Genomic DNA, 144,179 nt, shown 5'->3' with positions numbered 1-144,179 from the left:
CCTCTCCCGTTGTGGAGCACAGGCTCCAGATGTGCAGGCTCAGCGGCCATGGCTCACGGGCCCAGCCGCTCCATGGCATGTGGGATCTTCCCGGACCGGGGCACAAACCCGTGTCCCCTGCATCAGCAGGCAGACTCTCAACCACTGCGCCACCAAGGGAAGCCCCATTATATGATTTCTGACAAATGTGCAATAACCTGTATCCACCATTACAGAACCATACACAGGAATTTCTCTGCCATTAAAATTCCGGGCTTCATCCATCCTTTTCTCCCTCCCCACAACCTCTGGCAACCACTGACCTTTTGATTGTCTCCACACTTTGCCTTTTCCTAAATTTCAAATAGCTGCAATCATATAATATGCATGGAGCCTTTGCAGATTGGCATTGTTTCACTTACCAATATGCATTTAAGCTTCTTCCATGTCTTTTCATGGCTTCACAGCCTTTTCTTTTTATTGCTGAATGCTATTCCTTTGTACGGATATACCATAGTTTGTTCATCCATTCACCTATTGAAAAACATCTTGGTTGATTTCAGGTTTTGGCAATTATGAAAGAAACTGTTATAAACATCCATGTGCAGGTTTTTATGCAGACATAACTTTTCAGTTCCCATGGGTAAATACCAAAGAGCATGATTACTAGATCACTGTATGGTAAAGGTACGTTTATTTTGTAAGAAACTGCCAAGTATCCCGCTAGCCACAAATGAGAATTCCAATTATTCTGCATCATCACCAACTTCGGTATTTCAGTTTTGGGATTTTAGCCATTTAAATAGGTGTGTAGTGGTATCTCATTATTGTTCTAATTCAAAATTCACTAATGACATGGAATGTGTAGCATCTTTTCATATGCTTATTTGCCATGTGTCTATTTTCTTTGTTTAACCATAGTAGTTTTGTTGTTGTTGCTGTTTTTTAACCAAGGCCTGCTAACTCTTGTCCTCCTGTGTCTCTTTATATTGTCTTTTTTCTTTCTTTCTTTTTTCTTTTTTTGAACTTTTCATCATTTAGTCTTTTTCCTGGTATGTCCAATTATTTTTATATTAAAATTGGGCTTAATTTAACTTATTTTAGGAAACTATAAAGATACCTCCACATTCTGGATGTTGTTATCTTTCTCTTGAAAAGATTTACTTTGGCCCATGGCAGACAGTTACTATAGGGACTGGTAACCTTAGTCCATTCTCAGTTTCAGCTCATTCACAGCCGTTTTTCAGTCTGTGTAAAGGTTGGTCTATTTCTGTCTTGTCCTTCCTCTACGGGTGTTGCCCTTTGGGATTACCATGTGAAAGTTTGCATTCTCCCTATTCCCAACTACCCTTGTATTTGTTAGGCTTTAAATGTAATGGTTCCCACAGCCCTGTGAGACTAAAGATACACTTAGCTTGTCATTCCATTAGTTGTTGCCTTTAGCTTGAGCTGTTGCCCTTTGGCTTCTGTGGTCAGAGTCTTTTGAACTCCATGGTTTTTCAGCTCCTAGGCTGTAAGATTTCAATCAGCAAATGCCCAAAGGAGAAAAGCTGCACCAAATGTCACGCTTGCATCTGTGTTTCCCTTCTCTCCACAACTTGGCCCACATGTCTTGGTGTCTCTCTAACATTCAGATGCCAGCGAACAGATGTTTTCTTACTTTATCCAGCTTTTCTAAAATTTCTTTAGACTTCACCTGATCTTATGTTATTATTGAACTATCATCTCAATTAGCCCTAGGAAGAAAATTTACAATTTTATGTTTTATTTTTTCATTTTCTATATTACCTCAGTTACTGTAGAGACCTTTTACCTGATTGTTCAGTCTAGTTCCTGTGTTACCAGTAAGATGGAGATAAGGTGGAGGCTAAGAAGACTGGGGGGAAATCACTGATGAATGATATGTCTCGTTCTTTTTGTTTTTCCTCTCCTTATTTATTACTCTGGCAGCCTACATCTGCCTTTCTTCATTTGACCCAGTTGCCCAAATAAGAAACCCACTCTGGCAAAGACCTGACTTTACTCTCATCAATGTCTGCATGTTAGGATTAGCTAGATGATGAACACCATGCCAAAGTTCTTTGTGTGAGACTTTTGCAGACTTTTGTTAGCCCTTTAGTTTGCCTCTTGCCAACGCTGCTCAGATTGTTGAGGTTTTCTAAGATTCTGTAGGTCAAACCTCTCTACCTGCATACCAGACGAGCCCTTCCCTCTTTTCTGACCTCACTTGTGGGAGGTTAGCCCCCGGTTTTTCTTTTTCCCCATCCAATCATAATTGTTCATGAATTCCAAAAAGCCCTCAAAGTATCTGTCGTCCCTTTCTCTCTTCTCTTTTTTATCAACACTGTTAAATATTAACCATATATTTGCATACCTCTTTCTTACTTACAGTGGAATACTGGTAGGCTCGATCATTAAGTGTGAGCCCCACCAAACTAGGACTCATACAACACTCTCCTTCAGGCCAAAACTTTTGATATCCACTGTTTTTTTTAATACTATCTTATATGTATCTAAATTTGTAATGATTTAGTTAATTCCTGAGTTATGTGACAATAAGAAATCAGTCAAATTAGCACTACAGAAGTGCAGCTTAGACCTAGGGACCAGAACCAAGGACCACAAAAACCTGTGAACCAATAAGTTTCACTTGTACTTCATGTTTAACAACTGCTGAGGGTGAATGGGAAGTGAGGGAAAAAGAGTTTAACTTCATATCACAGAAACTTGCACTAAAATGAAGAGGAAAATGACCCAGTTCCTGGTTCAAGTCACTATAATCTGCTTCAATAAATAATAACAGCACACAAGGAAAACAAACACTCTATGATAGGAACAATGGATAATTAATTACCAGATCAGGGAGGACAGATTACACTTGCTATGGGATTTCATTAAAGAAGGATTCCAAAAAGTACTGGCTTCTTCTGAGAAGACTTCTCAGAACAGGTAGCATTTAAACTGAGTCTTGAACAAGTATATAGAGGGTAGGGAACAGGCCTTCCGGGCAGGGAACAGGCACAGTGTCAGGAATGGCACAAAGGCCTTATGGAATAGGGGACAAAACTGGCTGAACACAGGAGTGCTACGTGTTGGGGAATATGGGGGAAGGCTGGCTGAGGTTGGTTAAATGAAACATAATTAGACGGAAGAGAAAGTAGGTGGAAAGACACATGGAAGACTGTGGAAAGCCCCTAAAGATGGAGGTCAGCATAATAATATGAAGAACTCAGTGGTACTTTGACACTGTATGAATGTCTAGGTTTAAAAAATCAGGAAAACACAATAAAAGAATAAACTACTGATATAATGATATGTAACCAGAGGCCAGATACCAAAGAATACACACTGTGTCTTTCCATGTATGTCATATATGGTGATAGAGGTCAGCTTAGGTGTTGCCCTGGGAGAGTATGGAACAGAGAACCATGTAGGGTGTTAGAAATATTTTATAATATCTTGATCTGGTGTTGGATACATGGGTGCATAGAGATGTAAAAATGCAGTTATTAGCAATGCAGTTAACCTACTAGAGTATTTTTTAATGTATGCGTACATTAAAAAAAACTCTAGTAGGTTAATTAGGCTGTCAGTTGTATGAAGTAAATTTTGGTCAAGGTAGCCAAGGCAATAATGCAATAATAAGTTATAAATGTGCTCACTGTGCTCTAGAATGTCACAATTGGAATACAAGAAATATGTGTAAGAAAAAAGACAAATATTCAATATTGATGGTTGGATGAGCTGAATAAATTAGATCACTCTACTTTCAATTTAAGAACTTGGCCAGTGTTTGGATACCTTTGAACAAAGAAAAAAAGAAATACAATTTTTATTACGCATATGCTATGTATCAATCCCTGACTTATATTTTGACACATATAAACATGGGAAATATTGCACCTTGTAACTGAGACAATGAAGATGAGTGAGGTAGCTGGTTTTGACACTAGAGGCTGAGAAAACCATCAGCTCATAATCGTAAGAAGTCTTAAGTCCGAGGAAAAGAATCAAGAGGAAACAGTGGTAAGTGCCAGGAGCTTCTGGAAACTACATCAGAGATGAAGACCCCAGGATTGTTGAGCTTTCTAAGAGTCCTAATGACTCAGGTAAAAACAGAAGGCTTAAAACTGAATCCTGGGGATATATGTATGCATATAGCTGATTCACTTTGTTATACAGCAGGAACTAACACAACACTGTAAAGCAATTATACTCCAATAAAGATGTAAAAAACAAAACAAAAAAACTGACTCCTGCAAAGTAACAATTGTTAGGACAAACAGTAAAGAATTATAAGAAAAATAATCACATGCCTGTCCCAACAGAGAAATATCCTAAGCTCCATCTCACCATTTCTCCGATTGGCCTTTCACAAAATACAGTCCCATCAGCTGAATATAGGTTTGTCAAGTAACTGTGAGTAAGACTGAATTAAACAAAAATAAATCAATTCCTTCCTCCAAAACTTTTCAGAGTATGTAATGTAACAAAGTGAAACTTGAATTTCATGTCGGGATGTAGAGTACAGCTCTTCCCAAATGCTTCTGTCTTGTAACTACATTAACATCATCTAAAACCAGTGTTCTGCAGGACAGAGATTGTGAAACACTGCTCTCATCATGTAAGATATCAAGTCTTTCTGAAAATCCATTCTTCCTTCTGCCCTTTCTCGTGTTGTCCCTGTCACCTGGAATGTCTGTCCTAAGCTCCACCTGCCAAAACCCTACCCATTTTTAGGATCCAAGAGATAATAAAAGGCTCACATTACTGAAAGGCAGAGAAAGAAATCCCTTCCTAGGGATCTACATTTCCTTCCTAGGGAAAAGAAAAATTGTAAAGTATACCACAGTGACCTTAAGTCTATGAATGTAACTATGTTGTGTTACTTTGAGTTCTGTAAAAGTCAATGTGCTACAATATACATGGATATGAATGTTTGATCGCTTACAAGTAGAACTTGCTGATAACTTTCATCATGAGCGAGGTTAATGATTAAGGGAGCCATTGTATTTGGCTCAGCCCTTATAACTAGGGAATATTAAAATTGGAAAGGTCCCTAGATATTAGCAAAGCTATCCACCTCATATTCTAAGTAAGGAAACTGAGACCTTCATAGATTGGATATTTATATTAACAAAGGAAAAGGATATAAGATTGGCAGAACTACCTTTTAGATTAAGAATTTTGAGATTTTTATAGACTACTAGGACATTATGTCCACTGATATTGAGACAATGTGTTTCTTAGTCATCATTTTCTATTGCACTGACCAAGCGAGGTGGCAGTCAGTAGTTGTACAAAGGGAAAAAGAAAACTTTAGGAACTCCCAATTTATATACGCAGGGAAATTCATCATTCATGTTATTTAAGCTAACTGGATGCAGTTTATCAGCTACATTGAGGAATGGTGAAGTGAAGTGTCTATACAATTAACATGTTAGTTTGTGTCATGACCTCCCTGTTGTTCAAGTGAGTTAACGGTTAGCACTCAACTAGGCACTTAAGAGTCCATTATAAATCTGGACTAAACGTTTATTTGTGGCATCTTTATTCTTCTTTGGTGCCCTTAGGCAGAATTAGCCCTTTTATGTTTTGATAAATTCAAATATTAAACAGGGCTAAGGTTTCACAAGTTCTTTGGCCTAAACATGGGGGTAAGGGAGACCAATGAGCTGGAGTACTTCTAGATTTAAGAATGGTCAGATTGAGGAAGAAGAGTCTTATGCCAGAGGTGAAAGAAGGCTGATTATAATTACCTATTTTTAAAAATTCCAACCCTTTTCAATGTTCTAAAGTGATCAGGAAATACATGGGTATGCTAGGAAGTAAGGGAGTCAAGCAACAATATTCTCTAAGAGTTTGTGGATGGCAATGAAGAGGAAAGGAAGATAGAGACAATCCTAGAAAAGGTTTTGGTTGGCCATAATAATGAAGTCAGAAGGAGAAGAAGAAGAAGAAGAAGAAGAAGAATGACACATGCAATGGGAAAGAGAAAGCAAGAACAGAGAAGCAAAAGGGAGAGTAGAAAAATGAGACAAATTTGGAGAAGGAAATGAGGAAGAAAACTGGGTGAAAGAAGGAAGCACTGATGGTAGACCACTTGACACTCAAACATTAACACGATGCACATTTAAGATGTGTCATCCATGGCCATGGTCATTACCCTCAAATAGTTTATAGTACGTGTTTCAGAGACATTTATAAATTGAAAATACCATTAAAATAAGTGCCAGGGTGTAAGTATTCATGGAATTGTATGGGAGAATAAAAAGTCCCCCATCAAAGAGCCTTCTGAGACATCAGAAAAAAAGGAAAAACCTAAAAAGCATAAGACTCTTCCTATTTTCATTTCCAATGATACATCCCAATTTTGATGATCAATCAGCGATTTAAATATCAACTATAAACACAGTATTTTATGAGCTGCTATGCAGTATACTATACTAGAGCAATAGAACAGAGAGGACCTCAAACCCTCTGTTCCCTCAAATTGAAAGGCATGCTTCCTGACCCCTCCAGACCACTACTGGACACAGGGAACACACACTAATGTTTCAGGACCCCAACCAGCAGTCACCTGCTTTGTGATTACTTCCATGACACACCCTCACCAACACCACTGACTTTCCTGCTCCTACGGGACATGACATATATTTCCTATTTTAACACATACCACAGTGCATTATGATTGCAGGTAGATGTTCTAACAACTTGAAAGAGAATGATGACTTTTTTCTCTTTACATCTCGTTATTTCCCTACTCATAATATTTCTTGAAGAGAAACCATAAAAATATAAACAAACACAAAAAACAGATAATATACAAAATGTGTGCTTTGCACCTTAACACAAACTTAAGTAAAATTAGTTCTGACAGTATCCGGCATGACAAACTTCCATGGTACAAATGAGAATGGACCAAGGTTTGAGCAGGTACAGGAGACAATCCAGGCATGAACACCACAAAGGAAAGGTAGACAGGAAGTAACATGGTGTGTAGGAAATCACGAGGCCAGTCTGATGGGAAGAGACTTAAACAAGACTGAAACTCACTTTCTAAACCTCCATCTCCAACTGGACAATTCGCAAGACACAGGTGCACCAAAGTGGCCCAATATTCAATCCCTTTAATGGCGAGGAACAGTTTAAAATTTTATGGCTTTAGTTTGCCCAAAAGCAACTATCAAATGTTGGCAGGACACAATGAAGGCTTACCTTTGTTAACATAGTTAAGTCTCTCTCTCTCTCACAACTAGCCCACTTGGATCCACGTTCCTTAGCACACCCGACTCACTTACACAGCATTGATGAGCTTTACACAACTGGAAGGTCACATCTTTATTTCTTATTGCAGGAACACAACATCTGGAAACTTTATTTCTATCGGAAGCTAAAGCAAAATTATTGTAAAATGAGTCATTTAAACCATACATTTTATCACCATTAAAAAGCATCTGCTCTGTGCTAAGGATTAGAAATGACTCCTGTCCTTAAAGCCTCATTAAGGACGAAGATCTATAAACTCAAAATTTCAATCACATGAGATAAAGAACCATAACCTTTAAGCACAGAAGTGCCTATGGAGGCCAAAAGTTATAGCTAAGTGACGGCTTCATGATAACCCTGAAGTACAGTCGAGAAAGATGAGGCTATGCAGAGGTGGAGTAGGAGGTGCATTAACTGCAGAGGAAACATCTGTGAAAAGACACTCGAGCCTGACACCTGCTGGGCACTGTAAATACTGCAGGTGGGGATGACTAAAGACCAGGAGTCCAAGAGTGAGAAGAGACAGAAATAAAAATAGAGATGTTGGCCCAAGCAAGCCTGGGAGAGAGCATGGCTTGTATCCCACAGGTGATGAGGCCTGGGGCTACCACTGGCTGAGTAAGGGTGCCTCCGCTGATTAGAAAAAGGCGCCCCGCTGCAATTAGACAAAGGGAGTGATCACAAAAAGCTCCCCTTCCTCAGGGCCAAAGAGCCCTAGGAGACTTGGCAAAGCACAGTTCAGATTACAGGCCTCTGTGCAGAGCACATGCTGGGCGGCTAATGCACTAACTCTGTGTGGGCAAGCCATTAGCAGCATTATTTTAGGCATATCTTGTCATGTTAGAAGATCACTCAACCCGAGTAGGCAGATGAACTTAGAGGCACTGAGACCAGGGGCCGCAAAACCACCCAGCAGTTTCTACCATAGTCGGGGCAAAATGTAATGTGGATGAAGAAGCAGATTTAGGAGGAGGCCAAAATTTACAAGATAGACCCACTGGATGAAAGTCATAAAGAAAGTTCAGTGAAGGAATTCTGAAGAGAATGGGCTCTGCATTTTTCTTACAATCAATGTAAAATATTAGGCAAAATTAAGTACAGTGGCTTTTAAGGTCCCTTCCAGCTCTAATTTCTTTTGATTTCTAACTTATTACTCTGGTTAAGTAAAGTCCCTTCAGAGGTACAGAACAGTTCCTACACCTGAATGGGATGCAAAGAAAAAGAATAATCTGACTTCTCTTCACCAGGGGATGAGTTGAACTGTCCTTGCAGAAGAGGTAACACATGGTGAGAACCCCAGATCCTAGAAAAGGGCCAGGCACACGATACGTATTCAGCTTTTTGAAAACAAATGAACAATCATTTCCTCTCCTAGATCTTCACACCCTTTCTCTGCTGGCTGCTTTCTTTCAGCTTATAAACTTCCTCAATATACCCACTTCAAACGCCCTCAGACCTATGATTCTTTGGATCTTGTTGTGGGTAACCTAAGTCTCTCCCATGCCTTCAAACACCTCTCCTCACCAAAAGCCCAGATATGAACCTTGGGCCCAGACCTGTCTACCAGGCCCCTCTAAAGCACTGAAGATGAAGTAAGATCCTCTCCCCACCCCCAATCCCTTCCTACTGTGCTCTGTATCTCTCAAAAAGATGCAGCTGTAAACTGTCACCCACGCTTGCTGCCCTCCCTTTTCTAACTGGTCACCAGGCCTCACCCATTCTCTCTCAGATCTGCAAAATCCAGTCCAACCTTTTATAACTTAAGTGGGAACCTTAGATTACAATTCACCCTGCACCCAATCAAGTGCCTTGCACATGGAGGTCCGAGTGAGTCTCTAAACCACAAGTCCATCTCACTGTTCTTTAGGGTTTCCCACAGCCCTCAGGATAAACATCTAAACTTCTGACAGGACAAACAAGGCCCCCTTCTCTTGGGCCCCACTAAGTTTCCAGTATCAACTCTCATTTCTTTCCCAAACCCTGAGTTCCAGTCCTATACCTTAGTTTTGCCATATTTTCTTATATTTCTCAAACTTTGACACACACTGCTCCCTCCTGCCACCCCAGGAGCTTCTACGTATCCTTAGAAAGGATGGCACCTCCTCCAAGAAGCCTACCCTGAACTTTCCCTTCCAAGATTCTGTGCTCTGCAAAGGGGTAAGGTGGGGGGGGAGGGATCCATTAGGAGTTTGGCATTAACATATACACACGACTCTGTATCAAATAGATAATCAACAAGGACCTACTGCATAGCACAGGGAACTCTACTCCATAGCCTGTAACAAACTGTGCGGGAAAAGAATCTGAAAAAGAATGGATATATGAATAACTAAACCACTTTGCTGTACACCTGAAACTAACACAATATTGTACATCAACTAACCTCCAATATAAAATAATAATTAAATTTTAAAAAAAGATTCTGTGCTCTGGAGCACCAGAAATCACTTCTTCCAGAGCACTGACTACTGTGCTTGTGTTTACCTGCCGTCCAGTAGAAGGGGAGATTACCTAGGGCAGAAGCATCGTCTCCAGCAGCCCTTGGTTCTGACAACTCATTCAAGTGCAAGGTTACTTTACACACATAACCTGCTTAATTAATTCTAAGAACCCACAGAAAGAGTGGTTTTTAATGTCATTTTACAAGTGTGGGGATTGCAGTTCAAAAGTAACCTGCCCAGGCCACAGACAGCATAAGCCCTGGAATTCAAACCCTAAGCTGCCTTCACACCAGTGCTCTTTCCACTATATGATACGACTACTGAAAAACAGATTTTTTTTCCTGAACCCTGTTTTAATGGAAAGGAAATGAAGCTGGGATATACCAATTTCCTAATCGCTTTGGCGTGTACCAGGCAAAGTCATTCAACAGACCAGGTAACATCTGTGGAACAATTAACGATGCTCCAAACTGTCCTAAGTGTTCTACATTGTAGGGTCTGCAAACATTAACACAGTGCGACCTTGTAACCTCCAGAGAGAGTGAGTCCTGTTCAGCCCATGCTACAGATGAGAACACTGAGACCTAGAAGCCTTAAGGCAGTCGGCCAGGGTCACCGAGCCGGCAGGAGTCCTAGGCCGCACGCCCCATCCAGCGCACACACACCCGGGCACTGGGCACCGGTTCTAGTGCCCACCCTCCACCTTGCACCATCTAAAACCCCGCTTCGCAGCGCCCACATGAGAGCCCCTGGAAGCGGGAAGTACAAAGCTGTCTCAAACAGATGAACCAGTTTGCAGGGCAGAAGTTGAGACACAGATGTAGGGAACAAACGTATGGACACCAAGGGAGGAAAGCTGCGGGGGGGTGGGGATGGTGGTGTGCTGAGCTGGACGAGTCGGATTGACATGTATACACTGATGTGTATAAAATTGATGACTAAGAAGAACATGCTGTATAAAAAAATAAAGTAAAATTCAAAAATCAAAAGAAAGAAGAATACTGTCTACTGTCCTCCACGCCCCCTGGAACACTCACTGTAAATATCCAGGAGGTGCTTGCAGAATGAATGAATCAATGAACAAACAAGCTCACTCATTTCAAACGTGCAGTCACATGCGTAATCTGACCTTCTGAGAACTTAAGCTTCTGGAAGGAGCCCATTTTCTTAATGTATTCAGCATCGAGTCATCACAGAATATGAACTCTTATAAAGTACTGCCTCCTCACTTCCCATCAGAGAGCAAAATTCCTCAGCAGGGAAATGGGAGGGTAGCAGACATTACCCGCAAACTTTAGGAAGGCTGCGGCTCGCTGAGCACTTCACTAGGGCCCCTGACCGCCTGCCTGGTAGTAGGACAGACACACCAGGAACGGCTGCTGACCGGCAGAAAGAGCGCCCGGCCACGCAGGCAGCACACCCCGCACCCTGCCAAGCGAGGTCCGGCCAGCAAGGGAAAGACGCTCTCCACTTCAGAACCGCCCACCACTAGAAAGCCAGGTCCTGCCAGGGCCTGGACACACGAGGCCTTCCTTACAAGGGTTACAAATCTGTGGCCTTGCTCTGCCTCGAATAAAAGACAGTGACGGGGACAACGTGACCATCTCCAGATGAACTTCCAACTTCGTTTCAAGTGCCTGGGTGCTGGGTCACAGTGGATTTCTAAACTCTTCCAATATTCAAAAATATCAATTTCTAAGATGCAGGAGGGTTGTTAAACATACACTTAGCACAGACCCCAGTCCCACTCCTGAGTATTTTCTCAAGTGAGGTAAAAACCCAAGTTCACATGGAAACCTGCCCTGGGATGTTTACAGCAGCTTTATTCTTGATCCCCTCAAAAGTGGAAACATCCCACAAGTCCTGCCACCCACAGGCGAATGGACAAATGGAAAATGGAATACAACACAGCCAGAAAAAGGAGTGGCTTCTCATACCCGCAACAACAGGGATGACGGACTTCCCTGGTGGTCCAGTGGCTAAGACTCCGCGCTCCCAAGGCAGGGGGCCCGGGGTCCATCCCTGCTCAGGGAACTAGATCCCCCACGCCGTAACTAAAACATACTGCACGCGGCAATGAAGATCCCATGTGCCGCAACGAAGACCCGGCACAGCCAAGTAAATAACTAACTAAATAAATATTTAAAACAACAACAACAAAAAAACAAACCCGGGAGGAATCTCGCATAGGTTTTGCTGAGCCAAAGCAGCCAGAATCAAAAAGCTACATGCTGTTGTTCCGTTTATCTGACTTTCTGGAAAAGCCAAAACCTTAGGGACAGAGAGGAGATTAGTGGCCAAGAGGCTAGAGGCACCCTGGCGCCAAAGGGCAGCAAATGGGATGACAGGATTGCTCTGCCGCCTGATGGCGATCAAAACTCCTACAACTGTGCACTACAAGTGAACTATGCTTCACGGCTACTAAGGACACACAAATTATTACATTTTGAAAAATGCGCCGGCCAGCCATCCCGTGCATGACAAGTGCAGTAAGAGGGGCGGGGAGGCGAGGCAAGTGGATCAGCTGGAGTTCTGAAGGTTCTCCCCACTTTCAGTTTCCCTCCCCTGGCATGTCTCCCCGCCCGGCCCACTGCTGCTCAGGCCGCCCACCCGGGACACCCGGAGTTACCCAACCAGAAAAGCCTGAGCCCAGGCTCAGCCACGCCTCCAGGCACAGGAAGGGCAAAAATAGAAAGCGCCAGTGCGCAGTGGAGGGCTGGAAACCCTCGGACCTCAGATAACTGCGGAGAACCGGGCCTCGGAGTCAACATCGGCTCCCAGGCGGTCCCAGCGTCCCAACCCCGACCCCGGTCGCAACACAGTTTCCACAAAACTGACACACACGGAGCCCGCGCGAGGGGCGGGTCGCGCGGGCTTCCCCGCCGGGTCGCCTGGAGGCCGGTCCCCCGCAAGCTGAGCGCACGAAAGGGCGCCCCAAAGGCGCCGGCCCAAGGCGCCCGCTGCGCTTTCCCTCCGGAAGGTGGGCTGCGGGGCCCAAGCGTAAACCCTGAGACAAGGTACACGCACACCACACCGCCACAGGGGACGAGAGGCCGGGCGCCCACCTGGCCGGACACCCTGCATTTCTGGAATCACCGGACTTCTGTGTAAATTTCCCTTTGGCGTGTCATTTTCCAAAGGCCACTCAAGATCAGGGGACAGAACGCCTCCTCTCCAAGTGTCCTGCCAGCCCACCCACTCAACATCAGAGGGACAAAATGCCTAACTAAAACAAAACAAAAACACAAAAAACTGGAGAGAGGGAGGAAAGGGTGCCCTCAAAAATAAAAAAAAACCTAAGCACGTTGACAGCGCTAAGAATAAACTACCAGGAAACAGAATCCCTACATGTCAGATCCTGAAGTACAGAAGGGCAAGCCCGCCGGCAGTCCAGGTCCGGGGGGACCTGGGTCCCCAGCCCTGCAGAGCCAACCGGAGACCGGCTCGGGCGCCCCTCGGAAGCGCGGGGTCCCCGCGGCCGAGTCTGCGCCCCCGGCCGGCGCCGGCTCCCCTCTGCCCACCCTGCGCGCGGGGGCTGGAAACGGCCGCGGAGAACCACGGCGCGGGGGGAAGGGGGGCTCCAAAGAAGGTCTGGCGACTCGAGTCGCTCCGTTTCTCGGTGGGCTCAGCGCGCGCCGTGGGGGAAGAGGGGCGGGGGTCCGGGAGGAGGGGACGGGTGGCACTTACGTAGACCTGCAGCGGCCACAGGCAGACGGCGGGCTCGGCCCCCACGAGCGACTCCAGCCTCAACTCCAGCTTCTCCCCTATGTCTTCGCGCGCGGCCCCCGCACCGTGCTAGTCTGGCGGTTGGGGGAGGGGCGCGGCGCCGCCGGTGAGGGCGGGGCAAACGGGCAGGTGGGCGGCTGAGGGGAGGGGGCCTGGCCTGGGCATCAGCCGCCGCCGCCTTCGCGCTCCCGTCCGGCCCCCGGTTCCCTCTTTGTGGTCACAGGCCTGGGGCCTCCAGCGCTGCTGCGAACTCGGGCCGGCGTGAGGCGAGCACAGTAAGCCGGGGGCCGGGGCGAACCACTCACGGCATGCGCGGCCCACCCCGTGAACTCGCCCGCTCTCGCGACGCACGCACGCACGCACGCCCGCACGTCTTCGGCTGCCCCCGGCCACCCCCAGCGGCCCGAAGTGGGGACCTGAGGAGAGCCCTCGGGGCCTGGGGAGGCGGGTTTGACTCCCGCCCTTGACGTACCGTGACACACACACACACCCCTCCCCCCCAATAAGAAGACTATAATTCCTCATTAAATATGACAGCCGGAATCCCGGCTTCTGTTCACAAAAATGCCGTGTATTTAGCCTATGCTAGGCACCAGACCGCGGACGCTCAGTACTGGCAAAAAAGGAAATGCCCTGCCCTCATGGCACTGCCATTTTAATTGGAATAGTAGTGACAATGGTCAAGGGAGAAAATAAAGTGTCATCATCGCCACGGGGATGGTTAATCTCATGTGCGCACTGCGTGGGGCCCCGGCAACCACAAACATTATTCCAGATGTGGCCAGGAAGGTATTTTTCGGAAGAGATTAACACTGAAATTGGTCCATTTTGCGTAAAGGAGATTGTCAGTGCCGCGGCGTGGGTGGGCCTCGTCCATCAGTTGAAGGACTGGAGAGAAAAATGAGGTTCCCTAGAAAGAGGGAACTGTTCCTCCAATGGCCTTGGGACATTAGCTCTTCCCTGTGTCTCCAGCCCAGAGTCCTGCCCTGACTTGCCTGCCTCAAGGTCACGAGTCAACTCCTTAAAACAAAACTATATATGTAAAAATACTGAATATATACAAGCCTATTAATTTGTATATGTGTGTATACATATTATACATATTATACACGTTTATATGTGCGTGCGTTTGTAGTATATGTGTACTATATACAGTATACATACAAGCCTATATGTGTGTGTATATATTGTATGCATGTATGTATGTGTATATATATAGTATACATATACATATATACATATATATATACACATATACATACACATATATACATATATATATATATATAGTATACATATTATAAATGTGAACATGCTGTATATATACACACACCATATATGGGTGTGTGTATATATACAGTATATGTACACTGTATGTATGTATGTATACAGTGTATATTTATATATAGGTGTGTATATATGTTGTATACCTGTATGTGTATACGTTGTATAGGTATTATATGTATATATGTATATACTATATATAGACACACTTGTGTATGTATTTATGTGTATTTACATGCACATATTTACATATAGGTGTGTATGTGTATACATTGTGTATATGTATGTGTATATATCTTATATATATATGTATATATACGATGAATTTATATATACAGTACATATATATTTTTATGCTACATGCTTTTATATGTAGGTGTATATGTGTGTCTATATGTACGTGTATGTATTGCATATATTATATATGTATGCATACTATATATATATACACACCTAAATATCTTTGTATGTGTGTATATATGTATGATATATATGTACCTAGGTGTCTATTGCATGTTATACGTATGTGTACATACTGTATATATATAAACTATGCATTTTATGTGTGTATGTATAGTGTATATGTATGTGTGTATTGTATATGTGTATGTGTGTATACATACTGTATATATACAAACTGTGCATTTTATATGTGTGTATATATGTGTGTGTGTTGTATATACTATATGTGTATAAGTCTGTATGCATACTGCATATATACACAGCTGTATATTTTTGTATGCATGTACATATGTACATGTGTGTGTATATATACACACATAAACCCTATGGATTCTGTTTGTCTGGAGAACCCTCACTGATACGGACACTTCTGACAATTGAGCACCTGCCCTTTGCCAGCCAGGGAGCCAAACACTTGTCTTTTCGGTGTCTGCCTTAAGTGTCACAAGTCCCGGGAGGGAAGGTGATGCCGCTCCTACCAGTTGAGGTGCCTCAGGGTCAGAGAGGTGCACAGCGCGGGGGGCTGGAGCCTGGTGGAGCCCAGGTGGAGTTCTAGCAGCAGTACAGCCTAGCAGTCCCACTTCCCTGGGTGCTTCTCACAAAGACGCCGAGGGAGAGACGGGGTCTGAAGGAGGGGATGAGGAAGCTTCCGTGGGTCCGCAAGCCCAGACCAAGGCTGACTCGTCAAGGGTGTTAGAGGTCAGGACTGTGGTCACCCTGGGGGTGGGGTTACACAGAGCCATTCCCATTCTGGAAAAGTATCCATTCTGCTCTTGTTTGTATGTTTACTCCCCTCCCCCAAATCTTTTACAAACAGATTCTCTTGGCTGCTGGGAGCACACACGGGGAAGTTGTGTGTGAGAGGGTGCAGTCCAGGGGACAGGGAGGATAAGACCCCCACCCTTAGGGCCAGGAGTGGCTCAGCTTTGTGAGCTAGGGATGGCCCGCGAGGTCCCAGAGAGAAGGGTCCCTACTCCGTCCCTGCTCCGTGCACCCCATTCCCAGCCTGAGAAGCCTAGAGCCACCCACACACACACACACCAGGGAGGAGAGCCAGTCACCCTGGCTCACAGGCTGCGGCTCCAAGACTCCTGGCACTAGGAGCTCAGCTTTCATGCCCTAGGACAGGGCCAGAGCTGTTGTCTCCGGAAACCCTCTGTCTCTCCCCCGCCCTCCCTCCCTCCCTCCTCCGCCTCTTCCCCTCCCGCTCCAGCTGGCCTGCCCTCCACCCTGCATTTCTACACAGGATGGCTCACAGACAGCTGCTCCCTGTGTCCACCCACCACCATTCGATGGATGACAAAGCAAGCCCTGGGGACTTCCCTGGAGGTCCAGCGATTAAGACTCCGAGTTTCCACTGCAGGGGGCGCGGGTTCGATCCCTGGGCAGGGAAATAAAATCCCACATGCCGCACGGCACGGCCAAAAAAATAAATGAATAAAAAATAAAGTTATAGTGATGAAACAGCCATAGTGGTGCTAGGATGGGACATATAGCTCTATGGTATAGAATAAAGGTCCAGAAACAGATATATGAGAACTTGATATGACAGAAAGTGGGGAAATTAAGGAGTTTTCAATAAATGGCATTAGGACAATTGCATATCCATGTGGGAAAAAGTAAGTTAGAAAAAAAAAAGCAAGCCCTGGTCAGGTGTGACCTTGGGCCCAGGGTCATTGGCACACATTGTCCTGTGGGATGTTCCTCCTTAGACTCCTCCCTCCCTCCTGTGCCACTTTCCCTGCCAGGTAAAGAACTCTGCCTGGTCAATAAGACCCTAGAGGTCCTTGGCCATTGCTATTGCAGTTGGAATTGTTACTGTGTTTACATAGGGTGACCAACACCCACCCCCAGTTTGCCCAGGACCGCTCAGGTTTGAGCGCTGGAACTGTGGGGAAACCCTCATTCCCGGGGAACCCCAGAAGGCTGGTCAGCTTATTTAGGACGGATCTCTCACTTGATCTCCCAACCCCCGAGAGCCAGAAGGGGAATCTCCCCCCTCCTTCCATTGTAACCTTCATTCATTCATCCACCCATCCCTTTATTCAACTCCTTTATTCAGCAAGTATTTATGAAGCATCTACTACACATCAGACACTCTTCTAGGTGCTGGGGACAGTAAACTGAGAAGGTGTGATTTATTACATAGGGATGATGTCTCGGAGACCACTGCAGGGCAGGGGAGCTGGGAAAGGGAAGGGGCAGTTCTAAATGCAGGCTCTGACGGGATTGGGGCAGACCTTGCCCTGGGACAGGCTGCTTGCTTCAACACAGCTGTCCTCACCCAGGGCCATCCTGCCCCCGCCTCACCCAGTTCTTTGGTCATGTCTGGGGAAAATCTGTGGTGGTCACAACTGGGTGGGAGGGGCCCCTGGAATCAAATGGGTGGGGCCAGGGATGCTGCTGAACCCCACACAGTGCCCAGAAGGGGCCCCCAGCAGAGGATGACCCGCCCCAAATAACCCCAGTGCCGTGGGGGAGACCCTGCACTAATATTATTCAGACCCGCTGGTGCCCCTAGATTCCTGCACAGGCAGGGACTCTAACTGGGTCATCTCTGTATCACGAGGTGACCTAGAGTGGGGCAGCCAGGAGGGCTGAGTATCGGGGGTGAAATGACAAATCTCTGTGCCCACTCTCCCCGCCGCACCCCAGGGCCGATGGCCTCTATCTCCTCCCTGTGCAGGTAGCTTTTCCCTGAGCCATTTCTTCTTGTCAAGGTCCCTGTCGCAGGTTGGGTTCCCCAAAGATGACGTTGAGAGCAAGGATTGGAGTGCAGGTGGTTGATGTGAGACATGAAGACAACAGATACAGCTGCCATAGGGTCCCGCAATTCCACTCCTGGGCATAGATCCGGAAAAAACTCTAATTCAAAAATATACGTACACCCCTGGGATTTCCCTGGTGGTCCAGTGGTTAAGACTCCGTGCTTCCAGTGCAGGGAGCATGGGTTCCATCTCTGGCCAGGGAACTAAGATCCCACATGCCGTGTGAGAAAAAAAAAAAAAAAAGAAAGAAAGAAAGAAAGAGAGAAAGAAAGAAAAAGAAAGAAAGAAAGAAAGAAAGAAAAGATACATACACCCTAATGTTCATTGCAGCACTATTTACAATAGCCAAGATGGGGAAGCTACCTAAATGTTCACTGATGGATGAATGGATAAAGAAGATATGGTACATATATACAATGGAATATTATTCAGCCATAAAAAGAATGAAATAATGCTATTTGCAGCAATGTCATGGATGGACCTAGAGATTATCATACTAAGCAGTGTGAAGTACCTGGGGCAGCCACTCAGAGCAAAGCGGCCACCAACCCTGCTGCAGCTGCCCGAACAGAGAGTGGAGGGCGAGGGAAAAATACGTTGGCTTCTCCCATCCCCCTGCCCTCCAACCTCTGGCCAATGTTTTCCACTGGCTGAACCTACCTGGAAAAGAGTTGGCGAGGAAATCTGGGCGATGGGGTTTGCAGGATCAGCCCTGTGACACGGAGCAGAGCAGTGGAAAGACAGGGAGCCAGTCTGAGGCAAACAGGCAAATGGCAGCGCAGTACCCACTGCTCCCTACCTCTCCTGTGCCACTGAGTGGAACCATCTTCATGCGCGAGCTTTCTCTTCCCTCATCTCCCACATCTACCCATCCATCCTCTAAGGAGCTCATCCATTCCTCTCTTCCTCACAGCCACCGCCATCACTCACTATCGTTACTGCAGCAAGCACCGCTCTGCCTTCTCCTGTCTCCAGACTCCCTCTTCTAATCAGTCACTACACTCCAGCCAGAAGGATTTTTCTCAGATGCCTATCTTACGTCACTCTGCCGCTTCGAGTCGTACAATGGCTGGCCCGTTGTGCTTAGGAACCAGTCCACATTCCATGGCAGGACTTCATCACGTCTCCAGTCTCCCCTCCCCTGACATACGCTTCCATCCTCCACATTCCCACATCCTGAACCTCAGGCCCCTGAATTTCCTGGGGAGGCTCTCAAGTCAGGGCCTTCACACGTGCTATTCGCTGTCTTCACAGAGCCCTCCCCTATCCTGCACCTCTTTGGACTTAAGCCCGCTCATGTTGGCCTCAATGGCAGTACTTCTAGGAAGACGTCCCTGGTCCTCCTCACCTGTGTTCCCTTGCACCCAAGACTTTCCCCGGTGGTAGGGGTATCAGATTTAACAAATAAACCATGCAAGTTTAACCGGGTGTCCTGTATTTTATCTGCAACCCTACCTGATAGGCACTTGTTTCAGAGTATGACAATTGCATGTTGACATTTTAATTTCCCTACTAGGCTCCAAATCGCTTAAGGATAATGATCTTGTCAATACGATTCCCCATTTTGCTAACTAACTAGGTAAGGTTGGATGAATGGATCAGTGACTTGTGGATGGGAGCTTTTACTTGAAATCGTATAGAACTAGACTTCAGCCCTAAACAGGAGAGATGCTTAAGAGACTAAAGGGAGGCTAATGACAATTACTCACCCAAGTGGAGGCTCCTAGGTTAGTTCTGGGCCAGCCTCTCAGGGTGTAAGAGAAGAACTTGGAGGTGGAAACTGTACACTAAAGGGAAATGACCAGAAGGTATGACTGGAAATGATTATGTAAAGCTTTCAGGCTGCACAAAGCTAACAGACTAACTTCAGCTGGTTTGGGGATTGCTCTGGCTCAGTTCTGAGTCCTGCACACAGCTGGAAAGTTTATGCTCCTGCTGCTGGGGTTAAAACAGTGGAAAAGGCCAGAAGGGTGATGCCAAAGATCATCGTACTCTTTTGACCTCGCGATGGTCTTCTAATAGAAAGCTTAAATCTTGCTATTTTCAGACCCGGTACCCAAGGGCAAGTACGTAACAAATATGAAAAAAGTGAGAAAGGTGGAAGAAAGGCAAATTAGAGCCCACCATCTGAAGAGGCAGCCTCTACTGGCTGCAGACAAACCTCCATGCTGCAATGCAGGCCCAAATTTTCTCCCCCTTCAAGAAAACACGGGAATCAAGATGTTAATGCTTCATCTCATGATTTTTTTTAACATGCCCATTAAGTCAATAAGTATTAAATGGTTCAAAAAGAACACAACTATAAGTTTATTACTCTGTGCGGGCTTCCAACACTTTATGTGGAATCAACATGTGTCTCCAGGCTGAGATTCCCCTCAACTTGCAAACCTCAGGCAGATGCTGATTCAAATCCCAGAAGCCTCTAGTTGAAAATCAATGTCTGAGATGCTCTGTGGAATCTAGGGAAGCATTTGCTAATTTGCTCTGGGGCGAAATCTTCTATCAGTATCAATCAGGCATGAATGTAGATAATTTTCCCACGCTATCAATATAGTCATCTATATGTTTAGTCAACATTTATTGACTATCGCATGGGGAGGTTTGGTGGTCAGTAAACAGTGGAAAGAGGCCCAGAAAAAAAGGGGGTACACTCAGGCTTGAAATCCACCAGGTACACGCCTCTGCTGCCATACCAGTTATTTACATACTTATCTACTACTTCCATCCTAGTTGGTTAACAGTCTCTGCCCCAGCCCTAGCCCTGTGGGCCTCAGACCCCAGCAGTAGGCCACTCATCTGTGGCCACCTACGGCAAGGTGGTGCTTTCCTGGAGTCATCCTCCTTTGGCCACTTGTAATTTGGCCCTCTTTAGGGTACCATACTAGTTGTTCAATATTTTGAGCATCACACACCAACTCTCCAAAGAGAAAGTAAAGTGATAAAGGTTCCCCCAAATGCTCACGTGGCTTTTGTCTCTCCCTAACCTCTTTTCTTGATTAACTCCTGCGCAACCATTCAGATATCAACTCAAATGTCACTTCCCATTTCGCTGTCTGGACCGTGTCTCCCTGACATTTATTCTCGCAGCTCTGTTCTTTCACTTCATATCTTGTATCCATTTGCTTATTTGTCTGCCTCCCTGATGAAGCTGTAAACTCCATAAGGGCAACAAAAAGCAGAACTTATTTGGCAAACTGCACAGGCTTCTATATGGTTTACGTGGGATTGGCCACCTACCCAGCTCCAAAGATGGGTCCTGTTGTATTCCAGCCAGTTAGCATGTCCCTTCCTCCAGGTCCTGCTCATTGGCACAGGAACGAGAACCTGATCTAAGGCAGCCCAAGCAGAGTGAGGCTGGACACTCTGGCCAGGAAAGTAGAGCTACAGACCCGTTCTGAAGAGGCAATGTCACCAATGTGGTTATCATGAAGCATGACACGAAGGAGGACAAAGACGCAGAGTCCCAGAAAGATGGCTCCAAAAGATACACAACATGGGCCTCTCGAGTAAACCAGATCTGGGCTGGCCCTTGTGTTTGGACTGTTCAGTTACATCAACCAATAATTTTTTTCTTTTTTTTTTTTTGCTTTAGCCAGTTGGGATGAAGGTTTCTATGTATTGTGACCAACAAAATCCTAACTGATATATCTTGTCCCTGTATCCACAAGAACCTTGCTCATGAAAGACACCATATCTTGAACAATATGCCATTGGGAGAACTGGAGATGGCTTAATGGGGGAGGTGACTGGGTAACATCAGCTGGAGCCTTAATTTGAACATACTTCTTTAGAAAATATGTTAGACTGCCCAAGATTTAAATTCATCAGAAATTCAGGAGTATTTTCCCCGGTGTGTTTTACAGCAGAATTGTTCCTACCTGAGGTTATTAACCTGCTCACCTGTCATTTCCTAAGAACTCCTAAAGATTTCTGCTTCAAATCCTGGACTTTCAACCTAAAGAACCTATGGTTTTAAATTGGGGGAAGGGAACAGGAAAGAATGATTCAGCCTCTAGCCGCTTTTTACTCTGCTGGATAAGATCATTAATATTTTCCCCCCAGAATGACCTGTGACTTCCTACATTTCTTACATTTCAACTTCAAGTTTCATTTCTCGGGATGCCTACAGATTTTCACCTGGCTAGATGGAAGCCAAGATTTTACTTTTCTCTTGGGGGCTATTCTGCTGGGCTAGAGTCATTAGAAGCAACTTTAACTTCAGGTTATTATAAATATCACATCTTTTAAAGCATAATCAGGCTATGTGGTTCATCATCTGGTTATTAGATTAAAGGTCTGTGTGGCCAAAGGGCTGTACTTCTACAACTATTGAGAAATAAACAACCTTGACTAGTCAGGGAAGGAAAAGTCTGCAAGTCGGTCCCCATAGCCTGATCAGGGGATTCTTTTCCTCCTTCCCTGATTCACCAGAAAGCACACTTGCTCATACTGTTCACATTCTCAAAGTATGTTTGTTACTCTCAGAGCTCCTGGGATACATATCCTCCAACGGTTGCCTTTTGTCAATGAACTGTTCTGCACAGCTCCGCTGCTTATATTTTTTTTCCTTTGGGAGAGAGAAGAGTGGCTTGTAAAACTACTAGTGGAAAATAAGCATTAAGAATCACTTCACCTTCTTCATCAAATAAATCCACCTCAATTACTGGTTCTATGAACCAGTATGTAATTCAAAAGTTTGATGAAGAACAGAATACTTTGAGTCTCAAAATATCCCTCCATAAATTACTTATTAACTACAAAGAGACAAATAATAACTTCACAGTGGAGAAAGTGCGGGGGCACCACCTTAACCAAGATGCTAAATGAGACAGATGACCATCAAGGGGCTCCTGTAAGGATGCACAGAGAGACACACCGTCACCTCTGTGGAACCCCATCCAAAGCACAGAACATGAAAGAACCATGAGGAAACAGGACAAACCCAGAATCAGGATCATTCTACACAACAACCAGCCTATACTCGTCACAAACTCTCATAATATGAGGAACAAAGAGGCTGAAGAATTATTTCATACTTAGACCAAAGTGACATGAGAACTAAGTGCAATGCATGATTGTAGACTGGTTCCTGGCCTGAAAAATTTAGCCATTAAGGATGTTACTGGAATAACTGGCAAAATTTGAATATGGATGGTAGATCAGTCAACAGTATCAATGTTAAATTTCTGACTTAGACCACTGTGCTGTGGTTTGGTAAGAAAATGTTGTTTCGCTTAGGAAGTAATCACTACTTCCAGGGAAAAGGGCAAAATGTGTCCTTACCCTTAAGCGGTTCAGGAGAAAAAAAACATGTATATATGGAAAGACAGTGAATGCCAAAGCAAATAAAGCTAAATATTAATAATTGGTGAATCTAGGTAAAGCACATACAAGAGTTCTTTGCACTAATCTTGCAACTTTTCTTTAAGTTTGAAATTATATCCATAACTATATATCTACATCTAGATAGATATATAAAAATCAACACACACAATTCAAAATAAAATGCATCAACCTAAAATTCAGCCTATTCTTCAGGTATTGTTGGCAATCTGAAGAGAAACAAAGGCTAGGATACCAAAAGGGATTGGGTCAGTAGATTCATTCATTAGGACCCTGAGTACATTTCTACTAACTTAAATTATGCTTTCATTTGAATCAAACATTTTGGACTGCCTTCAACTTAGTACCAATTACATATAAACACTCAAAGTATGAATTCCATACTTTTCCCCAAGTGAGGCACAAGGCTGTCAGTATTCTCGTGTGCTAACAAGTAAGCAAGGCCAATTTCTATAACCTAACTATAGGACTTCTGGGTACGTAAATTTTTTCTCATATGCCCAGTTCCCTATTTTCTTAGAAAATCCAATTTGCTCTGGGATTTCAAATACCACAGGCTCTTGTTTTTGTCACAACAAATGAACTATTTTATTCTGTAGATTCTTAAAAAGAAATTCAATGAATCTTTGCTCACTGCTAGCTTTTCTAGATCTCTCCCAATATCTCTTTGATCAAGCTTTCCTACCCACTCTGGAATAATCCAGGGGTAATGAGAACTTCCTACCTTCTTTAGCCCAAAAGGAGCCAATTCATCACAAGCTGTCATGGATTCTGATTCTAAATTACCAAGAGCCCCATTACTAACAGAGGCAGGGAATCTTCTTTGCAATTAAAGTGATTGATTTCTTTGCAGACGCAGTAGCATTTCACTTTTTAATTATGTTCATTCGCATCAAATGTGAGAAAATTCTTCCTCATTTTATTTTCCATCCAAAGGACACGATACAACAAACATTAATCCCAGAGTGATACAAGGCCAGACCTGCAAGGGCCTTAGGCAGAGCTGGACATCTATCAATGGGTCTTGTCCATTTTACAGGGTCTTAGTGGCTCCTTAAGCTCTAAAGGGGAGAAAAGGGACTAATTATTTGTTACATCACATACTTCACCTAAGGGCTGGCCAAACCTTCCAGCATCTGCTAAGTTGTGAAGAGACAGCATTAGATGTTTAGATAAACATAGACTAGTGCCGAACAGAACAATTTTGTTTCTCGTGCAGGAAAAGAACAGAGCCACAGTGCTGGGGATAAAGCAGTGTGTGCAGGTAAACATAAGCAACGTGGGAACAAATCTGTTTTTTCTCACTTAGGTGGTATTAACATGGTTATGTGTTGTCAAATTTTGAAAGAGATAAATAAACAAAAACAGTTTGGGAGAAGAAGGAGGACACTCCGGAGGATCTGAAGGAACGTGAGGCCACCAAGGCTTACACAGATTTCCCAAGGCCTGAAAGACACCTGTCTGTCCACTTTGCTTTTAACCTTAAAGACTGGCCAGTTGTGGCTCCCGCAGCCTGTAGACCCGGGGCCTGCATCCTTATCTCCCCTTCCCCACTCTCCACGTGGTCAGCAGACTGGCGTCCGTTCACTCACTTGAGACATTCAAAGGTCAAGGTTTTCGCTCAATGAGTATCTTCCAGCGATCTGTGCTCCAGACAACAGTGACTACCCTTTGTCCTGGTATGAATGCAGTTGCTCGCCGTTTTCCAAACACTTTCACACATATGTAAAGAAGAGTCTGGGAGCCCTCCAAGATTTTAAATTTTAGTTAAAAATGAAATTATATAGTAAGCTTTTGAAAAATTAAAACATCCACGTATGTGAGATTGTACCTCTGCCTTTACTGCAGGCTGTTTGCAAAATTCAGGAAGCCCTGCCTTTCCATTCATTAAACACATAGTCGTTGAGCACCTCCTAAGGGCAAGGCAGGATGCCAGGTGATGGAGGTGGAGAAACAGGGCTTGTTCCTTGCTCCGATGGGGAAGGCACGTAAGCAGACACCCTCGGCACAGGAAAACACAGAATGGAGGTGCTGTGATGGGATAAAAGGGTCACGCTTATAAGAACAAAGGAAAAGCGCATCCTTCCAATGCAGGAGACACAAACAAGCTCAGGAGGTTGGCAGGTGTCTTGAAGGAACATCAGTCTTGCTGAGGGGGGGCAGAAACTCCAGGCTTACCCGACGTAGCACGGGCATATACGCTCGCCACATCCCAAGAACCAGAAACACAAGAAAGAAGAAGCCAGACCAGACACCACAAAGCTTCTGAGACCGTTGGGCTCAGAAGTCTGGGATTTTTATGAACCAAGGAGGAGCATGAAGGGGAAGTGATGGTCCAACTGGTGGTGCTGGTAGGGGCAGGTGGGGGCAGATGAGGCTGCTGAAATGATCCGCTGAGGGCTGACAGAGCTGGCTGTGGCAATGGGAATGGAAATAAGTGGAGATTCAAGAGATTTGGGGCCGGTACAAACCACAGGGACTTGGAACCATCATATGAATGGATGAGGAAGTAGGCAAAATAGACTCTGAGCACTATTATATGTGAACACTTGGATGGCGTCCATGGACTGGCCGGCTTTTGCTGTTGAAACATTTACTGTGTTTAAACAGTCACATCCTGCACTGAGCCCTTGTTTTAAGCTCTTCAAACATCCCTGAGATAAGTGGGGGAGTTGTTTCAATCCTCCTTTTTACACATGAGAGAACCATGACTGGCAAGGTTTAGCCCTAAGCAGGAAACCCAACTAACCCAACTAATTGGTGCAGAGCTGGGACGAAAGATCAGTGTAGTCCTCATTACACAATCCAGCGAAACACAAAGATGGCTCAAAACTGTCCTAGTGGCATGTTTCCAGCCTAAGTGGGACAAAGTTCATACAACTTTATATCGTGAGCTGTGTTGTAAGGTGGTCTGTTGATAATGTCCATTCCAAAAGCCAACGGAAAGCTACCAGTACGCTGAATCATTAAAAACATGGAGGTACAGGACTCAAGTCTTACACGGTTCTGAAAAAAATACCCTTCACAGATGCTATTTTTAGCAAGTTTTCCCAGCATAAAGTTTTTAAAAGAACAATCTGTCTAAAAAAAGCATGTAAAGAAATTCATTGACAAAGGTTTAGATGTTTTAGGACTTTAATGTCCTTCACACGGTCAACATAAAACACTGACAATGGATGAACAATAGGGGAAAAGACTATTCAGCAAAGATCTTCCTTCTTCGGCATCACTGGTCAAACACCAGAAAGAGAACAATCACGTGAAGCAACAGTAAGGGAATTTAACACAGATTTTTAGTTTAACAGCATAACTGAAAAACAAAACCAACCAACCAACCAACCGATCTTCTACCCACTGAAAGGAAAGGAAAAGTGAATCAGGGAGCTTCCAAATCTTGTGAAGCAGCTTAAAAAGGGAGGGGGAGGGGGAAGGGGAGGCACACGACTGTTGAGAACCTAACGCTCTAATGCACAAGGTCAAGGATCCTAACAAATTCTCAAAGTCTCAACATATACCAACAAGAACCGTATTAATAGAAATATAAAGGCACAGAGATATAAATGCATAGAGATATAAACTATTTGGTAGTAAAAACAGACCTTGCTATATAAACATATAGTAAGTCACTTCTATCGCTTTATGAGAATAGCCGTATAAAGAAAGAATCCAGGGCTTCCCTGGTGGCGCAGTGGTTGAGAGTCCGCCTGCCGATGCAGGGGACATGGGTTCGTGCCCCGGTCCGGGAGGATCCCACATGCCGTGGAGCAGCTGGGCCCGTGAACCATGGCCGCTGAGCCTGCGCGTCCGGAGCCTGTGCTCCGCAACGGGAGAGGCCACAACAGTGAGAGGCCCGCGTACTGCAAAAAAAAAAAAAACAAACAAACAAAAAAAAAAAACAAAAAAAAAAGAAAGAATCCAGAAGACCCCACTGCTGTCATCTTGCAAAGGATCAAAGTTCAGCACCTAGAGGGCCCCACCCACCCTCCATGCTGTGTGTCTGTGTTTCTCTAAAAATAATAACCTGCAATTGGTATATAATTAAACCCATAGGCAGCTTTGAATATGAGATCTAGGCAGAAAAAGTAGCAGCAAAGACAACAGTAGCTGGAATTTGGTAGAAAAGTAAGAGAAGACTTTTTAAAAGCTTCCAGTTCAAGTCAGAATTAAGGTTAAGTTTCAACAGCTTGGGATAGCTGTGGATGCTTTTCTGTTCTCTGAAAAAAGAAGAAAATCTATCATAAGTATGTTCATTCGAAAAAAATACTGTGTTTTTTAGCCATGCCCAGGTGACTTCCAATTTTGTACACTGTTCAAGGGCAGAGTGTATATTAGTTAGGATGTGCTCATAGCTGGTGCATCTCCAAAAAATGCTTCATGAAGGCTGCCAGCTTCTGACATCTTCGATGGTGACAGCATTATACAGAGAGGCCTGAATGCCTCCAACGGACCCAGAAGAACCACCGATGCAGCCGTTAAGAACAGGAGCATCTGGTTGAGCATCAGGATGACCCTCCTTCCCGTCACCAGCTCCTGCGAGAGTCACGGCACCTGAGGCTGTCGTGTCCAACCTCCCACCTGAAAGCCCCTGCAGGTGGCCAGGAGCGTCACACAGCTCAGTCATTAGAAAATTCCTTTCCAACGGCAGTGAAGGACCGTCACACTCACAGGTAACCTAGGTTAGCTCAACTCTTCAATGAGCCTGCTGTGCAGGGGGCAGGGAGCGGGCAGCTATTCTCATGCGTGAAAACATACATCTTCCATGGAGCTCACAGAATTAACTACTCTCTCTGATGTTCAGGGGAGCAACAGTGTCTGTTCTTACACTGAACAGGCTTGTGCCAGCTGCACTAGAGATGGGATGGCACCCTTTGTGCTGTCAGAGCAGAGATTTTCAAAGGAAATTTTGACCAAAGCTCCTAGAAGGTGTGGCCCCCCCACCCCGTGCTCTCGGCCGTGGAATCGTGCTAAGGGGCCTGTAAGCAGCAGCAGGAGCACCCCCGTAACAAACGGTCTTTCCCAACTAGTTACAATAACTGCTACTCCAGGATGGACAGGCTCCTAGATGTGTCTCCGTCAGCGTCTGAAAACTAAACCAATTCTCTGACAAGCTTCTGGATGGGACACGTACTCACCACCTATGCCCTTTCAGGGAGATCATACTGAGTTCAAGAGCTTTGTCGAGAAATCTTTTTTCTAAAGCATCATCTCCTTTGGTGGTGCCAATGCGGAATGGAATATTCATCTTGCTTCTATTCTGGGCCTGCACTGGACATCTGAAAAACATGTTTTTTCTTCCAGCTATTTTTCTGCAATGTGCAACTGCCATTAACAAAGCAACAGAAAAGTTTTAAAAACCATTTTCCAGATGCAAACAAGAGATTAAAAAAAAGATCTGTGCCAGGACATTTATCATTTACTTAGGGAGATCACTCTTGCATATGGAACAGTGAGTTAACATTCTCTTATACGACTCATACTTAATTTCCAAGAGCCTCAGTTTCCTCATCTGAATATTAGCAATAATAATAATATCTCCATTTCATACTAGTTATGACAGTTCAGTGGTACAACATAGATGAAGCTTTCAACCCATGGCAGCCACACAGCAATGTGAATGACCCTTTCTCTACAAGGCTGCAGAGAAAAAACATAAGTTGGTCCGAATAGTGGCGGGAAGATTTAAAAATAATGAGCAGCAGCTTTCAAAGCACTTAAAACACTGTATTGTCCCAAGCTGTGTGACCTTGAACAAGTTACTAAATCTTTCTGTTGTGCCTCTCTGATGTGAGGACTAAATGGCCACAAATTCTCTGCAGCCCTCCCAGCAAGAGGTGGGGTCTAGTGCTCCACACCCTTTGAATCTGGGCTGGCCTTGTGGACTTGCTTTGACCAAGAGACTGCAACAAGAGTGATGCTGTGCAACTTCCAAGCTGAGGCCTCAAGGGGCATGAGGCTTCTATACCTGCCCTCTTAAAACATCACTGCCATGGAAGCAAGCCCGAGCTAGCCTGCTGGAAATAACAGGCCCAGCGCACAGCCAGCACCAGCTGCCAGACAGATGAGGGGGGCCATTTAGACTCTAGGTGGATCACCAGATGACTTTGGTTGAGTAAGTGATCTCAGATGAGACCAGCAGAAGAAACCACCCCACTGAGCCCAGCCCCACCTGCTGACTGAAAAGAATCCTGAGCAAAAGAAATGGCTGTGGTTTTCAGTCACAGTCTTGAAGTGTTCTATGATGCAAAAGTAGATAACTGATAGAATTTAGAACAGCATCTGGAACACATTCAATGCTATGTAAATATCAATTGAAGTCAACAGAGCTGTCTTTTCATTCTCCGCACCTTGCACAGGGATCATACAGACTCTCAAAAATGAATGGGTCACGTTTCATCTAGGATACGTTAGTATTGGACTTCAGTTTCTGATTTGGAGAGTGAGCAAGCCAAAATTATCTTCCGCTGACAACCAAAGGAGACAAACAGAAGAAGAGCTGACATGCTATTCTGGATTACAAGGAAAATATGTCATAACTCTCTCAATTTTCTCAAGCACATCCTATTCTATTCTTCCACTTCTACAGGGTGGGATTCGTTAAAAGTAAACAGCAAAGAAAAGCAGTGTGAGGAAGCCCCCATTAAAAGCTATGCTCGGCCCTCAGGGCACACACATAATTCCTGTTAAAGTTAATAGGAGTCAAGTGCACGTCGACAGACAGAAGAGACGCAAGCAGGGAAACCAAGTATCTGGTAATAGGCTTTGAGCCTGAATTCCGGGCCCCCCTTTGCACAGGTAGTAGGTATCCTGGTTGACATTGACGTTAAAAATGTAGTGTCTACCCTCTTTGATATTCTGCTGCCTCAGGCTCCCCAGGTGACAGTCCAATTATAGAGCTGGAGCAGCAAAAAGGACACGTGATTTAAGGGGAAAAATATTAAAAGGGGGAAGAATTAAGAACCTGGATTTACAAAGAATCTGTATTTACAGTCGTCCCCCACACATTTACCCATCCTACTGTGAATGTAGGTGGTATCCTGACAGCAACAATGTCATAACAACTAGAAATTGAAGATTAAATTTGCACGGTGCCTGAGAATGTCCCTGCTGTGGGGCTGAGGGAAGGAAGAAAAAGATGAAGGGGAATCAGCTGCTCCCAACCTAGCAAGATGGCTGTGGAGGGAATTCAGATTCCACAGGATAAGCGCTGTGGAAGCACAGAGCTGAGCAAGTACCTCTGCCCAAGGGAAGGTTGAAGGTTTCAGCGGAAGGGAGGTGGGAAGGGTCAGGACAGGGGGAGACGAAGGAAGGGCATCTGGCAGACAGCTGTCTCTGCCAAGGCACGGGGGACCGCAGCAAGTTCTCTGCAGCACCTGAGGTGCTGGGTGCCTGGCTGGGGGCAGGACTGCAGACCGCAGAGGGCCCTGCAGACACGCTCTCCTGGGAACTGGATCCATCGGATCCTGGAGCACGAGGAGCAATCAGGTCTGCACAACAAGGAGTTCTGCGTTGTAGAAAAAGCACTAGGACACAGGGGCTGGAGGGTGGGGACACTGGGGGAGAGGCCTGCTAGAAAGCTCCCACAAAGAACTTTCTAGGTCAACAGAATTAGGGCTCGTGATCAAGACAGGGACACTGGGGAGTTTCAAGCATGGGCAGTAAATGAAAATGCCAATAAGGACCCAACGGTCATATAAATGAGTATAACAGGCCCAACATGACAGACTCAGCACAAACCCCCTATGTTACCTGTTAACTCTGAGGGCCCATTCCTTACTTCCACAGAGAAACAGTCTCCCTTTTGCTTGAAACATACGGCCCTCCCAGTCTGTTTCTCCCACTTTCAGAGACACGGGGATTATGAAATAAGACATCTGGATTTAAATCATCTTCTCATGTTCCAGTAAGGGCTCAAATTGTGTGTTTTAAACCCTGTGAGCCACACCGAGCACTGCCGTGGGCTGTGCTGGGCCACGACTCCCAGGAGTTATCACTAAATCCCACAGCAGGGGCAGGGCCTGTGGCCGAATGAGTTGGGGGCAGGGAGAAGGTGCCAGGCTGACAGAGCGCTAGCAGGGGGCCGGGTGGGTGTGGAAGCAGCAGGTAATCCTGGGACTACAAAGCTTCCAGGACAGAGTCTGAGCAGCACTCCCCAGGGAGTCTAGGACGGAAGCTGATAAGGATGGTTGTGACTGGAAAAGCGGTGCCACAGTCAGTCATAGACATTTAGGAAATCCTGAATTAACAGGGCTACACAGGTTTCTTGACTCAACTTCCTAGAGCGTCTCAAGAGCTCCGGTGAATCGTGAACTCCCAAGAGGACAATTCATACAGGAACAGAGTTTTCCCCAAATGCATGTGGCTGAAAAACCCACTGCATCTCTGGGATGAGTATTCTAGAATGCCCACTGAGAAACCCCTGGACTTCCCAAGGTACCAGAGGGGTGTGTGTGAGGGGAAAGGCACCACCTCAGCGCGAAACAGCATCTCACAAAGGTGGTGACGGTTAGTAGGGCGCAAGAAAACCGCAGGCAGCTGGCAAGCGATGACAAGACGCTCGTTTCAGTGGTGTCTGCTCCAAAAGACAAACCAGAAACAAGAAGGGCGCGAAGAGTGCATCCTGAGGTGAGAGAAGCCCACAAAACAGTCACTAGGCCTCTCCTGACTGCCTAACTTTTAAATAAAAAATTAACTCTAAATTTGCACACGATTAGGAAAACTAGAGTAAAACTATAAAGATCTATTCCCTTCCATAGACGTGGTTGCCATTAACAGTCTTTTGTGCATTTTCAGGATCAGATACACAAATGTGTATACGTGTATATATGCGTGTTTCCGTATGTACATATATACATATATAGTATTTACAAATACAAACACTGTGGGTTTCTAAGTCGAATCATAGAAATGTCCTTTTCTACACCTGCTCTTTTTCCTTTTAACCTCATGACGTATCAGGTCATCTTCCCAGTTTGCTCACAGACCTTCCCCGTTCTCCACACACACGTTACTCCATACCACGGATGAATCCTAATTTCCTTCATCAGACCCCTCCTGAAGGACATCCGGGTTGTCTCTAGATTTTCCCCATTATGTAAGTATCCCTCATTGGACTTGCGGGTGCCTGATTTTATGCACACTTCTGTGCAAGACAGAGTACTGGCAGAGGGCAGGTGCCTAGAAGTAAAAGTCTTTGGTCAAAGAGCAAGAGAGGGGCCTCCCTGGTGGCGCAGTGGTTGAGAGTCCGCCTGCCGATGCAGGGGATACGGGTTCGTGCCCCGGTCCGCGAGGATCCCATATGCCGCGGAGCGGCTGGGCCCGTGAGCCATGGCCGCTGAGCCTGCGCGTCCGGAGCCTGTGCTCCGCAACGGGAGAGGCCACAACAGTGAGAGGCCCGCGTACCGCAAAAAAAAAAAAAAAAAGAGCAAGAGAGTTTTGAACTTTCATGAATGCTGCAAACCTCACTCCAAAATTGAACACATTTATTATACTTAACATAGGCAAAGTGTGTTTGTTCCCTCGTCTACACCAGATGTTATCAGTCTTTAGAATTTCTGCCCATCAGAGGGGAAGAAAATACCATGGTTTTAATCTGCATTTCCTAAAGGAGTTGGCCCCTCTTCAACTGTCTAGTAGCCAGCTGTGTTTCTTCTGAGTTGTTTGCTCATACAGGTAGAAACCACCCCCTGCCTTCTTAAAATTTGCTTATCCTTTTTCATTTATTTGTGGGTTCTTCTCTATATCAACAGTAACCTTTATATGTTAATACACTACCCAACTTTGGTGTCTGTCATTTTGTTTTGTTTACATCTTGAACTGTAGAAAAGTTTTAAATTTTCATGGAATTAAATATCTTTTACTTTATGGCTTCTGAGTTTTATGGCTTACTTAGGAAGGCTTCTGTACTCCCTACACTTACACAGAAATTCTCCCCTGTATTTTATATTTGCTTCTTGCATTTAGTTGCCTTTGCATCTTTTTGACTGACTAGAATTTGTGTATGCTATGATGCAAATATCTAATTTCTGTTTTTTTTTTTAAATGAATTATCAATGCTTCAATCAATCAATTAGACAAAAAGTCAAGTTAGACTGTAAAATTGTCTAAGTTAAAATACAGTTCTCAAGTAAACAGGGACCTGTTTCTGGACTTTTCCTCCGATCTCTGTTTCCCTCTGCCAGTGGCTTTATATATTAATAGATCGTATGTTAACATTACATTTTATTAATGTTAACATATATGTTTAAAATGTTTCATCTATCCTTTTGCACTAACTTTTTCAGGAGAACACTGAACTGGCTTCTAGATATTTACTAATTTTTGTGACTATTGCAAATGGGATCTTTCCTTGTTTTTCAGTGTTATTTCTGGCTTATGGGAAAGTAACTGACTTCTACATACTTAGACACAACTGATCACAATTCTGAACATGATCATTTCTAGTTTTTCCACTGATTCCTGCATTTTGAAAAAACAGTCATGATCATCTGTGATTTTTGTTGTTTCCTTAGTAAAGGCTCTGGAAACAGCCCCCCCCACCAATCTCCCCATGTTCTTATCCTGCCTGATCCCACTTCCCCACTGCACCTGACCCTAACCTGTCTGCACTGCTGTAAAACACTGTCTGTTCACAGGGTTCTGATGACAATAAAAGGTATTCATATCTGTAAAGTGCCAAGGGCTCTGCCTACTTTATTTTATTTTGGGGTTGTCAACAGACACATCACATGCTTCCCTCTTTCCTAAGGCCTGGACCTCACATGAAAGGGAGAAAAGGTGACCTCGTATCTGGATATGGATTTTGTCACTTCAAGAGCTTTATTATATTAAAATTAATATCTAATAAATATTAAACACTATGTGTCAGGAACATCCTAGGTACGTTCCATAAGAACCACAAATAATATTAACAGCTAACCGTTAAGGAAGTAATTAACTGTTAAGGAATAACCATTAAAGCTGTTTTAATTTTAGCACACCAGAAAATATAAGGGGTATAAATTCTAGTAGCATTAAAAAAAAGAAAGAGGGCTTCCATGGTGGCGCAGTGGTTGAGAGTCCGCCTGCCGATGCAGGGGACACGGGCTCGTGCCCCGGTCCGGGAGGATCCCACATGCCGCGGAGCTGCTGGGCCCGTGAGCCATGGCCGCTGAGCCTGCGCGTCCAGAGCCTGTGCTCCATAACAGTGAGAGGCCTGCGTACCGCAAAAGAAAAAAAAAAAAAAAAAGAGTTACCAATTCTAATAGTAGCTTTTCCTTTTCGACCACTTTCCAAAATTATAGTTCTCTTTTTCTGTCTAGAAGCTTTGGATGGTTCCTTCACCGATGGAGAAGTTATCCACTGGTACTGAGAGAGAAATGATAAATATGCCATTTAAATTACAGGTAATTTAGGAGGGTTTGATCTTCATTAGAAATTAAGATATTTTAAGTTAATAAAAGGTCTTCAATCTGCATTTCTGGGAAGCTAAATTAAAGCATCACACAACATTTTCAAAAACAGAAAAGCCATTTCATTTGACTAAAAACTTAGTTTTAAGATGGCAGAAAGTACCTTGATAATTTTCTTTTAAGAAAGAAAGAAAAACAAGCCATTAAAGAGAAATTCTTCCGAGAGAATTAAAACATGTTATATACCTCTGACTTAGCACTCCTTCCATTCTGGAGACCTTTTTTGCTAATTGCTTTCATCACAGAATGATTTAAAGTAAAATAAATTGAAATTAGAGTAATTATTTCCCAATGAGTGGCTATTTCCATTTAAAACCAAAAGCCAACTCATTATTGCTTTTCCCATAAAATTAAATATGAAACCTACATTATGTAATTATACACTTATTTCCCCCTTTGTGTATTCTAATTTCTTCCTCAAAAACCTAAGATGCCATCTTGCAGACTGCCCCCCAGTGTCTACTATTTTGGCAGCAGCAAAGGTCAGCTTTAAACATTTTGCACCTAAAGTGGCTTTAGATACCTTTGGATAGAAAGTACAGTCTGAGCACCATCCAGACGCTTAGATACCTAAAGGGCATCCAAGATAACAAACCAAAGTCCTGATATTCCCTCAAAAGCTGCTCCTCCCATCAGCCCCCTTCTTCTAAGTGATACCACCCAGTTGCACACATAATCATCAACGACTTGTCTCCTTGTTACTATTTCCTTCATACCCCACATCTAATCTATCTGCAGGTCTTGATAGCTACACCCTCAAAACACAACCTGAATTCAACCACTTTTCACTTGCTCCAAACTTCCAACCTAACCTAGGCCATAAACTTCTCTTATTTGGAGCACTGTGACAGTCTCCTAACTGGCCTCCCTGTTTCTCTTCTTTATCCTCCCAAGTCCATTCTCTATACCAGGTCACCTTATTGAGATACTATTTGGATCATGCCTTTTTCCAGTTCAAACCCCTCTACTCATTTAGAATAATCCACATCTTTACTCTGGCCTTCAAGACTTAACAAGAGCAGACCCCTGGCTAGCTCCCTGACCTCATGTCATACCACACTCTTCTTCACTCGGTACTCTGGCCATGTTGGCCTCCTTGCTTTTCCTTAAATACTCCACCCACCTACATGCCTGCATACTCATTGCCTCCTTGTCCTGGAATGTGCTTACTCCAGTTCTTCCATGGCTTGCTCCTCTCTTCATTCATGTCTCTGTTCAAATGCCACTTCTCCAGTGAAGCTGTCCCCTAACAAACCTATCCAATGGAGTCCTACCTGCTCTCCCTCACTCTCCTTACTTTAAGATATTTTTGCACTTCCTACCCTCTAAAATTATATTACTTATCTGTTTACTCATTTCTATCTGAACTCCCTCACTCTCCTTACTTTAAGATAATTTTTGCACTTCCTACTCTCTAAAATTATATTACTTATCTGTTTACTCATTTCTATCTGAACTCCTTCACTAGAATGTAAGCTCCACGAGGGCAAGACTTTTGTCTGTCTGGTTCACTGCTTTATCCCTAGTGCCTAAACCCATATCTGGCACACAGAAGATATTTTAAAAATTGCTTGTGATTCTGACAAATGAATAAAGTGCTCCTGGCAAGAATTCAGAGGTTGCACAGGAAAGAAATAATGCTCTTGGTGGAAGTAGGCTTAGTATCTAGGTTCACCTCTATTCAGAGTAGAGATAAGAACAATTTACAAGTAAAATTCACTTTAATTAGTACATTATCTGCTAAAAACATAAGGGAAGTGCAACACTAGAAAAGTACAGTTGAAGCTTGAACAACATGGGTTTGAACCTCGCGGGTCCATTGACACACGCATATTTTTCAATAAATATGTACTATCGTCCTACACGATCCAAGGTTGGTTGAATCCACAGATGTGGAACCACTGACTATAAACTTAAACCCAGATTTTCAAATGCGTAGGGGTCGGCACCCCTAACCCCACGTTGTTCAAGGGCCAACTGTGTGTGATGAGGAAAGTTAAACACATTAAATTTTAAAAAACTGTCAATACGTGAACAAATTCTTTTTGTTTTGCTACGCGTTTATCAATTTCAAAAAAGTGACCACATACCAACAAGTGGATTTTTTCTTATATCCAGAACGAGCAGAGTTCTGTTGGTTTCAAGGGCCTTTAGTAAAGCCTTTGCTCCTTCACTGGTGAGGCCACACTGCTGCAGGTCAAGTGCTTTCGATGGAAGACAAAAGGTCACTTCCTAACTCTACAGATTTAACATATAGACAACTCTCATTTTCTCACGTGTGGAAGAGTCCTGCACAAGACAAGTCATGGCAGGTTTGTAATTTTGGGTATGGAAAAAAACAGAAACGTATATGCACACACATAATGCATGATCCAATTTAAAAACCTCTTCTTGAATGTGCAATGATAACCCTGGCTTTAGTATCAATAAATCATCCAACATATTTTACAATTACAGAACTGAAGAATAACTGTATATAATGTACGAGCAAAAAGCATCACAAAATGAATCTCAGTTCCTAATTAGCAAGGGCGGCAGAGGCATGTAAACCTCACAAGCAAAACCTGGTGGAGCTCAGAAATGCACTGCATTCTTTTGATCATGATCTTCAGCTCCAAATCACACTTGAAACTAGCTAAAAGGGGAAAACAAAATAGAAGAAATGTAATAACTGTTAGTTTTAGAGGACAAAAGGACAAGTCTAAGAGGATACAAATAATAACAAATTCAAACAATGTGTGAATAGAGAATACATAGTAAAAACCTATCATGAAAGTATGATGGTCAAGAACTCTCTCCATAAAAAGTCAGACAAAAACCAGAAAAACTGAACATGAATTCTAGTAGTTCTGGGGCTGAACAACCTACTCATTTAAACCAAAGGGATCATCACCAAAGCACAGGTATTAAAAAATATTACATGAAAGGAAACCATGATGAGTCTTTTTTTTAAGTGTTGTGTGGACCATCACATTAAAATAACTGGAGTCTTTCAACACCCCCATGGCACATAGAAATAGCAAGTAAGACATACGGATCTGACAGGATATGATACAACCCTTACAAACTCTCACTACAGAAGAATGGACACAGGGTATAATTAACCAAATAGCCAAATTAATACAAACAGCCAGTAAACCTCACCAGTAAATCAAATGAATACAAAATAAAACAAAATGTAGTTATTTTCCTATCAGATTAAGCCAGGATTCTGTAAGAAAAGCCTTTAAATCATGTCTATACCCTTTTGATCCAACAACTCTCTTTCTAAGAATTTAACCAAAAGAAATAGTCAGAGATATAGGTAAGGATATATATCAGAGTACTATTTGTAACTGAAAAACTGGACAAAGCTTATATACAAGAATGGATAAGCTACGTGCACTGTGGCATATTCATATAATGAAATACTGAACAATCACAAAAAATGATGCAGGAGATGCAAATTTACTGACTTGCTAAAATGCTCATACTAAATTAATTGAAAAAAGTTATAAAATTTGGAGTAATCCCACTTGCATAGAAAATGGAGAGGTACTCATTTTTGTAGTTTTACATTTTTTTACAAGTGCTACAAGCCACTGTTTGTGAGAGGCAGGCTTCACATCTACTGTTGGGGTGGACTATAAATTGGCACAGCATTTCTGGGTGGTAATTTGGCCATGTGTATCAAAAGTCTTAAAAATATGTCACACTTAGTCATTCCACTTGTAGTACCTTATTCTACAGAAGTAATCCCGATGGACACAGAGATGTATATACAACGTATTCACATTGTTTCTGACAGGGAAAAGCAAACTGTCTAAATCGAATTGCAAAGAATTGATTAAACTATGGGACATCAATACGACGCAATACTACATGATACATCATTAAGTGAAAAAAGCAGGAATATGAAATAGCAAGTATACTACAATTCTATTTTTGTAATCCCTAAGTGTACAAATATATTTGTAGAAAAAAAAAGACTGAAAGTATATACACCAAAATGAACAGTGATTATGTCTGGGTATTAAAATTATAGGTAATTGTTCTCTTGTTACTCTGTATTTTCTATAAAGGATATATGCAACTCTTAGAGAAAGTTTAAAAGCAAAATAAAAGCTATCAGTAAAATGAGGCTTTAAAAAAATCCTATCACAATAGTATCATGCCAAAAGCTAAGCATATTTCATATTAAAACTTCAATAGTTTCAATTTTAGAATTTACCTCTAAGCCATAAATCCTCACTAAGAGATTCTGCCAAAGCACTTGCACCCAGGTCACCAATGAGCGTGGTGCAGTTCAGAGTGATGTGCTTCAAACCAGCCATACAGTCAAGATCAGGTCTCCTGGAACGAAGACTCTCAGCCCAGGTTTCTTCATGCTTTCTGGTAGTCTGATATGTCAAAGATTTAATGGGATGAAATTAAGATGCCTGAATAAGGAAACAGGGTGTGCCTACTGAGTATGGTTTATTATGTCAGAGATTTACACACACACACATATCAAGCATATATGCCAGGAGCATCAACCTGAGAAATTCAAGTCACTTCTGCTTTACGAGTCCAGTGACGCAGATTCTACTCGGTCAGTGATTAGATTCTAGACACTGGATAGCCTGTTTCTGAACACTTATGTAAAGTTGGACAACTCAATTACAGTCTATGAATTATTTTCCTTATCTTCTAAGTCAGGGAATTGGTTCTAAATTCTATCATTGCTGAGGCTCTAAATTTCATCATTCTGTCCTCCAGTGGTCTCCAAACACCTGACTGGGCAAACCATAAGAAAACTTTTTAATATGCATCTTATTTATTAACAAATTATATACACAAAGTTCCATACATATAATTTATGTACATGATAAACTACACAGATTTTTTAAAATAATACAAAGGTAAAAATGTTCTAATATTTTCTTTTCCTAACTCCTAAGGCATTATTTTATTTTACTTATTTTTTATAAATATTTATTTATTTGTTTGTTTGGCTGTGCCAGGTCTTTAGTTGCAGCATGCCGGATATTTTAGTTGGGGCATGTGGGCTCTTAGTTATGGCAGGCACGTGGGATCTAGTTCCTCGAGCAGGGATCGAACCCAAGCCCCCTGCATTGGGAGCACATAGTGTTAACTGCTGGACCGCCAGGGAAGTCTCAAGCATTATTTTAAAAACTATATTTACAAAATGTATATCTCACATGCTACCTAGGGTATGCACACAAGCTTTAGAGGCCTGGACTATGCACAGCCAGTTTGATGTGCCTTGGAAAAATAATGGTTTGACATTTAAGTAAAAGTACTGTCTTAAAGACATTCAGTTCTTTATATTCATAAAGTAAATTTTGGTAACAGGGAACACTGATTGTAAATGAAAAAAGTCTTATTACATTCTTGAAAAAATAAAAGACTCAAAGTGCCTTTGTTACTCTAAAAGGAAAATCATTAGTGTCATTTTTCTATTAACAATAACTTATCAAAGCTCCAAGGAGAAACAACAGCAATCACTTACACAGTGCTTAGTATGTGCCAGGCACTATTTATACAAATGAGTGCATTTAAACCTCATAATGAGGCATAAAGGTTAAGTGATTTGCCCATGGTCACTAGCTATGAAATGGGAGAAAGGGAATTTGAACCTAGGCCATTTGGGTTCCACACCCAAGTTCCTGACTGTTTTCTACCTCAGGGGTCAATGGACTTGCCCTGTATAGGCTCAAAGAATTTTTCAATTTTTAAAATCTAAATTTAAACATTTCCAGATTTGTGGGCTATACAGTTTCTGTTGCAACTACTCCGCCCCACTGGCGTAGGGTGAAAGTAGACATAACTACCATGTAAACAATGGGTGCGACTATGTTCCAAAAAAACTTCCTTTACAAAACCAGGCAACGGGCTGCATCTGGCCTACCAGCCAGAGTTTACCTATCCCTGAGCTGCATCATCAAACTATTAAAAAGCCTTCATATCAAATTATTAAATAACTTTAGGCCTAAATACAGTCATAATAACCACTGTAAAGTTTTAAGGTATTATTTTAAAAACTGTATTTACAAATTGCTGATGTACTGATTTTTATTAGTTTAAAAACTACAGCAGCTAATAAACACTTGATTCATTTAAGTCTTGAAGACTATAACGGCATAGTTTCTTCACAGTATTACAATAAATGTTTTCAGTAAAAAAAATACATAAAAGTATTATTAGGTATTATATATTAAATCTCTTATTTCTAAAATTAAGTGGACTATCTTTATTAAATGGTAGAATCCCAAACTGAAAAGTGGTCATATTCTTTCAGCAAAATGAAAGCTGCACTCACATGTATCAAAAGACAAAAATTAGGGCTGCCCTGGTGGCACAGTGGTTGAGAGTCCGCCTGCCGATGCAGGGGACACGGGTTCGTGCCCCGGTCCGGGAAGATCCCACATGCCACGGAGCGGCTAGGCCCGTGAGCCATGGCCGCTGAGCCTGTGTGTCCGGAGCCTGTGCTCCGCGACGGGAGAGGCCACAACAGTACCGCAAAAAAAAAAAAAAAAAAAAAAGACAAAAATTAACTGCCCTCTATATCAATATATTAATGTGTTTCAATCACATATGTTTTCATGAAAGTTTAAACATAAAATCACCTTTAAGATCTAGGCCATGTGATCTGCTCCCTGCCATGTCAGAATACACCCCGTGAAGTTTACTTAACTTGTCTTAAGTGTGATAGAATTCTTTATACCTTGACAAATAACTAAAAGGAAAAAAAAAACCACATACACAATAAGATGAAGAGCCTATACATTTGTCAATCTTGACTTATTTGCTTTTCTTGAGTCAATTGGAGGTTTATAGCCACATTCTCAAAATCATTAACTACAATCTGCCCAAACAGGTAATTGACGAACAGATGCATTCTAAAACTTGTCAGTAACAAAGTGCTATTCCAGTTTACAGCAACAGTTTAATTCTATTTAGATACTAAAACTGAATACACTGAATACTGCAAACTTTATGCCCAACCACTCAGCAAAGTACTACATACCTTTTCAGATATAGGAAAAAAAAGAAAAAAAGAAAAAGCATAAGATTCTTCCTATTTTCATTTCCAAAGATACATCCCAATCTTAATGATCAATCAGTGATTTAAACGTCAACTATAAACCCAGTATTTTATTAGCTGCTATGCAGTATACTAGAGCAATAGAAGAGAGAGGACCTCAAACCCTCTGTTCCCTCAAATTGAAAAGCAGGCTTCCTGACCCCTCCAGACCACTACTGGACACAGGGAAGGCACACTAATGTTTCAGGACCCCAACCAACAGCCACCTGCTTTGTGATTACTTCCATGACACACCCTCACCAACACCACTGAGTTTGCTGCTCCTACGGGACGTTACATGTATTTACTATTTTAACACATAACACAGTGCATCATAATTATGATTGCAGATAGATGTTCTAACAATTTAAAGAGAATGATGACTTTTTTGCTCTTTACATCTTGCTATTTCCCTTCCCATAATATTTCTTGAAGAGAAACCATAAAAATATAGACAAACACAAAACACAGAAAATATACAAAATGTGTGGTTTGTGGCTTAACACAAAGTTAAGTAAAATTAGTTCTGACAGTATCCAGCATGACAAAATTTCATGGTACAAATGAGAATGGACCAAGGTTTGAGCAGGTACAGGAGACAATCCAGGCATGAACAACACAAAGAAAAGGTAGACAGGAAGTAACATGGTGTGTAGGAAATCACGAGACCAGTCTGATGGGAAGAGACATAAACAAGACTGAAACTCACTTTCTAAACCTCCATCTCCAACTGGACAATTCGCAAGACACAGGTGCACCAAAGTGGCCAATTTATTCAATCCCTTTAATATGGAGGAAGAGTTTAAAATTTTACTGGTTTAATTTGCCCCAAAAGCAACTATCAAATGTTGGCAGGACACAATGAAGGCTTACCTTTGTTAACATAGTTAAGCCTCTCTCTCTCACAACTAGCCCACTCAGCTCCACGTTCCTTAGCGCACCCGATGCACTTACACAGCGTTTAAGAGCTTTACACAATTGGAAGGTCACATCTTTATTTCTTTTCGCAGGAACACGACTTCTGTAAACTTTATTTCTGCCAGAAGCTAAAGCAAAATTATTGTAAAATAAGTGATTTAAAACACACATTTTATCATCATTAAAAAGCATTAAAAAAAGCATCTGCTCTGTGCTAAGGATTAGAAACGACTCCTGCCCTTAAAGCCTTCATTAAGGAGGGACATGTGTAAACTCAAAATTTCAATCACATGAGATAAAGAAACATAACCTTTATGCACAGAGGTTCCTTTGGAGGCAGAATGTTATATCCAAGTGATGGCTTCATGATACCCCTGAAGCAGAATCTAGAAAGATGAGGCTATGCAGAGTTGGAGTAGGAGGTGCATTAACTGCAGAGGGAACATCTGTGAAAAGACACTCAAGCCTGACTCCTGCTGGGCACTGTAAATACTGCAGGTGGGGATGACTAAAGGCCAGGGGTCCAAGTGTGAGAAGACACAGAAATGAAAGAGATGTTGGCCCAAGCAAGCCTGGGAGAAAGCATGGCTCGTATCCCACAGGTGGTGAGACCTGGGGCTACCACTGGCTGAGTAAGGGTGCCTCCGCTGATTAGAAAAAGGCTCCCCGCTGCTGAAGGACCGACTAGATAAAGGGAGTGATCACAAAAAGCTCCCCTTCCTCAGGGCAAAGAGCCCTATGAGGCTTGGCCGAACACAGTTCAGACTACACGCCTCCGTGCAGAGCACACGCTGGGCGGCTAGTATGCAGTAACTCTGTGTGGGCAAGCCATTAGCAGCATTATTTTAAGCACATCTTTTTATGTTAGAAGATCACTTAACCCAAGCAGGCGGATGAACTTAGAAGAACTGAATCCAGGGGCCGTGAACCACCCAGGAGTTTCTGCCATAGTCTGGGCCAAATGTAATATGGATGAAGAAGCAAATTTAGGAGGAGGCCAAAATTTACAAGATAGACCCACTGGATGCAAGACATAAAGAAAGTTCAGTGAAGGAACTCTGAAGAGAATGGGCTCTACAATAAATTTTTCTTACATTCAATGTAAAATATTAGGCAAAATTAAGTACAGTGGCCTTTAAGGTCCCTTCCAGCTCTAATTTCTTTTGATTTCTAACTTATTACTCTGGTTAAGTAAAGTCCCTTCAGAGGTACAGAACAGTTCTTATACCTGAATGGGATGCAAAGAATAATCTGACTTCTCTTCACCAGGGGATGAGTTGAACTATCCTTGCAGAAGAGATAACAGATGGTGTGAACCCCAGATCCTGGAAAAGGGCCAGGCACACAATGAGTATTCAGCTTTTTGAAAACAAATGAACAATCATTTCCTCTCCTACATCTTCACACCCTTACTCTGCTGGTTACTTTCTCACAGCTTATAAACATCCTCAAATATACCCACTTAAAAATCTCTCAGACCTATGATTCTTTGGATCTTCTTGTGGGTAACCTAAGTCTCTACCATGCCTTCAAACACCTGTCCTCCCAAAAAGCCCAGATCTGTACCTTGGGTCCAGACCCGTCTACCAGGCCCCTCTAAAGCACTGAAGATCAAGTAAGATCCTCTCGCCACCCCCAATACCTTCCTACTGTGCTCTGTATCTCTCAAAAAGATGCAGCTGTAAACTGTCACCCATGCTTGCTGCCCTCCCTTTTCTAACTGGTCACCAGGCCTCACCCATTCTCTCTCAGATCTGCAAAATCCAGTCCCACCTTTTATAACTTAAGTGGGACCCTCAGATTACAACTCAGCCTGCACCAAATCAACTGCCTTCCACATGGAGGTCCGAGTGAGTCTCTAAACCACAAGTCCATCTCTTCTTTGGTGTTTCCCACAGCCTTCAGGATAAACACCCAAACTTCTGACAGGACAAACAAGGCCCCCTTCTCTTGGGCCCCACTAAGTTTCCAGTATCAACTCTCATTTCTTTCCCAAACCCTGAGTTCCAGTCCTATACCTTAGTTTTGCCATATTTTCTTATAGTTCTCAAACTTTGACACACACTGCTCCCTCCTGCCACCCCAGGACCTTCTACATATCCTTAGAAAGGATGGCACCTCCTCCAAGAAGCCTACCCTGAACTTTCCCTTCCAAGATTCTGTGCTCTGCAAAGGGGAAAGATCGGGGGGAGGGATCCATTAGGAGTTTGGCATTAACATATACACACGACTCTGTATCAACTAGATAATCAACAAGGACCTACTGCATAGCACAGGGAACTCTACTCCATAGCCTGTAACAAACTGTACGGGAAAAGAATCTGAAAAAGAATGGATACATGAATAACTAAACCACTTTGCTGTACACCTGAAACTAACACAATATTGTACATCAACTAACCTCCAATATAAAATAATAATTAAATTTAAAAAAAAGATTCTGTGCTCTGGAGCACCAGAACTCACTTCTTCCAGAGCACTGACTACTGTGCTTGTGTTTACCTGCCGCCCAGTAGAAGGGGAGATTACCTAGGGCAGAAGCATCGTCTCCAGCAGCCCTCGGTTCTGACAACTCATTCAAGTGCCAGGCTACTTTACACACATAACCTGCTTAATTAATTCTAAGAACCCACAGAAAGAGTGGTTATTAATGTCATTTTACAAGTGTGGGGATTGTAGTCCAAAAGAAACCTGCCCAGGCCACAGACAGCATAAGCCATGGAATTCAAACCCTAAGCTGCCTTCACACCGGTGATCTTTGCACTATATGATACGAGTATTGAAAAAAATTTTTTTTTCCTGAACCCTGTTTGAATGGAAAGGAAATGAAGCTGGGATATATCCATTTCCTAATCGCTTTGGTGTGTACCAGGCAAAGTCATTCAACAGACCAGGTAACATCTGTGCAACAATGAACGATGCTCCAAACTGTGCTAAGTGTTCTACTTTGTAGAGTCTAGAAGCATTAACACAGTGCATCCTTGTAACCACCACAGAGACTGGGACCTGTTAAGCCCACGCTACAGATGAGAACACTGAGACCTAGAAGCCTTAAGGCACTTGGCCGGGGTCACCGAGCCGGCAGGAGTCCTAGGCCGCACGCCCCGTCTAGTGCACGCACACCCGGGCACTGGGCACTGGTTCTAGTGCCCACCCTCCACCTTGCACCATCAAAAACCCCGCTTCTCAGCGCCAACACGAGGGGCCCTGGAAGCGGAAAGTACAAACCTGTCTCGACAAGCCGTGGCTGGAAGAAGCTCTGGATACAGATCAGGGGCAGCGGGTGCTCAGGAGCGGCGCCCAGGGCACCCCGCGGAGGCAGTCGGCCTTAAGTCTAGCGGGGCGTCCCGCAGGGAAGCGCGCACGGAGGGCAGAGGCACCAAGTCCTGCAGCGCGCACAGGTCCTCAGAGCGCGGAAAGAAGTCGGCCACGCTGTCCCGGCGCAGCTTCACCGAGTGATCATGGCCCGAGCACGGCCTCGGGGACGCTGGCTGCGGACACGATGGCCACACCCGCCTGGGGGCCGCGGCCCCTCGGGCGCCCACCGCCCGGCGGCTGCGGCCCCGCAGCGTGCGCAGGACCGGCGTCGCAGCCAGAAGACATAGGGCCACGGGCCCCAGCTACGCCAACCCCCCCCCCCCCCATGCCGCGCTCCGGACACCCCGCGTGGCCTGGTGTTGGCGCAGGCATCTAGGCCCTCCACGCCGCGGGGCTGGGGTTTACGTCAGCAGGCGGGACCGTTGGGGCGGGGCTCGAGGACGTCTGCACGCTCGCCGTGCGTCCGCACGCAGCCCTGTCTCCCACGGTGACGCGGCCTGAAGAGTAGGGGCTTGAGCTCTGAGACTAAGGCAGCGCGAAACGTACGAGGTGTGGAGACTTTGGGCTTTCCAAAAAGCGTTTGCTGACTCATCCAAACAAAAGTGAGACCTGGTTGTATCCACGCATTTTAAAAGTAAACTCCCGTAAGTGTCTGTGCTCCCCCCACCCAGGAGAGAGCGTGCACTCCGTGAGGGACACACGAAAGGCTGAGTGAACGTCTGCCTGTGGTCCTTTACCTGGTGCACAGGTGTGTGAATTTATGTGGAGAGCCCTTAATTTCTGTAGTTTCTGCTAACTTGACACGGTAGTTGGCAAATGGTGACGTGTTCCATGCATTCAGGACATGATCGTGGTTACTAATAATCACTTTGTTTGGTACTGACAACTCCACAGAGAATTTACTACTGAATATCCAGTTTCCAGAAGAGAAACTGAGGCGTAGGAAGTGAAGTGACTGAGTAAGAGTAAGGACTCAGACAACTGGTGTTAGTAAATTAACCCTGCAAGGAGGCCGTTAGCCTGCGGTGGCTCTAGTGATGCGGCCGCCTATGTAAACCAACAAAAATCTAAGCCTGTCAACGCCTCAGGGTGGCGAACACTGCTGAGGACAACCAGTCACAAACCACCAACTAGGCTTTAAAGTTATAGCAAGTCAGTCATTTCCTTGCTTTGCTTCTGCCCTTTTAAAATAAACATCTCTGCAGCTCCTGCGGCTGGAGTGCTCCTCACCGCTTCCGCTTTGGTGGTGCCTGAATTGAATCTATTTTTGCTCACGTAAAGTCTTATTTTCAATATGCCTCAGTTTGTCTTTTAACATTGGTCGTAGAAGTTGGATTTGTGTCCAGTTTCTAGAACAGTGGTCGTCCTCTGGTCAGGCCTTAGGCGTTATGCATACAACGTTCCTCTTCTACCACCACCTTCTGGATGCCTCCACCCACTACCAGCTCCCGCGTATCGGATCCCCTAGATGTGGTCAGCAATGGCTTTCACATGCAGCATGCTCACATTATAATATCGCAGACACTCCTCCGTCCTCCAGCCAGCGTGTGAACTGAAACATTACCATTCCTGTTGAAGAGCCTGCTGTGACCACATTCCCAAACACAGCCACTCCCCAGCTGACCCTGGGTAACCACTCTTCTGAACTTGGTCTCCATCACTGCATGGATGTCTTTCTATTTAGGCTACATTTTTAAGTATTCTTCAACCTCATATAGTATTCTACTATGTTTTCTCTTCTTACTTGCTTTTTTTAGTGTTATCTTTGCTAGGTTCATCCATGCTGACACGTAAAGATCTGTCTAGTTCATGTACTTTCCTCACTATGTAGGATTCCCATGTAGGGAAGTACAATAATTTATATGTGCATTTTCCTGTTGATGGACATTTAAATTGTTTCCAATTTTCAGTATGATTTCTGTTTTAAAACATTTTTATATACTTTCTAAAGGTCACTTTACATTTACTGTTATTACAAAATATTGGCTATATCCCCTGTGTTGTACAATACATCTTTGAGCCTATCGTACACCCAGTAGTTTACATCTCTCACTTCCCCACCCCGTATTGCCCCCTCCTCCCCCTCCGCACTGGCAACCATTAGTTTGTTCTCTATATCTGTGTCTCCCCTTCTTTTTGTTATATTCGGTAGATTGCTGTATTTTTTAGATTCCATATATAGGTGATATCCTACAGTGTTTGTTTTTGTTTGACTTATTTCACTTACCACAATGTCCTCCAAGTCCATCTATGTTGCCGCAAATGGCAAAATTTCTTTCTTTTTTAAGGCTGAGTAGTATGCCATTGGTTATACGTACCGCATCTTCTTTATCCATTCATCAGTTGATGACACTTAGGTTGCTTCCATATCTTGGTAATTGTAAATACTGATGCTCCGAACATTGGGGTGCATGTATCTTTTCAAATACATGTCTTTGAAAACACGTGTTTTTGTTCTTTTTGGATTTATACCCAGGAGTGGAGTTGTAAGGTCATATGGTAGTTCTATTTTTAGTTTTTGAGAACCCTCCATACTGTTGTCCACAGTGGCTGCACCAGTTTACATCCCTACCAACAGTGTACCAGGGTTCCGTTTTCTCTAAAAATTGTAAATTTTCTTCCTAGGGGTAATTGAGATGATAGTTGAATAATAACATAAGATCAGGCGAAGTCTAAAGAAATTTTAGAAAAGCTGGATAGAGTAGGAAAACTTCTGTTCGCTGGCGTCTGAATGTTAGAGAGACACCAAGACATGTGGGCCAAGTTGTGGAGAGAAGGGAAACACAGACGCAAGCTTGACACTTGGTGCAGCTTTTCTCCTTGGGGCATTTGCTGATTCAAATGTTACAGCCTAGGAGCTGAAAAGCCAAAGAGTTCAAAAGACTCTAACGACAGAAGCCAAACGGCAAGAACCGTTTTACATTGATAAACAGCATTTTAACTATGTAGAAGCAGAAAATGAAAAGAAAGAACTTTGCATTACATTTAATAAAAGTTTAGAGAGATCTTTGTGGTATATTAGTGAACTTATTTGTGGAAATTTAGCCATGTACATTGTGTTGGAGAGGCACCAAGAGTTCAAGAATTCTCACAATTTGAGTACACAGTTGCCTTAAATGTTGGCATGGTGGCATCCATTTACATAACAATGATTTGGAGGATGTTGTGTTAGTCAGCTCTTGCTGTGATAATGCTGTGGAACAAATCACACCAAAGTCAGTTACATAAACAAGAATTTATTTCTCTTGGACCTATGGGCTAGCTGCAGTGGCTCTCTTTTAGACCTCTAGATGGCTAGTTTTGCTCCGTGTTTTGGGTCAGTTTGAGGTCTGTCACACAAGCCCAACTGTGAGGCCGCAGCTCCCAGGTCCTGTCTTCTCTAAAAGTTCACTGAAACATAAGAGGTGAGCCCAACCGCACAAGCCCATTTAAGGCCTCTTCTGCTCATTTAAGGCCATCATGTCTGCTCATACTTCAGTGGCCAAAACATGTCACAGATCTAAGCTGTATTTAGAATATGTGTATTTGTTTAAAGTTGGGTGCTCTCACAGAAGAATATTGCATTTTGGACAGTGTTAGCTTGGCATTTCCATTGGCATTTGCAAACGTGATAAACGTCGTGTGCACTTTTTCACCTTTGAGAACTTTTTGAAACTGTGGGACAATTTCTATGGGAAAAGAGGAAGGTACATTTTAGAACTCAACTCTAGTTATAGCAGTGTTGGGAGAAGAATTAATGAGATAAGGTCAATACAAATGAAAGATTTGGGATTCACATATTCATAATTAACATTAGCATTCTTCAGAACATTCCTGGAGAATTGTGATGCTTGCTTTACGTGATTTTATCATAAATCATTATAATCTGACCAAGCCACTTCAGTAAAACATACATCATACAGTACATCGCATTTTAGTTTTTCCTACCACTGCACAACTTCTCATCAGGCACGAAAGGCTACATATGGTATGGTTCCATTTATGCGAGATGTCCAGCAGTGGCAGATCCATACACATGGCAAATATTATACATTAGTGGTTGCCAGGGGTTTGGAACAGAGGGAAATAGGGAATGACTCCTTAAAATGGGTGTAGGTTTCCTCTTGGGGTGATGAAAATGTTTTTCAGCTGGACAGCGGTGATAGTTGCACAACATTGTGACAGTACTAAATTCCACTGAATGGTACAGTGAATTGTAAAATGATCAAAATGGTGAATTTTGTGTTCTGTTCATTTTACTACAATAAAAAGGAGAAAGAATTAGGGAAAGACTTAGAGTTTGGGAAAGTAAGGTGAACTGGTCAAGAAAAAGACAGCTCTACTGTTCAGTTTTCTCTCAGCTCTCCCAGTGCATTAATCCTCAGCAAAAAGTAGCCTGAACTTGTAGATGATAGTCATTCAACACAGTGCAGGGAAAAGTAAATAAAATAAAAGGCACCTCTTCTTCTTTAGCACATCTGTGAAAGGTTAACTTCCTGCTCAGCCACATGGACATTCATGAAGACATTTCACTTTAGGTGTCCTCTACTTCAGTACTTTACTCACAGCTCATTCACACATGTAGGCAACAGCATTCCTTAATTCGATGGAATCTGCAGTGCTGGTTGTGATCAGTCTCATGAAAAGAAAAGGGAAGCAGGAAAAAGCCTCCACATTGACTTGGTGGTCTTGACAAAATGGATGCAGAAGACAGCTTGAGTGTCAAACTGGAAACTTATTTTCCTTTTCCTTTTCTTTTTATCTTTCCTATCAGGTCTTCTGCCCACTTCCCACCCCCTTCTTTCAAACAGGAGAGACACTAATTAGCTGCTTTTTTTTTGTTTGTGCTAAAACAACTATTGTTTGGGGTTTCTTGTTGTTCGGTGAACATTTTTGTTTTTACTGCCAAATGAGCTTCGGTGGTTGGTGTAGGGGGTCTCTTGGGAACTTAACTTTTTCCAGTTTAAGTGGGAAAGCTTTTTTGTTTGAATGGGCTTTTACTGGGTGCTTCAAGGTTTGCTCTTGGCTCTTTGATGGGGGACTGGATAGCACTGTGTTTCCTTTGAGGTTCCGATAAATAAAGGATCCTATGTCCTCCTGGGCACTCTTTGTTGATTTTGCTGTGTGTCCTCTCTAATAGCCAGATGCAGATTCCAGGAAAATGACATATAAATGAATATAAGTAATCTAATATTTTTAGAATTTGCTTTGGCCATACTCCTGGTCTTATTCTACTTGTAGCAGATGGCTTTAAAGAGCATTAGCTATGTATATATTAAATATAATATAAATATACCAATATTAAATATTATATTGATATATAAATTTAATATACTAATATTTATATTAATGTATAACAATTATGTATTATATTAATATATATTTTTGCCTAGCGTATATTATATACAAAATATATGGGTAATGAAATGTATTTATATGGTTAATATGTTCATAATATTAATATGATATATCCTGTAAAATTGATTATAGAACAATTATATCATAATATATAAATTATAAATATATATATTTATATATATTATAAATATATAATTATTATTATCTGATATAATACACTATAGTTAATATATTCTATATAACACAATACGTAATGTATTAGTATAAGACAATTATATTATGTAATATAAATATAATACATCTATAAAACTATATATATTTTAATTATACATTACACATACAAGTATGTATAGCTATTTATAATTTTATTTACATAGGAATCTGTTCATCCTAACAATTGATGTAAAAATATGCAATATTTTCAATCAAATGGGCCTTTACCTCACTACCTACACATAACTACTTTTATAATCATGAACCCTGTCTAACTCATGCTTCCATATCTCGCAACCTGCTTTTCTACACATGCACATAGACGACACACATTTATACACGATATATATGTATCCTGCCAGTTTTCAGTTCAATGTATATAACTATATAATATATATAATTATATTCCTGTGTATGTATACAAATATAAATCAAAGGTATGTGTATAGGTATGTATTTCATATGTTTATATAACTATATCATACAAATAATGTATGTGTATATAAATACATGACTATATACATACATACCCAGAAATATACTTCTTTAAACAAAAGGGACCTAAATAAAGAGTTCTCTAAGAATAAAACTAGTTATGTCTCACTGTTTCAATAAGAGTTTATAGTTTTCTACTGTATGTGCTTCTATAATTGTTAGGAACAATTCCCATTTGTTGAATGTTAAGTTGTTTTAATTTTTTGCCATTATTAATGAAGCTCTAAAGAATACGGTGGGCAAGTTTACTTGAAAAACTCTCCTGAAGGAAAACGGTTAGGTATGCTAGGTTAAATGTACACAACTTATTTTTAAGTGCGTGGTTGATTTTTGAAGTATGCAGTAGAAATTTCCAGGACCCATGAAAGAAGGGTGGTACATGTGTGAGAGTTATAGCTATATTAGGAGTGGATTGAAGATCTTGATAGCTTAGAACAGAAGCTGGAAATCCTGCTTTTATGGAGCCAAGTGGCAAATATTTTAGGCTTTGTAGACCAAAGAGCAAAATTGAGGATATTATTTAGGTACTTAGGTAACCATTTAAAATGTTACCAGTTAAAATGTGAAAATTATTCATAGCTCACAGGCCATAGAAATAGGCATCTGTCTGGATTTGTAATACAGGCCATAGTTTAATGACACAACTGACATAGAGACTTGTTTATAAATGGCCATAACCACGTGAGAGGCAGGAGGTAAGACTCCATCCCTACTAGATGGGAAGATAGAAGTAAACCTATCTATCCCTTGCTTCACCTTCAATGAAAGGGTGTGCCAGGAGAAAAAATATCTGCTGGCAAAGGGAGACTAAGACCAAATTCTCTTGGCCTCTGCTCTGGGTAGGAAACAGGTAGGAAATCTTGAGAATTCTGAACCCCAGATCTGTGTTCCCAGTGTTTGGGTTGCAAATTTATGTGCGGTCTTGCAAACAGAAGCTAAGAAATTAACTTAAAATGCTCCCAAATCGGTGGTATTCCAAACACAAAACTAAACCCTTTCTGGAGAGGTAGACCTTCAACACAGACCTATAGCATTCCCACAGATAAAGTTTAGCTAAACATGAGCTCATGATCTAAATTTACACAATAATGAAGAAATCAGCTAGAAGTGGAGAGAATCAGCCAAAAACAATCAATACCAGAATTATATTCCCAAGGCCATCCATCAGATGTTGGAATAATCAGGTGCAAGGCAGAAAATATACATAAAACTAGAACTGAAACAAGGAACAAGGATGTTTTAAAAGACTGGGTAGGATCTTTAAAACATTTTTCAAGTACATGTCATTGATAAAGCTAAAAACTCGAAGGTTGTGTAATACAGCAGATTAATCATGGAGAAGTGTGAATTTATGCTGTTTTTAAAAATATGGCAGGTCAGATTTTCTGCCTAATTATATAAGTAGGTTTATCTTTTAAAAATACACATTATTTTAAAGATTTTTTGGCTGTAAAATAAGTTAAGGTTATTTCAAAGGGCTTCTCTCCAAAGAAAAGTGAGAAGTAGCAAAACACAGAAAGTCAAGGGGAAAAAATGTCAATATATACATTGCAGTAGGGTGAACTAAGCCTTAGGCTAGCAACAGTGTGGACGAGCTGACCCTTAGATACTTACAACTAAGCTGGAATCTTCAAAAAGTTCCACTATTTATAACTAAAAAGATTTCTAAAATTAATAACCAAGTGTTTCAATTGACATCAGAAGAGTAAAACAATAAACCCTGAGAACATAGAAAAATAGATAATAAATATATGAGCAGAACTTAATAAAACAGAAAAAAAGTATAAAATTGAGGTGATTTAGTAAGTCAAAAGAATATTCTTTGAAAAGATTTAAAAAACACACTTTGATTAAGCAAAACAAAAACATAAGTAAATAATATACAGAAAGAATCCGGACAATGTTAGAGCAGAGAATATATGAAATGCCAGTAAATTTGAACATTTCTGTAAAGTGGACAATTTCCTAGCTCCTAAAGTTTACCAAAACTGACACAAGAGGAAATTTATAGCTGGAGTTCTTTCACCAGTAAAGGAATTATGTCAATAGTTTACAATCTTTCACCAAGAAAATACCAGACCCAGCCAGATCATTTGGGAGGTGAATTCTATGGAACTTCTATTAAACAGATAACATCAATATGAACAAAGAAAGACTTCTAGAGATAGCGAAGGAAGAATTCTCCTTTATTCATCTTATGAAGTCTATATAATCCTAATACTGAAAATAGATTAGGACTGTAAGGAAAAAGAAACTTACAGGTCAAATTTACTTGTAAATATAAAAGCAAAAATGTTAAACTATGATATTAGCTACCCAAGTTCACTAGAGTAAGAAAAAGCATGAGCAAGTTAGGTAATCCAATGAATGAAAAGGTAGTTTAATGTCAAGGATATATATCAATAGATTGAAAACACCACATTTTATTTCTTTCATCTGTCTCTTTAAAAAATGATAATTGATCTCTCTTGTACTAGGCACTGTGCTAAGTCACTTACATATTTACTCCTTTAAACCTTCTATCATCCCTGTGGGAAAGTTCTATTTTGCTTCCATTTCTTAGCTAAGACTCTAACCCCCAGGAAAGTGAAGCAACATTTGTAAGATTTTGTGGATGGTCAGTGATGGGACCAGTACAGGAACATCCAAAGTCTGTGCTTGGAAACAGTGCCCCATGTTGACACTCACATTACAGATGAAAGGAAAGGAACCATGCACTTACCATATAGATTAAGTCTCACATTACAGGTTAAAGGAAAGGAACCATGCACTTACATTATAGATTAATACCCCCATAACAGGTTAAAGGAAAAAGAAACATGTGCTTCCTCCAAAGTTGTAAAGAAAGCATATCCATTTCTTAATATATTTCCCAATTTCTTTTGCTTGTTTTCTGACCTTTGTAGTGCATTTTGCCATGAGGCAAATTTTTATTTCTTATATAATTAAATGTATCCTTTTTACTTTGTATCTGAGAAAGGTATTCCTCATGAATACTTTATTTCATGTCTCCCAGGTTTCTGATACTTCTACAGTTTCATTATTTTTTAACTTTTAACTACTTGCTGTATCTAGAATTTAGTAATGATAGCCATATTTTCCCCCTTTTGTTGAATAATTTTTGCTACTGATCCAAAATGTGAATTTTATTTTAAACTCAATTCCCTTATGCTCTTGCATCTAATTTTAAGATGCTTCCTATTCCACTGGTTGTTTTGCCTATCTAAAACAAAATGCTACCTTAGTTATAATGTAATTATAATATAATAAATGTAATTAGTAAACATAATACGACATATAATAAATAGCATATATAAAATAACAAAATATAATTTACCATATAACAGGGTCCAAGGAGAGCAATACTATACAATCACTTGAAATATCCCACAAAAGATAGTTTATAAAATTCAATATTCATTTGTAATTTAAAAGAAAGAGTAAAATAGGGATTGATGAATGGTTCCAAAATAAGGAGAAATTATATGTCTAAAAGAGAAAGATATAAATGATAAACTTTAATAACACTGGCAATAAATGCAGGACAAGATGAGGATGCCTGATATAATGTTAAAGAAAAAGTATTATGTAACATTGTTTTTGCAGCACTGATGAGTTCAGTGAAAAGAGAATCTCATAGAACAGAGTATCTCATTCTTCTTAATGTCTGTACACTTGTCCATTGCATGAACATAACAGCTTATTTAGCCAATATGTTACTGATCTGCATCTGGATTTCTAGGTTTTCATGGAATTTTATTATGCACAATTGTTTCAAACACTAGGACTTCCTCTTATGTTTATATCTTTTGAAAGAAACAATATCTCCACAGATGATTTATCTGTTCTGGCTGCTAGCTGACTTTGGGTACTTCTCAGTTCTTCCCTTTACCTTCCTTGTCAATATGAAAACGGAAGGCAAGAAGTTCTCCTGTTTAGAGGCTGTCAAGATAGATCTTGGTGATAAAGTCTTGGTGGTAAAGGCTAAAAGTATCAACCCAGAACAAACGTTTTTCCAGCTGTAAGTATGTGTGATTCCCTTGGCTTGATTCCGTAGAGGATGTAAGACAAGACTGTAGAATCTGCCGTCAAAGTGCTTCCAGTAGGATGAGCTAAGTCAAGTATGGTGGCATATGTAATTCAAGACAAAATATAATGTCTCCTTTTCTCTCCTAGCAAAACTTGGTGGAGTGAATGTAGAAGTCACTGTATGCTTTGAATTAAAGGAACACAATAAATCTTGTTTTGGAAGGTAAGTATTCTGGTCTCTTTGTGGAGATGAATTGGAAATTGTCTAGAAGAAGGAAAATGAGGTTAACCAAAGTTAAACTCATAAATAATTGAGCATTACTTAAATATCTGTGGTCTATGTTTGTCTTTGATCATAATTTCTCCCAATTTATAGACCTCTTTGATACTTGATGAATCCTTGTCAAAGATGCACTTAACAATGGTTATCACTTGTGTATTAGGTTTTGCCTGGGCCCTGAAGAAACTATCCTAAATTACCAGCTATGATTGTCACTTCATTTCCTCACAGAGAACAATCAGAACTCCTTGTCTTAAGTGGCTTGGAATGTGAAACTAGTTAGTCTCTTAGATAGTGTTAGAGGAACCTACAGAGCCCATTGGTGAAAGTTTGGAAAACATTGGGCTTCTTAAAATTGATTCTTGTAGTGCTATAGGAAAGATCACTGAACCAAAAGGATAATGGTGCTTCTGGTTCTGTTGTTAGCGTTCTCCATGGAAACATTGCTGAAGCTTCTGGACTCAATTTCCTGCCCCATGTGTGAATGTCACTGAAAATATCCAACTCCATTCTATCCCCATATAACTTCAGGAACTAAGCAAAATGAAGACTCAAAATTCATTTCAAATAATGAAATGAATATATAACGTAGAATGGAACTGGGAAAATACCTGGTTTAAATTCTGGAAAGTACCAACTATACAATTCTGGATAAGTTGCTTACTCTTGCTTAGACTAATTTAATGCCCATCTCACAGGATGTTATGATGATTAATTTAATATCTTTGTATAACACAGAGTGTTATGTAATTTCTTCTTGTTTTTCTTGAGTAAATACATATCCTTAAGCAACTCACTGTAAACAATAGTTACTTACTTGCTTAAATTACTCTTATCTTCTATTATCGCCTGAACTGTGTCCTGCTCAAGTTAATATGTGGAAGTCTTAACCCCCAATACCTCGTAATCTGACTGTATTTGGAGATAAGGCCCTTAAATAGGTAACTGAGGTCAAATGAGGTCAAATGGGTGGGCTCTAATTCAATATGACTGGTGTCCTTATAAAAAGAAAATATTAGGACACAGACATGCACAGAGAGAAGACCATGTGAAGACCAAAGGAAAACATGGCATCTACAAACCAAGAAGAGATACCTCAGAAGAAATCAATCCTGTTGACACCTTATCTCAGATTTCTAGCCTCTACACCCGTGAGTGAGTAAATTTCTGTTGTTTAACCTCCTCAGTCTCTGGGACTTTGTCATGGCAGCTCTAGGAAACTAATACAACTTTTTATGGCCTCCTTGTCTCAAGTTGAAAGTTCAATATTTGGTATCATGGCTAAGAAACAAAAATATCATCTACATTCCTTGTTGTGGTCTTTCTTCCCCATTCTCATCGCTAGTAATTTCCATATTTGGGTCTGTTTTCTGTATCTTGTAAACAGAGCGTTATGCTCATTTCTTGTCTTACTGCTAATATACAGTAGATGTGCAGATACCGAATAGATTTTGGAGAAGTGCAACATATAGTTGGTACATGTGTGATATGTGTGTATTCATATAATTTATACTTTTTCTCTATTTTCTTCCTTTGGTGTGAGCTAAGATTCTCTGCTTTTGTGACTAGCGCTCCTGAATACTAATCCCTGAATTTAATTCACCAAAAATTGTGAAAAATAATAATCATATGGGGAAAGAGAGAGTGATAGAGGGAGAAGAACAAACAATCAGGCAAGGGCAGTACTGTGAATTATTAGGGTCTTATTAATAAGATTATGTTAGTCTAGAGGAAATGACCGTAAGTACCATCAGTGAGCCCAGTTGGTCTTTACTGAGTGCTAGACACATCCCTGAGTTCTGTTCTTAGTGTCCAACTGTATGATGACTACTGTCTGGAAGTATTATCTGAACAACTAAGGTCACTTAATGGAAAAGGAATATGTCTTTAGAGAAGCAACAGTAATTTTTCTATCTGATTAAAAAGCAATGTTGACTGTCTGGAAACCTCAGTCATATTTGTAAGCAGAAAAGCATTGGCTATTAAAAGTGGATGACGTAAAGAGATGAGCAGAAACTTTGGTGATAGGTATACCTGGATTTAATTCTCACTTCTACCACTTGGCAGCTGGATAGCCTTAGGCAAGTTTCATACCTCCCTGAAATTCACTTAATTCAGTCTGTAAAATGGCATAATAACTTATTATAGCATCCTTTTAGGAATTTTAAATCAGTTATTGAAATAAAAGTACACACTATATAGAGAAGTATGGATTCCTCAATAGGTGTTTGACCTTTCATTTCTCCAGTATCCCACCCCCATCAAATAAAGAAAAATACTTTTTAAAATTTACGAATATTTCATTATTCTAAAGTTAAAGCCATAAAAATAAAAATAATCAAATGGCCTACGATCATACCATTAGAAGAACAAAAGAATAGGTGTTCATGAGAGTTCCAAATTAGAATACAAGTTTTCATTAGGCACCTGTTTATGTATGCTATTCTGCTCTTTAAAATAAATAATTAAATTTGAAAGACTTATTTCCTCACTTTTAAGACTTTATTAGTTTACAAATTACATATCGACCAACGCTAAATATTATACTGACCCATGCTAATGAATTCAGTACAGAAAACAAAAAACACTGCACTCAAGCAAACTACATATATATGTGATTGTGTATATATATATATATATATATATATATATATATATATATATATATATTACTTAAATGCATTTATATCCTAGCGTGTCTCATAAAGCATTGTGGTAACTCACCGGAATACATACAATCAAATATAATGGCAAAAGCGCTCAATATAAACAGGGCCAAGGAAACATAGACAGAAGATGAAGAAAAGATGAGGGAAATGTGAACAGGAGGAAGTGTAGTTAATCGAGTTGTATGTTTTGACCTTAAGATTCTCTGTGTGGGGACTTCCCTGGTGGCACAGTGGTTGGGAATCCGCCTGCCAGTGCAGGGGACATGGGTTCGAGCCCTGGTCCGGGAAGATCCCACATGCCGCGGAGCAAATAAGCCCGTGTGCCACAACTACTGAGCCTGTGCTCTAGGGCCCATGAGCCACAACTACTGAAGCCCGCGTGCCACAACTACTGAAGCCCCAGCGCCTAGAGCCCGTGCTCCGCAACAAGAGAAGCCACAGCAATGAGGAGCCCGCACACCACAACGAAGAGTAGCCCCTGCTCGCCCCAACCAGAGACAGCCTGTGTGCAGCAACAAAGACCCAACACGGCCAAAAATAAATAATAAATAAATTTATTTTTTTAAAAAAGATTCTCTGTGGATAAAACAACATGTAAATAATTGGTTACAAAGCCACATTATTTGAAGGTGCCAGACTGCACATTAACAGTCTGACACAAAGGGACAGCACAGGAAAACTATTCAAAGATAGAGATTTTTAAATATTTGCAGTTTGAAACCTTTTAGAGCACGTATAATGAGCTCGACACACATTTCAACACTCAACATGTTAATCACATGTTCAAAGTATGTCTCAAAGTCATTGGAAATAGCTGTTGTCTCTGTCCCTGATATCCAAAACTGATCTGTGATGTGTAAAACTCAGGAGGTATTGATATCCACTTTTTGGCATCTGAACAGGAAACAAAGTTGTTTCGCAGTGATAATAAAGAATGAAGTAAATGCAAAAGGATACAAAAGACAAAGTACTGAGGGAATGTATTAACAGAACGAGTCAAACTAAATTCTGGTGAACTGGGGCCTATGATTGTACACACTCCATGGAAATACCCCAGCCTAAATACTGGCATCGGAGGAAGGGTACTGCGAAGCCCATCACAGTATAATCCTTTAAAATGTCCCTTTCAAGGTTGGCTCCACTCAACACTGAGTATAGGAAATCTTCCCATCAGGCAGAAACACGGGCTGCCCAATGATTGACCAAGAAATTAACACACTAATGAATAAATGATGCTAATTTATTTCTATCCCTGACAACGGGAAACAGCACACACTCTGTGTCAATGGTATGTCCTCTTTCCCACTTTTCTAAGTGGTAAATTATGTTTTTCCCTTCATTGCTTTATATCATGTGTGGCAGGCATGATGGGAAATGGCTATCAATGGTTCTGTTATTGATTTCTACCTTCATTTCACTGTGGCTAAAGAAGATACTTTGTATGATTTCAATTTCTTAAAAATGTATTGGTACTTGTATTGTGGCCTAACATATGGTCTTTCCCGGAGAGTGTTCCATGTGTACTTGAGAAAAATGTGTATTCTGCTGTTGTTGAGTGGAGTGATCTATATACGGCTGTTAGGTTTAGTTGGTTAAATGTGTTATTCAGTCCCCCTACCTCTCTACTGATTTTCTGTCTAGATGTGTTTTCCATTATTGAAAGCAAGGTATTGATCTCCAACTATTATTTTAGAACTATCTATTTCTTCCTTCAATTCTGTCAATGTTTGCTTCACATATTTGGGGGTTGTTTGGTACATATATGTTTATAGTTGTTCTATCTTCTTGATAGATTGAACTTGTTATCAACATATAGTGGCCTCCTTTTCCTCTTGTGATAGTTTTTGATTTAAAGTTTATTTTGTGTGATAGTAACATAGCCATCCCAGATCTATCTTCCTTCCTTCCTTCCTTCCTTCCTTCCTTTCTTTTTCTGTCTCTCTTTCCTTCTTTTTTGTTACTATTTGCATGGGATATTTTATTCTATGCTTTAACGTTCAAGCAACTTGTGTCTTTTGAAATCAAGTGAGTTTTTTGCGGACAGCATATACTTGGATTATGGTTGTTTTTAAAGTCCATTCTGCCAATGTTTATCTTTTTATTGGAGAGCTTAATCCACTTACTTTTTCAAAAATTACTGATGAGGAAGAACTTAATTCTGTCTATTTCCTGCTTGTTTTCTGTATGTCTTATGCATTTTTTGCCCCTCATTTACTTCATTACTGACTTCTGTGCTTAGCCAATTTTCTTGTGGTGAACTCTTGATTCCCTTTTCATTTCTTTTTGCATATAGTCTATTGATATTTTCTTTGTGGTTATCAAGAAGATGACATTTACCATTCTAAAGTTAAAACAATATAATTTCAATTGAAACCAACTTCAGTAGCACACAGAAACTCTGTTCCTCTACAGTTCCGTTCCTCCTCTTTACATTATTATTGTCACAAATTACACCTTTATACTTTGTGAGCCCAATAACATGGATTTATGATTATTTTATACATTTGTTTTTTCAATCATGTAAGAAATAAAAAGTAGAGCTACAAGCCAATAACACAATACTGGCTTTAGTATTTGCCCATGTATTTATCTTTACTGGAGATTTCTATTTCTTTCTACAGCTTCGAGATGCTGTCTAGTGTCCTTTCATTGCAACCTGAAGGTTCAATTTAGCATTTCTCATAGGGCAGTGGTAGGAAGTTGTAAAATAAATGCCCTCAGCCTTTGTTCATCTGGGAATGCATTAATTTCTCCCTAAGTTTTGAAACCAGTTTGGCCAAATATAGAATTCTTGGTGGACAATTTTTTTTCTTTCAGCACTTTAAATATGTCTGGCCTCTTGCTTCCGTGGTTTCATATAGGAAATTAGCTCTAATCTTTTTGAGGATCCCTGCTTTGTAACAAATTTCTTTTTTCTTTCTCCTTTGGGAGAAAAGATTCTTTCTGTGTCCTTTGGCTTCTGAGAGTTTGATTATACTGTTTTCTGCTGTGGGGTTCTTTGAGTTTCTCTTAGTCCTGAAATCAGCCAAAGATTTATAGCAACCAAACACATACTGAACCAGGGAAGAGGCAATTTGAAAATGGCAGGAAAGCTTTGTGGCATTTTTACTTGCCCTTGCCCCATCCACTGTTAGTGTAGTGATGGTGCTAAAGTGGTGGAGTCTTAATGCAGTGATAGTCTTAAAGTAGCAGCAGACCATTCCTAGTATGGGACCCTCAATCCTGCTTCAGGAGGGAGCAGAAGAGACCGTACTCTCAGATTATTATGTGTATCTGTTCTAACCTATCTGTTCTGGGAGCTACCTGAAGGTCTGACACACGATGCTTATCTCTGTCCTAGCTAACTTGGAACACAGTCTGGAAAAGCAGTGGTCAATGCTCAAAAAAAGTGCAAGGTGAACTAACAAAGCACAGATGCCTGGGGCAGAAGACTGTGCATTGAAATAAAATAGACCACATAAGATGCAGGAGCCAAAGTTGGGGGAGATTCTTTGGGAAATTAGAACCTACAAAAAGTACACGTGTCCAGAGAAATTAGGAAAGCCACATGCATGTTCTGAAAACACCAGAGGAGTCTCTAAGCTTTTACCATGGGCTGAGCCCTGAACTCAATGCAGGTCAGCTAAATGATGAAGGAGTGATCCAGCAATCTGCACAATGGGCAGAGGTGTGTGGTTTTGAGTGTGCATGTGGATGTGCTTGTGTGTATTTATTTTTGTTTGTTTTAGGTGCAGGAATTCAAGGAAATCTCTGTCAAAACATTAGCTAAACATGAACTAAAGTAACAGAGATTTCAGTGCATACATACGATAAGGAAAACAGTCATTGCAAAAATAGTTTGGAAAGGTCCCTAAACAAACAGACTACTACAGACTCCAACAATCAAAAGCCCAGGAAACCCTGGGAAAGTGGGAGAATCTGATTTCCATAGATACCACATTATAATATTTGAAAGACAAATTTTCAACCAAAAAAATCACAAGGTATAGAAAGACATGGAAAAGTATGGTCCATTTAAGAAAACAAATTAATTGATGAAACCATCCCTAAGGAAGCCCAGACATTTCTCCACTGCATATTCTTGCCTCCTTTGTCATAGATTCATTGACCATAAGTGCATGGGTTTCTTTCTGGACTCTCTATTCTGTTCCAGTGATGGATGTTTTTGTGCCAGTACCATACTGTTTTGGTTACTGTAGGTTTGTAGCACAGTTTGAATCCAGGGAGCATGATTCCTCCAGTTGTGTTCTTCTTTCTCAAGACTGTTTTAACTATTCAGGATCTTTTGTGTTTCCATACAAACTTTAAAATTATTTGTTCTAGGTCTGTGGAAAATGCCCTTGATATGTTGATACAGACTGCATTGAATCCGTCGATTTCCTTGGGTATGATGGTCACTATAACAATATTAATTCTTCCAATCCGTGACCATGGTATATCTTTCCAGCTGTTTGTGTCATCTTTAATTTCTTGTATCAGTGTCATATAGTTCCCTGGGTGCAGGTCTTTTACCTCCTTAGGCAGATTTATTCTTCTGTATTTTATTCTTTTTTACGCGATTGTAAATGGGATTGTTTCCTTAATTTCTCTTTCTGATAGTTCACTGTTAGTGTATAGAAATACAGTAGATTTCTATATATAAATTTTGTATCCTGCAAATTTACCAAGTTCATTTTTGAGCTCTAATAATTTTTTGATGGTGTCTTTCAGATTTTCTATGTATCATGCCATCTGCAAACAGTGACAGTTTTACTTTTTCCTTTCCATTTTGGAGTCCTTTTATTTATTGACTTTTCTTGTCTGATTGCTGTGGCTAGGACTTCCAAAAGTACCTTCAATAAAAGTGGTGAGGGCTTCCCTGGTGGTGCAGTGGTTGAGAGTCCACCTGCCGATGCAGAGGACACGGGTTCGTGCCCCGGTGCGGGAGGATCCCACATACCACGGAGCGACTGGGCCCATGAGCCATGGCCGCTTAGCCTGTGAGTCCGGAGCCTGTGCTCCGCAACGGGAGAGGCCACAGCAGTGAGAGGCCCGCGTACCACAAAAAAAAAAAAAAAAAAAAAGTGGTGAGAGTGGGCATCCTTGTCTTGTTCGCGATCTTAGGGGAAATGCTTTCAGCTTTTCACCGTTGAGTATGTTAGCTATGAGCTTGTCATATATAGCCTTTATTATGTTGAGGTATGTTCCCTCTATGCCCACTTTCTGGAGAGTTTTTACCATGAATGGATATTGAATTTTTTTCAAAAGCTTTTTCTTCATCTATTGAGATGATCATATGGTTTTTAGTCTTCAGTTTGTTACTGTGATGATAAGAGACCTAAGAGAGCTACAGAGGCTAAGTGACCTTTCCTTCCCTGAATGGGTAGATATCCTTGTTCTGCCTTCTAATTGAGTTAGTATCTGAGTAAAGAACTGCCAGGTGTCATTTAGTTCACAATACACTGCTGTGGCAATATAGAAATGAATTTGCCTAAATCATTTGGCTTTTCTAAATTATAGTAAATGAATATACTGAATGAATACTTCAACTTAAGGAAATGTTCTTAAAAATATATTAATGTAGGCACTTCAGCGGAGAATTGAAAACAGAACAAATAATTCAGGTAAAATTAAAGTACACTCAGTTGTATCCCGTTTCCTCTTGTAAATCTCTCTTTTTCATTTGAGTGGACAGTCACTGGAGAATATCTGACTTGGGGCTAAGGAAATCTAAGCCTTCTTGGCCACACTGTATTCTCTTATGTCGTTTAATAAAGACACCAGTTGGGTTGCTGAAAAAATAGTGGGAAAAATCAATCCCTCACATCCAAAGGGCAGCTCTTGAAAATATGTGGATTGTTGTAGTCATTTTGCTCTTCTGGCCTCAGAAGTTCTAATCTTAACCTTAGCCCCTCATGCAGAGAGACTTTTTAAACCAATTCGCACATTACTCATTATGTGACTGTTGAATAAGAGAAACCCAGCTCTTTTCCTGTGCTTTCAAGCAGTTATCTTCTTCAAAACTTTGTTTGGATTGTTATACCTTAATCTTGCCTGGCAAGGGACTTATGGGAAGGTTCTTATTGTTTGAAAGTTTGGTGCCAGTATCTGCAAAGAAAGAAGAAAGTAAAGAAGGAAAGGTGTGTTTATCAAACATCCCAATAGTGAAGGTGTGTGAAAGCAACTTTTGAAAAAGTGAATCTGTCAGAGTTTAGCCATATTATTACATTTTATTTTATTCATTGAACATAAATAATTATCAGTGAATCCTTTCTAGATTTTCTAGTTTCCCAAAGTTCCCTGTATTCACATTCTAAGGTGAAAAATGGTATTTTAAGTCACTGCTCTCCACCTTATATTATTTATAATCACTCCTCATGACCTCTTCCTTCAAAGAAACGTGATCCTGAGAAGTGTCCTTTGTTTGTCTTTGTGGAATAAGTGATGGGGATGCATCCTGGAGACCTGTGAGATGTTTAAATTGTGGCCTAATGAAACTAGGATGGAGAGTTCTGGAAAGATCTGGAAAGATGGCTGGTAGAGTGTGGCCAGATGTGGGAGAAGAGACACGTACAGAGAGAGGGAGAGGAAATTTTCAGAGGGAGACAATTAAACAAAGAATTCAATAAGTTTTGTTGTGTGGTGTGGGATGCAAGCCTTTCTCTCCCCCTTTCCTTCACAATCTCTTTGTTAAAGATTGTGTTTTTCATTAGTTTTACTAAGATAGGATTTGCCGTTTTCTTTGGATACTGAGAATGGACCCATGGAAACAGTTACATTTGGGTTATCTCTGACTGTCTTTAATGAAGAACATAAATATTGGCCACACTATCTATGCACATGCTATCACTATGCCTTTTTTGTTCTCTGTTCATATATCTAAGTCCTCTTCTTTGAGGTCAATCTCAAATCTCATCTGAAATGTACATTTATTGATAGATTCAACCCATAATGAACTGTCCCTTCTTTGTGCTCCTTAGGCTCTGATTATTTATAAAAACTCATTTTTGAACTTAGACACTGTCCAATATGATATATTAGTTATTTCATCAGCATATGTTATATCCTCAACACAGTTATAAGCTTTTGTGGGGCTGGGATCATACATTCTGTAATTTTTCTCAGTACTTACACTTACTTTGATAGAAAGTGCATTCATTCATCTAAACATCATTTATTGAGTGTTAATTAAATGTCTCAACTCAGTCAATATTGTTTGAATGAATGCATGCATGAATGAGGGAGTATGCAATAGGTAGCCTAAGTACCGCCCGATGTGAAAAAACCGAAAACATAAACACAAAAGCAAGCCGAAAAGTGGACCAGGACTTTCTGTAAAAAATACTGCTTTTGTTGGATGAGGCCATGAAAATCAAAATGCTCCTGAAAGGTCTTAAGAGCTGACCAAGAATAGTAAACAATTGAAATTCTCTCAGGCTTATTCAACCCTATCACTGGACACATTTATACCTCTCAGGAATGTTATTAAAAGAAGAGATTAATAAAGCTTTTATAGATGAGTTGATAAATCTCTAAATATTTAAATCTTCATTTCCTCCTAGGTTTCTCTAGTTTGGGTTTCCAAAAGATTTCAAGAAACCACAGGATAATTAAAAAATTAGACATTATCTTTCTTACCTTCATGTTTTTTGATGGTAAACACATTGTATTTTCTCCATAGTGCTGCCCAATTTCCACCAGTACAGTTCTTAAGTGAATTTTGCTCTGGATGGTGGGATATATAAGATGTAAATGAATTGTTTGTATATGTTTTAGAATTCTTCAAAAGGGCCTGGCCATGGCAATGCATTGAATCTTACTTAAATAAGTAAAGTAACTTCCTCAGAATTATTATTTTATTCTGGTTAGGATACTCTCTGCCCTGGTTTGTTAAAATTTCCCTCTAGTGTGTTTTTAATTTTGTTTCTGATAGGGTCCTAGGATTTATTGCCACACCCATCCTGCATCTGGTTTTCTTTGAATTACTCTCCTTGCAGTTTCTGATTCATACAGGGCCTTACAGGTTAGTGACAACCTGGCCATCACAACTCTGGGAAGGACAGGCCTACTTTTCAGAAGTGTTGATGTTTTCTGTACCTGAAGGTTTTCAAGAGATATCAATCTTCCTCACCACCTCCCTTGGCCCTCTTAATGGACTAAGCAGTTCCTCATGAAAGTTCTGTAGGATATCTGTACTAACTTCTCCATATTGTTCCATCCTGAGTCTAAATTCCTGGCCTCAAGGTAATGTTAGATTTCTAGCTCCAGGCCCTATTTACGTAAGGCCTATACTAAGGAACGGAACCCATACACATCAGTCTGCTCTTATTTCTCTGGATTTAATTTCTGTGTTACTTTCTGAAACATGCAGGTGTTCCTTTCTTTCTTTTAATCTCAGCTATGTGCTTTGAACATTTTCAAAACTGACCCAGAATTTACATGTGTCTCCAGTAAGAGTACATTAAATTGAGCTTAGTCTGGTCTTCTACTGGCATATTTGAGATCCAAATAATTTGCTACTTAACTGGATTCAGTTACCTGTATATTTCAGGCACCTAAAACTCACCATGTTCCAAATTTCCCCCTTTATTGTTAGTAATTTTCTTGGGAATCTGGATAACATTAGATGGAATAAAGTTAGTGAGTGGCCCAGGATTTCCTGAAATTTTGTTTGTCAGAGTGGCCAGGGAAAGTTAAGCAAAGAAGAAAACCAAATGAAAAACAGAATCACATTATTATGGCTGAGACAAGATTCCATGCAGAACTCTCTGTAGAGCTGGGTTGGGTCATAACTTATGCCAGAGCTCTAGGTGGGGCTGACACCATCTCATGCCAAGCTCTCAGTTCTGGGCTAACGTCATCTCTGGTCCACTCTATGGAGTGGAAACTTTGGAGGAATGGCCAATGTGTTCCGCGGTGTAGGAAGAGGGAAATTGTGAACGTTACTTTCTAAATTGTGGAGGAACTAACCACTGTAAATGTGCCTTGAACTATGGTGTTTAATTTGACCAGTCAGATCAATGACTTTCCCCTTGAATGAAATGCTGCTACGTATATGAGCAGAAAAACAAAACTGCTATAAGGAATAGATAGCTAGTGGGAAGCAGCCGCATAGCACAGGAAGATCAGCTCTGTGCTTTGTGACCACCTAGAGGGGTGAGATAGGGAGGGTGGGAGGGAGGGAGATGCAAGAGGGAAGAGATATGGGGACATATGTATATGTATAACTGATTTACTTTGTTATAAAGCGGAAACTAACACACCATTGTAAAGCAATTATACTCCAATAAAGATGTTTTAAAAAAAACTAGTGTAAGGAGATGGAGAGACTGGGAGTCTTATTTTCCCAGCAATTAACTTTTCCTCGACCATGACCTTCCCTTTGAGTCTCCTAGACGTTGGGGATGATCGCAACCCCTAGGGTTGGGTGATGGCAACCCCATCTTCACTAGAACCTCTATAGTTAACTTTGATCTTTCCCACTCCGTCTATCCATCCCATGTATGCAGTCAGACATTTGATCTTGGACTTTTACTGACAAAATATCCTTGACTATAACCATTTCTTTTCACTGCCACTGCTACTGCTTTTGTCACTGCCTTAACTAGGGCTTTATCTTTAAGTTCTTTATATAAATATATAAATATCTATATATAAATAAAATATACAAATAAATAAAATGTAATATTAATTCTGATGATTTTAAAGTCTTTTCTTGATAAAGACTTTTCCTGATAAATATACACAATATCTTATATAAATATTTTTGTATTATCTGTTCTTTTCTTAGAATTTTAGTCATATGATTCTATCTCTTGGTATGTCTAGAACTTTTTGATTGAATGCTGACTATTTTATTTGGCTTTTAAAATTTTTCTCAGTGGAAATGTTGTTTTACTTCAAAATATTTTACTCTACCTGGAAGTACCAAATCTTCAAATTACAATTTTTTAAATGCTTTCAAATATCAATACTATAGGTGTCACAAAATCTAGAAAAATGACATTTGAAAATTAACTACTGCCAGATGTGTCTCTATAAAACATTTTCCCCACTCTTGTAGCTATATATTCTTTAACTGCCTCCTCATATGACAGTTTATGTGTTTTAGAAATAAAATTTTAAGAAATAAACTTTGTAGTTTATAGACATAGATTTCTTTTCACATGGTTGATTAGAGTTTGCTTTTAGTTATTAATAGTTTAGAAAAGTTTATTTCAGCGTCACAATTTATTATTGATAATGTCGCATTAATGTTCATTGTTAACTTTGAGAAAACCTCTATGGATTACTTCCTCATAAATATTTACTATTCTAAATGCATTACTGATTTCAGTACTGCTATAGGTTTGTGCATTACAGGAATTCTGATAAAATACTCATTCACACCATTCCATTACACACATTATTGATGGAGTATATTCTTTTACTTATTTATTTATTTATTTTTGACTGTGTTGTGTCTTCGTTGCTGTGCACAGGCTTTCTCTAGTTGCAGCGACTGGGGAATACTCTTTGTTGCGGTGTGCAGGCTTCTTATTGCGGTGGCTTCTCTTGTTGCAAAGCACAGGCTCTAGGCACACAAGCTTCAGTAGTTGTGGCTCGCAGGCTCAGTAGTTGTGGCTCACGGGCTCTAGAGCGAAGGTTCCATAGTCGTGGCACACGGTCTTATTTGCTCCACGGCATGTGGGATCTTCCCGGACCAGGGCTCAAACCCGTGTCCCCTGCATTGGCAGGTGGCTTCCTAACCACTGTGTCATCAGGGAAGCCCCTGGAGTATATTGGTTTTTTTTTTTTTTTTTTTTTTTGCGGTATGCTGGCCTCTCACTGTTGTGGCCTCTCCCCGTTGTGGGGCACAGGCTCCGGACATGCAGGCTCAGTGGCCATGGCTCACGGGCCTAGCCGCTATGCGGCATTTGGGATCTTCCCAGACTGGGGCACGAACCCGTGTCCCCTGCATCGGCAGGCAGACTCTCAACCACTGCACCACCAGGGAAGCCCTGGAGTATATTCTTGACAGAAGGAAATTTCCGTTTTGACTAAGCATTGAAGAAAACTGAATCTTTGACTTATCTTTCACATGCTTGATGATTGAAATAATTTTCCACAGAATAACTTCTGGTTTTATACTTTTCAGTTCTTTTTTTCTTCTTCAAACGCACATGCTTTGAGAGCTGTGAAGTGCAAGACATGGCTATATTGTAAGGTGGTTTTTGTCCTTACGCTTCTGTGTCTTGTGCTAGTTAAGTCAGTAGAGTAGTCAGTAAGAGTACTGGAAGTTATTCCTGTAATGGGATATTATATAGTCCATTACATATGGTGGTGTCTGAAAATCACATAATAGCCTCACTTAAAACATCTCCTTAGCCAGATTTCAAAAAAGCCTGTGACCAATCCAATATGATCCAACATAGCAGAATATGATAGAAGGAACATTGACAAAGAAATAGACGCTGGACTTACCTGATGGAAATTAAAATATCTCACTTTTGACAATTTTGCAAAAACCTATAATGACATGAACTAATTTCTAGGGTTCTTCGTAGGACCTAAAAAGGAACCCATAGAGTTGTGGAACAACAATAGAAGCTATTGTGATGAGAAGCCCGGGCACCGCAACAAAGAGTAGCCCCCGCTCGCCGCAACTGGAGAAAGCCTTCACGCAGCACTGAAGACCCAACGCAGCCAAGATAAAAATAAATAAATAAAAATAAATAAATTTATCTTTTAAAAAGTAATACTCAGGTTTGAGGCATGAGAAATTTAATGAGGAGAAATTAGCAAATGTTTGCAGAACTTTTAAAATATCAAACTCAGTCTCTAAGATTTTAGCATTCTATACAACATCGGTTACTTATTAGTGGTTTGGGAAGGCCAATTTAAAATTTTCTCATCTTACTGTATTGAAATTCACGGCCCTAATGTTTTCCACGTTGACTATACGAATGATGAAGAAAAGTCAATCATGTATTTCATTTCCAACTGGACAGAAAACAATATTTTAAAAAGTGTTTGGCCTACTGACTTTTGGTTTCTTCTAAGGCAAATGGATAGGTAATTTTTATTCCCTGATTAGGAGAAAAATGGTGGAAGAGGGCAGGGTTAAGAATTAAGATTTCAAGAGCATGAGAGGTAGATGGCCAACCATAGTTCCTAAGGTTCGGTGCCTGTAACTGTTGCCGCCGCTTAAGCGTGCCAAAGCAGTGGTACGGCTGCTGCGCTCGTGTTTGCTACCACTAGAAACATTCTTGCCAGTAGTGGCGGCAGCGGGACTCCATGACCCCCTTTTTTCACTCTCTCCAGAAGCTCCAGATGGCGTCTTCCGTGGGCAACGTGGCCGACAGCACAGAACCAACGAAACGTATGCTTTCCTTCCAAGGGTTAGCTGAGCTGGCACATCGAGAATATCAGGCAGGAGATTTTGAGACAGCTGAGAGACACTGCATGCAGCTCTGGAGACAAGAGCCAGGCAATACTGGTGTACTTTTATTACTTTCATCTATACACTTCCAGTGTCGAAGGCTGGACAGATCTGCCCACTTTAGTACTCTGGCAATTAAACAGAACCCTCTTCTGGCAGAAGCCTATTCGAATTTGGGGAATGTGTACAAGGAAAGAGGGCAGTTGCAGGAAGCAACTGAGCATTACCGGCATGCATTGCGTCTCAAACCAGATTTCATCGATGGTTATATTAACCTGGCAGCCGCTTTGGTAGCAGCAGGCGACATGGAAGGGGCAGTACAAGCTTACGTCTCTGCTCTTCAGTACAATCCTTATTTGTACTGTGTTCGCAGTGACCTGGGGAACCTGCTTAAAGCCCTGGGTGGCTTAGAAGAAGCCAAGGCATGTTATTTGAAAGCAATTGAGATGCAACCGAACTTTGCAGTAGCTTGGAGTAATCTTGGCTGTGTTTTCAATGCACAAGGGGAGATTTGGCTTGCAATTCATCACTTTGAAAAGGCTGTCACCCTTGACCCCAGTTTTCTGGATGCTTATATCAATTTAGGAAATGTCTTCAATGAGGCACGGATTTTTGACAGAGCTGTGGCAGCTTACCTTCGTGCCCTAAGCTTGAGTCCAAATCATGCAGTGGTACATGGCAACCTGGCTTGTGTATACTATGAGCAAGGCCTGATGGATCTGGCAATAGACACCTACAGGCGAGCTATTGAATTGCAACCACACTTCCCTGATGCTTACTGCAACCTAGCCAACGCTCTCAAAGAGAAAGGCAGTGTTGCTGAAGCAGAAGATTGTTATCATACAGCTCTCCGGCTGTGTCCCACCCATGCAGACTCTCTGAATAACCTAGCCAATATCAAAGGAGAACAGGGAAACAGTGAAGAGGCAGTTCGCTTGTATCGTAAAGCATTAGAGCTCTGCCCAGACTTTGCTGATGCCCATTCAAATTTAGCAAGTGTATTGAAGCAGCAGGGAAAACTGCACGAAGCTCTGATGCATTATACGGAGGCTATTCGAATCAGTCCTACCTTTGCTGATGCGTACTGTAATATGGGAAACACTCTATGGGAGATGCAGGATGTTCAGGGAGCCTTGCAGTGTTATACTCGTGCCGTTCAGATCAACCCTGCATTTGCGGATGCCCACAGCAATCTGGCTTCCATTCACCAGGATTCAGGGAATATTCCAGAAGCAATTGCTTCTTATCGCACTGTTCTGAAGCTTCAACCTGATTTTCCTGACGCTTATTGTAATTTGGCTCATTGCCTGCAGGTTGTCTGTGATTGGACAGACTATGATGAGCGAATGAAGAAGTTGGTCAGCATTGTGGCTGACCAGTTGGAGAAGAATAGGTTGCCTTCTGTGCAGCCTCATCATAGTATGCTCTATCCTCTTCCTCATGGCTTCAGGAAGGCTATTGCTGAGAGGCATGGGAACCTCTGCTTGGCTAATATAAGTGTCCTTCATAAACCACCGTATGAACATCCAAAAGACTTGAATCTCAGTGATGGTCGACTGCGTGTAGGATACGTGAGTTCTGACTTTGGGAATCATCCTACTTCTCACCTTATGCAGTCTATTCCAGGCATGCACAATCCTGATAAATTTGAGATATTCTGTTATGCCCTGAGCCCACATGATGGCACAAACTTCCGAGCGAAGGTGATGGCAGAAGCCAATCATTTCACTGATCTTTCTCAGATTCCATGCAATGGGAAAGCAGCTGATCGCATCCATCAAGATGGTATACACATCCTTGTAAATATGAATGGTTATACCAGGGGTGCTCGAAATGAACTCTTTGCTCTCAGGCCAGCTCCTATTCAGGCAATGTGGCTGGGGTACCCTGGGACTAGTGGCACGCTTTTCATGGATTATATCATCACTGATCAGGAAACGTCACCTGCTGAAGTTGCTGAGCAGTATTCTGAGAAACTGGCTTATATGCCCCATACGTTCTTTATTGGTGATCATGCTAATATGTTCCCTCACCTGAAGAAAAAAGCCATCATCGATTTTAAGTCCAATGGGCACCTTTATGACAATCGGATTGTGCTGAATGGCATCGACCTCCAAGCATTTCTTGATAGTCTATCAGATGTGCAAATAGTCAAGATGAAATGTCCTGATGGAGAAGACAACGCAGACAGCAGTAATACAGCTCTTAATATGCCTGTCATTCCTATGAATACTGTTGCAGAAGCAGTTATTGAAATGATTAACAGAGGACAAATTCAGATTACAATGAATGGATTCAGTATTAGCAATGGACTGGCAACTACCCTGATCAACAATAAGGCTGCCACTGGAGAGGAGGTTCCCCGTACCATTATTGTAACCACACGTTCTCAGTACGGGTTACCGGAAGATGCCATTGTGTACTGTAACTTTAATCAGTTATACAAAATTGACCCATCTACTTTGCAGATGTGGGCAAATATTCTGAAGCGTGTTCCCAATAGTGTACTGTGGCTGTTGCGTTTTCCAGCAGCAGGAGAAGCTAATATTCAACAGTACACACAAAATATGGGCCTTCCCCCGAGCCGTACCATTTTTTCACCTGTTGCTCCTAAAGAGGAACATGTTCGGAGAGGCCAGCTGGCTGATGTCTGCTTGGACACTCCACTCTGTAATGGCCACACCACAGGGATGGATGTCCTTTGGGCAGGGACCCCCATGGTGACTATGCCAGGAGAGACTCTTGCTTCCCGAGTTGCAGGTTCCCAGCTCACTTGTTTAGGCTGTCTTGAGCTGATTGCTAAAACTAGGCAAGAATATGAAGAGATAGCTGTGAAACTGGGAACTGATCTCGATTACCTGAAGAAAATTCGTGGCAAAGTCTGGAAGCAGAGAACATCTAGCCCTCTGTTCAACACCAAACAATACACAATGGAACTAGAGCGGCTCTATCTACAGATGTGGGAGCATTATGCAGCTGGCAACAAACCTGATCACATGATTAAGCCTGTTGAAGTCACTGAGTCGGCCTAAATAATGACTGTGTGCCCAGGAGAATTACCCCTGTAGCTGAGCCTCAACCTTCTGTGGGAAAGGGAACTACTTTTTCAATATCATGGTGCAGATGGGTGACAGACAATGATAAGAAATAGCACAGCCAGACTTGCTTCCTGCATGATCACGATAGGGAGAGACCCAAGAGATGCGAAACTGCTGTTCCACAAGGAGTCTCCATCGAATTTTGCAGCAGCCAGGTGTCTGGAAGGTCTGGAAGGTAAGTCTGGAAGCTAAGTCTGGAAGGTCTGATCTCCCTTGGTCTTCCAGGGGGATGGATGGTTAGTGTGCAAGGGAGATAGAGATTGCCCAGCCGTTTTGTGATTATCATGGATTGATTGAGTCTTCTGAATTAATTTTTTTCTTTATATTTTGGGTATTGGAGCTTTTAAAAATGTTTGGTTTCAGGTATTTTTATTCATGTGAAGTGTATATGATTCTCTTGAGATAAGGTTTTAAGCTAAAATATTCCTTGTTTTAGTTTCTGAACTCTACAGATAAATGGGGACTTTGCTGGTGTAGTCTTTTTATAGGTTTTATAAACCACTTGAGCCTATATCAGTCCCTTTAGTGTCTGACATAACGTTTGGAACTCTCAGTGCTTTGTTGGTTTGTAGATGATGGCCTCAATTCTTTTTCTGGTCCGTTTCCTTCTTCCCTTCCCCCCACTTTAAAAATTCTCCTGTAACGTGGCTAACAAAATACCAAGTGTGATTCAAAACCTCCCAGAGTGTTTCTCTTCAACACATCATCTGGTGCCAAATGAAGATTCTTAGGAGTTCTTATTAATTATGAAGGGCACAGTTGTGGTACTGTCACTGACGATAATAATAATGGATTTTTGGCCTAGAGTTTTGACCTATTTCACCAGTGTTTTACCGTTGACTGCCCCTCTATGCTGCTTCCAAAAGTGAGAGTGTGTGATAAGATTTTTACTTTCATTTCTAAAGTTTGTTTTTTTTTAGGTGAGTCCTGTTCTTCCTTTTTCTTTCAGCAGAAATGAAATCCCAGGTAAGTATAAGTATTCAAATATTTGATCAGTAAGTCACAGTTATCTCCAGTACATTAAATAACTTTCATCAAAAAACATGTTATAGGTAAAAAGCTCTGAAGGACCAGCTATGTATATGATAATTATGTTTCAGGCCTTCTAGGGTATTATATATAATAACTTGTCTTCTGGTCGTGGTCTTGAAGTCTTTATGGATTCAGCCTCAGTAGTAGCGAACTGCACTGCTACTTGGTTTGGAGTACAAATTAGACTTTAGCCCTCCTGGAGGTTGAGTTTTTGGTATTGAAAACCACAGGAATGAGATTATTGTATTTCAACAAAGGATCGAGGGCTTGAGGCTTAAACGAGCCAACATATGTGTGGGAAGCAGTCAGCCTTGAGAGCAGGCTACGGACATGCCAGGCATGCCGCCGCTGCTCGAAGGGACTGTCCCTACTTGTTCCCCTCCTTGTTCCATTCCATGGGAGATAAATCACCAGGGCCCAGAAATCAGAAAGAATGTAAAATGAGACAAGCCAATCTGTCTCCACCCTGCACGTGCAGGTTATTTTGGATGATTCTGGGTTTATGGGTTTTCTCCCAGGGAAGTTAACCTTGAGCCGAGACAGTCATTAGATAATGTAAACCACCGTCTGGCAACCTTCCCTTTTCTAGTCTATATAATCTGCAACTGTAGCATAATAAAACTTGCCTTGCAACCATCAGTTGTCTTGGTCCTTCTGACCCCATTCGACGGTGCTACTTCAGTTCCTTACCCCGTCCCTTCTGACCCTGGGCGGTGAAATCCTCTTTCTGAGGCTGGTCCGCGGCAAGTGGCGCCCGAACAGGGAGCTGAAGCGTGAAGCCAATGAAAAGAAAAAGAAAGTGCAGGTAAGAGAACCCTTATGCAAAATATGTGTGGACACGAGTAAAAGTGAAACTAATAGAGGCATAAGGCAACAGTCAGAAGTAAAATAAGATGGGGTAAAAGGGCTCCAAGGAGCGTGAATTATTTGCTCCGGTTTTACTTTTGATGCTTAAAGCTCGGGGTAATAAAGTTTCTACTCACAGTTGACTGAATTTTTGCAGTATATCCATGATGTATCTCCCTGGTTTCCTGATGGCGGCTCTGTGACATAGAAATCTGGCAGAAAGTTGGAGAAGATTTAAAAAATTATTATGAGTCTCGAGGGCCTAGTCATACTGCCGTTGTTACATTTAGTTTGTGGAATCTGATAAAAATATGTTTAGGTTCTTCTCATGATAGTGTTGATTTGAATGTAAAGTCAGAAAAACATAAGCCTCTGACAGAAGAAAAGACTGTATTGTCAGCTACTGTGTCGCCACTTCCTAAACCGAAAGAGCTAATTAATTTAAATATTTCAGATGAAGAGGAACATTTTGACTTAACAGATGAGGCTTTTAAACATAAAAGGGAGAAATATCCTGAGGATGATTTTCTAATGGCTATAATAGATAAGTCAGTGAAAAAGCTGCAAATTAGTAAGGACTGTCTTCCTCAAAATTCTCCATCTGTAAAAATGCTCAGTCCCTTGCAACGTGCTGTACAAGCAGCAATAAAACAAGGAGAAGATCCTATTTTCTGTTGTCCTGTCACGGAAAGACCTGATCCTAATAATCCTCAACAGGCTATTAGGGAGCATCAGGCTCTTCCTTTTAAAATTTTGAAAGATTTAAAATCTGCTTGTGCTCAATATGGGCCCACTGCTCCTTTTACTACTGCTATGGTTGACACTATTACAGGAGAAGCTCTTCCCCCTGCTGATTGGCAGTCTATTGCACGAGCTTGTTTAAATGGTGGAGATTATTTAATATGGAAGTTTGATTTTTATGAACGGGCTGCTGAACAAGCAGAAAAGAATGCTACCCATGATATTCCAGTTGATTATCATATGCTGATTGGGGAAGGACAATCTATTTCTTTACAAGATCGATTAACTTATCCCTTTGTTGCTTATCCTCAAATAAATCATTTGGCATTACAAGCCTGGAGGAAATTATCTTCTACACACAAAACTGAGCATCTTTCAAAAATTAGACAGGGACCTGATGAACCATATGCTGATTTTGTAGATAGATTGTTACAGCCGGTGGGGATACTCATTGTGGATGGACTCACTGGTACAATTGTAGTTAAGCAACTTGCTTTTGAAAACGCTAATAATGAATGTCAGGCTGCGATTCGACCTTGGAGAAAACGGGGAACATTGGAGGATTATATTCGCCTTTGTGCAGACATTGGGCCTGCTTATATACAGGGTGCTGCTATGGCTGCAGCATTAACTAAAGTGGGGTTTAAAAACAATCCAAAGAGAACAAAGACTAGTTTTAAATGCGCAAAGGCAGGTCATTTTGCTGGAGAATGTAGATCTTTTCATTGTAACCCTGGTCCTTCCTTCTCTACTCAAAACCCTCCAGATGGTCAGAAAATCCCTGGTTTATGCCCTAAATGCAATAGGGGAAAACGTTGGGCACGAGATTGTCGCTCAGTGTCCCACAAGGATGGAACACCACTGTCGGGAAACTCCTCCCGGGGCCTTCCCCGGCCCCAACAGATAATAGGGGCAATGTCTGTGTATCCTCCTCAAACTATCAATCAGACATTAACCAAAAACCAAAACATACAATATCTTTGCTCTCCAGAGAAACAGCAGGAAGTGCAGGACTGGACCACAGTACCTCCGCCCGATATGTATTAACTCCTGAAATGGGTCCTCGGGCCTTCTCTACGGGCATCTATGGACCTTTACCCAAGGGTTTGATGGGACTATTATTGGGAAGAAGTAGTGTCACCATGAAGGGTTTAACTGTTATGCCAGGAGTCATAGATTCTGACTACGAAGGAGAAATAAAAATCATGGCACAAACTATTAAAAATATAATAATGATTTCTCCTGGGAATAAAATTGCACAATTGCTACTTTTGCCCTTTGTACCTCATGGACAAATTTTACAGCATCAAAAGAGAGACACAAAGGCTTTTGGATCATCTAATGCTGCCTACCGGATTCAGAAGATAGGGAAAGAACGTCCAGAAATGAAATGAACCATTAATGGAAAGGGTTTTTCAGGTTTGTTAGACACTGGAGTTGATGCCTCTGTTATGACACAGATTCACTGGCATAAACGTTGGCCCGTTAGTCCTACTATTACAGAACTTCAAGGAATAGGACAGAGTTCTTCTCCTATGCAAAGTAGTCAGTTATTATTATGGCAAGATAGTGAGGGCCATTCAGGATACTTCCAGCCTTATGTTTTGCCTAGGCTGCCTTTAAACCTCTGGGGCCGAGATATATTAAAAGAAATGGGAGTATTACTTTATAGTCCAAATTCTCAAGTCTCTAATATGATGTTGGATCAAGGATTTCTTCCCACAAAAGGGCTGGGAACAAATCAACAAGGAACTGTCTATCCTATTGATGTGAAAATAAAAAATGATAGACAAGGTTTGGGTTTTTCTTAGGGGCCTTGGATTCTCCTCCACTCACTGCTGATCCAATTACTTGGCTGAGTGATGACCCTGTATGGGTGGACCAATGGCCCCTCACAAAGGAGAAATTAGAAGCTGCAGAACAATTAGTACTGGAACAATTAGGGCATTTAGAAATTTCCAATAGTCCTTGGAATACTCCTATTTTTATTACCAAGAAAAAATCTGGAAAATATAGGTTATTACAGGATCTAAGAGCTGTTAATAAAACTATGCTAATAATGGGAGCTCTTCAAGCAGGCCTACCCTCTCCAACAGCCATACCACACAATTATCATCTTTTAGTTATAGATTTAAAAGATTGTTTTTTTCACTATTCCTTTGTTTCCTGAAGATAGAAAACATTTTGCTTTTAGCTTGCCTTCCTTAAATTTTAAGGAACCCCTGAGGAGATTTCAATGGAAAGTATTGCCTCAGGGCATGGCAAATAGTCCTACATTATGCCAGAAATATGTGGCTCAGGCCTTAACTCCTGTGAGAAAAAGGTTTCCAACGTTATATCTCATACATTATATGGATGATATACCTTTAGCCACTGATAATATTTCTTTATTAGAGACTGCTTTTCAATTTTTACAACAATCCTTACAATCATTTGGCTTGGTCATTGCCTCAGAAAAAATTCAAAGACAATCTCCATTTTTCTATTTGGGAAAATATATTGATAACACTACCATTAGGCCTCAAAAGCTGCAAATTCGAGTTGATAATTTAAAAACATTAAAGGATTTTCAAAAATTACTTGGAGATATTAATTGGCCAAGGCCTTCCTTAAAACTTACTACTGCTCAATTAGAGCCTTTGTTTGATATTCTTAAAGGTGACTCAGATCCTTCTACTTCACGCTCTATGACTCCAGAAGCACTTCAAGCTTTACAAATAGTTAATAGAGCTATCAGCTCTGCACAATTAACTCGAATGCATACTCACCTGCCAATTTCTTTAATTGCTTGTCCAACACCTCATGTGCCTACTGCCATCTTATGGCAAACTGTTGGAATTATTGAATGGATTCATATGAAAACTACATCCTCTAAGGTTATTAACCCTTATTTTGAACTTATTAGTAAGCTAATAATGCAAGGTAGAACTAGATGCTTACAACTTCTGGGTATAGAAACTTCTCAAATTATTATCCCTTATTCAGTTAGTCAACAAAATTGGCTTTTTCAACATAGTAATGAATGGGGTCTTGCTCTTGCAGGATTTTCAGGTGCCTTGGAATGCCATTACCCTGCTGATAAATTGATCCAATTCGACAAAGTTAACTGTTATATCTTTCCTTCTATAATTAGGCAACAGCCTATTCCTCATGTACCTTTGGTTTTTACAGACGGTTCTTCTTCAGGAGTGGCTACTGTAATCATTGACGACGGAACCAAACTCATTAAACAAACTTCCTTGACTTCAGCTCAACGTGTTGAACTGTATGCTGTCATTATGGCTTTTAAACATTTGCCTTCTATATCTTTTAATTTGTTTTCTGATAGTAAATATCTTATCAGCTTATTATTTCTTCTGGAGACTGCGACCAGAGGACATACTAATGACCCTGAATTATCATCCTCTTTTCGTTTGCTTCAACAGCTTATTCGTTCCCACGATGGTCGTGTTGCAGCTCTGCATATCCGTGCTCATTCTAACTTGCCTGGTCCATTGTCTAAACTTACTGCGGCTGCAGATGTTTTAACTCGATCTAAACGTGATCTTTATCCTGTGCGTTTTCCTCCCAAAAATAAAGTTAAAGTTACTCTTCCTCCTCAATCTCTTTTCCCTAAAGCAGGACATATCCCAAATTACCGTCCTCCTCCTTTCCGTTCGTCATGCTGTCAAGAATGGCTAAGGTATTGCATTCATTATCTTCATACTGTTGATACTCATGGTCCATGTCCTGGACACCCTCATATTATGGTAAGTTATGATCAAACTGCTTCACAAGCAGCACAGCAATCGCATGCTTTACACCATCAGTCGGCGGCTACGTTACGCAAAGAATTTTCCCTTACTCGTGAAGCCGCCCGACAAATTGTTAAGCAATGCCCACAGTGCTTACCTCACCTTCCTGTTCCACATTATGGTGTTAATCCTCGTGGATTATTACCTAGTCATTTATGGCAAATGGATGTTACTCATATCCCGTCTTTTGGGAAATTACAATTTGTTCATGTCACTATTGATACTTATTCTGGTTTCCTCTGTGCTACAGCACAGACCCGAGAAGCTACTAAACATGTTATCACTCATTTATTACACTGTTTTGCTTTCATGAACCTTCATTTTACAGGAACCAACATTACTCTTACAGGCCCGGCTACCAGCCGACGAGAGGATCTTAAGGATACCATCATTTGGTATAAAAATGGGCAAGCTATTAATATTAGAGGTCAAATCTCATATGCCTCACCACTTTGGGATTCCGCTATTACTATAGCCAAGGTTCCAGGTGAAGATTCAGGAAATTATTTCTGTATGAAGCATTTACTTGGAGGACAAGGGCTACTTATAGTTGGACATAAGGTTACTATTCTTAACAGAAAATCAAAAACTCAATTTCCTCCTTTTATGACCATTAACTTTGCTGGATCCAATTTTGAATGTTGCAATGCATCTTGGAATAATAACCAAATATGGTGTACTACAGATCATACCAAGGGGTCAATTCTTATCTCTTCTATTCCCATCATAGATAGGTTTATCACATTTCAAAAGAACTGGGATATATGGAAACTAGCTCTAACTTATTCCAATACACCTGTTATAACTTGTGTTGCTCCTCCATATACACTTTTGATTGGTTCTATTAACATTGGTAATTCTTCCAAAGGAGGATATAATATTAGCTGTGTTCATTGTATTTTTAGCAGTTGTATGTTCCCTTCTGCAGGAACACAATCTGTGCTTATACTAAGGCAACCCCTATATGTTATGGTGCCTGTACATCTGAGAGAACCTTGGTATGAAGATACTGGAGTACAGGCATGGGTGGAACTCTCCAAAGCCTTGCAGAGAAGGAGACGCTTTATTGGGTGGCTAATAGTAAGTTTACTTGCCTTGGCTGCTCTGTCTGCTACCGCAGCTACTGCCCGTCTTGCTCTTTCACAGAGTATTAATCATGCTCACTTTGCTAATCAATTATCTCAAAATACCAGTCTTGCTTAATCTTTACAAAGTCACATAGATTTACAGATGAATAACAAGTTAGATGAATTTAAAAACGCAATTTTGAGGATTGGAGATCAGATGGCAGCATTAAAATTGAGGATGCGTTTAGCTTGTCATGCAAAGTATACGTGGATTTGTGTTATTCCTTACAAGTACAATGACTGTATTTGGGAATGGGAAAAAGTAAAAATGCATCTGCTGAGTGTTTGGTCAGATAATAATATTAGTCTTGATCTTAAGAAATTAAATGCTGAAATTCAGGATATACAAAATGCACATCTTGATGATATTTCACCAGAAGATGTAATTCAAACTTTACTGGATCATTTAAAGTGGTTAAACCCTTAGTCGTGGATTACTAGAGGGTTGTCAGGATTTATTACCCTGGCCATAATTTGCCTATTATTGATAATAATCTTCTCATGTCTGTTTCATATCCTCATGCAACAGTATACTACTCTCGGCACTAAGCTTCATGGAATTATTTTGCAGCAAAAATTAAAAAATAAAAAAGGGGGACCTGTGGGAAGCAGTCAGCCTTGAGAGCAGGCTACAGACATGCCAGGCATGCCGCCGCTGCTCGAAGGGACCGTCCCTACTTGTTCCCCTCCTTGTTCCATTCCATGGGAGATAAATCACCAGGGCCCAGAAATCAGAAAGAATGTAAAATGAGACAAGCCAATCTGTCTCCACCCTGCACGTGCAGGTTATTTTGGATGATTCTGGGTTTATGGGTTTTCTCCCAGGGAAGTTAACCTTGAGCCGAGACAGTCATTAGATAATGTAAACCACCGTCTGGCAACCTTCCCTTTTCTAGTCTATATAATCTGCAACTGTAGCATAATAAAACTTGCCTTGCAACCATCAGTTGTCTTGGTCCTTCTGACCCCATTCGACGGTGCTACTTCAGTTCCTTACCCCGTCCCTTCTGACCCTGGGCGGTGAAATCCTCTTTCTGAGGCTGGTCCGTGGCACATATGAATATGTTTTTGTCTTGCTGTACTGCACATATGCTGTCTAGTAACAGATATTTTGTCTGCTATTAGTGTTTTAGATTATGTCTTTCCAAAGCGCTGAGGCAGTGCACCTATTTTGAAGTTGCAGCTGATGGCTGAACGTATCCTAGCTGACAAATTATTGATTAATAAAAACATGAATTTCTGAAAGATGTGTACTGTTAACCAAAATCTGAGCAAGGAGTGTCAAATGTAATTCTTAGCCAGAATTACATGTTAATGAACCATTTAACAGTGTAAATCAAGGAACATCAATGTAGGGATTTCTTTTCATTTATTTCTTACCTGCTTGAAATATCAGTTAAAGGTTGCCAGCTTGGTTGCAGATGAACGGACGTTTGAAGTTCCCCGAACTACTTAATGTGGAATAGGATACTAGACTTCCAACGCCCTCAAGGCTGTGACCTTGCAGCCATTTTACATAGCACATCATCCTCCTATAGGGATGAACCTTTCCCTGGCCCGAAAAGTAGCCACTCCGTTGAAGCTTTGCTTATTGTAACAGGCTTTTGTTTCCAGGTTACATGTCTGTGGAAGACTTAATTCTGAATAGAGATATAGATATTACTGGAAACTAATTGTTTTTGCTATTATACTCTGTTTTATCAAAAAAAGTAAAACATTTAAATTGTGCTACAAAAATTCAGATGTTGTTTTGCAATCTTTAAACAATAAATGAATGAATTACCCTTTAAAAAACAAAGAATTAAGCAGTTAGTTAAGCTGTTGGTCCCACATCAGACAAATTATCCTTATACCTCCTGTCAATATTGTTAACAGAGACTGTTATTTTATTAATCCTTATGATCCCGTGATTCTTTCTTTCATGTTTCGGGGCACAGCAGGTGAGAGAGTGGGTTTGTTAAGCTGGGTGGGTTTATCCTTCTTTTATGCGTTCATTCAATTTTATGTTCATTTACTTATTGTATACATATGGCAATAGAAGCTGCTAAGGCAATCATTGCTATTCTGCAAAACAACAAGGCACAGAAGCAGATGTCTTATTTCCGAGATTTCTCCCCCCAAGATTATTATGATTAAAGATCCTTTCCCCCCACTCCCTGGAGAGGACAAGGAGCTGCTCGCTGGAGGATTTTTAATGACTTGGGGAAAGGCTCAAATATCCCCCTATTATGGTAATCCACCCCAGGGGCAAACCACACAAGAATATTATGAATTTATTTTATTTTTCTATCCTTGCAAAGGTAATACTCAGCTCATTAGAATATGAAAACTATACTGTCAAATTTCAGACTTACATGGATGAAGAAAATCACCAAAGTGGCATCATATCATGTGTGTTATAGTTGTATTTACTATATTGAGTATATTAAATATGTTGTGTTAACAATGTATTGTATAACTATATATTGAAAAGGCAAAATGCTGTAACGTATTTCAGAGAAAATAATTATGTTGGCCAACCCCAAATTGTGCATTGTAGACGGGTCCTAGGAAAAGAAGATTTAATTCATAGTGAACAAGAGGTTAGCTTCTGTTTTCAGCCATGTGCCATTTCAAGAATTAAACATCATGAATAATACAGGATATAAGAGGAATAGTCTAAAGATGGAAAAGCACATTTTGATTAGGAAAGAGAATTTAAGGCTTAAGTCTTTTTTTTTTTTTTAAGGAAAACTGCCTTATTACTATGAGATAAGAAAATTGTTTCCTTCTTTTCTTCCTTGCTTTCTTCTTCTTTTTTTTAACCTTTTTAATTTTGGATATTTGACCTCTAAGCTGAGGTGACTGAAAATGCCTCCTCTGGGCATCAACCTTTTTGAAAGACTTTTTCCCCCTCCCTAAGGGCTATTTGTCTCTTGGAGGCTTTGTCTACATTACTCCTCAAGAGGCAAGCATTTGTCCTTGCGCTAAATGCTGACATCTCCTGATAAGAGGGAAGCTGCACAGTAGAAGAATTGAAGGTCAGTATGTTGATATTGGTCTCAAGTGCATTGATGTACATTTGTGTATTGGGGAAGGGGAGTGAAGCTTGAGAGTGGGCCAGTGGGGAGGGGTAAATATTTTGTGATGCTGTCTACCTATGGGCTTATAAAGTTTACAGCTGCATTAGGAGGACAAGCATTACCATTAGCATGAAAAGTAGGGCAGACCTCAGTTGCAAAAGCTTCTAGCCATACACATAGGGCAATACGTAAATGATACACCTTATTGCATTCACCCATTCACCCTCCCCTGTTCACGCTAATTGGAAATTTCCATCCATTTCAGAGAAGTAACACAACTATCAATCATTTTCCCTGGCACGAATCTTCCAGGAGGAAGAAAATGGAATACACCTAGCGACAGAGCTCACGCACTAGTAGTCCATGTGTCTTAGATTTAATATCTGATGACTAGCTGCATTGAAGCCAAGAGGTGGTTCACAAAGTTGCTGCACATTAGAATCACCTGGGGAACTCTGAGACCTCCCTGTGCCCAGGCTCCTGCCTAGACCTACTGAATCAAAATCTCTGGGGCTGGGACCCAGACACCAATGTTTTTCTTCAAAGCTCTTTAGGTAATTCAAACGAGCAGCAAAGCTTGAGAACCAGCCCAATAATGGGAACAAACTTACTTCACACAGATAAAGTGGGGCAATTCATATGTTAAAAGAACGTGAATATATGTATATATTTCTTTTTTTCGCTTTATTCTGTTTGTATTTCAAATAGGCTTTTTTTTTTCCTTCTGCAAAAAGCGTTATTGTTTCCATCTGGTCCAAGGCTTGGGAGAGGGCTCCAGGGCGGTTACAAAGCTGCCTAGTGGCTGCAGAGCGGGGCTTCAGGCAGAAGCTCTGACGCCAGAGGGTCTCCTCAGACGCGGCTGGACTTCAGAGACTCCTGTTTGGCTCGAGGGTGAGCCTTTCAAAGAGATACTCGCCCAGCACAGCCTGCGGACCAGCCAGCCTGCGGAGGTTGGTCAGGTGGTCGCCCATCTTCTGGATGAGTTTCACCTGCTCCTCCAGGAAGCGGCTCTCCAGGAAGTCACAGAGCTGGGAGTCTGCACGGGCAGGACCCAGGGCGCGCAGATCCGATAGTGCCTGGTTCCGATTCTTCTCCCTAAGAATGGTGGCTTCCACAGCATCCTGGGTTTTACCCCACTCATCCTGAGAAGGCTTCCGCGCATCCTGGAAGAGGGCGCGGCCGCAGCACTGGTTTTGCATTTTCAAGAGGCGCTGGGCGCCCTCACACTTCTCCTCAGCCAGTTGGCGAAAAATGTGGCCCATACTGTCCAGAGTCCTATTGTTGCTGTCGAAATAGATGCTCAGAGAGGTAAGTGTCCACAGATGCATGTTGAACAGGCGGTGGACGGCGGCCTCCACCTCGGTGGAATAATTCTGACGAACCTGGGAACTCGTGGTTGATCAGTGATAAGGAGCTAAGCTCAAAGAATGGTGTTGGCCTGTCCTGGAGGCTGAGGATAGCTGAGTGTCTGATTCCAAAGGTTGCGAAAGGAAGAAAGGTTGGAGGGTGGTCGGGGGCTGGAGCAAGGAGCGTCCCTGGGTCTGTTCATTCCAAACACTGTTGAAGCAAAAGACAGATCTGCAGGACTGCCGAACGCACTGCCTCAAATAGGCTTTGATATAAATGAACAAGAAGTCCAAGCAAGGACAAAACTTACCCTTCCTCCCACCAACATAGCTGGTGATACTAGAATCTAGATCTGGGAAGGGATTCTTCCATTACTTTCTTAACATTCCAAGCCACTAGAGCAGTGGTTCTCAAAGTATGGTCACCTTGTAACCAAGCAGTACCCTATGGGGCCTTCCTAGGACAGACCCATCCCCCATATCCTCTATTGTAGTTTCTCTCTGAAGTACTCAGATAATAGTATCTCAGGCATATTTCTTGAGTTTTCAGACGCTAAAAACCACCACCCAATGGAAGAAATGAACTCCTTGATGATCATGAGCACGTAGCCCCCAGACCTTCTGGCACCTAAGGATGGATAATGTTACCTGCCTTGTGGCCTCAACATCAGCCAATCAGAGGATTGTGCACGAGCTGATCACATGCCCTGGGATGTCCCTCCCTCACCTGGCCTTTAAAAATGCTTTGCTGAAATCCTTTGGAGATTTCAGGGGTTTTGGAACACGGACCACCCCTCTCCTTGCTCGATCCTGCAATAAACCTTTCTCTTCTCCAGACTCCAACCTTTAGGTTTGTTTGGCCTCACTGTGCTTCAGACACACGAACCTGCATTCGGTAACAAGCTGACCAGCTTTACCAGCGTCCCCTGATAATGTGTCAGATATTCAAGTTTTAGGGCCCTATCCAAGCCCTATGGAATCAGCAACTCTAGTGGGGCTCAGTGATCTCTGTTATAACAGGCCCTCCATATGATTTTTATTCACCTTAAAGTTTGAAGATATCTGCATTGTCAGCTGGCCAAAGCGTCCACCAGCAGGTGAAGGGGAGTGACGCCTGGAAAAGATAGGGAGTAGCCAAGGCAAGTACAACAGCATTTGCCGTGGTAGTAATGGAGAATGCCTTTTCTCCACTGGTTGGCACAGACTAGTATCTGGGAGCAGTGGCAGGGTTATTTAGGATGCTTTACATTTCAATGTAGTGACCGCTGTCCTGGTTTGCCAGGGACTTCCCCTGTGTGAACACTTAAAATCTCATCCTGGCAAACCCCTTAGCCCTGGATTTGAAAAACTTAGGGAATAACATGAAATTTAGGGGAAACATGATCTAGGATTTGGGCAAGTCACAAGTGCTAATTAAAGCTAAGCAAGTATGGACAGCATCTAGCCTTCTTTACCCCTTTGTGGGAAGGTAAATCTGATTGGGTGAAAGGACTTATTGTTAAGAAATCTTTGTAGAAACATCCCCTGCTGCTTAGTCCGCTGGTTCTCAGTTCTGGCTAGACACTGGCATCGTCTGAGGAGATTTAAAATTATTTTATTGGTCTAGGATGACCAACAGTCAGTGTGAGGGTTTTTAAAAAGTGCTTCAGATGATTCTAATATGCAGCCAAATTTAGGTGCCACTGCTTAAGCTTTTGAACCACTGCTACATATTTTCACCTCATCTTCCTATGAGAATATCCAACTGTAGTTGAGGTTTGTTGTTTTTTCTTTTTCTTTTTTGAACTCTCTTATTATAAGATTTACTGTCTTAAATAAGATTGAATGTACAGAAAATCCTGCTAGTCCATCTGGTATAGCTAGACACTTAGAATAATATCGTTAAGATATATACCATTTAAGTACTGTGACTGGCCTTTTTAAAATTAACATATGCATTGAATTAGTACAATCTCTTTTGAAGTTGTCATGTTGGGGAGCTATACCTGTAATCTGCTGCCATTGCTAAATATCTGGACAACTCTTATTAGGAATTGTTTTTAAACATCTTTAGGGATTAAAACCAAGAGTGCTGTATTATTTGTACTGGGACCACAAAAACCTCACAAAGTTTCCCCACTGTACCTTCTACCCCCATCTCTAACCCTTGGCAACTTCTAATCTGTTCTCCATCTCCACAGTTTTGTTATTTTAAGAATAATATGTAAACATAATCATGAATTACTTAATCTTCGGAGATTGGCTTTTAAAAATTTTTTCTTCAGCATCATTCCCTTGAAGTTCATTTTAATTTTTGCATATATTAATAATTTGTTCCTTTTCGTTGCTCTGTAGTATTCTATCATAAGATTTTATCACAATTTGTTTCAACATTCATCCATTGAAAGACATTTGGGTAGTTGCCAGTTTTTGGCTATTATAAATAAAACTGCTATGAACATTTATGTGTAAGTTTCTGTGGGAACTTAATTAAGTTTTTGTTTCTTTTGGATAAATGCTCAAGAGTACAAGTACTGCGTTGTAGGGTGAATCTACTTTTAGGATTAAAAGAGACTGTCAAGCTGTTTCTCAGAGTGGCTAAACCATTTTATTTTCCCACCAGTGACGTGATAAAACTTTTCTACGTACTCGCCAGCATTTGATGTTGTCACTATAATTTTAGTTATTCTCTGATATCTCATTATGGTCTTAATTTGCATTTCCCTAATGCTAATGATGTTGAGCATCTTTTCATGTGCTTCTTTGCCATGTGTATATTCTCTTCCATGAAATGTCTGTTCCTGTCTTCTGCCTATTTTCTAGTTGGATTTTTTTAAGTTGTTTGGAGAGTTCTTTGTATATTATAGATACAAGTCATCTGTCTCATTTGGGATTTTCAAATATGTTTTCCCACTGTGTAATTTGAGTTTTCATCCACTTAAAAGGATCTTCTATGAAGCATTTTTAACTCATTTTGATGAGATCCAATTGATCAGTTTTTGCTTTTATTGATCATACTTTCGGTGTCAAGTCTAAGAATTATTCACCTAGTTCTAGATGCCAAAGATTTTCTCCTATTTCTTTTTCTAAAAATGTCCTGCTTTTACATTTCAGATTATGATCCACTTTGATTTAATTTTTGTGTAAGGTGTGGAGGTTTAGGTTAAGGTTCATTTTTTGTTTGTTTTTGTCGAGGGATGTCCAACTGTTTCAGTACCATTTTTTGAAATGTCTATTCTTCCTTGATAGCTTTTGCACTGCTGTCAAAAACAGGTTAAATGTATTTATGTCAGTCTATTTCTGGGTTCTCTATTCCATTCCATTGATCTATGTATCTACCGTCCAAAATTACTGCAAAGTCTTGAAATTGGGTGGATTAATTCCTCCCATTTTAATCTTCCTTTACAAATTGTTTTAGCTATTCTTCAGCCTCTTCTTACCATATAAATCTTAGAAAAAGCTTGTCTATATCCGCAAAAACCTTGAGGGCATTTTAAGAGTAATTGTGTTAAGCCTCTTGGGGAGAATTGACATCTTTATTATGTTGTGTTTTCTAATCCATGAACAAGGTATGTCTCCCTATTTGTTTGGGACTTTAACATTTTTCTTCATCAGCATTTTGTAATTTTCAGTATAGAGGTCCTATAAATGTCTTATTGGGCTTGTATTTAAGTATTTATTTAGGTCAGTTGTAAATGGCATCACATATTTTACTTTAAGCTTCTACACATTTGTTATTAATATATAATGTGATAAAATTGTGTTGATCTTGTACTCTAAAACATTTACAAACTAATATTATTTCTCAAGCTTTTTGTGGATTCCTTGGTATTTTCTCCATTTAGATTATCATCTCATCTTCAGACACAGACAGTTTTACTTTTCCTTAGGCAATATAATAGGATATATTACTATTCAACATTCAGTAGGATATATTCCTTCCTATTCAACATAGTAGGAATAGTCCTTTTATCTTTTCAATGAACTTTTTAAAAATTTAACTTTTAAATTTATGTATTTATTTATTTTTGCTTTATTTTCTTACTAGAACCTCCAGTAATATATTTAATAAAAGTGGTGAGAGTAGATATCCGTGCCTTGTTTCTGATCTTACAGAGAAAGCATTCAGTCTTTCACAGTTAAATATAATGTGGGTATAGGTTGTTTGTAGATCATCTTTATGAGTTTCAGTATGTTCCTTTTCTATTCCTAGTTTGCTTGGAGTTCTTTTTTCTTCTTTTTTTACAATCATGAATGGGATTGGATTTTGTCAAGTGCTTTCTCTGCATTATTGGATAGGATCACATGACTTTTCCCTTTAATCTATTGGATATGGTGGATAACATTGTTTGGTTTTCAAATATTTAACCAACTTTGCATAACTAGAATAAATGCCACTTGGTCATGGTATATTATTCTTTTTATATATTTCTGGATTTAATTTGCTAATATTTGGCAGAGGATTTTTACAGCCCATTTCATAAAAAATATTGGTCTGTAGTTTTCTTCTTTCTATCCTATCCCTGTCCGGTTTTGGTATCAAGGTAATACTGGCTTCATAAATTTAATTAGGAACTGTTCCTTCTACTTCTCTTTCTTATCAAATCATGTAAAATTGGTGTTAATTCTTTATGTCTTGGGTAAAAGTGAAACATCTAAGCCTGAATATTCCTTTTGGGAGTTTTTAAATGAAAAATCAGTGTTTCTAATGGTTACAGGAAAATTGAGATTATCTATTTCATCTTGGCTGAGTTTTGGTAGTTTTGAGTGTAGAAGCATTGGCCCATTTCATCTACATTTTTGAATTTATAGTGTAGACTTGTTCATAACAACTTGTCCCTTATTAACCTGCAGGATATGTCATGGTATCCCTGGTTGCATTTCTGATATCTGTGATTTGTGCCATCCATCTTTTTATCTTTATCAGTCTTGCTAGATCTTTATTGATTAGGTTGTTTATTTCCAAAAACCAGCCTTTTGTTTCATTGATTTTTCCCCCCTATTTTCCTGTTTTCAGTTTCATGGATTGCTATTTCATCTTTATTATTTCCTTCTTTCTGCTTGTTTAGTGTTTTTTCCTCTTCCTTTTTTACTGTTGTAATATAGAAAATTAGATTATTGCTTTGAAATACTTTCTTTCCCAATTTAGTGCTATAAACTTCCCTTTCAGCATTGCTTTCACTTCATTCTGCAAACTTTGATCTTTTATATCTCCATTTTCTTTTATTCTATGCATTAAAAAATATTTCCTTGATGCTGTCTTTTTTACCCATGAGTTATTTGGAATTGTGATGTTTAGTTTTCACGTGACTGAAGACTTTCCTGTTGTCTTTCCGTTATTGATTTCTAGTCTGATTCCTTTATGGCTAGAGAACATACTCTATGATTTTAATTCTTTTAAATCTGCTAATTTTTTTGTGAATATATAAATGAAAGAAATAAGAAAACCTCTGAGTCTTAGCATCCAACACTTAGGCACATTACAATTTAAATCTGCTAAGGTTCTTTTTATTGCCCAGTATATAGTATATGAGTGAATATTCCATGGACACTTGAATATGTATTCTGCTGTTACTGAGTGTGTTCTTTAAATGTCAGTTATATCGTATTGATTGATGATGTTTTCATTTCTTCCATATTCTTGCTGATTTTTCTCTCTGGTAGTTCTATAAATTGCTGTGCTGAAGTCTCAAATAATAATTGTGGATTTAAAATTTTCTCCTTTTACTACTTTTTTCAGTGTTTGCTTCATGTATTTTGAAATTCTGTTGTTTGGTGCATACACATTTAGTATCATTAGGTCATCTAGGTGGATTATTCCTGTTATCTTTATGTAATGACCCTGTTTGCCCCAAATAATTTCCTTTGCTCTGAAGGCTACTTTATCTGATATTAATATAGCCATTCCTACTTTTTCTGATTAACGTTCACATGATATATCATTATCTTCCTTTTACTTTGAACTACCTATATCATGATGTTTAAAGTAAACTTCTTATAGACAGTATATAGTTGGATCATGCTTGTGAATTTTTAATCTACTCTTCCAATCTCTGTCTTTGACTTGGTTATTTAGATCATTTACAGTTAATGTAATTATTGCTATGTTAAAGATTAGGTCTACCATTTTATTTTTTGTTTTGTCTTTTACCTTAGTTTCTCAATCTTGTGTTTCTGTTATTTTGCCTTCTTGTGGGTTACTTAAACATTTTTTAATAAGTCCATTTTAATTTAATTTATTTATAATCATTTGTGTGTACTGTTTGTATAGTTTTCTTAGTGGTTGCTTTTGGCATCACAGTATACATATGTAACTTACCATAGCCTACTGGAATCAGTGTTTTATTACTTCAAGTGAAGTTTCAAAATTTTACTTCCATTTAGTCTCTTAATATTCCCCAGTTTTAAAGTATGATTTTCTGTAGTATTTCCTTTCTCTACATTGAGAACCACATCAGATGGTGTCATAATATTTGCTTTGACCATCAGATAGTATTTAAGAAACTCATGAGGCTAATGATCGTCTCTTATATTTACCCCATTTGTTTTCACCCATTCCATTGTTCCCCTTTCCTTTCTGAAGTTCCCAGTCTTCTGTTGTTGTTTTTTTTATGTTTTCATAACATTAGGTGATATCTGAGCTTTCCAGTGCCATTGGATATGAGTTTCAGGAAACACTGAGTCTGGCTCACTTAATGCTGCTGAGTTGGAGGGTTTGTATATGTTGGGCCTGTTGGCGCAGCAGGTGCTAGCAGATTAGACTAATGTTGATGGGACTAGTGCCACAGGAGGATGGGTTCCCATTCAGGCTATGCTGCTGCTACAGTAGATCAAGTCCCCCTCTACCCCAAGTGTGGGGCAGTGACCTGCTGCTGTCACTGCTTTGTATTAGGCTGCTTTTGCCTCAGGTGTGTGGTGGGATCCCTTGGAACCTGCTGCTGCTGTCAATCACAAGGTTAAATTCATTTCAGAAATACTTAAGTATAAATATATAGCCTGGCTCCTGTAGGACCCCTGTAATAGTTTTTATTTTTATTTTTATTTTATTTTTTTATTAGTTTCTGCTTTATAACAAAGTGAATCAGTCATACATGTACATCCGTTCCCACATCCCTTCCCTCATGCATCTCCCTCCCTCCGACCCTCCCCATCCCACCCCTCCAGGCGGTCACAAAGTACCGAGCTGATCTCCCCGTGCTCTGCGGCTGCTTCCCACTATCTATCTACCTCACGTTTGGTAGTGTATACATGTCCATGCCTCTCTTTCGCTTTGTCACAGCTTACACTTCCCCCTCCCCATATCCTCAAGTCCATTCTCAAGTAGGTCTGTGTCTTTATTCCCGTTTTACCCCTAGGTACTTCATGACATTTTTTTTTTTTAATTCCATATATATGTGTTAGCATACGGTATTTATCTTTCTCTTTCTGACTTACTTCACTCTGTATGACAGACTCTAGGTCTATCCACCTCATTACAAATAGCTCAGTTTCGTTTCTTTTTATGGCTGAGTAATAATCCATTGTATATATGTGCCACATCTTCTTTATCCATTCATCCGATGATGGACACTTAGGTTGTTTTCAGCTCCGGGCTATTGTGAATAGAGCTGCAATGAACATTTTGGTACATGTCTCTTTTTGAATTATGGTTTTCTCAGGGTATATGCCTAGTAGTGGGATTGCTGGATCATATGGTAGTTCTATTTGTAGTTTTTTAAGGAACCTCCATACTGTTCTCCATAGTGGCTGTACCAATTCACATTCCCACCCGCAGTGCAAGAGTGTTCCCTTTTCTCCACACCCTCTCCAGCATTTATTGTTTCTAGATTTCTTGATGATGGCCATTCTGACTGGTGTGAGATGATATCTCATTGTAGTTTTGCTTTGCATTTCTCTAATGATTAATGATGTTGAGCATTCTTTCATGTGTTTGTTGGCAGTCTGTATATCTTCTTTGGAGAAATGCCTATTTAAGTCTTCTGCCCATTTTTGGATTGGGTTGTTTGTTTTTTTGCTATTGAGCTGCATGAGCTGTTTATAAATTTTAGAGATTAATCCTTTGTCAGTTGCTTCATTTGCAAATATTTTTTCCCATTCTGAGGGTTCTCTTTTGGTCTTCTTTATGGTTTCCTTTGCTGTGCAAAAGCTTTGAAGTTTCATTAGGTCCCATTTGTTTATCTTTGTTTTTATTTCCATTTCTCTAGGAGGTGGGTCCAAAAGGATCTTGCTGTGATTTATGTCATAGAGTGTTCTGCCTATGTTTTCCTCTAAGAGTTTGATAGTTTCTGGCCTTACATTTAGGTCTTTAATCCACTTTGAGCTTATTTTTGTGTGTGGTGTTAGGGAATGATCGAATCTCATACTTTTACATGTCCCTGTCCAGTTTTCCCAGCACCACTTATTGAAGAGGCTGTCCTTTCTCCACTGTACATTCCTGCCTCCTTTATCAAAGATAAGTTGACCATATGTGCGTGGGTTTATCTCTGGGCTTTCTATCCTGTTTCATTGATCTATCTTTGTGTTTTTATGCCAGTACCACACTGTCTTGATTACTGTAGCTTTGTAGTATAGTCTGAAGTCAGGGAGCCTGATTCCTCCAGCTCCGTTTTTCGTTCTCAAGATTGCTTTGGCTATTCGGAGTCTTTGGTTTTTCCAAACAAATTTTGCAATTTTTTGTTCTAGTTCTGTGAAAAATGCCAGTGGTAGTTTGATAGGGATTGCATTGAATCTGTAGATTGCTTTGGGTAGTAGAGTCATTTTCACAATATTGATTCTTCCAATCCAGGAGCATGGTATATCTCTCCATCTATTTGTATCATCTTTAATTTCTTTCATCAGTGTCTTATAATTTTCTGCATACAGGTCTCTTGTCTCCTTAGGTAGGTTTATTCCTAGATATTTTATTCTTTTTGTTGCAATGGTAAATGGGAGTGTTTTCTTGATTTCATTTTCAGATTTTTCATCATTAGTGTACAGGATTGCCAGAGATTTCTGTGCATTAATTTTGTATCCTGCTACTTTACCAAATTCATTGATTAGCTCTAGTAGTTTTCTGGTAGCATTTTAGTATTCTCTATGTATAGTATCATGTCATCTGCAAACAGTGACAGCTTTACTTCTTCTTTTCCAATTTGGATTCCTTTTATTTCCTTTTCTCCTCTGATTGCTGTGGCTAGAACTTCCAAAACTAGGTTGAATAAGAGTGGTGAGAGTGGGCTGCCTTGTCTTGTTCCTGATCTTAGTGGAAATGGTTTCAATTTTTCACCATTGAGGACAATGTTGGCTGTGGGTTTTTCATATATGGCCTTTATTATGTTGAGGAAAGTTCCCTCTATGCCTACTTTCTGCAGGGTTTTTATCATAAATGGGTGTTGAATTTTGTCGAAAGCTTTCTCTGCATCTATTGAGATGATCATATGATTTTTCTCCTTCAACTTGTTAATATGGTGTATCACGTTGATTGATTTGCGTATATTGAAGAATCCTTGCATTCCTGGAATAAACCCCACTTGATCATGGTGTATGATCCTTTTAATGTGCTGTTGGATTCTGTTTGCTAGTATTTTGTTGAGGATTTTTGCATCTATGTTCATCAGTGATATTGGCCTTTAGTTTTCTTTCTTTGTGACATCCTTGCCTGGTTTTGGTATCAAGGTGATGGTGGCCTTGTAGAATGAGTTTGGGAGTGTTCCTTCCTCTGATATTGTTTGGAAGAGTTTGAGAAGGATGGGTGTTAGCTCTTCTCTAAATGTTTGATAGAATTCGCCTGTGAAGCCATCTGGTCCTGGGCTTTTGTTTGTTGGAAGATTTTTAATCACAGTTTCAATTTCAGTGCTTGTGATTGGTCTGTTCATATTTTCTATTTCTTCCTGATTCAGTCTTGGCAGGTTGTGCATTTCTAAGAATTTGTCCATTTCTTCCAGGTTGTCCATTTTATTGGCATAGAGTTGCTTGTAGTAATCTCTCATGATCTTTTGTATTTCTGCAGTGTCAGTTGTTACTTCTCCTTTTTCATTTCTAATTCTATTGATTTGAGTCTTCTCCGTTTTTTTCTTGATGAGTCTGGCTAATGTTTTGTCAATTTTGTTTATCTTCTCAAAGAACCAGCTTTTAGTTTGGTTGATCTTTGCTATCATTTCCTTCATTTCTTTTTCATTTATTTCTGATCTGATCTTTATGATTTCTTTCCTTCTGCTAACTTTGGGGGTTTTTTGTTCTTCTTTCTCTAATTGCTTTAGGTGCAGGGTCAGGTTGTTTACTCGAGATGTTTCCTGTTTCTTAAGGTGGGATTTTATTGCTATAAACTTCCCCCTTAGAACTGCTTTTGCTGCGTCCCATAGGTTTTGGGTCGTCGTGTCTCCATTGTCATTTGTTTCTAGGTATTTTTTAATTTCCTCTTTGATTTCTTCAGTGATCACTTCGTTATTGAGTAGTGTATTGTTTAGCCTCCATGTGTTTGTATTTTTTACAGATCTTTTCCTGTAATTGATGTCTAGTCTCATAGCATTGTGGTCGGAAAAGATACTTGATACAATTTCAATTTTCTTAAATTTACCAAGGCTTGATTTGTGACCCAAGATACGATCTATCCTGGAGAATGTTCCATGAGCACTTGAGAAAAATGTGTATTCTGTTGTTTTTGGATGGAATGTCCTATAAATATCAACTAAGTCCATCTTGTTTAATGTATCATTTAAAGCTTGTGTTTCCTTATTTATTTTCATTTTGGATGATCTGTCCATTGGTGAAAGTGGGGTGTTAAAGTCTCCTACTATGATTGTGTTACTGTCGATTTCCCCTTTTATGGCTGTTAGTATTTGCCTTATGTATTGAGGTGCTCCTATGTTGGGTGCATAAATATTTACAATTGTTATATCTTCTTCTTGGATCGATCCCTTTATCATTATGTAGTGTCCTTCTTTGTCTCTTCTAATAGTCTTTATTTTAAACTCTATTTTGTCTGATATGAGAATTCCTACTCCAGCTTTCTTTTGATTTCCATTTGCATGGAATATCTTTTTCCATCCCCTTACTTTCAGTCTGTATGTGTCTCTAGGTCTGAAGTGGGTCTCTTGTAGACAGCATATATATGGGTCTTGTTTTTGTATCCATTCAGCCAATCTGTGTCTTTTGGTGGGAGCATTTAGTCCATTTACATTTAAGGTAATTATTGATATGTGTGTTCCTATTCCCATTTCCTTAATTGCTTTGGGTTTGTTATTGTAGGTATATTCCTTCTGCTGTGTTTCTCGCCTAGAGAAGTTCCTTTAGCATTTGTTGTAAAGCTGGTTTGGTGGTGCTGAACTCTCTCAGCTTTTGCTTGTCTGTAAACGTTTTAATTTCTCCATCAAATCTGAATGAGATCTTTGCTGGGTAGAGTAATCTTGGTTGCAGGTTTCTCTCCTTCATCACTTTAATTATGTCCTGCCACTCCCTTCTGGTTTGTAGAGTTTCTGCTGAGAGATCAGCTGTTAACCTGATGGGGATTCCCTTGTGTGTTATTTGTTGTTTTTCCCTTGCTGCTTTTAATATGACTTCTTTGTGTTTAATTTTTGACAGTTTGATTAATATGTGTCTTGGCGTATCTCTCCTTGGATTTATTCTGTATGGGACTCTCTGTGCCTCCTGGACTTGATTAACTATTTCCTTTCCCATATTAGGGAAGTTTTCAACTATAATCTCTTCAAATATTTTCTCAGTCCCTTTCTTTTTCTCTTCTTCTTCTGGAACCCCTATAATTCGAATGTTGGTGCGTTTAATGTTGTCCCAGAGGTCTCTGAGACTGTCCTCTGTTCTTTTCATTCTTTTTTCTTTATTTTTCTCTGCATCAGTTATTTCCACTATTTTATCTTCCACCTCACTTATCCGTTCTTCTGCCTCAGTTATTCTGCTATAGATCCCATCTAGAGTATTTTTCATTTCATTTATTGTGTTTTTAATCGATGCTTGATTCATCTTTAGTTCTTCTAAGTTCTTGTTAACTGTTTCTTGCATGTTGTCTATTCTATTTCCAAGATTTTGGATCTTGGAAATAGAATCTTGGATCAGCTTTACTATCATTATTCTGAATTCTTTTTCAGGTAGACTGCCTATTACCTCTTCATTTGTTAGGTCTGGTAGGTTTTTATCTTGCTCCTTCACCTGCTGTGTGTTTTTCTGCTTTCTCATTTTGCTTATGTTACTGTGTTTGGGGTCTCCTTTTTGCACGCTGCAGATTCGTAGTTCCCGTTGTTTTTGGTGTCTGTCCCCCGTGGCTAAGGTTGTTTCAGTAGGTTGTGTAGGCTTCCTGGTGGGGGGGACTAATGCCTGTGTTCTGGTAGTTGAGGCTCGATCTTGTCTTTCTGGTGGACAGGTCCACGTCTGGTGGTGTGTTTTGGGGTGCCTGTGGCCTTATTATGTTTTTAGGTAGCCTCTCTGCTAATGAGTGGGGTTGTGTTCCTGCCTTGCTAGTTGCTTGGCATAGGGTGACCAGCACTGTAGCTTGCTGGTCGTTGACTGAAGCTGGGTGCTGGTGTTGAGATGGAGATCTCTGGGACATTTTCGCTGCTTGATATTATGTGGAGCTGGGAGGTCTCTTGTGGACCCATGTCCTGAAGTTGGCTCTCCCACTTCAGAGGCACAACACTGACTCCTGGCTGCAGCACCAAGAGCCTTTCATCCACCCGGCTTGTGTCTCAAATACCATTCTATACCATGCTGGGAAAGCTGTGGATTCCTTGAGGGTATTTGTCTTGATTTCTGTGGTCCAATTTCCTTTTCACTGACTCCTTTTTGCTTAGCCGGCATGTAAAAGGGTACCAACAAGGTGGCAGCAGGCACAATAAATCTCTTTAAAAGACTCCTGGACCCCTTGCCTGTAATAGTTTTTTATTGCTTTCATACAAATTACCACAAGTATAGTGACTCAAAACAATGTAAATTTATTACCTTACAAGTCTGACATTGGCCTCAATTGAGTAAAGTACAAGTGTTGGCAGGATCGACAGATGAATGGATAAAGATGTGGCACATATATACAATGGAATATTACTTAGCCATAAAAAGAAATGAAATTGAGTTATTTCTAGTGAGGTGGATTGACCTAGAGACTGTCATACAGAGTGAAGTAAGTCAGAAAGAGAAAAACAAATACCGTATGCTAACACATATATATGGAATCTAAAAAAAAAGAAAAAATGGTTATGAAGAACCTAGGGGGCAGGGCAGGAATAAAGACGCAGCCATAGAGAGAGGACTTGTGGACACAGGGAGGGGGAAGGGTGATCTGGGATGAAGTGAGAGAGTGGCATGGACATATATACACTACCAAATGTAAAATAGATAGCTAGTGGGAAACAGCCGCAAAGCACAGGGAGACCAGCTCTGTGCTTTGTGTCCACCTACAGGGGTGCGATCGGGAATGGAGGGTGGTAGGGAGATGCAAGAGGGAGGAGATATGGGGATATATGTATACGTATAGCTGATGCACTTTGTTATGAAGCAGAAACTAACACACCATTGTAAATCCGTTATACTCCAATATAGATGGTTAAAAAAGAAAAAAAAAAGTGTTGGCAGAGCTACATTCTTTTCTGGAGGCTCTTAGGGGTGTTTCTATTCCCTGGACTTTATCCGCTTCCAGCGGTCCCTTGTAGTCCTTGACTCAGAGTCCCCTTTCTCCACCTACAAAACCCAAAATGTTGCATCTCTCTGATTCTGCTTCTATTAGGACATCTCTCTCTTTCTCTTTCTACAGTTGGGAATGGTTTTCTACTTTTAAGGACTCATGCAATTAGATTTGTTCCATGAGGTAATCCAGGATATTCTTTCTATCTCAAGGTCTATAACTTCAGTCATATCTGCAAAGTCCTCTTCACCATGTGAGGTAACACATTAATAGGTTCTAGGGATTAGGGTGAGGGCATTTTTAGGAGCCATTATGCTGCCTACCACACCCTTAACAAGTGACCTTGAGAAAATTACTGAGATTTTTAAAGCCTTACTTTCCTCAAACATAAAATGGAAAGAAAGCTAACTAGTTAATATCATGAAAGTGAAACAGTATATATGAAATCAACTAATTCAAAAAATAAGATTTCTTCTTTTTCTTTATGATTTACATGATTCTCAGAGTTCAGTTCCTTGAAGAGTTACTTTTTTTTAAACAGAACTAAGGAATTTCAGGGTTCAGGTGCTGTAAGATTGTCTGAATTATCTGAGTAACAATTAGCTAAGCACAGGTGTAAAGCATTTGATTTACTCCCTGGTTTTCTTTATCTTCTCATCCCAATAAATGCCTATCCCTTTTCTAGCTCCAGCCAGTAGAGTCAGAGCTTGTTTTACTGTTTAACTAAAGTTCAATTTAAATTCTCTCTACATCTCCAGATTCTCAGCCCTGGTTGCATATTATAATCACCTGGGGAGATTTCAAGAACTACTGATGCCAAATTTCTACCTATCATGGATATTTGAGGAGGGACCTGGAATGAAATGCTCTAGCTTATGGTTTTTGGAACCAAATCATAGTCTACACTGAGCCAAATTATTTGCGAGATCACCTCTAAAAAGGAATTTATCTGTGGTGACTAATGCTCTTCCTTTGTCAGTATGCTTGATTTGTCCCTCTTTGGGGGAAAAAAAGAGGGGGAAAAAACCCCCAGCAGTTGTGCTCCCTGAATTATAACCCGATGCTGTGGAATTAGTGTTGGCTTAGAGTGCACATCTTCGGATACCCATTCTCTCTCCTGCTTCCTTGCATGAACTTATATCCTTGGGCAGTGTTTCATCCACCACCCTCTTTTGCCTCTAATCTTAGCAAGTAAAGTCTCCCCTTAATGAAACAGCATTTCATGAGGCTTACTGGGAGCATAGGTCTGTTCCAGACCTATCCTATGTTAGCTAAAGCAGATATAAGTGATGTATTTTTGGTATTCATCCTTGTGGGTTGCAAAGAGAAGACAGAATTTTATCCTTTAGGTGTCATCTGACTGGACAAATGGGCTCTTTCCCTCTGCTGCCTACCATGTAAAAACCTGAGGGTGTTACCTCTAGAAGGTATCTTCTAGTTATCAAAATAGTTCAGATAAGTCAAATTTCTCAGTAAAAGATGACAAAACTATGGCTTAGGTGGTTAATTTTCTATGTCAATTTGTCTGGGCCACCATGCCCAGTTATTTGGTCAGATATTATTCTGGATATTTCTGTGATGGTGTTTTCGTGTTTTTTACAATTTTTATTTATTTATTTATTTATTTATTTATTTATATTTTTGGCTGCATTGGGTCTTCGTTGTCACATGTGGGCTTTCTCTATTTGCAGCAAGCGAAGGCTACTCTTTGTTGTGTTGTGCAGGCTTCTCATTGCGGTGGCTTCTCTTGTTGCAGAGCATGGGCTCTAGGTGCACGGGCTCAGTAGCTGTGGTGCACGGGCTTATTTGCTCCACGGCACATGGGATCTTCCCAGACCAGGGCTCAAACCTGTGTCCCCTGCATTTGCAGGCGGATTCTTAACCACTGCGCCACCAGGGTAGTCTCTGTGATGGTGTTTTTGGATGAAATTCATATTTACATTGGTGTTGGACTTTGAGTAAAGCAGATTCTCCTCCATAGTATGGGTGCGCCTCATCCAATCAGTTGAAGCTCTTAATAAAACAAAGACTGACCTCCCTGTCGCAAAAAGGAATTCTGCAAGAAGACTTACAGAAATTGAACTACAACTCTTCCTAGAGTCTCTAGACAGCCTAAGCTGCAGATTTTGAATTGACCAAGCCTCTATTATTGTGTGAACCAATTGTTTAAAATCTCTCTCTCTCTTTCTCTATCTTTATATAGATATGGATATAGATCTAGGTATCAATATTGATATCTAGATCTATATCTATCAATATATATGGGCACATTGTATACACATGCTGTTGGTTCTGTTTTTCTGGAGAAGCTTGACTAATATAGTGGCCCATATAAATAAAAGGATGAACCCAAGTTCACCCAGGTAGAAAGTAGTACAATGAGAACTGGAACTTAAGGCCTCATGACTCATTCAGCTGTGAACACTGACCCAGAACTGGGGTCCGCAAACTCTGGCCCACTGATCAGATCTCGCTTGACTCCTGGTTTTGTACATAACATTTTGCTTGAACACAGCCACACCCATTCATTAACGTATGGTGCATGGCTGTTTCTGTGCTACAGCAGCAGATAGGCAGTTGCAACGGAGAGGTATGGTACACAAAATCCAAAATATTTACTACCTGACCCTTTACAGAAAAGACCTGCTGACCCTTGCTCTAGGATGCCATCTGATTTCTGATAACACAGAGGAGAATAATTCATGCACATTGGGGTTGATTGTTAATCTCATGTCCTCCTTAGGTCAAAGATCTCTTAAATGCTCACCCTTGCAATAGCCAGCTTGGGGAGCATTGTCTGAGGATGCAGAAATATTTCTTGCCAGGTCTTTCCAATCCACACTGCTCCCTGACTATGGTTCTTAAAACCTATTTTTAAAAAAATTTTTCTTGGAATATAGTTGATTTACAGTGTTGTGTTAATTTCATGTGTACAGCAAAGTGAATCTGTTATACATATACATATATCCACTTTTATTTTTTTTTAGAGTCATTTCCGAATAGCCCATTACAGAGTATTGAGTGGAGTTCCCTGTGCTAATAAGAAGAGCAGGTTCTTATTAGTTATCTATTTTATGTATAGCAGTGTGTATATTTCAGCCCCAATCTCCCAATTTAGCCTCCCCACCACAATCCCCTGGTAACCCTAAGTTTGTTTTCTACATCCCTGCCTCTACTTCTAAAACCTGTCTATTTTAACCAACTACCACTCATTGCTTACTGTCTCTGGCTTCATGTACTTCATAATAAATCTACCTCTTGTTCAATCCTAGATGACATGTTCCAAGGACTGAGATAATATCTTATTCTACATAACTTGTCTTTGATATTGTCTAACTTGGGGTCTTTATCTATGTCCCAAAGAAGACAGTCACACTCTGTCTTCTAGTACTACTAATAATACCACATTTTATGGCATGAATTTGACCCAATGCACTGAACTATCCCTTTAGAAACTGTATGCAACCTGTCACTGGGTTTTAGCACCGGGATAGAGCTCAAATTAGTGTTCATATTTAAACAAATCTACTTGACCAGAAACTTTTTGTCTCACCATTTATTTTATGACACAAGTAACTTCTCTCTTTGCATCTATGATGTAAATATTTTTAATTTCCTAAATCATCTGCAAAATTATTTAGAGCTTCCATTTCAGTAGGCATTGGAATTGCTGTGTTATGACTATTTCATTATTTTATTTCCAAATGTTAAATTAGGCTTCAAGCTTTGGCCAAGAGTAGACAGGAAAGGGTTTTAAAAGAAATGAAGAATGGGAAAGACTTCTGATGCAACGGAGACTTAATAAAGATTTGATTTTGAATCAAGAATTTATAATAAAGGTTTGATTTTGAATCAATAAGTTATGTCATTGCAAAATAGCTCCCTGGTAAAATTCCATTCTTTTGTAATCATTAAGTACAGAAATTAACCATCAAAATATGCAGTGATCTTTTTCATTTTCTAAAAACAAACCTATATCTAGATGAGAGGAGAATTCATTTCATAACTCAGGCTCTGGACTTACGACTCCAAGTCCTGTTTTCTTTCAACCATGCCTGCTAAGTTTCTGTCTAACTTCTTGAGCATGAGGTAATGGCTTCAGCTTTCATCTCCTTACTCAGTATATAGCTTGGTGACTAAGAGTAAGGGATTTAAACCTTGAGAACTTGGGTTCCAATCTTGACTCTAAAATTTACTTGTTGAGTACTCTTGAGCATGTTATCTGTTTTTGCCTCAGTTTTCTCATCTATAATATAGAGGTAACATTACTTCTCTCAGCGCGTTGCTATGAGGGTTAAAAGAGGAAATTCACACAATGCAAGAATTTATCAGTTCTTGGAACACAATAAATACCGAAAAGAAATGTTAGCCATTATCAAGGGCCCCTCATTTTATGGATAATATAGATTAGTTTATATAGGTCTAATATTTACATATACATAAATATTTTGTACCTATATGTGTGTATGCGTTCTTCTTAGAAATTGAGCAGTCAACATTCACATCTAAAAGTATGTGCTGTGTGAAATGTAGATCTCCTGTGTACAGACACAGTGCTGTAGTTATCTATTGCTACATAATAAAGAAGTCCAAACTTAGTGGTGAAATAAACAAAAATTTTAATATGTGCCCAGATTCTGTGGTTCAGCAATTCAAACAGTACGCAGAGGAGATGGCTTGTCTCTACTCTGTGACTGATGTCTGAAACCTCAGCTCATGAGGATTCAAATGGCTGGGGCTGCAATCATCTAGATTATTTTAATTCACATGTCTGACCGTTGAGATGGGATGACTTGAACACTGCGCCCAACAAGGACTGTTGCCTGGAGTGCCTATAGATGGCTGCCCATGTGGCTTGGACTTCTCATAACGTGGTCGTTAGGATTCAAGATAGAGTATCCCAAGAATGAGCGTTCAGGGTTGAAGCATTCCAGGAGAATCATGCAAAAGCTGCATGACCTTTTATGACCTAGTCTTAGATGTTACATAGCATCACTTTATACTATTGCAGGCGTTGGAGACCTTTTTCCATAAAGTGTCAGACGGTCAATATTTTAGGCTTTACACGCCATACAGTCTCTTTTGCAACTACTTAGCTCCGCTGCTGTGATGTGAAAACAGACACAAACAATACATATACTAAGGAACATGGCTGTGTTCCAATAAAGCTTCATTTATAAAAGCCGGTAGAGGCCTAGATTTGGCCCACCAGCCATAATTTACTGACCCCTGCTCTATTGTTTGAAGCCATGGAAAGCCTGCCCAAATTCAAGGGAAAATGCCCACATCTGGATGTGAAGAATGGCAACGAATCTGAGACCTTGTATTAAAACCACTACATATGGGATACTTAGAAGAAGATCTGTCTGCATACCTTGTTTCTCCCATGTATGGTGGATATGAGGTATTGGCACATGTTACATCTCTGTAAGCCTGGGTCAAGGTCAAAGTTGGAATGTGAACTCAATGACCTTGATTTCTGGAATAATTGGTAACTCTACTTATGATATCCTTACACTCCTTACCCATATAAATACACCACAAAAGATAGATTTCAAGTAAAGAGTTGCTTTATGGCAGATTTTTATTATGTCTCCATTGACTGAATTATTCCATTTTGGTTAGAAACATGAGTTTTGTTTCTTTCCTAAAGAGATCTGCAAGTTTTCAGATGTGGCATTTCATTCTAATGAGAGGATGATGTAGGTTTTTATAAACGGAAAAAGCAGGGCAGGCTGAGTTCACTCAGATCATACCAATGCTTACAGGAATAACCGAAACTGGAACACAGGCTTCCAGGTTTTCCTGTCCTGTGCTCTTTCCGGTAGGTGCCATTGTCTGCTGGGCCTGGCAGTAATAAGTTTTGACCTTTACCTCTCTACGCTATTGTGAAGTGGTTTTGGGCTTTGTTAGCTTTCTTATGAGTTTGTACTAAATTGTGTCCATAAAGTAGGCTGAATTCCTCAGGGAAGGATGATAGCTGTTACTGTGTTATTACTGCAAATGTTGTGTTGGTTACTTTTTTTTCTTTTCTTTTGTCCAGTTGTATCCTGAACTTAAAAGTTATATTATCTGAAATGAACGATGTGCATCTGGTGGAAAACACTAATTTAAGGGATGAAAATTCCTGATGATTGCTTCAGTCAACCCTTAATACACACTGAGCTTCATTAGTAAATAGACAACTCTCAGACCTTTCCCTTGGAAGAGGTCGCATAATCAGGCTTTGTGTTGATTTCGCATTCTGTTCGTTAGAGACAGAACAAAGTAGAATAATTGGCTGGTACAGGGAAAGCAGAAAGAACTTTCTTCTATTTTGGTGATGCATCCCGTAATAAGGGTTGAAAATGAGACTGGAGGTAAAAACGTGAAACTCAGAAGAGCAAAGGAGACAGGATATTGTTTCTTTGAAAATATTCTTTCAGTGTTGGCCCAGATGAAATATGAAGCTGAGGAAATTTTTTTTTAAATGATGATTTTTGTGTTAACAATGTGAGTGTGGAATTAGTAAGAATCAGAAAGCAAGCATCCTTTTCCACCAAGGACTTGGGAGCAAGTGAAACCATAAATACTCCCGGTTCTTGGAAACCCTTTTGGAGCAGTAATCAGAGAAGGGTAAAGGCAAAGCCTCAGAGCAGAGGTGTTCAGAGCAAAGGGATAGGAGGAGAACAAAAGGAGAGTGGATATTTTTAGAGCTGTCATTTTGAAATTTACCTGCTTCTGATTCAGTGCTGCTTTGCGACTGTGTTGATCCCGTGGAAATCCTCAAAGCAGGAGCAACCCTATTTTAAAATAATAAGGTTAGAGCAAGTGACTTGAATCCAGGTCTCTTTAGCTCAAGAGCACAGAGGAGAGTGTGAGGAAAGAGTGAGGCCACAAGGAATTGTTCACTGGGTACATTTTCCCCAAACCTCACTAACTGGGAGAAACTGACCACTGGATTATGTGGCTTGAAGGAAAGCAAAAATGTTGAAAGCAAAGAGTGTGGAGCTTGTTTAGAAAGCAAGCTCTATCATTTGGTCACCTGCTGATGATAATAGCATTGGCTGAGTCCTGACCATTTGCAATGAAGGCACTTCTGTAGGTCATAAGTTCCAGGAGGGCCAGAACTGTGTACGTCTGTTTCAGCATTTAGCATGGTTTAGCATCTTAGAGCCCGGTACATTATTGGCATATAGTAGACTTAAAAATGAATATTTGTGGATTGTCTGAATGAGTGGATGGATGTGTGTGATTCATATCCTATTTGCAGGTCCTATGCCCTACAGTGGATTTTCAGTGTCAGATTGTGAACGTATTTATGATGGGGATTGGCATTGTTCCCTATCTAATGGATAAAGATTACACATCAAAGGACTTTACATTGACATCCCAAAAACCTCATAGGAATTACTTAACAAAAAAATAAAATTGGATTCTGTATAATTTCTAATTTATAAGCTGGCCAGACCACTGGTATTTCTGCCAGTCCTCTGGTAGTTCCGATGATGTCCCCCTGATGACCCAGGCATAATCAGAATGGCTTTAGGATTTGGGAGCCAAAATTTTCCTCAGTATTTACTGCTTTGCTAGTCCATTTAAGAAAATGGGCTACTGAAAAAATAGCTTCAGACACAATATGGCATTTTATGATTTAGCATAAAATCTGAGAAATATAGAGGTTATCTGAAGCCTGCAATGGTAAAGTTCCCTCTGCTATTGAAGTTATTGTCTTTAAATAAAGATTCTACAACAGTAATGCTATATATATATATATTTTTTCTGATATTCAGGTTAATTTCCTATTCTCTATAAGGAAGTAATTGATTGGTTGGTATGAGAGATAGTGTGGCTTCTAAAAGTGAAAAGTATTATTTTGTTGTAATTTCCAGCTACCTAAGGATGGGAGAGGCCCAGGACACTGCAGTCAGTATATTATGTGGAGCAGGTTATATTTTGGTTTATTTATGACCTTTTACATGTTTATTTTCTATGCAATTTTGTGTGCTCCTTTTTGAGTTTTGGTAGATAAGTGTTTTGTAACTTCGGAATACTTGGAGTTATATATATATATATGATATATATATATATATATATATCATATATATATATTATCATAGTAGTTAAAGCCGTGGACAGTGTACTAGTCTACCTAGGTTCAAATTCTGGCTTTACCCTATGACTTCCCTGTGGCTTCCTCTGCTCACCTATTTAAAAGGAGTATAATAAGACTGCTGTGGTGAGTTATATACTAAGTGCTATTTAAGCATTTGCTATAATGATTATGTATACTCGAAGGCAAGGAACTTGCCCCTTGATTGTCTCTGTATTCCTAGTGCTTAAGAATTCCTAGTGCTTTCCTAGAGCATTGTCTTAGGATAGAGATAGCTCAGTATAGTTCTTCTCACTATAAAGTACTGTTACGTTGAAAGTCTTTGCTTGTGTACTAATAATCTATGACATATCTGCTGAGGACAAGGAAAGGAATAGTTTTAAAACTGCAATGGATAACAAAAGATTGTATGATGTAATGCCTTTATTATGTAATTATAAAACTAACAAATGATCATGGTAGAAAATTTGAAAAACTCCTAGACAAAATAGAGATCAATAAAATTTGGAGTAGCGTTCAGAGTGTAGAGTTGTCCATGAATATTAGTGCTTTCACATTTTCCAGGACTTTAAGTAGACTCTGCTTCTTAAGAGTCTATTCATGATATTTTATTTTAATGATGTTTTCATCATGGGGACACACACACACACACACACACAGAAATCTGTTTAAAAAAAAAAGAAAGACATGTAAATCACTGATGTTTCAGATAGCCACATGAAATAAAGTGAGAAAAGTCAACAAGCTGAAAGAATGTGGAGTAGCATCTCCTTAATTGCTTACATAATTCTGATAATTACCTCTCTGTGGATAATGTAATTAATGGGGAATCTAATTCAAGAAAAATGTATGAACTTCAAGCCTTCTCGAAGCCAAGTATTTCTTTCTGCAAAAGTTTAATCTCCACGGCCGTGCTTCCTTATTACCTGACAGGGAAAGTGTATTGTATGGCAAAGGATCTTCCCGAAGGAGGGTGCTTCCCACACTGATCGTCCTAAATGACTTCGGAATTACTGTTGCTATATTACCAAAATCTTAAACTAGGGTATTTTTGACAAATGCGGTCCTTAGTTAATTTTTAGAGCTACAAACTGTCAGATGGCTCTGCAATAACAATTGTCTGGCTGTTCTTCAGGGTGATCACAATATGGTAATGACCTTGAGGTACCACTAAAAAGCAGGAAGGTGTGAGTCTTCCTTTGGTTCCAGAGTGAAATGCGAGTTGGAGTTGGAGTTGGAAAAGAGGCCGACAACCAAGTGATAGAGAAGGAAATGTGAGGTCATTAATGAAAAACCAGGTTTAAGTTAAGGTGAAGAGGCATGAGGAAATGGTCAGCTGTTACAGTATTACAAAGATCATGAAGAAGCATATCCATGAATGTGGTTTGTATTGCAATCTGCTGAAAAAGAGACAAATATCCTGGCCTGGCCTTCATGGAGATTATTTTTATTGATTCTGATAATAGATTATTGTTGAAAAGGGCCTCCTATAAATTATAACCATGCAAAGGCAGCAAGATAATTTGTTTTTTCTTTATGTATGTGTTTCTCATTCCTACTCACTTCTCTCTTAGGGGAAGAGAAAATCACAAAACACAAAAATGTCAAATCTCAGCTATTCATTTTCAAAATAATTTTTTTTCCAAATTCCAAAGGAGGCAATAGGTTAACTGTTAAGATTTGTAAGGCTCAAAAAACTAGATTTTTAGAAAGTGTAGCCAAATTTTGTTCCATAAATAGTAGCTTTGGAAAGAATATGTGATGATACAAAGTTGGAAAAAGCTGGTTTTTCTTCCGTAAATGACTTCACCGTGTGGGAGAAGAGGCAGAGAAGAAATCAAAGTAATTAAACATGGGGTGAGTTTTTCTGATAGGGGACTCTAGTGCTTTAAAATTGACTAGATAATCCTCGGGATAATCTGAGGGTCGAACAGACCAGTGCCTCATTTCCAATCTGGTACCCTGGAAGAAAACAGTGTATTTCCTTTGAGGTCTTGAGAGGTTTTTCTTCTTCTTTGTTTTGTTTTTGGTTCATTTTGTAATCAACTTTATTAAGGTATCATTTACACACAATAAAATGCAGACATTTTTAGTCAACGGTTCAATGACTTTTAATTAATGTACACATTTGTATAACTACCACCCCCATAAGATCGATAACAATTCTAAAACCCTAGAAAGTTTCCTCCTAGGCTTTTGCAAAAGTATCCCCATCTCCCACCCCAAGGCAACCACGGATCTGATTTTTATCTTTAGAGATGAATTTTGCCCAGTTTAGAATTTCATGTAAGTTGAATAATACAGTAGGTGCCCTTTTGATCTGGCTTCACTTGCTCAGCATATGGTTTTTGAGATTCATTCATGTTGGGATGTTTTAAACCAGGACTTTAGCCTGGGTGGCTGATGTTGTCTGAAGGCACCTATAGGTACATCTGAGTCTCTGGCATTGTCGCTGTCTGTTCTTGGCTCAGTATTTTCAACTTTACTAAGAAGCACAAGGTTGAAGTAAGGAAGATCATTGTCAGTATAATGGAGGTGAAGTGGGGTCTGTTATATAATATTCTCAGCATAAATTGACCTGCTTGGAATCATTGTGTTGATAATCGACAAGGATACTCTTCCTCCAAAAACCTTGATACTATAAAACTTCTAAAGGACGCTGTCCTAGGACTCTTTTAGTTTTCATTTTTTGGGAAACATTTCTGGAAAATTGAAATGCTCACAACCTGAAAGAAGCAATTATTCACCTGAAGGCTAACTCTGCTAAAGTTGAGTTGTCCGACCTCTACATGCTGATAGAACCCAAATAGCCTTGCAAAACAATGCTCTCTTATTGGATATAAGCATATAGATTGTTTAAGACGGACGTGTATATGCAGTAAAGTGAAAAAACAAAGAATCTTTGAGTTTTCCTTGCTGGTTTTTTTTAATTTTTTCATTTACGCTTCTATATCATACGCTAATAGTTTAGGGTAACCTCAGGTTAGTTTTAGGTCCACTCTTTAGGTAAATGTTGATGTACTCCATACGCAACTTTTTTCTACCTTCCTTCTTTTCTTCCATCTTTCCTTTCTAACTTCTTATAATCCATTATACTTAATCCTGCATTTGTTGAGGTGGCAATTACTGTAGGAAAATTGAAAGCAGTGTGAAATTTTGCTGTTCAGAATGCATGTTGACCAAATTCTATATTGAGAAAAGGTCTGAATTTACCCACAGTAACCGTTTCTCAGCGTCTCTGAATAAAGGCCATAGAAACTGGGCTATATATAATATCCTGACAGGTATGTAGAATTCATAGCAATTGCCCTCAAAGAGCTTACCTAGCGTAGATGCATATGAATGCATTTAATGATTGCTTTATTGGCAGCAGTGCCAACATACACAGTCTATTTTGTTTTATATCATTATCATTACCTGCTGTTTACCACTGTATACATTGCTAATGGTGTGGTTTCTATGGCTTGTGAATTTCACGGCCCAATATCATGTAATTTATTGCACACTTTAGTGTAGAAGATGGAGACTCCATAAATTTTCGTGTGCTCTTTGCCCCTTTGGAATGTATTACACTGAGATCAGGCAAAGTAATAAATTTATTTCAAATGTGCGTGATAGCTAAGCATCAATTAGGACTTGATGGGAAATATTTCTTCTTCCAGCAACATAACAGTTTTTAAAGACTAAGCCATTGAACGTGGAGTTCCTGAACATGGGACTCAGTTCACTGGGATCCCTTCTTAGAAAAATAAAGGAAAACTTGAATTGGATATGTGTGGCTTATTCAAGTAGTAACCAATCAGCTACATCTTTGTTAACTTAATTTGTCACAATGGTTTGGTATTTTATTAACTCTCTTCCCCTTCTTCCCCTGACTCTCACGAGAATGGATCATGAGTATCTTAAAACATACTAAGTCGTCTTCCATCCCTGTTAATCTAACTACAAAAACACACTTTCCTTATCCAATGTAACATACTGTCTTTTAGAGTAGCTGTGGTTTTAATTCTCTACAAAATTAAAACCAGCAAAGAGAAACATTTTCAAGGAGCCACCACATTGTAGAGCTTTAGAAAGAAGACTTTAGAATTAAGGGCAACTATATCATTTTATAGCTAAAGCACCTGAGATGTAAAGTAGGAAGGTAACCATCGAGGTCAGGGAAAGGGGTTGAAGATCAGGTTTCAAGCTGAGAAAGTGTCTACAGGGACTCAATCTGAGCAGGTCAAAAACTGAAATGAGACCACGAATGTTCTGGGAAGGGTGGCACCTGGACTCGAGGGTGGGATTCAAACAGGGAGTGGGCCTGGGGGAACTGAGCTTCTGCAGTAGGCAGAGAAGGCCACCTCATCTGCGGAAAGTGCCACTGACATCAGGGAGTTGAGGGGAAAGAGCAGTGAATTCCAGTCCCCCTGAGAAAGCAGGCCAATCTGATTAACTCTGTATTTAGGCTTATTTCAGATACTTCTAATTTTTTTTCTTTTTTTTTTTTGTGGTACACAGGCCTCTCACTGTTGTGGCCTCTCCCGTTGCGGAGCACAGGCTCGGACACGCAGGCCCAGCAGCCATGGCTTATGGGCCCAGCCACTCCACGGCATGTGGGATCTTCCCAGACTGGGGCACGAACCAGTGTCCCCTGCATCGGCAGGCAGACTCTCAACCACTGCACCACCAGGGAAGCCCAGATGTGTAGTTCTTTAAAAATATTTTTAACATTTTTCCAGCTACATGTAGAATACAACTTAGCATAAAAACAGTATGTGTTTTATTTTAAGTAAGTTAACATTTTGACATCCTCATAATGAAATTAAATCCAGACGGTTTCTCTCCATGATCTCTTGAAATAGTCCTTGATCATCCACAGTATTTCCCATCATCACAAAGGTGGTACCAAGGGCAGAGAACTCCAACATTATTAAAGTTTCATAAAGCAAAGTCAATTTTAAGAATATAATGTCCCCTAACTGATAAAGGTCTTGACAGATAATTTCAAGGGAAGCATAAATTATTTTCTGTTTGTCAGAGGGCAGAATTATTTAGGTTGACTTAATGAATGGTAGAGTTTTTGAGTGCAGAGTGTTCTTTTTTTTTTTTTTTTTTTTTGCAGTACGCGGGCCTCTCACTGTTGTGGCCTCTCCCATTGTGGAGCACAGGCTCTGGACGCGCAGGCTCAGCAGCCATGGCTCACGGACCCAGCCGCTCCGCGGCATGTGGGATCTTCCCGGACTGGGGCACGAACCCGTGTCCCCTGCATCGGCAGGCGGACTCTCAACCACTGCGCCACCAGGGAAGCCCCCAGAGTGTTCTTAAAATATTATGTAGATCTGTACTGTCAACAGATGCTAGCCACGTGGCATTATTTATATGGAAACAAATTTTAAAATAAGGTTAAAAATTCAGTTCCTCAGTTGCATTTGCCATATTTCAAAGATGTTTATTAGCTCCATGTAGCTATTGAATACTGCTTTGCATAGTACAGATATAGAATATTTTCATTATCACCAAAAATTCTATTGAGCAATACTAAAATTATACCCAGATATTCACAGAGAAGGCAACCAAGTCTCAAGGAAATAATATAACTTCCCCAAGGTCACACAGCTATGTTTTTAAAGAAAAGCAAAATGACACAAAGGAAATAGTAACAGAGGCATTAACGAAACCTAGTAAGTTTCTGGAGCAGTCAAAGTAGGGTTTAAAAGTGCACACTTAGCTGTTAGCAGGGTTGAAGCTCTTGATGGTTGGTAAGATCTACCTGCCTGAATTTGGACATTAGCATTTTATGCAATGAATTAAAAGCAAAAAATCATTTCAACGAATGCCTTCCAGCTCCATATTTTTAGCCACTGCCGTGCTTCCAGATTATGTTTATCACTTTCATATACAGGGCACCACTGTGAAATGTGATGGTTTATCTGACCCCAGAGAAATCAGGAAATCTTGTGGGGGTTATGGCTCTATTTGAAAAGGTTGATTTTTCAATGCATCATGCAGACTGGCCCTGTTTTAGAAGGGATTCCTGCCATCAAATAATCAAAATGTAAACCTCTTCTCAGCTTGCAAAAGTCAAAGATAGTCCCTGCATCTTTATTATTTCCTTGAAATCCAAATATTATTTTTCCTTTCTCTAACTTGTTTTCCTCACAGTGTGATCAACTATTGCCAAGGAAGGAAAGGTTAGATTTATCAATCAAAGTTTGCTAAAGGCCCCCTAGGTAATTGAAGCTTCAGGAGAAACAATCCTCATGTATTCTTTTTCTGTTGTTTCAATAGCTTTGTAAAGAGTCATTTCAGTATGTTTGGTTCTGTAGCAGAGGTTCTGTGAAGTGCTTGTCGTCCTCAGAGGTCCAGAAAGTCTGCGAGTCTGTGGGTAAAGATGGGTAAGGAGAGAGAGGGAAGGAGGATAGAGAGAGGCTCAGGGCTGAGATAAGGACAGTGATCTAAAGCCTCCTGGGGGTGAGGCTGGGGTGCACAGACACCCATGACTAATCTAGACAGAAACTGAGTAATCAAGGGGATGACCACTGTGAGGTCATGTGGTCACCTCTCCCTCTAGAAATAAACATTGCCCTCAGTAAGTCTCCTCCCGCCCCAGAAGAGCATTAGGAAGGTCTGGAGAGGGGGCTTATTGGCAGAAATGGAAAAAGCAGGTTGAAGGGATTAGCCTGGAGCAGAGAGACCAAGAAACCCAAGCCAGTAGGTGGAAGGCAGACTTTTCATGGAAGTCTCCAAGCCCAAGTCAAGTTCTGGGACCACCAAGTACAAGTCAAAGAGTGCTCATTTAACCCCTTTGGGCCCCATGGGAGTGGAGGAAGACTGGACAGAGAGGGAGAAGGGGCCAATGAAGGTACAGTATTTACTATGGGATTTAACTCCTGAAAGGCCTCCCAGTAGCTTCAGGTCTGCTCAAGAATCCTTCATGTCCTGCTGGTTTGCAGTGAGTGGCTCACAGCTTCAAGGCCTCCTCTGCCAGATAGAGAACTATTTCAACCATCCTGCCTCTATTTTGGACTGTAGCAATGCAGACAGGCAACCTGACCCCATTTTCAGGTTCTAAAGAGAAATTCTAAGTACCTGAAAGACTGAGGAACATGGTGGCTTTTATTTAAGATGGGGAGCTAGAGAGCACATACCTGGACTTGGGCCTGCAGCAGCACCAAATTGCACCAAGAGTTCCCTTTATTTTCTCTCGCATCTCTGTTTCTCCTTTTCTCTCTGCTGGATTAGCCACGGGGACTCCAAGTTCTTCATTGTGTGGTCCTGGTACCAAGATTCTCCTGGGAATTATAAAGCTATTCACCTTCTATATGGAGCACTTCTTATTTTTTCCCCAGCAAAGTTAAGTCATCCTTAAGAGGAGTCAGGGTGCTAGCTCTTAAATATATTTTAGTCATCCCTTTGTACATTAACTGCTCTTTCTTGGAGACTGCTCCTGACGTGGCGTTCACCGTGCTCTCAGCTGGCCTCCTGAAGTTCTGCCCTGCCTTCCCCACCAGGTACAGTTCAGGAGCTGCCTACCTCAGGGTGATAGGTTATCTTCTAGTTGCTTTATTCCTTTCCCTTTTACATTTAGAAAATATAATTTGAATACATAAACTTCTCTGTGGCCACAGCTTTATTTGCAACCCACAGGTTTTGTTATGGCATATTTTCATTATCATTCAATTAATAAAATTCTAATTCCCATTGCGACTTTATCTTTGACTTACATAATGATCAGAAGTATGTTTTTAATATCCAACTATTTGGTAAAATATTGGTTACATATTTTTAAATTTCTTGCTTATTCGGAGTCTTGTTTTATAACTGGAATATAGTCAATTTTATAAATGTGCCATGTGCACCTAAAATTTTCTGCATAATATATATATTCCATCATTGTTGTTGCAGTGTTTTATGTAAATGTAGGCCAACGTTTTTAATGTTGGTATTCAGATCTTCTCTAATCTGCTGATTTGTTGTTGTGGTTCTATGTTACTGATCTAGGTAATTTGGATTTTTCTATTTCTACTTAGTTTTTTGGAATTTCCCTTCATCTATTGCATTGAAGTTTAGATTTATAATCTATTCCTTGTAAAGTAACAGTGAGTTTTATTATCCTGCCTTATCGCCAGTGATACTTTTTGCTTTCAAATTTATGTTAACATTAAAAAATCTTCTTCAATTTTACTTATTGTTGTTATGACATAATTTTTGAATCCTTTAATTTTCAATCTGACTCTTGTCTCTTGTAGGTGACATAGAATTACGTTTTTTGTTTTAATAATCCTTGTCCTTTAATTTGAGTATTTACAGTGAAGGTATTTTCTTGTAGACCATTTACTCCTCGTTTACTATCTGTCCCACCTTGTTATGTTCCTTTTGATCTTCTTTCTTCCTTTTAGATTTCTTCAAATTCCATTTTCCTTGTATTAGCTTGTTATTTTTACATAAGTAGCAGTTACACATGTACCAAGACTTATTAGCTCTTTTACTGCTTCTCAAGCAATGCTGAGATCTTAAATATCTTTTTTTTTTTTTTTTGATGGGGACGTACAATGTTTTATTTTTTTTATTTTTTTGCTTTATAACAAATTTAATCAGTTATACATATACATATGTTCCCATTTCCCCTCCCTTTTGCATCTCCCTCCCACCCTCCCTATCCCACCCCCCCAGGCGGTCACAAAGCACCGAGCTGATCTCCCTGTGCTATGCGGCTGCTTCCCACTAGCTATCTACCTTACATTTGGTAGTGTATATATGTCCATGCCGCTCTTTCACTTTGTCACAGCTTACCCTTCCCCCTCCCCATATCCTCAAGTCCATTCTCTAGTAGGTCTGTGTCTTTATTCCTGTCTTACCCCTATGTTCTTCATGACATTTTTTTTTCTTAAATTCCATATATATGTGTCAGCATACAGTATTTGTCTTTCTCTTTCTGACTTACTTCACTCTGTATGACAGGCTCTAGGTCCATCCACCTCATTACAAATAGCTCAATTTCATTTCTTTTTATGGCTGAGTAATATTCCATTGTATATATGTGCCACATCTTCTTTACCCATTCATCCGATGATGGACACTTAGGTTGTTTCCATCTCCGGGCTATTGTAAATAGGGCTGCTATGAACATTTTGGTACATGTCTCTTTTTGAATTATGGTTTTCTCAGGGTATATGCCCAGTAGTGGGATTGCTGGGTCATATGGTAGTTCTATTTGTAGTTTTTTAAGGAACTTCCATACTGTTCTCCATAGTGGCTGTACCAATTCACATTCCCACCAGCAGTGCAAGAGTGTTCGCTTTTTTCCACACCTTCTCCAGCATTTATTGTTTCTAGATTTTTTGTTGATGGCCATTCTGACTGGTGTGAGATGATATCTCATTGTAGTTTTGCTTTGCATTTCTCTAATGATTAATGATGTTGAGCATCCTTTCATGTGTTTGTTGGCATTCTGTATATCTTCTGTGGAGAAATGTCTATTTAGGTCTTCTGCCCATTTTTGGATTGGGTTGTTTGTTTTTTTGTTATTGAGCTGCATGAGCTGCTTATAAATTTTGGAGATTAATCCTTTGTCAGTTGCTTCATTTGCAAATATTTTCTCCCATTCTGAGGGTTCTCTTTTGGTCTTGTTTATGGTTTCCTTTGCTGTGCAAAAGCTTTTAAGTTTCATTAGGTCCCATGTGTTTATTTTTGTCTTTATTTCCATTTCTCTAGGAGGTGGGTCAAAAAGGATCTTGCTGTGATTTATGTCATAGAGTGTTCTGCCTATGTTTTCCTCTAAGAGTTTGATAGTGTCTGGCCTTACATTTAGGTCTTTAATCCATTTTGGGCTTATTTTTGTGTATGGTGTTAGGGAATGATCTAATCTCATACTTTTACATGTCCCTGTCCAGTTTTCCCAGCACCACTTATTGAAGAGACTGTCCTTTCTCCACTGTACATTCCTGCCTCCTTTATCAAAGATAAGGTGACCATATGTCCATGGGTTTATCTCTGGGCTTTCTATCCTGTTCCATTGATCTATCTTTCTGTTTTTGTGCCAGTACCATACTGTCTTGATTACTGTAGCTTTGTAGTATAGTCTGAAGTCAGGGAGCCTGATTCCTCCAGCTCCATTTTTCGTTCTCAAGATTGCTTTGGCTATTTGGGGTCTTTTGTGTTTCCATACAAATTGTGAAATTTTTTGTTCTAGTTCTGTGAAAAATGCCAGTGGTAGTTTGATAGGGATTGCATTGAATATGTAGATTGCTTTGGGTAGTAGAGTCATTTTCACAATGTTGATTCTTCCAATCCAAGAACATGGTACATCTCTCCATCTATTTGTATCATCTTTAATTTCTTTCATCAGTGTCTTATAATTTTCTGCATACAGGTCTTTTGTCTCCTTAGGTAGGTTTATTCCTAGATATTTTATTCTTTTTGTTGCAATGGTAAATGGGAGTGTTTCCTTGATTTCACTTTCAGATTTTTCATCATTAGTATATAGGAATTCCAGAGATTTCTGTGCATTAATTTTGTATCCTGCAACTTTACCAAATTCATTGATTAGCTCTAGTAGTTTTCTGGTAGCATCTTTAGGATTCTCTATGTATAGTATCATGTCATCTGCAAACAGTGACAGCTTTACTTCTTCTTTTCCAATTTGGATTCCTTTTATTTCCTTTTTTTCTCTGATTGCTGTGGCTAAAACTTCCAAAACTATGTTGAATAAGAGTGGTGAGAGTGGGCAACCTTGTCTTGTTCCTGATCTTAGTGGAAATGGTTTCAGTTTTTCACCATTGAGGACGATGCTGGCTGTGGGTTTGTCATATATGGCCTTTATTATGTTGAGGAAAGTTCCCTCTATGCCTACTTTCTGCAGGGTTTTTATCATAAATGGGTGTTGAATTTTGTCGAAAGCTTTCTCTGCATCTATTGAGATGATCATATGGTTTTTCTCCTTCAATTTTTTAATATGGTGTATCACGTTGATTGATTTGCGTATATTGAAGAATCCTTGCATTCCTGGAATAAACCCCACTTGATCATGGTGTATGATCCTTTTAATGTGCTGTTGGATTCTGTTTGCTAGTATTTTGTTGAGGATTTTTGCATCTATGTTCATCAGTGATATTGGCCTTTAGTTTTCTTTCTTTGTGACATCCTTGCCTGGTTTTGGTATCAAGGTGATGGTGGCCTCGTAGAATGAGTTTGGGAGTGTTCCTCCCTCTGCTATATTTTGGAAGAGTTTGAGAAGGATAGGTGTTAGCTCTTCTCTAAATGCTTGACAGAATTCGCCTGTGAAGCCATCTGGTCCTGGGCTTTTGTTTGTTGGAAGATTTTTTATCACAGTTTCAATTTCAGTGCTTGTGATTGGTCTGTTCATATTTTCTATTTCTTCCTGATTCAGTCTTGGCAGGTTGTGCATTTCTAAGAATTTGTCCATTTCTTCCAGGTTGTCCATTTTATTGGCATAGAGTTGCTTATAGTAATCTCTCATGATCTTTTGTATTTCTGCAGTGTCAGTTGTTACTTCTCCTTTTTCATTTCTAATTCTATTGATTTGAGTCTTCTTCGTTTTTTTCTTGATGAGTCTAGCTAATGGTTTGTCAATTTTGTTTATCTTCTCAAAGAACCAGCTTTTAGTTTTATTGATCTTTGCTATCATTTCCTTCATTTCTTTTTCATTTATTTCTGATCTGATTTTTATGATTTCTTTCCTTCTGCTAACTTTGGGATGTTTTTGTTCTTCTTTCTCTAATTGCTTTAGGTGCAAGGTTAGGTTGTTTATTCGAGATGTTTCCTGTTTCTTAAGGTGGGATTGTATTGCTATAAACTTCCCACTTAGAACTGCTTTTGCTGCATCCCATAGGTTTAGGGTCATCGTGTCTCCATTGTCATTTGTTTCTAGTTATTATTTTTTTTTTTTTGTTATTATTTTTTTTTTTTTGCAGTACGTGGGCCTCTCACTGCCGCGGCCTCTCCCGTTGCGAAGCACAGGCTCCGGACGCGCAGGCTCAGCAGCCATGGCTCACGGGCCCAGCCGCTCCGCGGCATGTGGGATCCTCCCGGACCGGGGCACGAACCCGTGTCCCCTGCATCGGCAGGCGGACTCCCAACCACTGCGCCACCAGGGAAGCCCTCTAGTTATTTTTTAATTTCCTCTTTGATTTCTTCAGTGATCACTTCGTTATTGAGTAGTGTATTGTTTAGCCTCCATGTGTTTGTATTTTTTACAGATCTTTTCCTGTAATTGATATCTAGTCTCATAGCATTGTGGTCGGAAAAGATACTTGATACAATTTCAATTTTCTTAAATTTACCAAGGCTTGATTTGTGCCCCAAGATATGATCTATCCTGGAGAATGTTCCATGAGCACTTGAGAAAAATGTGTATTCTGTTGTTTTTGGATGGAATGTCCTATAAATATCAATTAAGTCCATCTTGTTTAATGTATCATTTAAAGCTTGTGTTTCCTTATTTATTTTCATTTTGGATGATCTGTCCATTGGTGAAAGTGGGGTGTTAAAGTCCCCTACTATGATTGTGTTACTGTCGATTTCTCCTTTTATGGCTGTTAGTATTTGCCTTATGTATTGAGGTGCTCCTATGTTGGGTGCATAAATATTTACAATTGTTATTTCTTCTTCTTGGATTGATCCCTTGATCATTATGTAGTGTCCTTCTTTTTCTCTTCTAGTAGTCTTTATTTTCATGTCTATTTTGTCTGATATGAGAATTGCTACTCCAGCTTTCTTTTTGTTTCCATTTGCATGGAATATCTTTTTCCATCCCCTTATTTTCAGTCTGTATGTTTCTCTAGGTCTGAAGTGGGTCTCTTGTAGACAGCATATATATGGGTCTTGTTTTTGTATCCATTCAGCCAATCTGTGTCTTTTGGTGGGAGCATTTAGTCCATTTACATTTAAGGTAATTATCGATATGTACATTCCTATTCCCATTTTCTTAATTGTTTTGGGTTCGTTATTGTAGGTCTTTTCTTCTGTTGTGTTTCTTGCCTAGAGAAGTTCCTTTAGCATTTGTTGTAAAGCTGGTTTGGTGGTGCTGAACTCTCTGAGCTTTTGCTTGTCTGTAAATGTTTTAATTTCTCCATCAAATCTGAATGAGATCCTTGCTGGGTAAAGTAATCTTGGTTGCAGGTTTTTGTCCTTCCCCACTTTAATTATGTCCTGCCACTCCCTTCTAGCTTGTAGAGTTTCTGCTGAGAGATCAGCTGTTGTCCTGATGGGGATTCCCTTGTGTGTTATTTGTTGTTTTTGCCTTGCTGCTTTTAATATGATTTCTTTGTGTTTAATTTTTGACAGTTTGATTAATATGTGTCTTGGCGTATCTCTCCTTGGATTTATTCTGTATGGGACTCTCTGTGCCTCCTGGACTTGATTAACTATTTCCTTTCCCATATTAGGGAAGTTTTCAACTATAATCTCTTCAAATATTTTCTCAGTCCCTTTCTTTTTCTCTTCTTCTTCTGGAACCCCTATAATTCGAATGTTGGTGCGTTTAATGTTGTCCCAGAGGTCTCTGAGACTGTCCTCTGTTCTTTTCATTCTTTTTTCTTTATTTTGCTCTGCAGCAGTTATTTCCACTATTTTATCTTCCACCTCACTTATCCGTTCTTCTGCCTCATTTATTCTGCTATTGATCCCATCTAGAGTATTTTTTATTTCATTTATTGTGTTTTTAATCGATGCTTGATTCATCTTTAGTTCTTCTAGGTCCTTGTTAACTGTTTCTTGCATTTTGTCTATTCTATTTCCAAGATTTTGGATCTTGGAAATTGAATCTTGGATCATCTTTACCGTCATTATTCTGAATTCTTTTTCAGGTAGACTGCCTGTTCCCTCTTCATTTGTTAGGTCTGGTGGGTTTTTATCTTGCTCCTTCTCCTGCTGTGTGTTTTTCTGTCTTCTCATTTTGCTTATGTTACTGTGTTTGGGGTCTCCTTTTTGCAGGCTGCAGGTTCGTAGTTCCCGTTGTTTTTGGTGTCTGTCCCCAGTGGCTAATGTTGGTTTAGTGGGTTGTGTAGGCTTCCTGGTGGAGGGGACTAGTGCCTGTGTTCTGGTGGATGAGGCTTGATCTTGTCTTTCTGGTGGGCAGGTCCACGTCTGGTGGTGTGTTTTGGGGTGTCTGTGGACTTTTTATGATTTTAGGCCACCTCTCTGCTAATGGGTGGCGTTGTGTTCCTGTCTTGCTAGTTGTTTGGCATAGAGTGTCCAGCACTGTAGCTTGCTGGTCGTTGAGTGAAGCTGGGTGCTGGTGTTGAGATGGAGATCTCTGGAAGATTTTCGCCGTTTGATATTATGTGGAGCTGGGAGGTCTCTTGTGGACCAGTGTCCTGAAGTTGGCTCTCCCACCTCAGAGGCACAGCACTGACTCCTGGCTCCTCAATTTGGGATGATTTGTTGTCTATTCATGTATTCCACAGATGCAGGGTACATCAAGTTGATTGTGGAGCTTTAATCCGCTGCTTCTGAGGCTGCTGGGAGAGGTTTCCCTTTCTCTTCTTTGTTCTCACAGCTCCTGGGTCTCAGCTTTGGATTTGGCCCCGCCTCTGCGTGTAGGTCGCCGGAGGGCGTCTGTTCTTCGCTCAGACAGGACAGGGTTAAAGGAGCAGCCTCTTCGGGAACTCTGGCTCACTCAGGCCGGGCGGGAGGGAGGGGCACGGAGTGCGGGGCGAGCCTGCAGCGGCAGAGGTCGGCGTGACGTTGCACCAGCCCGAGGCGCGCCGTGCGTTCTCCCAGGGAAGCCGCCCCTGGATCCCGGGACCCCGGCAGTGGCGGGCTGCACAGGCTCCCGGAAGGGCGGTGTGGACAGTGACCTGCGCTCGCACACAGGCCTCTTGGCGGCGGCGGCAGCAGCAGCCCCAGCGTCCCACGCCCGTCACTGGGCTCCGCGCTTTCAGCCGCGACTCGCGCCCGTCTGTGGAACCCCTTTAAGCAGCGCTCTTAATCCCCTCTCCTCGCGCACCAGGAAACCAAGAGGGAAGAAAAAGTCTCTTGCCTCTTCGGCAGCTCCAGAGTTTTCCCGGACTCCCTCCCGGCTAGCTGTGGCACATTAGGCCCCTTCAGGCTGAGTTCTCGCCGCCAGCCCCAGTCCTCTCCCTGCGCTCTGACCGAAGCCCGAGCTTCAGCTTCCAGCGCCGCCCGCCCTGGCGGGCGAGCAGACAAGCCTCTCGGGCTGGTGAGTGCCGCTCGGCACCGCTCCTCTGTGCGGGAATCTCTCCGCTTTGCCCTACCCAGGTATGTGGGGAGTTTCTTGCCTTTTGGGAGGTCTGGGGTCTTCTGCCAGCATTCAGTAGGTGTTCTGTAGGAGTTGTTCCACGTGTAGCTGTATTTCTCTACATAATTCTTTATAAAGTCCTTATTTTCGTCTATGATAATCTTCCTTCAGCCTGCGGGTCTCCCTTTATAATTTAATTCAGTCAGTTCTGATGAGAACGTATTTTCTAAATTTTGTTTGTCTGCAAATTTCCTTATTTCATCTTTCCTTCCAAACAACATTTTCTCTGCCTCTAGAATTCCCAATGGGCAGCTCTTTTCTTTAGCACTTTAAAATGTTATTCCATTATTTTCTAGTATCCAGTCAGTTTCGTTGAGAAGAAAGCTGTAATCTTAATCCTACTGTTCCTTTGAAAGTAATCTCTCTCTTTTTCGTCGGGCAGCTTTTAAGATGTCATGTTTTTCTTTGCTATTCATGAATTGTACTGTGGTGATCTCAGGTGTGGTTTTCTTTGGATTTGTTCTTGTTGCATTTTTTAGTGCTTATTGAATTTATGGCTCCATATATTCTTTTTAGTTTTAGAGAACTCTCAGCTGTTAATATTTCTGAAATATTGTTTTCATCCCAATCTCTCTCTCCTTTTTTCCTTGGACTCTGGTTTACACATATGATAAAAAATATTTACTGTGGCCCATGTGTCTCAAATGCACTTTTGTCTAATTTTTATTCTTTTCGTTTCCCATGCTTTAGTCTTAATATTGTTACTACTCTATCTTCCAGTTCACGTACCTCTCTTTACCTGTGTCCAATCCAGTACCGAGTTTTAAATTTCGTATAGTTTTTAATTCTATCAGTTCAACTTCAATCAGTTTATAGTTTCTAGTCGTCAAGTTAAGTTCTCCACCTTGTCATCTATTTTCTTGAACTTGATAATATTTACCAAATATGTATGAACTTTAATGTTTAGGTCATCTATGATTCTGATTCTGTTTTGTTTTTTATTCTAATTCTCCTTTTCTTGGTAGTCTTGGTGGCTCTTCAGTGAATACCAGACTTGGGATATGACAAGTTGTATAGACTCTGAATGACATTACAGTTGCCCTTTGAACAACCTGGGTTTGAACTGCACAGATGCACTTATACGTGGATTTTTTTTCAATAAGTAATACAGTACTACATGATGTGTGGTTGGTTGAATCCTCAGATTCAGAACCACAGATAAGAAGGGCCGACCATAAAGATATATGTGGATTTTTGACTGCACAGGGAGTCAGTGTCTCTAACCCCTACATTGTTCAAGGGTCAACTGTATTTTCTTGAGGAGAGAATTTCCTATTCTTAGGTAGGGAGCAGAGGGGAAGATCACCTCAGTCACTGGACCAACTTCATACTCATTTTCCTTCTTTATAAGGTTCAATGTAGATGTTGCCTCAACCTTCCTAACACACACACACACACACACACACACACACACACACAGACACACACTCACACATATGTAGAGATTTCAATGTCCTAATTCATATCATTAGTTTACCATTGGGCCACAAATCTTTCATAGGTTCTGAACCCCAATTTTGTCTCTTCAGCATTATGAACCAACTAAGTCTTTGCTTTGACTTCAGTTAGCTTTTGTTTGACTTCTTAGCATCTTGCCTTGTCTACCTATTATACATGGAAAATACTGCAAGGGAACACTGTTGTTGAATCCAGCTCCGTTCTCTGAATCTTTACTCTCTCTGTGATTTTGGTCCTTAAAATTCTAGCTGCCTTGTTATTTCTCAATTCCAATTCTGGTTTCCTTAGTCCTATGACATTGTCCTAAGATCTACTGGCTTTTCTACCTCTTAGGAGCCACATTTGGTTTCTCAGCCTTTTGCTCTTCATCAGTAGTTTCTAAATGACTGGGCTAGAAAAGCATGTGCAGAATATTGTTCTCACTTCAGTGAGTTTCTTTCTCTATTTTACTTTTCTAGGTCATGGCTACCTCAGTAGCTTTCTAACGCTCACAGTCCAATGTTGCTTATGATTTATCTGGCCTTTCTAGTATGTTTTCCTAAGGTAAACTGATATAGTTGGAAACAGAAGTTCGTACCCACCATTTAAAAAATGCTGTTTTGTCTTTCTATGAATTCTCTTTTCGTCCCATCTTCTGTCACTTTTTCCCACCAAAAATTCCCATTCTCCCAGATAGATTATTTTAAGATTAAAAATTATTATTAAGCTAATATGTTAATTTTGAAAGGAATTAATTTTGCTTTGAACAAGAACACAGATTGGTGAATGGAATATGGAAGATTCCTTAAGACCTTTTTCATCTCTAAGAGTAGTATCCAACCATCAGTACCATAATAAGTTTGTCAACAATGGAAGAAAGCAGTCTTTATAAAATCAGCATTATTCAGTAATCTCAAAAACTGCTTCACTTTCCTGCTCATGCCACCAATTTCCAAATGTTCAATAGGAGCAGAGAATCATGGGATGGGATGTGGAGAAATGGCCTGTCATAGTAACTATAAATATTGGAAGAATGGAATTATAAATAAAGAGGGTTTTCTATGAATATATTTGAAGTGCTTGTTCCTACAGAACTTCTAGAATAAGACTCAAAAGTTTAACATAGAAACACCTCTTAATAAGTATGAAAATCACTAAAATTTATCTCATAATACTTTTTTCTTTTGTGTTATGTGATTGTCAGAGTCACACAAAACTATTTTTATCTGGACTTCACAGATCTTCTTATTTTTACTATGGGATCAGTTACCCTACATTTTTGAAATTTGGCAAAATAGTTAAAATTGGAACATTTCCTCAAAATCCAGGGCATGTGACTTACATTTCTGTAGAAGGCAATATTATATTTCTGTCTAGTTCTGGGGTAAACATTTTCATACCTGCCAATCCAATTTGACTAATGTATCATTTTTCCAGTGCATTAGTGTAAAGTAAATGGTAAATTCAGTCAAACAGTCATTTCATACATCAAAAAGGCAAATCAGTCAACACAACTGTCTGACTGAAATGAATGAAGAAAACAAATCAAGGCAAACAACTGTCCCAGTAGACTTGTATAAATACAGTAGTGGTGTCATGTGCAGAATTAATCTTCCCTCACCCTTAACTGGAGAACACTCTGCCAGCCAATTCAGTCACTCAAATGATACTGAATTATAATATTCCAGTTTCATTTACTCTCAGTTACTGCTGACTTCCCTTCCTTCTCCTTCATCTGTCCATCAGTGGAGAATGTCAGAGCAGGAGAATAGTAATATTGGCATATTGTAATGTACTGTCTTGAATTCTACAGCTTCAAAATTCTTAGGATAACTCAATGATCTTAAAGAGTCTGGTGCAGAAAGGATATGTGAATTAAATCGCAGACCACTGTCTGACCCTTCCAGCACTAACACCCCTTATTCCTGGTTCTAATATATCACACAATACTCAAGAGGAAGGTTTTGAGTGGTCAGCAGAAATATGGCTCCAAAGCAGCCACATGGAAAAGAAATGTTGTCATCTCTGATCCACTTTAAAGTTGACTTGTCTTTTACTCATAAACCAGATTCAGTGTGAATTCTGTTCTGCTAAATGTTAGAGAATCTATTGGAGGAGTGTGGCCAATTCTTTTGAATTTTTTTACTCTCTAACTTTTTGTTTTTTTAACATCTTTATTGGAGTAGAATTGCTTTACAATGCTGTGTTAGTTTCTGCTTTATAACAAAGTGAATCAGCTATACATATACATATATCCCCATATCTCCTCCCTCTTGTGTCTCCCTCCCACCCTCCCTACCCCACCCCTCTAGGTGGTCACAAAGCACCGAGCTGATCTCCCTGTGCTATGTGGCTGCTTCCCACTAGTTTGTGTTTTACATTTGGGAGTGTATATATGTCCAAGCCACTCTGTCACTTCATCCCACCTTAGCCTTCCCCCTCCCCGTGTCCTCAAGTCCATTCTCTACGTCTGCGTCTTTATTCCTGTCCTGCCCCTAGGTTCTTCAGAAGAATTTTTTTTTCAGATTCCATATATCTGTGTTAGCATACGGTATTTGTTTTTCTCTTTCTGACTTACTTCATTCTGTATGACAGTCTCTAGGTCCATCCACCTCACTGCAAATAACTCAATTTCATTTCTTTTTATGGCTGAGTAATATTCTACTGTATATATGTGCCACATCTTCTTTATCATTCATCTGTCGATGGACACTTAGGTTGTTTCCATGTCCTGGCGATTGTAAATACTGCCACAATGAACATGGTGGTACATGTCTGTTTTCGAATTATGGTTTTATTAGGGTATATGCCCAGTAGTGGGATTGCTGGGTCGTACGGTAGTTCTATTTTTAGTTTTTTAGGGAACCTCCATACTGTACTCAATAGTGGCTGTATCAATGTACATTCCCACCAACAGTGCAAGAGGGTTCCCTTTTCTCCACACCCTCTCCAGCATTTATTGTTTGTAGATTTTTTGATGATGTCCATTCTGACTGGTCACAGAAAGAACTTTGGCATGGTGTTCATCATCTAACTTATCCTAACATGCAGACATTTATGAGAGTAAAGTCATGTCTTTGCCAGAGTGGGTTGCTTATCTGGGCAACTGGGTCAAATCAAGAAGGGCAAATGTAGGCTGCCAGAGTAAATAAGGCGAGGAAAAACAAAAAGAATGAGCCATATCATTCATCAGTGATTTTCCCCCCAATATTCTTAGACTCCACCTATCTCCATCTTACTGGTAACACAGGAACTAGACTGAACAATCAGGTAAAAGGTCTCTACAGAAACTGAGTTAATATAGAAAATTAAAAAAAACATAAAATTGTAAATTTTCTTCCTAGGGCTAATTGAGATGATACTTCAATAATAACATAAGATCAGGTGAAGTCTAAAGAAATTTTAGAAAACCTGGATACAGTAAGAAAACATGTGTTCGCCAGCACCCGAATGTTAGAGAGACACCAAGACATGTGGGCCAAGTTCTGGAGAGAAGGGAAACACAGATGCAAGCGTGACATTTGGTGCAGCTTTTCTCCTTGGGGCATTTGCTGATTCAAATGTTACAGCCTAGGAGCTGAAAAGCCAAGGAGTTCAAAAGACTGTAACCACAGAAGCCAAACGGCAAGAGCTGAAGCTAAAAGCAACAACTAATGGAATGACAAGCTACACGTATCCTTAGTCTCACAGGGCTGAGGGAACCATTACATTTAAAGCCTAACAAATACAAGGGTAGTTGGGAATAGGGAGAATCCAAACTTTCACATGGTAATCCCAAAGGGCAACACCCGTAGAGGAAGGACAAGACAGAAATAGAGCACCCTTCACACAGACGGAAAAAAAGGCTTTTAATGAGCTCAAACTGAGAATGGACTAAGGTTTCCAGTCCCTATGGTAACTGTCTGCCATGGGCAAAAGGACATCTTTTCAAGAGAACGATAACAACATCCAGAATATGGAGGCATCTTTATAGTTTCCTAAAATAAGTTAAGCCCAATTTTAATATAAAAAATAATTGGACATACCAGGAAAAAAACTAAATGATCAAAAGCTCAAAAAAAAAAAGAAAGAAAGAAAGAAAAAAGACAATATAAATAGACACAGGAGGACAAGAGTTAGTAGGCATTGGTTAAAAAACAAAACAAAACAACTATGATTAAACAAAGAAAATAGACACATGGCAAATAAGCATATGAAAAGGCGCTACACATTCCATGTCATCAGGGAATTTTAAATTAGAATAACGAGATACCACTACACACCTATTCAAAGAGTTAAATCCAAATAATGAAATACCAAAGTTGTTGATGATGCAGAACAACTGAAATTCTCATTTGCTGCTAGCAGGGTACTTGGCAGTTTCTTACAAAACTAAACATACTTTTACCATACAGTGATCTAGTAATCATGCTCTTTGGTATTTACCCATGGGAACTGAAAAGTTATGTCCACATAAAAACCTGCACATGGATGTTTATAACAGTTTCTTTCATAATTGCCAAAACTTGAAATCAACCAAGATGTTTTTCAATAGGTGAATGGATGAACAAACTATGGTATATCGGTACAAAGGAATAGCATTGAGCAATAAAGAGAAAATGCTATGAAGCCATGAAAAGACATGGAAGAAGCTTAAATGCATATTGCTAAGTGAAAAAAAAGCCAATCTGCAAGGGCTCCATGCATATTATATGATTGCAGCTATATGAAATTTAGGAAAAGGCAAAAGTGTGGAGACAGTCAAAAGATCAATGGTTTCCAGAGGTTGCGGGGAGGGAGAAAAGGATGGGTGAAGCGCGGAATTTTAAAGGCAAAGAGACTTCCTGTGTATGGTTCTGTAATGGTGGATACAGGTTATTGCACATTTGTCAAAAATCATATAATGTACAAAACAAAGAGTGAAGTCTAATGTAAACCATGGACATTAGTTAGTAATAATGTATCAATATGGGTTCATTAACTATAACAAACATCTTATGCTAATGTAAGATGTTAATAATAGGGGAAACTGGGTAGAGAGCTAAGGAGGTATGAGAACTCTGTCCTTTCTGCTTAATTTTTCTGTAAGCCAGAAACTGCTCCGAAATAGTCTGTTAATTTAAAAAACAAATCTAGACCTGCATACATAACTTGCACGTAAATCCAACCACAGCAGCATTATTCATAAGAGCCCCAAAGTGGAAATAACCAAATGGCCATTTACTGTGAATGGATAAATGAAACATAGTAATATCCACACCATGGAATATTATTCAGCCATAAAAAGACATCAAGTACTGATGCATTCTACAACATGGATGAACCTTGAAAACATGCTAAGTAATTGTATGATTCCATTTGCATGCACTGTCCAGTCTAGACAAATCTGTAGAGACAAAGTATATTAGTGGCTGCCTAGGGTTTGGAGAAATGGGGGAGTGAGTGACCTATAATAGATTCTTTTTCTTTTGGGGGGTGGATGAAAGTTCTAAAATTGATTGTGGTGGTAGATGCATAACACATTAAATTGTACACTTTAAATAATATGGAAAGTAAATTATATCTCAATGAAACTATTATTTAAAATTGTGATTAATGTATTAAAAGAAGGGCAACATGTACAATTTAAGCAAAAATTATCTGTGAAATGCAACCAAAAGAAACTTCTAGAATTAAAAAAGTTGAAATGAAGCACTCAGAAGATTGGTTGAACAGTACCTTAGTCAAACAAAAGAAAGGAATACAAATGTCAATTAAAAAATAACTACACAAAAATTTGGAGGGAAAATGATGGAAAACAGAGGAATAAGTACTTAAGACATATAGAGTATATGTGAAACACTGTGTGTAGCCAGCCCCAAGTCACACAGCCTAGGAAGGAGACACACAGCCTACCTGAATCACAAGGACTTCTCCAAAGTAAAAATGAGGTTCTGAGGCCAGAAGTGGAAGGAATGAATTACAAAGGAAAAGAACAATGGTAAACTATAGTGTAGATATACATCGGTAAATACATAGGTTCCCTGGGGTTGTGATCTGGTACAAACAATAAAAAGAAAAGAGATAAGACTCATAGTAGAGGCTGCTAAATTCTGCTGAGGAAAATGTCCAGGGAGGGAAGAGTTGATTTATTTCATTATTTTTTTAGAGTCCACATATAAGTGACATCATGCACTATTTGTCTTTGTCTTATCTCACTTAGCATAGTGTCCTCCAGTTTTATCCATGTTGACTTAAATGATAGGATTTTCTTCTTTTTTAAGGTTGAATAATATTCTATTCTATATATATACCATATTTCCTTTATCCATTAATCTACTATGGACACTTAGGTGGTTTCCATACCTTGGCTCTTGTGCATAATGCTACAATAAACATGGGAGTACAGATATCTCTTCAAATTATGATGATATTTCCTTTGGATATATACTCAGAAGTGGGAGTGAGGAAGAACTTATGACACAAATCGACCATATGTAAAAGATGTTGTAGGAATGAAAAAGTCTGAACACCTAGAAAGAGTGTGGAGTATTTGGAAAGGTCATTGTTCAAGGTCATACATAGTTTAAAGTTATGACATTTCAGTGAGCCTGTGTGCATGAAGGCTTGCTTATATTTTGGGATTTGAATACAGTGCAAAGAAGTGTTGCTAAATTTTCGATCAACGTCAAAAAAAGGGTGGAAATGTTTTTTTCTTTGATTATGAAACTGCAGGAAAGGCAAGCCTAGAATTCTAGGCCCACTAGGATTTTCCCTGATGATAGTGCTAATTTAGGAGAAGAAGAAGGATGCAAGGCTATAGAACAATTTTGAAAGCAAAATAAGACTGCCGAGTCTTCAGCCAGTGTATGAGATTAAGTTTTAATGGCATATGATGAAGTGGCCATGACACAGCCGGCAGAGCTCGTTGAGTTGTGGAAAATGGCTCTTGAAGCTACAGGAAATGGACAGTAGACATAGAAAAAGAGCAAGGTAAATGCCAAAGAGTGGAAGGACAAAATTAATCAAGAGAAAAGTCAAAAATAGAGAAGAAAAGCAGTAAACGTGACAAAGAAAACCAAAAGCTTGCTCTTTACAAACACCAATAAAATAAGCAATATTTGGCAAATATGATAGCGATGGGACTAGCTATAAAACAGAGAGAATTTTTTTTTTAATTACAAAAGAATACTATGGTAGCTTTATACCAACACATCTAAAAATCTGGACAAAATGGCTGATTATGATTAGTTTTATGCAGCCATTATTTACTCCTGTTTTGAGTAGAGAATACAAGAAGCTTTATGAAAATAGAAAACATAATCAAAGATATACACCTTAGAAAGACATCAGTTATTTTCCAATGTATATAAAAAATTAGAAGAGTCCTAATACGAAAATCAGATATGGGGCTTCCCTGGCGGTGCAGTGGTTGAGAGTCCGCCTGCCGATGCAGGGGACACGGGTTCGTGCCCCGGACCGGGAAGATCCCACATGCTGCGGAGTGGCTGGGCCCGTGAGCCATGGCCGCTGAGCCTGCGCGTCCAGAGCCTCTGCTCCGCAACGGGAGAGGTCACAACAGTGAGAGGCCCGCGTACCACAAAGAAAAAAAAAAAAGAAAGTGAGTGACAACTTAAATGATATATGGAATATTTTGCTGACTTACAAGAGCATGCATAATTAAATATGACCCAGTTGAAATGTTAATTTTATTTTAATGTGTGTGTTGGGATGGAGTCTTCAAGGTGCCAGAAAACAAGCATTCATCCATCCTGTTTGGAACTGCAGCACACAGACACCTTCAGTTACCAGTTCTGTTCATGCCACAGAATCATCTTCAGAAAACATACTGTTTTTTATGGACCTGGTATATATCTTAATCAGTTTGAAGAATTCCCCAAATACCTGTTAATATGTAGTGCTCCAATTCCAATCTTGCCACGTCCTGTACCAGTGACACAGCACATAGGAGTTTCATTTCTCTTTCTTTCTCTGGGTTGTTCAGAACCCAATGAAAGAACAATGGAATGGCATCAAAGAGATCAGGGTTCTTGTCCCAGATTTACCATAAAATAATAGTGTCCTCTTGGGAAAATTATAGTTATTCTAGGCCCCTTTCCTTTTCTTTACTTTGACAGAGCTGCACTAGATGACCCCAAGTAACATTGCACTCTTTGCAGTAGTAGCTTAGATGTTATTGGTTTTCTGAAACAAATGAAGACAATGACACATGAAACTGTGCAACATCTCTGTAACTATGTTTTCTTAGAGTTGCCTCCATTTTACAGATGATAAGATGGCTGAGCACAGAAGTAGATGTCTTGACCAGAGGTTGCAGAGTAGATGGAACTGAACCACAAGTTTCCTTCTTTCCTGAAGCTCACTTAGCCAAAACATAGGCTTCTGAATATTAAGCTGTAAAGCATACTATCAGTATGCTTTAAAAGAAGCGGTTCTTGTAGGATTTCCAATTAATAGCAGGAGGTTTTGAAATTCTTCAAAGATCATCTAATTTTGTGAGATTTACAGCTCAATTTTCCTGTCAAGCAAGTTGTATTAGTGCCAATCATCTGAGCTTCTGGATGCTTCTCTGAACTTCTTGAAGTTTTCTTCTTGCTCTCTGAAATTCATGCCAGATAAGCCTTTTTCTAGAGCGTATATACAGACTTGTGTATTTTTATACAGAAAAGCAATGCAGTGAGTCAGGACGGGGGTTAAGCCCTCATTCTCAGAGTGGTATTGAGCTCCTGGTGAAATATAATCATCATTTCCTCAGAATCGAAAAGCAGTTATCTCTAGTTTTTAATCCCATTAACTATTTATACATTTATGTATGATACATGTATTTATTGTACCTACTAGGTGTGTTCTCTTTGGGAAGTACAAAGGTCTTTGAGATATAGGTTGTTCATTTTTTTGTTTTCCCACAAATACTGTGACCTTTTGAGCAGGAAGGTCTATATTTTACTAACATCTAGAACCAGCAGTTAACACGGTGTCTAAGATGTAGTCAATAAATATGAAATACATAAATGAACACATTTTTAAGGAAGGGCCAGGAAATGAACAAATAGAAATTTTTCATTTTCAGTCACAAAGCAACCAGAGACATAAAAATGATACAGACAACGAGTGCTACGGTCATTCAAATAAGGCATAGAATAGATGCAACAAGGATCTCCTTATTGGCACAGGGAACTCTACTCAATATTTTGTAATAACTTATAAGGGAAAAGAATGTGAAAAAGGAATCACTGTGCTGTACACCTGAAAGTAACACAACATTGTAAATCAACTATATTTAAATTAAAAAACAAACAGACAACAACAACAAAAAAAAAACCCGAAAGAGGTCATAGAAGTTTTTATGAGATTCCATAAGAGAAGCCAAATGAGGATGGGAGAGACAGCTTTTGAATCAATTCAGAGGAGAAGTCACAGAGAAACTTGTCTTTGACCTGAACTTGAGTTTCCATTAAGATTGCAACGCAGGGATATTACAGATGAAGGTAATCACATAAACTTACTACACTGAAACTTGCAGAGGTTATGAGTGTTGTTCAAGATCCCAAAGCAAGTGCATTGTGGAATCAGAATTTTAAGTGAGACCTAATGAACTAAAAACAAACAAACAAAAAAACAAACCTTTTCTGTCATACCATGTTGCCTTTGAAGTCGTTATTTTGGTGGGTTGGTAGAAAGTGGTTCCCGTGTTTCTGGCAGCAATGACTAGTTCTGTGCCCCCCGCGGCCCCCCACCCCCGAGTTGATCCTCAAAGTTTCCTTTAGAATGGACTTGCTAAAATGCAGACATGCAAGTATTCATGACGCCTGTGTCCAATCATTTCTCCTGCCATTGCCTACTTCACTTCTGGATTATATGAACAATTCACTGTCTTCATTTATGCTTTTCCCTCCTCCAAGAATTCCTTTGTCCCTATGGGGCACCTGGGAAACCCACTTCACTTTTCAAACCTCAGTTTACATATTATGTCTTTTGTGCAGTCTTCTTTTTAGTGTTGTGATCACATGCTCCTTTTTGCTACCCTTGCACTTCTGCATGCCTGATTGTTGCACTCGCTACACTGTATTGTGATTGTGTTGTTTACATATATCTGTGTTCTCCTGGGCAACGTTCCTTGGGGCCAGGGACTACCGTTTTTCAACTATTGATGTGGCCTTAGCATGTTACTTGTTGCGAAGTAGTTAGTTATAAAAATGAGACTTGTTTAAATTGGAAATTGTTATGTACATATTAGTTATTATCATTTACAGATATAACAGGAAAAAATATTAATGCTGGTGCTGAAAGTTCACTTCTAGTAAATGATGATGGTACTTGACTTCACTTATATTATTTTCCCCACTATTTTATATCTTTCTACCTGATATCTCTTCTTTATTTCCATCTCTTTCTTTATTACTAAACCAAGAAAAACAGGGATGAGGGTAGGGCTAGGCCATACTTGGTTGGAATAGTAAAGAAATTGTGTGGGGCTTTGGTGAGAAACTCCGGAAACATACAGGTCTGCATCTTCATTTTATTTTTATTTTTTTGCGGTACGTGGGCCTCTCACCGTTGTGGCCTCTCCCGTTGTGGAGCACAGGCTCCAGAGGTGCAGGCTCAGCGGCCGTGGCTCACGGGCCCAGCCGCTCCATGGCATGTGGGATGTTCCCGGACTTGGGCACGAACCCGTGTCCCCTGCATCGGCAGGTGGACTCTCAACCACTGCGCCACCAGGGAAGCCCCTGTTTGAAGTTTTTTGATAAATTAGATTTGATAACACAGTTTTATAAAAACTTAGTTTGGACATTTCTGAACCTCTTTTTTTGTTTCCTTATGTAAGAAAGCTGCTTGTTTAGGGTTAATACTAATTCAATGGGGGTAAGATTTACACAGGACCAACCCTAACAGTCATAGTGTGTGGCACAGGAAACAACTTTGAATGGCCATTTCAAGGAACAATATACTTAAGTGTATACAAGGAGTAAAATGGATGAACTACACAAATTTATGAGTTGAAAACCATAGAATCATAGAATTTTCTCACTGTAAAGGCTCTTACTTTTCCAACTGCTTAACTTCAACCTCTGTTAAAGCACTTCAGTAACAGGGAGTTCTTGAGTTTAAAATGCAGTCGGTCCATTTTCTAGTTGAAAGGTTCTACTTGTCAAAATATTCATCCTTTTATCAACCTAAACCTGTCTACTTGGTCTAAAATCTTCAGTGTGGGACAGTCTAAACCCTTTTTCATAGGACAACTCCTAAAATAGTTTAGAGCGACCACCTACTTCTCTCCTGGTCTTGCTTCATGTCATCTATTCCCAGTTCCTTCAATTACTTCTTATTTTAGATTCCAGACACTTTACTGAATTCATCACTTTCTTCAGTATAATAACTCATTTGCTGAATGTGATATTTTAAGCCTAAAAGGATTTGTTTACTGTTTTCTGTAAAGAATTAAAACATAAAATGTCCAATCAACCAATAATTCTTCACCTAACATGATTCATATACACCAATTGATAAGGAAAATTTAAAAACTCAAATTACTTCATTCTTAAAGAGTGATCATAGTATGTCCTTATTTATAATGTACAGGAAATATGAATTTTCTTTCTGTGCATCTATAACAGTGCCCTCTTGCAGGGTACAGAGGATCCTCCATTGATGCTGCCTAATGATGTGTATGTGATATCCTGATATTTACTAAGAAGTTAGACATTCAGGAGGATTTTTTGTTCCCAGCAGACATACACATATGAATTTTTATTCTCTATTTTTGTGTGTTTCTAACTTTTATTATTCATCTATTGGCACTTAAGTGCATTCACCAAACTGCATCATAAACATCAAAGTAGATTACTTCACTTTTCCTTTTATGAGATTATTATACTTATCAACCAATATTTGAGCCCTTAATATGGGCAAATCATCCTAGCCTGTTAAGCACAGAGGTAAAGAGCATGGAGTTGAGAGGGCACACACCAAGATTTGAACAAATTACTTAATCTCTCTAAGTCTTCATTTTTGTATGTGAAAAATGAGAATAATTACAATGATTGAACTCATAAGGTGGATCGTAGAAAACATCTAGGTGCTACATGCAAAGAGCTTGTCTGACTACCTGGCAAATATATCCATTCTTTATTAACATGATGGTGATGATGTTGATGGTGATGATGATGATGATGAAGCTACCAGCAGGTGTCCTTATTAGGTTGGTAAGGATGGTGAATAAGCCACAAGATCATGTCTGTGAACATTTGCATTCTAAGGCTACACTGCCTTTGCCTTCCCAACTCTGGCTCCACTCCTCATCTGTTTAAACATCTCCCAAGATAGCTCAGGTCTTCTCCTCTATGAAGCTATTCTGAACTACTCCTCTAGAATGAACTTAAAATACATTGCTTGCACTTATATTAATTTATATCAAGTACAAACTTCTGCAGTGGAATCACTCATCCTCTGTCAACCTTATATGGACCTTTACCTCCAACACTGATACCTAGCAAATCCTTCCACTACATTATAAATTATTAACCATAAGGTTTAGCATGTTCTCTCTTCCAAGGTATTTAGAACTTTAAAGGAGAAAGAAGCCTGCCCAAGTGGACAAAGCTAACACTTATCAAGCATGAGCTCCCAACATTTGCACCAGACAATTTCACATCATCTCATTATAAACTGACAATAATCTTTGTGAGGTTGGGGTCCTAACCTTCTTTTTACTGTGGATCCCTTTGACAATATGGAGTAGCCCATTTAAATAGTCTTAAAATAACACTTTTAAATTCATAAAATATAATACATAGAATCTCAAAAGAAACTAGTTACTATGTTTTAAATGCAGTCATTAGAATATTTTAAAAACCAAATTTGTGACATAGAAACGAATGGGTATTTAAACTCATTAAATAACAAGATATAACAGAGACTCTATTAACTACTATACTTAAAAATAGTGATGTTGGGGAGATGGGTTCACAACTCTGATACATGTGTACTGAAATTGAACAATTAAATAAATAGATGGTGGATGGTGGTAGCCACATTTCTCAATATTGAAGTATGAATTTACAGATAAACAAGAGGAGAAGGCTAAACTAATCTCAGAGTTAATGGATTATAGTTGCAGACATCAGTATACACTCAGCTCAATATAGATATAGATAGTTATATATAGAAATATTTACTGATATGTGTATATACATGGGTTAGTATACATATATATTTCTTTGTTCTCTCAGTTAAGAGAGCTTAATCAAATAATAGCCCATTAGCAACAGCACATCTAGAGCCCAGATCTTGGTTTCTATTACTACTCTCCAATAAAAGGAATCAGGGCTCCTCAGAGAAATGACTGATTCTAGGACTGGGGCAGGAAATACACAAAATGAGCCTGGAGCATCTTGTGGTACCAGAAATTCAGGAAGTGTTAAACACACACACAAACATGCATGCTAAACACAGATACACAGACACACACAAACTCACACACCCCAAAGGGAGTATGTCAAAGGAGCATAGGCACCAAAAGCAAAAGCTCCCAATGGCCAAAGCTGGAACAATTCAAACAACAAAATAAAGTGGTATTGGATTATAACCCAAAGGATAAAATAGATATCCATGAGTCTATACTGATATAAATAAATATCAATAATTGAATAAATTAATGTTTAGGGGAAAATAGACAAATCTGTGTGGAAGAATTCCAAATACTTTATGTACATACTCTGTCCTCAAGGAGGTGGATCATAACTCTCCACTCTTTGGGTTTGTGCTTCACATAGTGACTTCCTTCCAACAAGTGTAGTGTGGAAGGGGTGGAGGAGTAACTTTACAGTGGAGAAATCTGAGACACTACCTCAGCCAGGTTATCAAGGTCAACATCAACAGGCAAATCACGTTGATAGCATGTACCCTTGATAAGATGTTATAAAAAAGGCACTTTTTCTGGTTGTCCTCCCAATAAACCATAATCCCAGTCTTACCATGAGAAAAGCATTGGACAGTTTACATTAGTGAGGTATGCTACAAAACAATTGATCACTGCTCCTCAAAACCGTCAAGGTTGGGGCTTCCCTGGTGGCACAGTGGTTGAGAGTCCGCCTGCCAATGCAGGGGACACGGGTTCGAGCCCTGGCCTGGGAAGATCCCACATGCCAGGGAGCAACTAAGCCCGTGAGCCACAAATACTGAGTCCATATGCTGCAACTACGGAGGCCCACGCGCCTACAGCCCGCGCTCCACAACGAGAGAGGCCACTGCAATGAGAGGCTGGCGCACTGCAACGAAGAGTAACCCCCGCTCTCCGCAACTAGAGAAAGCCCGCGCGTAGCAACGAACACCCAACACAGCCAAAAATAAATAAATTAAATAAATAAATTTAAAAAAGAAACTGTCAAGGTTATCAAAAACAAGAAAAGCCTGAGAAACTACCACAGCCCAGAGGAGCCTAAGGGGGCTTGATAACTAAATGTAATGTGGTGTCCTGGATGGAAGCCTGAAATGGAATTAAGGACACTAGGCAAAAGCCAAGGAAATCTGAATAAAGTACAGACTCTGGTTAATATTATTGTTTTAATATTGGCTCATTAATTGTAAAAAAGGTACCACACTAGTGTATGGTGTCAATAATCGAGGAAATTGGGAATGAGATATATAAGAACTCTGTATTATCCCCTTAATTTTTCTGTATATCTAAAACCATCCTAAAATAGATATAGTCTATTAGATAAAACAAAAAAGGTAATGATGATTTGATTGTAACATCAGACTAGTGATACTTTGAGATATCTATAAAAACTGCCTTAGGAAATTGTCTGTGGTATCTGCTGGGGATATAGTCACAGGTACTCCTAATAGTATTGTGGTTTGTTGTCTGCATTTAGATTTAAAGGACATGCTAAATACTAAATTGCAGCTAGAGGTTAGTGAAATTAAAGATGTAATATTCCCATCCAGATTCCACATACACTTTGATACATATTAAGAATCCCCTGCTCTTTGGTGAGGTCTAATTTTATGAAAGTGAAACTCAGAGAGATGAATTAGGTTGTTCCAGCTTTTAAAAAGCCCACTTTCTAGGGTCAAGAATTCTTACTGAGCCTTGTTGAAACTGTTTGCTACACTACCTCCTAATTTTGGAACTGCTAAACAGAGAGTTGGGAACTCTTCCTAGATTAAAAGTACTGCCTTGGCCTTGTGCAATTATACTGTTTAGGTTGCTGGACAAATCCAAGGATAAAACTGGCCTGGACCTAGTGATGGGCAATTCCAAAAGCAAGCTGAATGTGAGAAGTTCACTCACAGAGAACCCTAGTGTCAAAGAGCCTCTCTACTTGGGAATGGCTCAACACCGGGAAAATAAGCCCTGGTTCAGCTGTAAAGAGAGCACATCCTTGGCCTTTTTTCCCCCTTAAGTCCGGAAACTGATGATCTGGTCAGCTTAGGAGAGGGAGGCAGGGAAGGAGGGAGGGAGGAAAATGAGAGAGAGAGAGAAACCTGTTAATAGCTGGTGCCAATTTAAAGAGAGAAGGAAAGGGTTTATTATATACGTATATGCTAATATTATTCCTAAAGCCAATTCTGATAAATCCTTCGGGAAAGAAAGAGATGCAGCCACCTGTTAATGTGGCTTCAGCTTCTTTGTTTCCAAATGTTACAGCGGTCACCAGACCAGCCATTCCACTTGGGGCGGGGCCAGGGGGTTAGAGGGGGAACATCTGTCCACTAAGGACACTACTAAACAGCAACAAAATCTTGGGGCGACCCCTCTCTCTTTCCTCGAGTGCTTTCGCTAGCCGGTCCTACTTCCCCACTCCTTTGGGAGTTTCCTGTTCCATTACGTAGGCAAGAGGGCGAGAGGTCCCAGTTTTCCTAATTGTGAGTGGTTTGGCTGGGTGTGTACGTGCGAGTAACTGTGTGTGTGTGTATGTGTGTGTGTGTGTTGTGTGTGTGTGTTGAGGGAAAGTGGAGCTTGCTACAGGGGCTTAGAAAAACTAGTCGCCAATTTAAAATATTTTCGGAGTGTTTGAATGATATCTTCAAAGCTAATCCCACTCTCAAATTCAGCGAAATGAACAATACAGATAAGGAAGATGAAGAGGGTGGAAAACCCACACAGCGGAATGGAGCTGTCCATGCCGCGGGAGTGACAGGGGAGCGCTCAGAGGTAAGGCGCTCTGCAGAGAAAGTCACTCTGGCTCTTCTCTCTCGGTCCACCAGCCGGCGACGCTTCTTCTGTAAAAGCATTCCTAGAAAATAACCCTACGACCGGGAAGGGTAGCGATCTTTGAGCGCAGTTTCCAGGAGCCGGTCCCCGCAGCAGGGAGAGGCCCCTCTCCCCCCGCGGCTGGCGCGGAATGTGGCGATCCGGCCCGGCGCGGGGGATGACTTCCTGCGGCCGGAGCTCGGCGGCGGGAGCGGCGGGAGCAGCTGCTGCAGCTGGCAGGTGGGGTGGGGGGCCGGCCGAACTGACCAAGCACAGAGCCGGCGCGGCGGCACTGCGGCCCCGGGGCAGCCGGCGCGGGGACATGCGCTGATTCGATCCCTCCGGAGAAGGTAAGCAGCCCGGCTATTATTAGCCTCGGCCACACTGCGCGGTGCTTTCTGCTTGGTTAGTAATGGGGTTTGTAATACAGAGGGAAGAAGGGGAATATCCCTGCCGCCTTCTGCAATGGGAAAAGGAGCAGCAACTGGAATTGAAATATTAATCAGCCAAGTGCTTGAGATTATTGGAGGAGCGGTGTTACTGGGCAAACAAAGAAGGCGGTCAGCCTCTGTAATCTTAAGATAATCAACTATTGCTGTGCCACACTCGCTTCGATATTGAAGAGGATTCAGAATGTAAAATAATTTGAGTTGCACTTTTACGTTGCTACCTTCAACCTTCGCTTGGTTAATTTTTGGTTTGCGAGCAGCAGGTTCTTGTCAGCAGCCTGGAGAAGTAATCGGAAATCTTCCCTCTCCTTTTGCCTTCCTCAGTCTTCTCCCTTTCCAGTTATTAGAATGGGTCTGCACATTTCAACGTCAAACACCCACTTCAATACTGAACCTTTAGAAAGAATCTCAAATTAGAGGAGAAACTTACCTCCTGGAGTTCAGCTTGGGTTGAGCAGCACTTGTCCCCACTTCTCCCTTCATTTACCATCTTCTCTGGTCAATCATTGCATTGATTCCCCCACCCCCCACCCCGGGGATGCTGTGCTCATTAACAAGCCAGCTCTTGTCAGCTCCTGTCCACCACCTCTGTTCCGTGACTGATTTTTCAAGGACCCAGAAAGGGCATTGCCTTATACCATGTTTGGACTATTATCTGTGTCCTTCCCCAAAATGCATGGCATGAAAAATCCTTTACACCCAGTACCAACATGGTTTCAGATAACTCCCTTCATTGTAGTCACTGCAGCTACCAGATGGGTTTCGAGGACAGCAGAATCTGTTGGGGTGTGAGAAAGAGGGCTATACCTACATATTTTGCTCCACGTGCATAAGAATAGGTGGAAGTAGAAATGCAAATGTCAGTCTGTCCCGTTTTTCTTGAAGCTTTTAGTCCAGCTAGGTTGTGAGACACCTAGCTGGGTAGGGTATGGGGCAAGTCCTCCTGCAAGAGCAAGCAGTGTGTTTGTCCTAGGATTCCCCCAATAACCTCAAAAGAGTTTCCAGAGAGGCTTTTCCCACAGGCAGTCAGAAAGCCAGGGGAGGTGGCCAAGGTAAACCTCAGGTTATTTGGGCATCCTCAAATTAGTCTCCCCTTTTAGGGGTTCTGACCTAGGATTTCCCCACAAACGCTTTGCTGCTGAGCTCAAGTGCCCATTCTTGTTGCCCACCTAGGGATGTACAATTGAATGATATTCTGTGAAATGGTGAAGATTGCTATGGTGGGGATTACAAATGTGCCACTTCACCAACAGAGAACAGTTGCAATAAGCCAGACTGTGTGGTGTCTGTGTGCCAATATTCCATTTAAAAAGAGATTTGTTATCTTTAAATCTGAAATTAAAGAGACAGTTTGACTCAAAAGGCCATGGATTTTATTTTAACAAATTAAAATAGGAGATCAATGAAAAAGAGGTCCAGGGTTTATAGCTAACCTTCTTACCTTCTTTTTTAAATATTGCTTTAGAACAAGATACTGGTTCTGAAAAATCATGTTACTTCTATTATATATTGTTGTTGTTTTTCTGATTACAAATTCTCTATTTATAAATACACTTTGGAAAGATTTGAGTTGGTTTCTTTGTCTCTATCTTCAGTATATGAGGCAGAAGGAGTGGAGGGGGGTGGGCAAATCCCACTCCAAATGGCCCCCTCAGAGAACTGTTCCCCGGACCATGCAAACCTCTGGACCGATATTGTTTTGGCTGGTTGTTATTATTATCTTTAAATGTGGTTTGGGTTTGAAATATTAAATTTTCAATATTCTAAAATTTTGACTCAGGCACACCAACTAGAAGAGAGAACAAAGAACAAGAATAGCAAAACTATTTTCCACCTTTCTTACCTAATTGTAAAATATTTAATTATATGAATAATTATTCTGAATAATAAGTGAAAAACATATTAAAATAATAATTCATTTTTTAGAAAGTAGCCCAAGGTTTATGAAATACAGGTTAGTGCAATTGATCTTAAGTACAGTAAAAATTTCTGTAATTTTGAAAGGTGTTTTTATGTTGAGTATTAGTACATGAAAATATGCTAATGATGGTTAGAAATTGAAATGTCTGTTACTTGGTTTCTGAAGAAACTGAGTTCTTTGGCAAGAAATGGGTCAGGATTAGGGGACTGGAGCTGCCAAAGCCGGCATCATACCTGCCAGTGATTGTATAGGTGAGATGAATGCATTAAGTTATGGATTAGGGTTGGAGAAGCCTTCTGGGGAAGAAAGAAAACAAGATAGAAAATAGAATTTGTTATTTTAGTGCAACTAAGATAATTAAATTTAAGGTATTTCTGAATTTGGACTTCGTTATATTTAAACAATTTCTGAGGAAAGTTTCTAAATTCAAAGCCCTAGGTAGAAATAGTTGTATGATTTCCTAACCGAAACTAATTTATGACTCTATTTCCTTTGTTAAAAACGTTTCCCAGAGAAAGGAAAAATTAATTGCCCCGTGTTAAGGAGGAGTAATACCAAATAGAAGGATGTATTCTATTAGTTGCTAAATGAACTGTAGGAACTTTTTTGTAGATATGACAAGATAGAATTGAAATCAATCTGTTGCTTTCCAATCACGTAAAAAAAACACATTTAGTCTGGTGGGTGGTCAGTGTTATCAGTAATTTAAGACTTGAGTACCCACTTAGGATTCACAAAGTTGCCCTCTCTTTACAAAAGGCATTTT

At 40.2% G+C, this 144,179-nt stretch overlaps 2 protein-coding genes and 1 pseudogene across 3 annotated transcripts; 1 reads left to right on the top strand and 2 right to left on the bottom strand.

Moving 5' to 3' along the window:
- Positions 1-41,285: 41,285 nt before the first annotated feature.
- Positions 41,286-67,241, bottom strand: LOC307065504 (centrosomal protein of 78 kDa-like; annotated as a pseudogene). The gene is made up of 6 exons: positions 67,155-67,241; positions 46,427-46,546; positions 45,932-46,323; positions 42,659-42,831; positions 42,495-42,567; positions 41,286-41,437 (listed from the first exon to the last, which is right to left on the bottom strand). The product of its transcript is annotated as a centrosomal protein of 78 kDa-like (transcript).
- Positions 67,242-71,335: 4,094 nt separating this feature from the next.
- LOC307049264 (UDP-N-acetylglucosamine--peptide N-acetylglucosaminyltransferase 110 kDa subunit-like) lies at positions 71,336-74,476 on the top strand (the record flags this gene model as incomplete). Its single annotated transcript, XM_079698719.1, has 1 exon — positions 71,336-74,476. One exon carries the CDS (start codon positions 71,336-71,338, stop codon positions 74,474-74,476), a length of 3,141 nt encoding a protein of 1,046 aa, XP_079554845.1.
- Positions 74,477-86,010: 11,534 nt separating this feature from the next.
- On the bottom strand, positions 86,011-107,206 carry LOC307065494 (ferritin light chain-like; the record flags this gene model as incomplete). Its single annotated transcript, XM_079722332.1, has 2 exons — positions 86,011-86,533; positions 107,100-107,206. The coding sequence occupies 2 exons, from the start codon at positions 107,204-107,206 to the stop codon at positions 86,011-86,013; spliced, it is 630 nt and encodes a 209-aa protein (XP_079578458.1).
- Positions 107,207-144,179: the final 36,973 nt, after the last annotated feature.

This window comes from Hyperoodon ampullatus (genome assembly GCF_949752795.1).
Source record: "Hyperoodon ampullatus genome assembly, chromosome: 2".
In the NCBI taxonomy this organism is placed as follows: Eukaryota; Metazoa; Chordata; class Mammalia; order Artiodactyla; family Ziphiidae; genus Hyperoodon; species Hyperoodon ampullatus.
This window is presented reverse-complemented; position numbering and strand designations above follow the sequence as displayed.